The sequence below is a fragment of the Parasteatoda tepidariorum genome, chromosome 1, assembly GCF_982258835.1.
Source record: "Parasteatoda tepidariorum strain Cologne lab strain chromosome 1, Ptep-v5.0, whole genome shotgun sequence".
NCBI classification, from domain to species: Eukaryota; Metazoa; Arthropoda; class Arachnida; order Araneae; family Theridiidae; genus Parasteatoda; species Parasteatoda tepidariorum.
In genome coordinates, this window is record NC_141755.1 from 105,604,022 (window position 1) to 105,748,200 (window position 144,179).

The window sequence follows — 144,179 nt, forward strand, 5'->3', positions numbered from 1 at the left end:
ATATTCTTACGCAAATATTTTAATTCTCCATATATATTTCTTATTTAGAACAGAGATAAGACGTAAAGAACATAAACTAATTATGCATTGAAGTTGTCAAATACATTAAACAAAATTATATCACAGTTGCAATAAAATTCACAAATAAATATTCTAAGTTAAGTAAAAGACGAAGAGGAGAAAGAATTACATTTCAACGAATTTGATGTGCAATACGACACGGTATTTAATTAACTCCACTTCAATTATCATTCTAACTTATGTGGAGAAAATTAACTCGATTTTAACACGCTATTTTCCTTATAAATGATCAGCTGGCACTGACGTCATAGATCACATGAGTGGGTATCTGCGATCTTCTTCCTGAAGTGCAAGTACCCAACTATTTGTTAAAAAAATTAAAATTTTTATATTGCCTTTAAATTTTGGTCAATGTTAAGACAGCTTCAGCCCAAGTTAGATATCCTGCAGAAAAAAAAATTCTGACAAAAGCAGATTTTTATAAACACTTTATAAATCTAAGCATTTTTTTAAAAAATTCCAAATGCTAAAACTGTATTGTGACCCCGATTAAGGAAGTCGTTAATTTTACAAAGAAACAAACTTACTAAAATTTTATCAAGCTTCCAGAAATTTTAATTCAGCCATCGTTATCCCATATTTGGAAATCGTTACCCCACCCAGTAAATTAAGTAATGGTTAAATCAAAATTTAGCTACTTTTTAACCTATAAGCAAGGTCGAATTTGACCTCCAAATCTTAAAGCATAAAAATTTTTATTATGCTTTGGAGCACCCACCAAAACATAGTTACAACCAAAATAAGTAAAAAAAAAAGTCTGAATTTTTTTCCCATAACAAAACAAAACAAAAAATCGTTAACCTTTCCACCGAAAAAAAAAATGACCAAAAAGAGTTTTAGCTTATTTTTTACCTAGAAAACACGATTGAATTTTTCTCTAAATAATAAACCTTCGTGCCGACCGACTTGTGTAGGGGGCAGGGAACTGTCCTTGCATCAGAAAGGTTCTGGGTTCGAATCCCGGGCAAGGCATGGATGCTTCTTTCTCCTTATCTGTGTTCTATGTCCTTTCTCCTTTGTGTGTGAATGTGACCCGCCCTATAAACGAGGTAGTTGTGGTAGTGTGACGTGTGCGACGCTGCTCCACCGCCGTGGCTTCGCCACAGGTGCCCACTGGGTAACGAAAAGAGAGTTAGCAGTTCTGGCACTTTCTGTGGTCAATGGACAATAATTCCAAGTGCCCGCCATAAAAAAATAAAATAAAATAACCCTTTGTTTTTTAATAGTTATTCAATCTGCTAAAAAATATGGGAATTATTTAAGCATATTTTTAACAAAGAGTCTATGAATTAGAATTTTCCCTGCAAACTTCCAGATTTTAATAGAAAATCGTTAACCCCCACCAAATGTTTTGTATATCAGAAAAATATTTTAAAAAAAAATAACTCGAATCAAAGTGTAAAGAAAATTTATCCATCTCTTTTGAGTTCCTTCTCTTTCTCCTGAATTTTTGAACTTGTGTGTTTTGAAATACTTATTATAATGTTTGATTTCTCATTGTTTTCTTTGCAATTTTAGGTAGCGGCCTTTATTTTTAAGAGAGAAGAGAAAGCTACCAATATCAACTAAAATTCGATTGTTTGCTACTAAGTTCGAGGTAAGACTTCTATTTTTACAATAAATTGCTAAAAATTGACAATTTTCAGAAAAATGGTAACTTTGTAAAAAGATTAATTTAAAAACTTATTGTTGTCAAACTAGTAAGTTGCGTTGTATCTAATTATCAAATTTGTATAAAAATATCAGATTTCGAAAAATCATCCCGCAATAAATCATGAAAAGCAATGAATAAATTAATAATGCTCCGAAGCAGATATGAATTTGTATTAAAAGGGTCGAGAGCAATATTAAAAAGTGATAATTCAATTTCTTAATCGCGTGACGTAATAATATCATATATCAGAATCTTACATTTAAAAAAGAAAACTCAGAAAAAGGACTAAAAAATTATCAGTTAGCAGCCTCGATTCATTAGTGAATGTCGTAAGTTAAATGCGTCAGAATGTGCTCATTCTATAATTCGAAATTCAGGTGTCATACGTCATCTCAAATTAAAAATATAGAAATGTGAAAAACTATGAGGAATTCATCGGAAAGTGACATGGATTCGTGATTGAATAGTCGCTAATTATGCCTGTTAATATGTGATTACTTTATAATTCGAAATTCTAAGTAGTACTGTAATATGTTTAAAATAGTGGAGTTTCAAAGAACATGCTTAGAAAAAAAATATATTGAAACAATGTAGATGTAAGTTCGAAAGTTGATTTTCACACTTCAAAATGTGATTACTCAAATTCTAAATTTGCTTCTCGTAATAATATCACATCAAAACATCGGAAATGAAACTAAATTTTGCAGAAATGGCCAAATCGCTGCTTAGGAAATTGGAAACGTCGGCAAAAGGAAATTGAAAAAAGTAGAAAACGATGGAATAAGTAATTACTTGAAGAATTTAAAAAAAAAGTGATTACTTGAATGCGATATTTTGACCTTAAACCTATTTTTGGAAATGGCCAAAAATAAGTACGGAATAATGATGTGGTTTTGAAATGTAACTGTAGCGTATTGGGCGTATAAAAAATAGATAAATCAAATTCAAAATTCACGTATCATAACATTCAAAATTGTATTTCATAAACCTCATTGAAATGACCAAAAAGCGATATAAATTCCGTATGAAATTCCACGGAGTCTGTGTGAATAGACAGTTTATATTATGAACGTATATACAGTCCCTACCCAAATTGTTAGACGTACCATAAGGTTCTATGTAAAATTATAATTATCAGAGGTGATGCTATACATTGTTTTTACGCCGATGTAACCGATTTGCACTTGTTTACGTATCAATTGGTTGTTAACATCGGAATGCAATACGATAAAAATAAATACAATTAGGAAGTATATAAAATAATCTCCCGAATAGAAATCCCTTACATTTATGTTTAAATACAAAAGTATTGCCTATAAACTCCTGGAAAACGTGCATTATTAAAAAACTACTGTACGTATAATAATTTCGTCTATTTATTATAATATACCATTATAATACCTGATATAAAATAAATATTCTATATGTATCTAATATATCTTCTAATTTATCCAATCGTCGATATTATATATCGTCATGTGATATACATGTGATATTATATATCGTCTAATTTAACCCATTGATACACGAACGTAAACAAGTGCAAACCGGTTTCAGTCGCGTAAAAACAATAAAACTGTTTAGTATCACGTGATGATTAGTGTTTTATATAGAATCTCTTAGTGTGTCGAATAATTTGGCCAGGGGCTATATAAAGTGAGGGTGATCATCCTATACAATCCATGGTTGTAAATCACTCAGAGCACGAAACATGCTGTAACACGAAATGATTGACAGAGAGAGAAATGGAATGAAAAGAAAGTGATAAAATGACGATAAATTATTTTATTCAACAAAATGAAATCAAACATCCTCACAAGATCTGCTCTAATTTGCGGTCGACAACATTAACGCAGGCAGCCCAATTTCAGACCGTCGTACATTGATGAAAACGCCATGCATTATGGTGTCAGCAGCTACGGATGTCCGGTAAGCACTTTCCTAAATCAGACATCATAGGGCCAAGATAGTCTGGTTGGTAAGGCACTGGGCCCTTATTCAAGAGGTCATGGGTTCGATCCCCGCCGACCGAAGACTCCCCGTGTAGTAAATGGTAACTGATGCTCGTTAAATCTGTCGAGTCGCAAAGTCCTCCATGCTCCCATAGCACATTAATATCTCTGCGGGTACTGACTGATGGAGGAGTTTCCTTGTCTTCTGAATTGGTTCAATTTTACAAGGCTACTGAGTTGAACATTAGTAATCATAAACCCAAAATTATGTCGGCTGTTCAACGGCGGATATGCATATATATAAAAATCATACATTTTTTAGAACTCTTAACCACAATCAAATTTCGCCAATTTACAATAGCGCCTATCTTTCACTCTATCTCCGACAGTTTCGTGCAAGGTGATTCTTTAATTTCATTGTCATCGTCTTCCTAAGTTTTGATTTTGTAATATTAAAAAATTATGTGCGATGCTAAAAAAGGAAACAAATAATAATAACTAATAAAAATCACATTGGAAACAATTGATCAGATAGTCCCCCTCATCTTTATTAAATAAGATATTTAATCGGTTAAAACAAAAAGAAACTTTTATTTGAAATTATAGTTTCTTAGGGGACTTATTCTATTTAGAAATGAATTGAATGAATTTTCTTTCCTAATTTAAATAGTATACCATGGAACTAGAAATGGTAACTTTTAGTAAGCAGAAAGCCATGAATGGTTAGGGAAACTTTGCCCCTGAACAGGACTCCATGCGGCTTCACAGGGCTTCACGCTGGTGATATTAAAAATAATAATAATTAGATGTAATTCTTTTAAAATTGTGCAGTATTGATAATTCAAAAGTTTTTAGTTTTGTGTAGAATTTACTTCATTTAACTTCGCTCGAGAGTTACGACATATGTGTTACGACATTCTCTGATGGGTCGAGATTTACCCTAACGAAACGGAAAAGAAACTTTTTCTCGCAGATTTAACATGGAGTGATTAAATGTTTTTATTTATCGAAATTTCACAATTTCATTTCGAGTGCATGTTCTATTCTAACCTTTCAAATTATCTTTCATACACAAATACAATGTCAAACAAAATATTTATACTGTGAAGTAATTAGATTTTAAAAATTATGATAGCTATACTTCATAAGTGATTCATGTTATTTCTTGCCGAATAAATCGTTAATTTTTTGATAAAATGTTAATTTCTTAAAGAAATTATTCTTAAGAGAAAATTTGTCAAACAAACCAAAAATAAGTAATATTTTCATCTTTAAAGAGCTTAATCAGTGCATTAAAAATTTGGTGTTCTTTGGCGTAGTTTCATGTCTCTTGTGCTGGGAAAAGATAAAAGGGGCATAACATAAATATTGATACCATAGCGACAAGAAAAATTCTGAAATGGCTGCAGTTTATTGCTTTTCCAATTGTAACTAAACCAATTTATATATTTTTTATTATCAATTTATCGCGATTTATCAATTTATACTCTTAATTAAAATGCTATACTAGTTTTATTTTTAATACATCTTTAATTCAAACATCGCTTAAATATTTAAAAATTAAAATACCAAATAAGCACTGAGAAACCTAAAAGTTTCCAACCCGGAAGAAGAAAAAGATATTGTGATGAAGCGTCGCCAAGTGTGATAACTATTCCATTGTCTTTGCAACCCAGCTTCTTTAAACAATTTTGAAACCAGCGCTCTAAGAATTCGATAGCAGGAAGTCTAGTTTTATGATAACGATGAAATGGGAAAGGAAATAGTATTTTCAGGTCCAGGGAAAAAGGTTTTATAAATCAAAATTTGATGATTAGAAAATAATTTTTTGTAATTAAAGAACTTTTAGATGGTTTTTGTGATTAGGACCCTTAAATGCAATTTTTTTTAATCGACGCAAATGTTTTGCATATAAAGCACGAAAATATAATTATGAAATTTGTAGGACAGAAGAAAAAATTACAAATTCGAGAATATGTTTTCTTTTAAAAAAATAAGGGGGAAAATCTTAGATTCGAAGTAATTCTATCCTATGGATACTGCAGAAAGATAATATTTTTTGTAAAAAGTTTTGGTTAGTACGGATTTCACTTAGCTCGGTTTTTCACTCAAGTGTTGATTTTTTTTTTTTAAATTTTCGTACGGTGTCTTAATTTTATGTTTTGGCTTACTTTTTTTACAATTAATCTAAAAAGTAATTTGATGACTACAATTAGCTTAAATGAGAATGGTAAAAACTACTTTTTCATTTATTACACTATTCATATTTTTATGAAGTATTATATTAATTTAAGAATTCATATTTAAAGTAATCAATTTTAAAACTAACGTGAAATTTTTGCGTTGGAAAATGCCAATTAAAATATTGTTATTTAAGAAGACAAAACTATTTTCATAATTTGCCAAATTTATTAAAAACGTTTATTTTTTTTATTACAATGTTTATTAAATCACATTCGAGTTTGAAATAGGAAATTTTGCAATAGAAATTTTGATCACTTTCCAACTAGCCAGTGCACTCAAATCTCTTTCTGCAACACTGTACCTGGGGTCAATGAATGTTTCATTGGTATCGTTATAGCTACAAGAAGACATTCATCACGAAATAAAATATATTGTTAGTCCAAATTTTGGATCACCTTCATAATTTAGCACTACTAATAACTTAGTAAATAGCATAGGTACCGTAATTTCAACTGCAGCTCTGTGTCTGAGAACAATATGCCACTTTTTGATTAGCTATTGTTTTTTAAATAAAGCACATAAAATTAATGGCCTAATTATCATTACTTTATTTATCAAAATTTAAGTTGAAACTGAAAGAGACTTAGACGTAAAACTAAAATAAATTGGAAATTTGGAATTTGTTTTAAAAAAAACTTATTTTTTTCTGAAATGTTTTAAATTTGAAAAATGTTTTCATTTTTGTCGGACTAAAATGGGTATTAAGTCTTAACTAACATAGAGCAGCCTCATCGTATAGTAAAAACTGTCAGGAAACTCTCCTTCTGAAAATGCTGAACTCTTCAGTTTTTGTTTTGGGACTCAGAAAAATAAAATTGTTTCCTATTAAAAACGTAGTTTTAATAAATTCCTGGAACCTGGTTTAATAGTTCTGCCACCACCTCTTGCAAAAACACAACGGAATCTACCTTCAGGCATGTTAGTAGGGTATGGTTCAATCAGATGATCCTGTACGATGCCACCAAACATTTAGCCAGAAACGTTGCTGAAACGAAAGTGAGCGCATTGCGTGCGGGTTTTCAGTTGCCCGCACATGATAGTCGTAGATATCCGAAATACTCTCGCGTGTGAATACGCATTCGTCAGTGAACAACACTTGCACTAAAACCCGGCCCTACTGCCATCTGTTAGAGAAACCACTTGGTAAGACGAACACGTGCCTGATAATCCGATGGTTCCATGCCCCTACACTATCTGCGCATGGTAGGGATGTATTCCTTTATCTTGCAGCATTCGCCGCAGCGTATAACAAGAAACGAAAACTGCTTGAAACAGTGCTTGTGAGCTAGATTCAGGTCTTCTCGCTGATGCGATGCACAATTTCGTCCATTACAAGTGGCGTTCTTCACATTTTCCAACCAGCCACGTCCGGTATTTTGCATGCAACTTGCAAAGGAACCCCTTTCGCGAAATATTTTCTGCAGTGATAAGTCGTACAATCTAAAAATATTAAACACCCAAAATGCTCCACCAACTTTTGTTGCTACTCGATCTTACTCCTTTCTAGATTTAACGCTAACAAATAGTCAGGAGCTCCTCAACTATTCGAATTGGGAAGTTTTAGACACAGAAACAAAGTCTGATCATAAATACATCAAAACCCAACGAAGCAATTCCTTTTCTTTCTTATCCTTTATTAGATTTAAAACAAAATACGGTAATCATAACAAATTTAAGAGAATTTTCAAAATTTCATATCGAATTAAATAGTAATTTAGACAACATAGACACCCCATTATAACTAAACGATTTCATAGACGACTTACAAGCAATCAAATCCCACATGGTGGAATAGTAAATTGTTGATACTCCAAAAAGAACTGCAAGCGACTAGGAAAAGATACCAACGTTCAAAAATAGAAGAAGAAATTAACAAATACAAAAGCATCTATAAACTTAAAGGAGCCCATTTTAAAAAAGAAATTCTGAAGGCTAAGTATAATAGTTGGAAATTTTTATGTGATAACACCAACAATATATTTGGAAAGCACTGCAAAACGTCTTTTAAGACAAATCCTCATCCCTCCATATTTACAGATACATTCAACACTAACTCACCTTTAGAAGAAGCTTTACATATTTTAGAGAATCTTTTCCCGGACAATAACATAATCCCAATAGACAATTTCCATTACCCAAACTCTAATCTTGACCCACTTTTTACACGCAATGAATTAGATAATTTAATTAAAGCCCTAAATAATAGTAAAGCCCCTGGCATCGACGGTATTCATAACATAATAGTCAAAAATCTTTTTCTACTTTTTGGTAATCTAATTCTAAAATTTTTCAAGAAATGCCTCTCACTCAAATGCTTTCCAGATCATTATAAAAAAGGGCAAGTCTTGCTATTTCTGAAAACCAATAAAAATCCGAAACTATTATCATCATACAGGCCAATTACATTACTTCCTTGTCTAGGCAAATTTCTAGAAAAACTTATTACCAAGAGAATCAACTATTATATAGAAAAATATAACATTTTATCAGACAAACAATTCGGTTTTCGATTCGGCAAATCTATAAATCATGCATTTAAATTTTCTAGATAATCTAAAACATCTCAAAAAACAAATTTAAACATGTCGCAGCCACCTCCCTTGATATTAAAGGCGCTTTTGATAACATACAATACAATTCAATTTATAAAGAAATTTCAACTTCAAATCTTCCCAAAAATTTATGTCACATGATAGAAGATATCAACAGAAATAGAACTGAAATTCTATCAACAAATCAGGGATTCAAAACAAAACATATACTCAAAGGTTGCCCACAGTGTTCGTGCATAGGTCCGACAGCTTTGAATTTTTTAATCAATAACTTGCTCAATACAAATATGAACAATCAAATTATTCAAGCATTTGCCGATGGTATTAATCTATTAACATTTGGAAATTCAAGAAGAGAATTAGAAATTAATGCTAACAACACACTCAATATTATTCAAAATTGGCTAACAAACAATAATCTCAATCTATCAATAGACAAATCTGTTTTTATCCATTTCTCCAACTCAAGCAGGGGTCCGATCTTAAAAATAAACAACCAGAAAATCTTACAAAAGAACTATTTTAGATATTTGGGGTGATACTAGATAAGCGTTTTAACTAGGGTCCACATGTTAAAGTCCTGAAAGAGAAATCAAACCAACTACTCACTTCTCTTTATAAAATTAATACAAAATCATGGGGCATAAACCAGAGAGCTCATGAACTCATATATAAAACTGTAATAATCCCTTCCTTAGCCCACGGCTCGTGTGCATGGGCCCAAAAATTCTCACCTAGAATATCAAGAACTTTAAATTTAATCCAAAGGAAATTTCTTCTGAATATCACAAGAGCCTACCATTCCACTCCTACAGCTGCTTTACAAGTCTCACCTCTCTCAGAACAGATTGTGTCGTTATCGTGTTCAATAATCATAACTCAACTCTAAAAGACATTTCCTATAACAATATAAATTATCAATGCAGTACTTACCAGGAAAAACAAACAATACCGATTTTTCACCCTTCTCAGTCTATCACTAATTTAATCAGTTTATCCGAAAATACAAATTATAATCACTTAGATCCACACAATTTTTTCACAAACGCTTCGAAAACAAGTACAGGAACTAGTTTTGCAGTCTTCAGCATAAATCATTCTAATCATTACACAATTCATAATAACAACTCAGTCTTCCAAGCTGAACATCTTAGCTATTTTAGAATGCATTAGATTCATCAAATCACAAACTTCATTTAAGGAATCTAAATATAAATTATCTTGTAGGATTCTGGATCAGTACTATACTCTCTAAACAACCCAGGCATGAAAAATTCACTCTCGTCTGAAATACAAAAATTACTCCTTAATACAAATATATTTATCTCATGGATTAAAGCACGTGACTACAGAACAGGTAATGAAAATGCAGACACCCTTGCCATATTGTCGACAACTAAACAACAAAATTACTCATATCCCTTCCCGATCTCACATCTCAAGAATCAACTTCGTAGCTCTTTATCACAAAGTTGGCAAAATTATTGGAACAATTCAGATAAGAGAAGAAAATTATATAAAATTATTAATAAAGTAGATTATTTTAAGATAATACCATCAAAACAAGAAATCTGGTTTTTAACTGGGCATGCTCCTTTTCCATGTTATTTTTGGGCACTCCAGAACGCTATCGTACTGAATGCATCTATACAGTCTCATGGCATACTCGTGCATCGAATATCACTAATCTACCAACCTGGCAAAATCATTTCATGACTAACAATACAATTAAAACCAAATTATTATTAGTAATGAATTTTCTTTCTGATAATGATATTCTAAAATTTTAATCATAACAAAAATTTTTTTATATATTTTGGAATGCTTGCCTATATGTTGTAAATATTGTATATACACTGGTTATCATAAATTAAGGAAAATTCACAAAAATCGCGATAACTCAAGAAATTACACATGGAATTTTATGAAACTTACCCACAATATACAACACATAGTAAGGTATTAAACAACATAAAAAGAAATTATCAGACATTAATAGTAGTATAGAAATTAGCACATGTATAAAATAAACAAATTGGAAGTATCGGTTTGCAATAGAAAAAGTACCTTTAATATGGAATATGATTGCCTCTAGAAGCAATACAGCACAAACAGCGATGTGTGATGCTTTCAATTATGCGGTCTATCAGTTCAATAGGAAGTGAGAGCCATTGCTCTTGTAAAGCAGTTGCAAGCGTGGCAAGGGTCTGAGGGGGCGGATTGATGGCAGATACACGCCTCCCTAGAGCATCCCAAACGTGCTCGATAGGATTCAAGTCCGGGGATCGAGCTGGCCACTCCATGCGAGTAATTGTTTCCTGTTGAAGATAATCATCAACAATGCGAGCTCTGTGTGGTCTTGCATTATCGTCCTGTAACAGGAAGCAATCACCAATTGCCCCGGCATATGGGCGCACATAAGCATCAAGGATGTTGTCTCGATAAACCTGAGCATTCACGGTTCCCCTTGGAAAGACATGGAGGTATGTGCGCCCTCCTAAGGATATGCCTCCCCAAACACAGACACTGCCTCTTCCGTATGCATCTCTTTCACGGATGTTTGATGGATGATAACGGGTCCCAGGTTCTCTCCATATCAAATAACGTCTACTGTCACTTTCTAGACTAAACCTGGACTCATCCGTAAAGAGAACAGGCCTCCATTGATCTGACGTCCAGTGGACATGTTGTCGGGCCCACTGCAAACGGTCTCTCCTATGGCGTGATGTGAGCGGCACGCAAATGGCTGGTCGTCTCGCATACAGACCACCTTCGTGGAGCCTTCTGCGCACAGTTGACGTTGACACCAACCTTCCGGTGGCTGCAGCAAGAGAGGATCTAAGATGTGTCGGAGTAGCGGTTCTATTCCTGCGTGCACTTAATGTCAAATATCGGTCATCGGCACTGGTCGTAACAGTTGGCCGTCCTTGACTGAACCTCCTAGATGCCGAATCTGTGGTTTGAAATTGCCTCCAAAGTCTATGAACCACAGATGGACTCACATTTAGCCATCTGGCCACTTCTGATTGACTCTGCCCTGCCTCTAGTCTCCCGATGGCTCTCCATCGTAGTTCTTCAGGCAAATGATGCCTAGAGGTCATTATTACGAATTGGCTATCTCAGATTTTCAATGTCGCAATCACAGTAAAATTTGTGTGCTTTCTCTCAAACTTGGACTTTTATGCTCCAGGCAGATGACGTAAGCCGAGTGCAGCGCCACTAATTTGCATATTGCAATTTTATTCAGCTACTCTTAGTGGACAACATATGCAAATTTTGCACGGTTTGGCTTACTTTTGAAAGAGTTATCGCTATTTTTGTGATTTTTCCTTAATTTATGATAACCAGTGTATATATATATTTTTCTATTCAATTTTTTATTTATTATCGTAGCATTTTAATCACTTTCTTTTATTATTTAATACCTGGAAATCAAAATTTTAATGGAGAAGTTTAAAAAAATTTTTTTTATTAACCTTTTATTTAATAATTTACTTTTCAAAACTCATTATTGTCACTTTCTATGACATATATATATATATATATATTTATATAAAAAATTCTTGTTTAAACAATATTTAAAGGAATATTTCTGTATATATGAAAAACAATACTGTAACCCCCTTTCTTTTGAAATTTTAAAAAATTGCCACTGATCAAGCACGGTTTTGAGGTTGGCTGGAATAGTGGCCAGACGCGGATTGTGCGGGTAAGGGTTTTACTAACCTAGGTACGTAACCGCATCTGAAAGGAAAGTGATAAGTGGTTAAAATATTCTCGCCTTAGGGACACGTCTTGTTGGAAAACGCTTGACTCTATCTTTGAGTTTCTCTTGCATTTTCCGTACATGCAATGCATCTCCATCTTCTCCTAATTTGAGTACGTATCCATCTGATCAGAGATCCACAGAGCAAATGAAAACAGTTTATGTAAACAGCTTTTTTATGACTGTCGCTGGGAGGCTCCCTCCAGCCCGTTGCAGCTTGAGTTCGGACCATGGAATGTATGATGATTTATGCTTGTTTAGGTGCGTTCTATCATCCCCTAACATATGTGTCATACGTTTTTGGACCTGTATCAGAGCACATGCTGAGGATTAAAGAGCATGCGGTGGGGAATTTTCTTATACCGAGTTCAAGCAGGTCAGCGCTTTGCAAACTTATCTCAATAATGAACCTTATTAACTCTTTATTATATATATATATTTTAACTAGTGCCTTACTTTTATTATTCGAGACAACAATTATATGCAGGGAGTGTCACAATTTCATCCAGGGTTTGGAAGATTTATAACAAACAAAATACTATCAATACATCTACAAATTTTACTTTCACTTGATAAAGGAACATTTTTTGCTCTCCAAAAACTTTCAATATGAGAATCTTTGGTGATGCGGCAGAATTAAAATTCTTGCACACACTCGCTGCAAGATATCACGATGAATGGTAGCGGATGTGGTCCATGTTCGTAATTCTATGAGATCAATATAAAATCTTTGATGTAACCCCATAAAAAATATCTCAGGGATTTAAATTTGGAGATCAAACAAATTTAATTTCAAATTCCGGATGGAATCGTAATAAAACAAATAATATATAAAATTTTATCATTTGTTTTCAAGAAATTCAATAAAATTAACAGAAATCTTATTCTTTCTCTAATGATACTACATACCTGATAACAAAGAGTAGCAAAGCCCGATAAAAGTATAAAAAATCAAAATTACACTGTGTGGTTAAGTATTACTTCAATACTTATTAAATAAATGAGCAATATCTAGCATCTCGCAAACACATTTAATGACAACCTAACGTGATACACAAACTGAAACTAAACATAAGAGCAAACTGAAACTAAAACTAAACAGTTAATACACAGTTAATCTGTCTGATGCCACATACACAACGTCACATGATAAAACTCGAGGATAAACTAAAACAATTGCAGGCCAACTGCTACATGCTACAACTACATGCGAACACTTCGCGTGTTCACTCTGACTATCAGATACACCGCGTACCTCGCAATCTGATTGGCTGATCACGGAAGAGAATTTTTGCCCTTTCCCTGCGGTTAACGTCTAGTCAAATAGGTGCTTTTCAGTAAAACTGGCGAATTACCGCGAAGAGGGCGCTAAGTGAAAAATTTGCGTCTTCACACTTTACATACATTACGCATTACGGTCAAAGAAAGATTGGACAGCATGAAATTGCAATCAATCAGTGAGTGACGGCGCTTCACTCTTTATATGTACACTGTATGGTATGCAGCATGTAGGGATAATGTATTTCATAAAAATTTGGCGACCCCTAGTTTGCGCACCACTGGTCTAGACGATCCAACATGCTGGCGAGGAGTTGAAACAAACAAAGCGGGTCAGTCACAGGCTACTTGTTTTTTTATTTTATTTTTATAATATAACCGATGCTGAACAGCCGGCCACCTAGGTTCAACTCAGTATCCTTGTAATTTTGATCCCAGCCAAAAAGAAAAGGGAGCTCCTGGATCAATACTCCCAGAGGTATTGATTTGTCATGGGAACATGGAGGACTTTGTGACCCCTACATATTTAACGTGCATGAGTCACCATCCACTACACGGGGAGTCTTCGGTCGGCGGGGATAGAACCCTCGACTTCTTGGACATGGGCCCCGTGTCCTACCACCAGGCTATTCCGGCCCAGACTACTTGCTTTTTTATATCCGTCGCTGAGCAGCCGACCCAATTTTGGGTTTACGACTACTGATGTTCAACTCTGTAGCCTTGTCCTTTTGGGCCAATCCAGAAGATAAGGAAACTCCTGGATCAGTACCCCCAGAGGTATTGATTTGTTATAAAACATGGAGGACACTGTGACTCGACAGATTTAGCGTGCACCAGTCACCATTTGCTACACCATTGTCTTCGGCCAGCCTGTGATTGAGCCACAAACTCTTGAACACGTAAGGATCCCTGGGTTTCGAGAAATATGGTATTCATTTTACAGAAATAGTTCACAGAGAGAGGGAGGGGGGGAGCAGTGGTTCGCCAACCTGATCAAGACCACAAAAGGGAAACAATGTGAGGTTAAGACCATTATTAGCGATTTCTAGTCAAAAGGTGGCTCTGTGAAGTCGGCACAATTGTCTCGCAACCTGCATAATGCAGCAGAAAAATCTATTTTACGTATAACAGTCTACTAGAAACTTAATACAGGTGGCCCCTATACCAGTAGTCCTGCAACCTGCGTCCCATTTACAGTGAACCACAAAATACTATCTAGCATGGTTCAGAAAACACCTCTGTCTTTGACAGAAGATGATTGGGAGTGGATTTTCTTCAGCGGTGACTATAGATTCAATCTGGACAACCACTCGAGACGTGTTCTCATCTAGAGAGATCCCGGAAGTCAATATTAGCCCTTTAACTTTGTCGAAAAGAACCACTATGATAAGTACTATGATTACACATAATAAGTATTGGTAATTAAGAAGAAAAAAAAGGATTCTTTCAAATAATTTATTTTAAATTTCTTGTTTAAATGGCACATAAAACTCATTTCATTGTAGTTAAAAAATCATAAATTTTCTTTCTTTCAAAAATATAAATTATTGTATTGTTGGGTTTAATGAAAAAAAAAATCTTGTTCTAGATTTTTGGACAAAATCTGATCACAGCATACAAGCATGCACATATATTTATCATCCACACACCAGTTATGCAAATATTGTAAATAACTTGTCTATATTGTCATGAACTTTATTCAGGATTAATAAGTTGACATGTTTAATTTTAGTAGCTCTTTCCCTTAACTTGTTTATAAAGTATAGTCTTTTGTTTATGATCATCATTGCTTTTGTTTATTTACTAATAATAATGCAGCTTGGAATATTTTTTTGTATGGAATTTTATAAATTACTGTTACTCATAGTTCTTGTTATCTTTTATTGGCATTTTTTACACCCTTTCATAATTTAATTGCGTCAAGTAGTATAATTCTGTCTTGTATTTCAGCTTGTGAAATCTTAGGCAATCCAACAAAGCGACAGTCTTACGACAGCGTAGACCCTGAATTTGATGACTCTGTACCTTCTGTCAATAACTTTTCCAAAAAGACCAGTGTTTGAAACAAACTCCAGGTATTTGAAAATAGTGGAATTATTTTAGCATTGGTACTTCTTGCATGAAACTATAAATAACCACCTTGAAATTATAAATAACCAATATAAAGTATGTTCTCTAGAATGTTTACTATTTCTTAAACTATGTTAAGAGAATCTGCATGCTAGAAGTTATTATAATGGAGTTCTTCCTTAGTTGTTTGCATACTTTATGATTTATTACTCTAACTGACACTTGCTGTATTAACTGTCTCAATTATTTATGTTTTATAATTTAAGTTCAGCATTCAAAATCACATTCTAATGGTGGTCTATTTAGGACCACTATACAGTCTTCAGGACTAATGGGATCAGTAAGTAACAGGGTGGCCACCCACCTGGAATTATCAGGAAATCTTATTATTCAGGAAAAGCCAGGGAATTTTTAAAGAAAAGCTAGAAGTTTTCTTTAAATTATTTTACCATCCAATGCATTCATTTTTTTAGATGGAAATTTATCACCAAACAGTTGAAATATAATCGACTGAGCAATACTTTGCTTGCGTTTAAATTTGCTCCATTATAACCCTGCAAAACTTGAATGCCACTTACAACTCTCTCTCATGGTTGCTAAAAACATTTGACCTTTCATGGTTGAATGGAAAAACCTTCGACCTATTTGGAGACTGCAGTTTAGGAAAGGCAAAGATTGTTGTGGAGGTGGAAGAAGGAGATTACTTTTTTTATATATTAAAGCAAGAGTTTTTTTATTTATTTATTTGTTCTATTCTGTGGGATGAATCTATTTATCATTCAAGTATGTTCTGATTCTTTGGGGGTATTTTTTTTCTTTTGACAAAATTATTCAAAATGTTCTAATATTTTTCACTTTATAAAATTCTCCAAAAAATTAGTTGGTTACAATTTAATAATAGATTTTTTATTGCACCCTTTCTGAAAGCTTTTGTACTCCCATCCAATGAAATCACTGAATTATTTTTTCTCAGAGAAGCCATCAATTTCTTAAAAACAGCAATGTTTGTCAACAAATTGTTACAATTATTCCATGGATGCTTATTTTTTCGATTTTTACTTTAACATGTTATATTTTTTTAAAAGAACGGTTCTTTTACAAACTAATTATATGTTAACATTTAATTTTACTGTTTTGTTTTTGGTAAATATTTGATTTTTGACACAAAATTTGAATTTTGTAGTAATCACTGTGTCGAAAGTTTGTAAACGCTGCTTGCATTCTAGCGATTATATTTCAGAAACTGTTTCTTCTTTTATCCTAAAAAGTTGGCGAAAACTAAGAAATGTATGGGAAACATGTTAAATGATATATAATCATAAAATATAATATAATTTTATTCAAATGTGTTTATTAGTAAGAAGGAAAATGAAACTTATATTCATTTATTTTTGTTCTGCTCTGTACAGGTTTTTAGTTTTGCAATTCCAAGTTAAGATCAACCAGATGACAAAAAAATTAAACTTAATATTTTTTAAACAACAAGGTATCATTTTCAGGGTTAAACACTGGCGATTTAGAAATAAGGACTTTTAACTTAATGTCAGTTTTCCATAATTTATAGGCAAAGCTGTAAAATGAAGGGTTACATCATTTGAAATTTTCATCTGTGGTCAGTAAATATCTAACAAGTTCAGTTTTTTTTAATTACACTAATAATAGAAAATTAAAAAAATAATAATAATAAAGTAAACTATAAAAAAACATTTTATCTTGCACCAATGTGTAGAAACAAGTCACAATTTTTATTTTTTGGGACTGTTATAAGTTTAGCATTGACTGTATAACTAAATTCTTTTGTTAAATTTTACATTGAATAAGAATTTACAACTTTAAGTCAACGTAACTCATTATTGTTAGAACATGAATTTGATTTGGTTTAAAATTGAACTATATACGTTAAAGTATGTAGTTTTTATAACAATTACATCTATTACACTTGATATTTATTGTTTTTGATTGAAGGATAAGTGTTTGCTTTTCCGATATGCAAAAAAATAATTTATTAAATAATGAGCCTACACGCATTAGCAAACAATAACACATGCCCTATACAATTTTTAGTAGTTATTGGACCTGTAATTGGCAAATCAATCTGGAGGTCATTCAGTTAATTATATTATACTAAAAGGATATACTAAACAAAGATTATATATAATAAAAATCGTATTAAATAATCGTATTAAAAAGTAATAAAAATTTATTCTCGAATCAATTACAAATTTTTCAAGAATTTGGCTCATATCTAATTCTACAACCAGGACATATGTTCTTTCTTGTTGCCGGCAGGCTACTACAAGTAAAAGGTAGGGTAAACTAACCAGAGAAGGTACACTTAAGCTTCGCTTGCCTTTTAAAGAATCATATTAATTTCAAAATTCGTAATTTTAGTTAAATGACAGTGTCAACATATTTGTTACTAATTGAAAATTATGCACAATAAAAATTGTGGAGAACTTCCGTAATATTGTTTTAAAGTTTTGGAGGTTCAAATAACAAGTAGTAAGAAGACCAAGAGAAGGAACAGCTCTTGCCAGTGAATGAACATCCAGTAAAGGAACACTTAATTTTGATTATTTTTTTAATGCTCTTTATGAATTTATAAGCCATACAAATATTTAAAAGCAAGCCTATTCTTGAAATTATAACATATAAATACTTGGAAAATGCTAACTTCTTTTTGTAATCATGAATTGAAAATTAAAATGTCAACATATTAACACATACTGTTCATTCACTGGGAAATCTATGCCCAGTAAAGGAAAATGCCTGTTCCCTCACTGGTTAGAAGTTGTTTTTCGTATTTTTAACATACTTTTGATGCGAAACATCAGTAAAGGTACAAGAAAATTAAAGTTTGTTTTTATATTCATTAATTTAGGAAAAAAACCAGTAAAGGAACATTTTCTTTCAATGTAACTAAATCGATTAATCGAAAAATTATTTTATTATCGATTGCCTAAATACTTATTTTATTATCGATTGCCACAATTAAAATAAGTATACCACAATTAAAATAAGTGATTTTTCAACTGACTTTTACATGATGGAAAATGTTATAAAACGCATTGATCCATCTATTCCAACAGGAAATAGAGGACAATTTTAATTAAAGAAGCTATTTATCGAAAAATAATGTCTATATTAAGATATAATATGATATGATATAATATAATATAATATAATTAAGATATAATGCCTGCATTTCAACAACAGAACATATTACACAAATCGGCATCTGGAAATGTACCTAACAACGAAAGAAAACCCGCACTGTATGTCTGCTTGTTTTTACATGGCCACCTTTAATGACCAATCACATGCATGCAGCGTGAGGAAAAACTAAACCGAAAAGCAATACTTATGTTAAATGATTTATAATTTATTTTTAACGATCAGTTTATGTCTAAAAATAAAGAATTAGCTAAGCAAGGCAATCAACAGTCCACCTTTTCCAAAACATATTAGAAATTTAAACAATCTCTTACGCAGCCTGTCTATGGAAAGAACTCCCCTCGCCATTTGTCTGGAGCAAAAGTGGTGACGAGATTTAACTATTTCAATTAGGAGTGTTGGATCAATATTTAAGACAGGTTTGAAGAGAGAAAGGGAATCAGGGGAGTAAAAAGCACCCTCCTGTGATAAACTATGTCTGCTATTTTTTGGCTTCCATTATTACTCTACTATTTTTTGGTTTCCTGCTATTTTCTGGTTATTGCACTATTAACTAGGGTATAACAGGGTGATATCTATTGGACTGATGAATAAGCGTTATGTGATGTCATGTATAGTAGAGACATGTTTTTTGTTGCTTTGTTATACTGACAAACTTGGTACAGGAAGTATAATTATATAGATATATGGAAGTATAATTATATAGATATAGATATATAATCAAAATCTATATATAAAGGTAATCAAAATCTATATATCTACTATATAATTACATATTTATACTTGTATTTTGTATTCATATTTATTATTATTTATGTATTTATACTTATGTATTACAGTCTGCAAATATATATATATATCACGTTGAATAACTTTCGTTCTAATGCGTTCGATTTTTACAAACTAAGTGTCAATCTTAATGGTTCCTGGGGGTGATCTCAAATATGTAAATTATTTAGTGCTAACTATTCAGTTACGAAATCGGACACAAAAACATACTTTCTCTGAATAAACATGCTTTTTTTAAAAACATATTTGGATTCTTAACCTTCAAAATATAGGGGTTAGCTGCAATCTGGGAAAAATGGTGTTATTAGTTAGGTCAGGGGAGCGATTCAAAGTTTGGACCCTTTAATACTTTCACTTTTTGCGTTTTTAGTAATATTTTTAAAACTCAGTAAGTAATTCGAAAAAAAATTACACCTACTTATAAAGCCCATTTACCCAAAGATAATTTCATGCAAAAAATATTTTTAAATAATTTATTTTTTATTTAATTTAATGGTGGATGAAAAAATTTTGAATTATGAGGTATAAATTTTTTATACCATATTAATCTACGTATTTTTTTATTGCAAATTTTAAAGTTCCAATAGTTTTTAGTTGATAGAAGCAGAGAAAAATGAAAATTAATTATTTTTAAAAAATAATTTGGCAACAATGAAAAAATATTTAAATCTTGCGATTAGTATTTAAATGTGGTTAACTTATCAGGAAGTAGACCTACGCACGCGTAGAGTAAAATTTCATTCATATTTTTTTCGCTAATAACCGATTGCTAATCATTTATTTTTTTAAATTATAAATTATGATATTTCTTTTTTTGTCGTCTAAAAATCTATTCGTAATTTGATAAAGAGCCTGGAATAACACATTTTATTGAATCAAAACATTTCATTCAATGAATAGTATTTTTATAAATGCATGTTTCTGATAAAATGCGATTATGCACCAGCTCCTTTTAATTTTATTTTTTAGCTTGTCCCTTCAATAACAACGTATGCATATATTTGGAATAATATGTTTATCAATTTCTACATTATATATTTTATAATTATTGATACGAATACGTAGTTATCGTTTTTAAGCATCTTAAAATTATAATTTGTTAACTACCCGTCTACTCGTGTTTCACAGAATTATTTTACCAACTATTTAATTAAATTTTTACATATCTCAAAATCTTATTCTTTAAGCTACCACGTATATTATTTGTCATTAGTATACTAATCAATTATTTTAGTACTTTAAATTTTGTTTTCCTTTAAAGTAAAAATCCTTTTTAAATTATTGTCTAATTTTTATTGAAAGAAAACTTAGAATAATTGTTAGCTAGCTAAAAATTAAATCTTATTAAGAAATTAGAAATATTCTGCAAATCAAATTTATTCGATTCAGACTGTCTATTTACTTAAGCATACTTTTTTTCGAAAAATGAAGATCGTCTTTTTTATGGTTTCTTATTTATTTGAGTAATGAAAAGCAAATGCCTATGGGTGCACAGCAAAAAATATAACATTTTGTTTCGCTTTTTAAATGAACAAAAAATTACGGACATACAATTTTATTTTAAAAATCAAAGTTATTCCTCTCATTTAACTTTAAGAAAGTTGCCCTTTTAAAAAGTATAATGTTGAAAAAATTTGCTTAATAAGTTGTAAATATTATTTATTAACTTTAGCACAATTCAAAAAAATATTGCATATCAGGAAAATGTTCGATATGCCTTATTTGTCATCGATTCAAAAACCGTGCTATTTTTAGAATCATCATCTCATGCCATTCGACTTGGAAATTTCAAATATAAAATGCAAAAATTAATACAAGAATGCGTAAGCTGGCTTTAACTAATAATAAAAAAAGGACAAAAGAAATTATCTCATGAGAGGAATGTCAAAGTTAAAAAAGTATTGTAAAAACAATTGTTCTCTTATTTAATTAGGGGTGTTTTAAACCTACATTTTTTTTAAAAATTTTATAAATTATATTTTTTAATAAACTAATGAAATGAGTGCGTTAAATAACATCCATTCTTTTATTGCAAACCAAGTTTACTTAGTATCATTCGCAAATCTTATGAAGAGCAAATTCTTGTGCCCCCATGTAGGGTAGTAGGATAGTTTATGCATGATTAATAGTTTCAAGAGAGGACTCATATTAGTAGGTAGCTAACTTCTTTTTAAGTTCTAAATTTGAAAATTACTTGTTATTTCACAAATGTTACAATTAAAATTTTGAAGCCCAACATTTCATGGCCACAAATTTACAAGTTTTTGAAATTAAATATTGAATATTGTGGTTTTGTATATTGTTGGACATTTACTAAGGAATGTTGTTACAGGAATGTTGTAACATTTACTAAGTTTTTCAATTTTATCGAAAAGAAATATCGCGAATTTTACAAAAACTTGTGATTCTGCATCAATATCGAAATATTTTTCGGGTCCTTCAAATTTTTTGCTGGATCTTATTTTTTCTCTTTTCCTTACCTAAGAGACTCGAAGTGAGGTGTAAAAGTAATTAGCCCTACAACTCTTCATAAATTAATAATAACTTATGTAAATTTGGTTTTAGTTCAAAGTTTTCATACAAATGACGTTAAAACAGCTTTAAAACAATGTCAGATAGGAAGTTCAACCTTCAGATTCTAAAATCTTGGAAAATCGTAAATAATTTATTAATAGATTCAAATTATACCTTTAAAAGAGAGTAAAAAATAAAATAAAAACCAATCTGTTTTCTTTGCACAGAAAGCAGCCTCAAAAATTCTCCTCTTGGTGCGTTGCAACGGAGAAACACGTTTCGCTGTCTTGTCATTCATTTAATTTCTTTAAGGTTGTTTTTAATTGTTTTTGTTTAATTGGTAATTTGGCATTCTTTTAAACTTACACCATATATATAAATCTTTATTGCGACCCAATTTTTTCGAAACTGTTTCGCCCCCCCCCCCGATTTCAAGGGTCAGGATTCCAAATATGTAAATAATATATATGTTTATTCAGAGAAAGTACGTTTTTGTGTATGATTTCGTTACTTGATTAATAGTTAGTTCTAATTAATGAGCATATTTGAAGTAACCCCCAGAACCATTAAGTTTGACACTTAGTTTGTGAAAATCCGATCATTAGAACGAAAGTTATTCAGGGTGATATCTTTTTTTCCAGACTGTTCAATCTGCATCATCTCTGATGATAAATTCTCGGGTAATGTGTCCACTTAATAATAATTACTTTTATTTTACAAGGAATAGAACGCATACCACCTCAACGATCCTCACCTCATGATGAAGGTGTAAAAAGTGCCACTTGCACCCCGGCCACCTGAAACGACTGAGACTCCATAACAGTATACGGCTTTAGTCTTTGTCCTAAGGGGAGTTCATTAAATAGACAAACTATAAAGTTGCTGTCTCGTTTCTACCTGTTCCCGTGATCCTTCGCACAGTGCACACATTCGTTTTTTTAAAATGTAAGTGTCGTTAATTTTTCAATAAATTTTTATTAAATTTTGTGATTTGAAATGCCGATTACCCCATTTGTTCTCTTATAATTTTCTTTGCAATTTTTACAGAACAAGTTGTGGCCTTTTTGTCCTGAAAAAAAGAAGTTCCTTTGTATGGAAGAGCGATGGCGTTGATTTAGGTGCATAATGTGATAAACCATAGTTCAGGTACGAATTTCATTCTCATGTTCCATGCTTAATTTTATGATTACCTGTTTCGATCAAAAATTAAATTCAAGTTTCACTTCTCAATAATGATTCAAAAACAATTCTGTTTTTTTTTTCTAGTTGCAGCAACACTATTTATAGTTTCCTTTTTTTTTTGAAAAAAATAAAAGTAACTCTTAACGTTGCAACCTGCTCCTTTTGCTGGCTTTTTTCTTCTTCTCAAAATTGTAGATTTCAAAGCACAAGGTACATATTTTCTTAAACACAATCTTTTTCATTTTCATTAATTTAAAAAAAAGCTTTTTTTTTGTCCAAATAATTATTCGAAAAAAAATCATTTATAAAATTGCGTTGCTTTTATGACAATTCTACCAGTGACACTTATAAACAGAAAAATTTTCTGGCAATTTTTAAAATGTTTTAAATTTTAATAAAAATTACAGGAAATCAGTAACTTTCATTTGATCACCAAAAAATTGGCCAACACAAGATTTCGTTGTTTTTTGACAAAATATTCAAAAGTTTGAATTTAATATCGAATTTAGAAAATCGATATCACAATAAATACTTCGTTATCTCTCCACAAAAAAGGTATAATAATATTTAAAAACTATAATAATTAATATATTAAGAGATATAATAATAATATTCAAAATCAATTTTAGCTGAACGAAAGAAATAAAAACAGAAATTTAAATTTTGCCTCCAAATTTAAGCCCAGCACACGACATCGTGGGCATCGTAAATGCTAAGCCAGCTCACGACATCGTAAATGTGGTTAACTTAAAAAGAATTTGACTTACACACGAGTAGCGTAAAGTTTTCTTTCTTATTACTTTTTTGCTAATAACAGATTGCTAATTTTTTTTTTCAATTATAAAATACGATGTTTCTTTTTAGTTTTTTTAAAAATTGATTCGCGAATTTTTAAAGGGATTTGAATAATACTTTTTATTGAATAAAAAACATTTTATTCGAGGAATGTCTAGTTTTCTAAAAGCATATTTCTGATAGAATGTAATTATACATCACCTTTTTTCTAATTTGGTTTTTTAGTTTGTTCTTTTAATTACTGATACAATTTCAATAATGTACATACGTATGCATAGATATGGTCAATGCATACTTAATTATTAATATGAATACGTAGTCAAAATTTTTAAGCACTTTAAACTTTCTCAACATCTTATATATTGTCCTAATTACCTGTCCACGCTTGTTTCGCAGAACTATTTTACCAACTATATAATTAAATTTTAAAATTTCTGTAAATCTTATTCCTTACATTACCACGTATATTATTTTCTCAATAATTCATTAATAAATTTTTTTTAGTACTTTAATTTAGGTTTTGCCTTTAAAGTAAAAATTCTTTTTAAATTATTGTCAAGATTTTATGAAAAGAAAATTTAAAATTATTGCCATCTAGCTGAGAATTAAATCTTGTTAGGAAATTCAAAAACATTCTGCTGTTTAAGTTTATTCGATGCAAAACAGCTGATTATTTACTAAGCATGCTATTTTTTTAAAAATGAGGATATTTATTGATTGTTTTTTTATTGTTTCGTATTTGTTTAAGTAATGAAAAGTAAATGCAGATATGTGCACAGTGAACAAATTCAACATATTGCTTTGTTTTTTAAATGAACAAAAATAATGGACATGCAATTTTATAATTGACGTTTAAACTTATCTTCTCCCGCTATCTTTTAGAAAGTTTCCCTTTTAAAAAGGTTAATGTTGAAAAAATTTGCTTAAAAAAGCTGTTAATATTATTTCCCAACTTTATCACAGTTCAAAAAAAATATTGTTATATCAGAAAATGGCTCACTATGCCTTATTTTATTAAAGAGCAAATACTAAAAATAGAAAATTGCAGAAAATATACGTGGTAATTGCAAGATTCCAAAACCGTGCTATTTTTAGAATCATCATCTCAAACAATTGCTCTTTTTCTAACTATAGAATTCCCTTAATATTAAAATAAGATAGATTAAGAGATTTTTGGATAACAAATAATTTTGTAGCTGTAATAAATAAGATCAACAAATAGTATTGATATACTTTTTTTAGAAATTATAAATAGAAAAGGTTCTTTTATTTTGCCGTTAAGAGACAAGAATGTTAATGTTTCTTTTATGCTCAATTGAAACTTAATAATGATTTAATTAACCCCAGAATTGAAATCTGTTTGGACATAACATTTAATTGCTTGAAACAGTTAGAAACAATTAAACTTATTAAAATTATTAGAAATTAAACTGATCCCTTTATTTTGTTAAGAGAGGCAGGAAAGATGAAGAAAAATAGTGAAAACCCCCATCATACTTACTATTCATACTCGAGTATCATATCTTGAGTATCAATCACATAACTTGAGTAATTTAAGCAAAAAATAATAATAAAATAAAGGGATAATTGATATACGTCTTTAAGTATACACTAAAACATTTCAACAATAGATTTTGGATCGATGAATAAAAAATATATTTTGCAAGAATTTCGAATAGGGCGGAGACGTAAAATTGTTCGAAATAATTACCTTCGTAACTACTTAATTTTGATTCCAGAGGAGAGGGGTCATTCCAATTTTGAAATTTCAGTTATAGACGGAATTGTTCAACATTCTAAAAAATGTTTTTCAGAGCATCAGTCAAAAATAAATAAATAATTAAATAAGAAATAAAAATGCATTGCTTTAATTTTTTTTAGAAAGTCGTGTCGAATTATGTATTCTTTTGCACTTTTTTTCAATCTAAGAGCCATAACCATTATTTAACGTAAAACTAATTTTAATATCGATTAAATTATTTTAATTTAATATGCTGAGTTACTAAATGAATAATCCCCAGAAACTAAAGCGAGAACATAAAAAGTTTCTTATCTTCAAAAAAATATGAAAATTTGAATATAAGTTGACATGTTTTGAGTGCACAAAAATCCACGTTACGAGTGATTGTGCTCGACTTCGCGTGCAGGTCGTCGGGCTACCGAAGCGGGGGTGTCATCCCCTCCGCAGAGGATCAAAATTGTGATGGCATGTCTTCGGATCATCCTCAGGGATGTTTCCCAGACCGTCGCCAATAGCCCATTGTGCAACGTAAATAAACAACAACAACAGCGAGTCATTAACGTCTAGCGAGCCCTAAGAATGGCAACGTTTGAAGCAATAGCAATAGCTCGTTCAAAAATAGGCACCGATTTTTAAGACTTCGCAGACGTGATTGAAGAAAACTAAAGGGATTGAAATAAAAAACATAAAGTGAATGAATAAAAAATGCCTACGGAAAATGGAAAATAAAAGTGAAAAAAAAAAACCTGGCAACAGAGAGTGAAACAGAGAATGAATTCCTTTCCAGTGCAGCCTTGGCTATATTTCTTCATAATCGTCATTGAACAGCAGACCCAAATTTGAATTTGGGACTACCAATATTCAACTCCCCGTAGCCTTGTAATTTTGAACCCAGTACAGACGGCAAGGGAAATCCTGGATCAAGCATTAGGGAAAATTTGCCTTAGTTGAGAACCTTTTTGATTGAACTAACCCGCATTTACGTTACACGGAAAGGAAAACCAAGAAAACCTCCCATGGTTAGCCTTGCCGCAATGGGACTCTAGCACATGATCTGTCTACCACTGAGGATATTTTATGTCAGCACTGTGGTTGGATGCGAAATTCGTATCGACCAGCCATCGCTGGAATTCGAACCCAATTAACCTCAGTGGAAGGCGAACGTTCTATCCCCTGAGCCATCACGGCTCTACCTTGGCTATATTGTTTAAATTAGACGCGTTGTAAAATTTTGATTAAAGAAACATGGTCGATAAGTCTCTTTTAAAAAATGCGATAAAGCTGTTGCTTCACATTCTTTGCATCTTGGGGATAATTTTAATCTCGATAATGCTAAACTTCTGACCACCCTATTCACATCAACTCATCTTGATACCCGGGAATCTTGTTTATATATCTGCATGCCATTGTTAACGATAATCTATCCATGGCTAGTAGACGTGCATTTTGCCCTGATTCGCCTTTCGCGGCTCTTGCGGTTTTTCTAACTTTCTTTTTGTTTTTATTTAGTTTTTTGTTTTCTATTTCACTCTTGGAGTTCTACGGTTTTTCCAGCGTTATTTTCCACTTTTTTTCGCATTGGAAACTTCACAGTTCTCATGTTTCTTTTTTTTCTCATTCACGTCATGCGAATCTTAAAAATGGGCGTTTATTTTCTTTATATTTTTTGATGCCAATGAAATCTTTACCATCTAGTTACAGTTACATCATCCGTTACGTTTTGGATCTTTCTTGATCATTATTTTGATCAGAATCGTAACTGTTTAACATGCTGAGCAACATTTTATGATGAATTTACGAAAATTAGTTTCAGAATGCATAAAATTATCTTTATCTAATGAAAGTTCACATAATTCCCATATTTTGAAGAATGAAACGATTTTTTTAAAAATGAATCATACAATATTCTTAAACATACATATTTCAATATTTTTAAATGTCTCGTAACGTTCACTAATTTTATCAATTATAAAAATAAAAAAAATATTGAATCATTTAAAACTTGTGAATGTGTATTATAATCTTTTTATGAGATCTTTTTTATGGTTCGTCCTACAACTCTGTATATAAATAAGATAATACAAAATTTGGTTTAAGTATGAAATTTCCATATTTAAAGAGGTTAAAAAAACTTGAAAAATGTAAAGAATGCTTTTTATAAAGTTCAAGTGTCCAAATACTAAAATCTTTGAAAATTATAAATAATTTATAAATCTATTCAAATTTTATTTTTAAAGGAGATGAAAACGAAAGCAATATTTTCTTTTTGAGCAGAAATCTACTAAGGACAAATCTTTTGCCTAAAAACTTCAAGATATTTTTCTAAGGACTATTTAAAAAAGAAAATAATCTTTAAAATTACACTTACTATATTAGATGTATGTTAAAAGATAAACGAATGTTTCCTCCATAATTATTTAAAGAAAGGAAGATAAGAAAAAATAAAGAAAATACGATTCACTACAAAATGAAGAAAGTTGGGATCGCCTCAAGTCGATCACAGGTTACCCATTGGCAGAATGGTTGTTGTCTAATTTTTTTTTTTTAAACAGAAACTTTATTGTGTTTTCATCTTGGACATCTTTAACTGTTAATCCTGAACTGCTCGGTACACAATTTCGCAGACATATTTAAATGCAGATCAATCACATTCTATGTGAATTCTTTTGATGACTGAATAGACATTGACCAGCCAATCGAGATCAATATTAACATTTTCGGATTGGTACACTGGTGTTTGATGGAGATTGTAAGCTGCATCATACACCCGTTTCGGATTCACAAGCTCATACACGAAATATGATTTGAAAGCTAGGGTCTTTTTCAATTTTACATGATTTTTGAATGAATCATTTATATTGCGGGGAAGACAGTCTATGCTCTTGTGCAAGTTAATGGGTATGTTGACAATGGATCCTTTTATCCCTTAAGGTCTGGTTTCTTAGGACAGGACGCCGTCAGCTGGAAATCAGCGCTAACCTCTGATTGGTCTATTTGTGAGTTTGATAGTATACGTCATCGAACGCTCATCTTGAACTACAATTGCCGTCCAACTCAACTGCAGTTGGATTACAACGTGACGTTAACGACAGAAGCAATGGCGGACAACATCCAACAGCACATTGAAATCAGCCAAGACTTTGATTTTGACATTAAACATAGCTTCTTCATTAAACATAGCACTCTTCATTTAACTCAGCTATAATGGGTTTTTCTTGGACAAAGTCATTATTTGTTCTCTAAAACTCTTGTCGACAATAACAAAATCAATGCAAATTCAAAATAAATATTTGTTTACTTTATTAACGCATGCGCAATGAGAGATAATGTCTGCGTTGGACCGACTTCTCACGCTGAGCTAACAGAAAAGTATTTTTTTGGCGTCAGCTCTACGTCAACTTTCCGCTGACGCCCAGATAAGGCGCTAGTTCTAAGAAACCAGGCCTTGAGCTAACAAACCAGTAATTTGTTGGCGTCAGCGGGACGTTGACGTCCCGCTGACGCTCCGATAAGTCGCTTGTCCTAAGAAACCAGACCTTAACTGGTGATCAACACCCAGTTCTCGTATTTGAATGAAAAGAGTTCGGAAAGTCGCCATTCGCTCTTCGGTAAGGTTCAGTTCTCTCAACCACTTAGGTACTTTTGTGAGGGACGAGCTTAAAACTTGCGTTTGCGAACGGAATCCTTTCGTTCTTCCGTTTGTGTGTGACGCTTAAGGTATCCCCGCCTACGCTCTTTGGCTTTTCCTCGATAAGTTTAGGCCTTGGTATCGTTTTTTTTCCTGCTTCAACTCTGACTTTTGGGACCGTGTCAATCAGTTTGGACCGTCTTTATTTGTGATATTCACCGGAATTGGTATTGAAAACGATCAAGTTTGAAATGTAGGTTAGAATTTCTGATTCTTATTTAAAACAATAAAAACCAAAAATACTGTTCAAATGATGAAATTCTCTTTTATTCACAACTCAAGAAGTATTTATGGGTTCTCTCTGGTCCCATATCTCAAAAATAAACTCACCCACTTAATGCATAACAAAATTAAAGGTGAAAAAAAAAATTCTACAAAAATTATCAAACAGCAGCGGTCGCCAAAGCAACGTATGAGCTCTAATTACTAATACTCTTGATTATTGTAGTTGAAAAGTGAGGACGCCAGGAAATCGAAACCAAGACTCATTTTACTAATAGGTAAAAAAAGCCTTTTCGATTAGAGTTAACACAATGTTCGTCTCAGTTATTATTTCATTCTGTTTTATTGCTCAACTGGATTGCTTAGCGACGGAGTAGGTTTCTCTTGTCGATTACGCAGTTAGAGTATGGTTACATTAAATTTCTTCTACTGTTATGGCAATATTTCTTGGTCTCTTTTTTTGACGATACTAAATATATATAAGTTCATAGCACCCCAAATTTTGATCCAATTTTTTCGAAATGTTATTTACCCCCTTCCCTACTCAAAGGGTTAGGAATCCAAATTTGTAAAAAAAAAGTGTTTATTCAGAGAAAGTGCGTTTTTGTGTCTGATTTCGTATTTTAATGGTAGCATTAATTAGCTTATTTGAAGTCACCTCAGAAGCCATTAAGATTGACACTTACCACCTGAAAATCCGATCATTAGAACGAAAGTTATTCAAGGCAAAATTTTAATTTTGGCAAACAGTACTATGTAATTAAAACATTATCAAGTTTCTTTAACGTTATCTGAATTTTCTAAAAATATTTTATTTTAATAAAAATTGATTGTATTTATTTTAACCTATCTTTTTAGTGGTTTGAGCAACAAAAAAAAACGCACCAGTTTTCTTTTTCTTTTTTTTAATCTGACTTAAATCCGGCAGCCCTTTTCGTCAGATCACTAGCTAAAATAAAGTTATGGCTGAAATTGGTTTTACATGTTTTATGATATATAAACCAATTATTAATAAAGGGCAGAAGAAACAAGTTTTAACTAATTTCTTTACTTAGAATTTTAGAAACCACAGTATGAGGTTTTACTCAAAATGTTGTTGAAATCTTCTTGTTGAAATTTTGTTACTCTTCTTTAACTCTCCAAAACTTTTGGTTTGGAAATCCACTGAAAAAATTATGCAGAGATATGTTTGAATCAAATGTTTGAACGATTAGCCCATTTCAAAGTCTTTTTTTTTTTAAATTGTCGCAATAATTGCACATGCTTGTACACAACATTGAAACATTTACCCCGATGACACTTTGTTTGAATTCTAACCAATTCTTCATTGACTAGTTGTAAATTTAAAGTTGAGAACGATTAAAGATTTTTCAAATGTTCATCCGTGGGCAATGAGCGGTACTTGTTTCAAACAATGTTTATTACTGATTAAAAATAAGTAATTAACACATATTCCTGAACTAAAATGACAAAGAGTAAATATGTAATAAGCGTTAGAGTAATTTTTATTTTTTAACGTTGTGTAGAGCTGTCCATTGCTAACAGAATCGCGGATCACTCAGAACGCATTGCCGCATCATTTGTGGTGCCCACCTCTGCATTAACCCATCAAAAAATTTCATTTGTCTCTTTTCTAAAAAATTTTTTTACAGCCGAAACAAGTATAAGCTAATTTCTGACCTAAAAACCAAAAAAGTGAACTTTGTGTTCGAAAAGTAGCCCATTGTAAAAAACCATTAGCCCTACATTTAACCACCAAAAATTTCTTTACCCAATCCCACAGATAAGAAGTTGTCTCAAAAAAATCTCTAGATGATTTTCCATCCATCGATTTTCTTCCATCGAACATTAGCCAATTAATAAAACGATGTCCCATAAAAAAAATTCGATTGCTAAACAGCAAAAGAAATTAAATAAATAAATAAAATATAGCTAAAACTAAATAATATATAGCTAAGTCTTTGACAACAAGCTCCAAAAATTTGAATTTTAGTTCCATAAGTCTATGGTTGGATATCATTAGCACAATAAAAAATATATCTTGTACTAAAATACGAATTACGATGTAACGAATCAAGCTATATTAAGAAACCTTTCTTTTTTTTTAAAAAAAAACTCATTATTTGAAAACAAGGCATAAAGTAACAAATTGAAGTTCCAGTAACGGGTTAGTAATAATCTTGTTAAAAATGTATATAGAAAAACCCGTAGCGGGTTAGTATAAACCTCAAATTCCAAAAACAAAAACTATCTTCTCCAAAATCAACAACTCTCCGATGTTCCATCAAAATCTCGTGCTTTTGCATTTTTTTAATTTTTATTTATGTGTTTTGTTCCTTTTATTCATTCTTTTATTAGCCGGATATTTTTTTAATATTTTTAGACTTTGTAACGGCAAAATAGCGTTTTGTTATGTTTTAAGAATTCTGAGATTTTTGAAAGCGAAATTTAAAATTTTACCACGTAGAGTTAGCCTATATGAAAATATCGTAAGCTTATAAATACGTCTCAAACTTTTCATCTGAAAACTACTAGCTTATTATTTTTTTTACCACTATAAAAAAAAAGAGTCCCGATGTCTCAGTAGGTAAGACACTGAACTGTCTTTCAAAGAAACTTGGGTTCGATGACAGGGCGGGTTCTTAAAGCCCATACAGTTTCAGATCGATTTCCATTAGATCGTCTGGAAAAATCGGCGTGGAATGCTGACTACATTGCCCCATCATGCCATTAGTCAACGAAATAATTAACCATTAACTTCCATTGCCCCCTCCTGCCTAGAGCAGTTTAGGCTATAGCAGGAATGCTTGCTTTTAACCTGGAAGCCATACAAACTTTGATACCTGATTAAGCTTATTTTTGAACCGAATTTACGAATTCAGTTTGGAACTGTTAGCACACGCGAAATTAATCTTATATTGATCAGCCAAATATTTTCACAGTCTGCGTAGGGACCGAAGGTGTGCGGTATTGGTCCTCGTTAAACTGTTCTATAGTAAAGTGCTCGTCTTCGCGTGAAGGTCGTCGGACTACCGAAGCGGGGGTGCTATCCTCAGAATTGTTTCCCAGACCATCGTCAATAGCCCATTGTGCAGCTCTAGTGTGACGTAAATGAATTACAACAACCACAAATATTTTCAACAGCTCTCCCATTAAGAAAAAAAAAAGCTTCAACAAGAAGTTTTAACTGATTTTTGACCAGGAAAGTATAATTTTGAACAATACGTTTGCCCGTTCATTTTATTTTATAAACTGCATCAAACAGTCGATGCATTTTTGAGTTTATGACCAGGGGTCTGTTTAGAAGAAATTTGGGTCCGTTAACGGACCCTTCACAAAATATCTTTTCATAAAAACGGACCCTTCACAAAATATTTTAACTTAAAAACGGACCTTTCACAAAATAATTTAACTTTTAATCGGACCCTTCACAAATTTGTTTATCTTCATTATTGTTTTGTTAATCAATAAACCCTTCCCAGGAAAGAGGGGGGAGAAAGACAGATGTAAGCGAACTAAATTTTGTCCGGCAGACGCTTCTTCCATTATTTGTCCGAAATGAATATTCTGCGTTCAGCAGTATAGGCTAAATACCAAATATTTGTATGTTGTATCTCTAATTTTGTAGCTGCAATTGCTGTTTATTTTTTAAAATTTAATTTTTTAATTATAATTTTACACTGCTGAGCATAATTTTGTATCTATTTACAATTTAAAAACTCCTTGAAAAAGTTTTTTTGCAATAACGGACCCTATTTGCACAAATTTACAAAAGCGGACCCTGGTTGAAAGAATGTGACTTAACGTTTATTTTATATTCACAAATTATGAGCAATTTTTTCACAATTTTTACAAAAAAACGGATCTTTCACAAAATGTCTGGACAGACCCCTGATGACTATCAATGTTCAACTCCATAGCCATGTAGTTTTGAAACCATCCCAGAAGGCAGGAGAGCTCCTGGATCAAGTATTGGGATAAACTGGCTTTCGTGAAGGATTGTTTGATGAAACTAATCCGAAGCGTAAAACAACTAAAGGAAAAACTCGAAGCATGGAAAGAAAAAGCATGGAAGCCTCTCACATTAAGTCCAACGGCAAGGGAGTTCGAACTCATGTCATCTGCCATCGAGGATATTTTTCGTCACCACTGTTATCTGATGTGAGAGCCAGGAGTAGAATTCTTTAAAACAAGCCTCCTCTGGGATTTGAACCTGGAGCACTCCTTTGGGAGCAGAAGCCCTCTGACTCTTATCGTCCAAGTGAATAATCCTACCCATTGTAGGTTCCAAAAAAAAAAAAAAAAAGATGTGTCAAAAATCGCTCCACACAAAATCTACAAACAAGCGTAACCCGCAATAATCGTTAGCTCACGTACTCCCACAAAGTATTTTCCTTATCTCATCGCTCAAACTAAACGTTTTCTAATAACTAGAGCCCGGATTTTGATGACCTAAAAAATCTCAATTAATGCCCTTAAAAAGTGCAAAAAATGCCCTTACAAACTGCAAAAAATGCCCTTAAAAGTGCAAAAAATGCCCTTAAAAGTGCAAACAATGCCCTTAAAATGCGAAAATTGCGCTAAAAATGCCTTATGACATCACTTAAATAGAAGTAAAAATATTGAACAATGTTTTACTCTTTACAATTATTATGAGTCGTTTCAAAAAATATAAAGCAATGCAATACTTGTTCTACGTTCATTAAAGTTTGAAAAATATGTTTTATATCCTAAAATAACAAAAAAAAAAAGGAAAGTAGATTGACTCCAAAAAATTTTCATTTTGTATCGAAATTTAAATGAATATAACAACTTTCATCTCATAATATTTCTAAATATCAGAATTACAGTGGATTATTAAATTTTTTTTTTAATATTTTGAAATGTAAACGAGCGTCTCTTGTCTGAAAGCAAATTTTTATACCAGGAGAAGCTTCTTTCAACGTCTACTGATGTTATTGGTGCGTACTTGAAAAGGACGGTCACACTTACTGACAATTCTTCTTCAATTTGAACAGATGTTACTTCACCTTTTAATATCCTAGAGATTTTCTTCGTTGTTTGGAAGCCAGTGTAATAATAAAAAGTAATAAAAATTAGAAAAAATAAACAAAAAATTGGAAAAATGCTTTAAAATGCAAAATACGCCCCCAAATTTAAAGAAAATGCCCTATAAATCTAAAAAAATGCTCTAAGGGACAAAAAATGTCCGAAAATGCAAAAAAATGCAAATGTCATCAAAATCCGGGCCTTACTTATATGTAATCCACAATGGCTTAAGTATAGACGTCTTATAGATAACTATGGTAAACGTAATATGGCTAAAACAAGTAGTGGGTCTTAGGAGACGTCTATGAAACAATTATCAAAAAACGTCTCTTAGGTTTCTCGTAGTCGAACATTAGACGTAGGATTTAACCAAAATTAATAGCTTAATGAATAAACACATTTAATAACCACTATTTATGTTTTCATTTTTTTTTCAAACACTAAACGAAATTTTTTTTTAACCTTTCCACCAAAAAAATATGTATATGTTGTAGCTTATTTTTGACCTAGAAATCACAATTAAAATTTACCTCTAAACAATTGCCCTTTGTTTTTTAATAGTTATACCATCCGCTAAAAAATATAAAAATAGTTCAAACTTATTCTTAACCAAAAAACCTCGAATTAGAATTTTCCCTGCAACTTTTAAAGGACATCGTTAACCAATCAAATTTTTCTGTTAGCCTATCACACAAATATCAAAAATGTATTTAGAATTTTATCCATCTCTTTTGAGTTACCCTCTTTATCCCTGTTCTTGTGAATTTTCGAACTTGTGTGCTTTGAAATACTTATATTGTATATTGTAATATTTATTACATACTATATATTATTATGTATTATATTTGATATCTAATTGTTTTTCTTGCAATTTTAGGTTTATTTTTGTAAGAGAGAAGAGAAAGCATGTAATGGCAGCTAAAATGCAACTATTTGCTACTAAGTTCGATGAGAGGTAACTATAGCTACTATTTTAACGAAAAATAGCTATAAAGTGACAATTAACAGAAAAATGACTACTTTAAAAAAATATTAATTTAAAGAATTTATTATTGCCAAACTAGTAAGTTCCGCCATAATATCTAATAAACAAATTTGTCTGAAACTATGAGACTTTAAAAAATCATATGGAAATGGCTAAAAAGCAATGAATAAATTTATAAAAAAAATATACGGAAACAAATTTGAATTTGTATTAAAAGCGTCGTGAGCAATATCAAAAAATGATAATTCAGTTTTTCAATCGCGTGTCGAAATATCATTAATCAAAATCTTTCTGTTAAAAAAAATGAAGTGGGACTGAACTATGATCAGTAAACGACGTCGATTCATTAGTGAATGCCGCAAATAAAATGCGTCAGAATGTCCTTGCTCTATAATTCGAAATTCAGGTGTCTTAATTTCGTACAAAAAATATTGGAATGTGAAAAACTAAGAGGAAATTATCAGAAACCGACATGGATTCGAAATGGATTAGTCGCTAATTAAGCGTGTTAGAATGTGATTATTTTATAACTCAGAATTCGAGTATCGTAATACGTTGAAGGGTACGATTATAACAGAGCAAAAATTTCGAGTGTCGGGTTCTAGATTTGGTTCCTAGGTGGCGTACAAGGTGTATTTAATAAATCTACATGTACACCCCTGATGGCAACCATTTTTATGTACTTTTGAAAGAGTTACATCACAAAAGATATTTTCACGCCACGCAAGTACTTTTTTTGGTATTAGAATATTATATTGTAACAAAGTAATTTTGTTTAAACAAATAAAAATTAGTAACCGAATATGTAAGTGGACACTTTAATTAACATTTCAATAAAAAAAAAGATTAGTTTTGCTAATTAACTAGCATTGTTTTTAACAAATGAAGCTGAAATGGCGTCTTGGGGACAATTGTAACAATAAGTAAAGGGACGATTGTAACAGCTGAAAATAAATAATCTTATGTTTACAAACCATTACTTAACTCTTTAAGAACCACCAATGGTTTCCTATATCATTTATATTATGTTGCATGTGCATTATTTTATTTGTCACCTTTCACAGCATAAATTAAAATTTTTAACCCCTTAAAGTTAAAAGTTTAACCCTTTAGGTTTCTGCTCATAATTATTTTTACTCCTAAAATATCACTTCTATTTTGATCAATAAAAAAACATATCACAACTATGATAATATGTATAATTAACTATGTTTTAGTTGAATTTATGAATTGTTACAATTGACCCCGTAAGTGGGGACAATTGTAACAACTGCACGACTGTCAAAAATTGTTAATAACTAATATAATAATATTTAAAATCAGGTATTTATTTTTTTTCTAGTAGAGGATAGTCTACTTTACTTGTCTGTCAATTAATACTAATAATATATTGGATTTTTTAGTTAAAAATAGTTAAGTAAAAAATGTTACAATTGACCCCTCTCTCCCCTAGAGTTTCAAAAAACAGGATCAAAAAACGATAGATTGAAATAACGTAGATTTACGATCGAAACTTGATTTTTACACGTGAAAATGTGATCACTCAAATTCGAAATTTGCGTTTCGTAATAATATCACATCAAAATATCGGAAATTAAACTAAATCTTTCAAAAATGGCCAACAACAATCAAAATTTGCTGCTAAGGAAATTGGAAAACGTCGATGGTTGATGGAATAAGTATATTGAGGGTTAAAAAAAAGTGATTGCTTTGAAAGGGATAGTTTGACCTTGAACCCATTTTTGGAAGTGGCCAAAAATTGGTACAAAAAAAATTGCGATTTTGCAATGAGACTGTCGCGCATTGAGCGTATAAGAAAGTGATAAATCAAATTCAAAATTCGCCTATCATATTCAAAATGTTGCAATTTCATAAACCACATTGAAATTACGAAAAATGAAAATTCTAACAAATGTTTAATTTAGCTCAATTATATTTTGAAGTTTTGCAAATATAATTTGATAAAATAAATACGCGCACAGAGCAAATGTAGCTACAGAATAAGGAACTGTAACCTAAGCGGATGATTATCCAATGTTTTTAAAATTAAAACAGAAGGAAATTGATTTTTAAAATAATCATGCATTGCTAGCAATAAAATCTTCGCAATACAATAAATTCAGTAAAAAATACAATGTAAATAACTATGACAAATTATGAAAAATATAAATAAAATAGTTACAATCAAATGATATATTTTGCTTATTTCCCTTTCAATGAAAAACCCGATTTTTACAAACATATCATAACCGATAATAAGAAAAAAAAAATCAACACTTAAATGCATGCAGAACTTTTCGAAATTAAACATATTTAAATTTTAATTGTTTAGTCCTTCAGGGTGCAAAATATAAATAAACGGACCACTCTGATAACTTTTGATCTAATGATTAGATCTTCACGTCCTAGGACTAATGGTTCAAGGGGGTGATTTCAAATATGCGACTTAAATAGTGCAGAGGCGATATTTTAAAATACGAAATCAGACACTAAAACGTACTTTCTCTGATTAAACATGCCATTTTTTCCCGACGGAATCGGATTTCTGAACCTCAGAATATAAGGGTTAATCGCAATTTGAAAAATAGCTCGAGAGTTTTTAAAGCGAGTTGAAACTTTTTGCTCACAATTATTAAGGTCGTTCTTTATTGAAAAACTAAAGATTCTAAAAAGAACTGTTCGTAAATATTTATTATTTTATTTAATAATAGTCAGGAGAAAATTTGAATTGTAAGGTATGCTTTTTTACGTCGGTTTAAAAAGAAAGTAATTCAACATGGAAAAATACAAAATTTTGAGCGAAATTGATCAAATAGTTCCTGAGAAATCAAATTTTAAGTAAACGATTTTTTTAAGTAGATTTATCAAGAATCCTAACCCGTATTCGAACTATATGAACTTAAACCAACCTGCAGAACAATTTCATTAAAAAAATAATAAACTTTTTAAAATTAATGAAATTTAAATAGTTAAAAGTTGTTTTAAGGAAAAAGAGCAGTACAAATCATTGGAATGATAGGAAAAAAGTGGGCTGTTTGTATCTTAATGAAAATATATTATAAGAACGCGTATATGCTTAATAATTGAACAAACTCTAATTTTTGTATGCATAAGATGCTTATTGTTTTTTTATATTCTTAAAATAAAGATATAATTATTAAATGAAAAAAAAATATACTGTTATTGTCACTTTAATGATACTACTATTTTTGAGAAACTAAACTGCTGTAATAATTGGTTATAAACTCGTATATATTATAGATTTTATACGATTTTGTTACCATAATACTTCGATTATTAATTTCGATTGAAGCAAATATAATGTATAAATAAAGGGAACTTTATGAACCTTTTTAAAAACAGTATATCAATTTAAAAAATAGTAATTATTTAATCTAATTTCTTATTTTAAAAAAAGGAAGAAAGTTGCAATCTGAAATGAAATAAAAAATATGGGAGAAAAAAAAAAGATCACGAAATTCTAAATTAATTAACCCTGAGCTCCTAGCAATTAACAATATGTCGAAACGAGAATTACGAGTTCTAGCTAATTTCGGACAGATAAATCGCAAGTTGATTTTTTTTTCAGATTAAAGCCCATTTTAAAAATAGTTAACAAATCAAAATATTCATCAAAACACATTTTGGCTAATTTTGAATTGGCAACCACAAGTTTCAAACATTAACATTAGCCCAGTAGGGGAAATCCTTAGGCTATTCTAGCAAAACAAAAATTTTTGTGAGCTAAACCCACCAAAAAAAAGTAGCCAAAATATCACAATTTCGAATTTTGCGTCACATTTATGGTCCTTGTAGTTCTTTAATCCACTTGCCAAAAAGAAATTCTGTCCAAACAAATTTGAACTAAAATATCTGAAAAACAAAAAATTGAATTTTGCTTTAAAGCGTTTTCCAAATTTAAAATAATAATAATTCCTATGTCAGCGACGAACACGTTTTGTTACCCGATGTGCCAAAAACAAGTAATGTCAAAAACAAATTATAACTAGTTAATTATTAAATATCACGAGCTTGAATTTAACCTCCAAATATTAGCCCATCCAAAAAACAATTTCTGGTCTAAATAAATATTTGCTCATTTTTGACCTAGAAACCACTTAATAGAGTTCGCCTCAATTTTAACCTAATGTAGGGAATATCTAGCCTATTGAAAATCGTCGTAAATTCGATCACTGATAAAAAGTCTTTGGATGAAATAAGACAACAGTAAACAAGAAATAACGACAGAACGTGCTGCACATATCAACATCTGTAAGACTACCTAACAATAAAATAAATTATCTGCACTATCATGTAGATTAGCTTGACTTATATGTGCAGTGCACTAAAAAAAAACCATTTTGAATAACTTTTGTTGTAATGATCTTATTTTTACGCACTACAACTCTATTTTAATGGTTTGAGAGGGGGATTTATTCCTAAAATTTATTCGCGATTTCTCAGAAACTATTCGTCCAATTTCGCTGAAATTCGGTACTTTTTCAGTCGGTTATTTAAAATTACATTCTTTAAAATGATGCAAAAGTTTGGAAAGCATGTATTTCAATTTTTATTTTTATCTTTTATGAAATAAAATAATTAAAAATAATAAATACTTCCTTAAAGCAATTTTTTGCATGGTTACAATCTTTTGATGAACGAATTTCATAATTATGCTCAAAACCTTTCAATTCGCTTAAAAAGTTCTCGAAATATAGCAAAAAACACAAAAAAAGTCTAAATACCATTAAAGTGTCCAAACTTCGGACAGGTCTCCTGAGCAACCTATTGGAACCATATCACCCAGATTGCGATTGCGACTACCACCTATATTTTGTGGATCAGAAATCCGAATCCCCCGAAAAAAACGTATGTTTATTCAGAGGTAGTACGATTTGTGTCTGCTTTCGTAACTTAAAATATTGTCTACATTAATTAATTAGCATATTAGTATTTACCCCCCTCGAACCATTAAGATTGAGTATTAGAACGTGAAGATTCAATCATTAGATAAAAAGTTATTCAAATTAAGTCGGTTCTTTTTTTTTTCGCACTGTAAATTGATGAACCGTTTATTTTAATGGGAAAAAAACATATTTTCTTAGTAATTTTTTATATACTTCAGTTGATATAAAAAAAAATAATTTTGAATTCATTTTTGAAATGAGAGTATTAAACGCTTCACAGAATTGCACATATTCGAAATTTTTATCATTTCTTAATAAATATGCACTGTCGATAAAGTCATGAAAAGTTGAAATTGTTTACTGAAAAAATTCGTGAAAAACTGTTTAGAATAACAAACTGGCTCATGTAAACATGAAAAAATATTGCATAATTATTCCAAATTATTTAATTATTCCAAATTATTATTCCAAATTAATAAATATTGCATTTTTAAAACGCCCATTTTTTTCTTTTATTCAAAAATATTTGGTTGTAAATATAAACTCTCCAACAAAGTTCGCCTCGTAAAAGACGTGAAACAGTGACTACATTTCAAAAATAGTTCGTAGTCACTGCATTTAAAAATAAAGTAATTGTAGTTAATTACATTTGTAATACAGTAGAGTCATAGTTGTAGTTAACTACAATAACAATGCAGTTTTTCAGACCACTGCCCGCGCCATAAAAAAAGTTCTGTCTGAACAAGTTTTAACAGATTTATGATCTGCAAAAAAAAAGTTTGAATTTAACCGCCTTATAATTTTTGACCTTTAATATAAAATTTCTGGCCGCTGCCTTCAACTGGTACGAACCGAAAGGATCAATTACAGGACTGTGCACCAACGTTATTAATTAACCTAAGATAATTTTCAACCATTAGTGTAACCGTTGCATGTTAAAATAGTTATGATGTATTTGGAGAGTGAATCTGAGGACAGTGAATTTATTATCCCTCTATCGGAAGATGATAGTTCTGTGAAAACTATTTACCAAATATTTTTATTTAAGTTTAATAATTATTTTATGCAAATATTTATCATACACACTTTAATGCAATAGAGTTCATAAATATGTTATCACGGTGTATTTTGTCAAGATAAAACTTCGGTGCATTGCAGGGAAAATTGGAGATCAGTGGTCGGGACGTCACATATCACACCAACAATACGTCAAGTGAAAAACTGCTTGAGAACAAAAATATTATGCATTTTTGATTTTAAGGTAGAACATATATTAATTTTCAGCAATAAAAGAAATGCTTCTTTTTGGGTCGGAAATTCGAAGTAAAAAGAATCCGACTACCCACAGCATGCATGCAGCGTGAGGGAAAGATAAACCGAAAAGCAATGCTATGTTTAATGACAATTTATTTTTAAAGATCAGTCTGTCTTAAAATATTAAAAATAATTAAACAAGGCAATCACAATCCGCCTTTTCAAAACGTGTGAAAGACTTACTTGCACCATCGCTTATACAGTCTGTCTATGAAAAGAACTCCCCTCGCCATTCGTCTGGAGCAGAGACGGTGACAAAGTTTAACTATTTCAAGTAGGAATGTTGTGTCAATATTTAAGAAAGGTTTGGTGAGAGAAAGGAAATCAGAGGAGAAAAGCACCCTCTTGTGATAAACTATTTCTGTTTTTTTTCTTCTTCTGGTTTCCATAGCAGTAGACTGCTTTAGACTTTGTCCTAATGTGATTTTTTAAACAGACAAACTATAAGTTGCTGTCTCGTTTCTACCTGCTCCCGTGATCTTTTACACCATGCACACATTCGTTTTGTTAAATATAAGTGTCGTTAATTTTTCAATAAATTTTTATTGAATTTATTATTTGAAATACTATGCCACATTTGTTCTCCCATAATTTTCTTTGCAATTTTTACAGAACAAGTTGTGGAATTTTTTTCCTGTTAGGAGAGAGTACGTTACAAACTGATCAATTTTCTGGCAATTTTTAAAATATTTTAAATTGCAATAAATTTATAGGAAATCGGTAACTTTCATTTGATTAATAGAAATTTTCGTTTACTTGGCCGCTGAAAATGGCCAACACAAGATTTTCTGAATTTAAATATCGATTTTAGAAAATCGATATCCCAATAAATGTTTCGTTATCGCTCCGCAAATAAAGATATAATAATATTTAAAAACTATAATAATAAATATATTAAAAGATATAATAATAATATTCAAAATTAATTTTAGCTAGTTTTCGACGAAAAAAATTTTTTAATTTGACTCCAAATTTAAGCCCAGCTTACGACATTGTTAAATCATACAAGATATTCGTTTGCCAATTTGTCTAAAAAGTTTTGGATTGAAAAAATTTTAACTATGTTTTGACTTAGAAAAAAAATCTTTTTTACTTCCAAACAGTAGCCCGTTATACACAGTCCAGTCACATTAATGTGACCACCACCTACTTTCGACGTCAACGTAAAATAACCAATCACAGAGTGCAGGTGGCAGCACATTACAGTGTTTTGTATATATTGGATGTCCTACGGCATCGGAAAACATTTCAATCGTTGGCGCAATGCAGAAACGTAGCGATTTATCCGACGTCCAAAAGGGCATGATTATTGGCTTTCGGGTCAAGGGTGGAAGCATTTCGGAAACGGCTAATTTTGTGAACTGTTCGCGTGCCGCCATGGTAAAAGTATACAGTGCATGGCAAAATGGCACTTTTCAAAATAGGCGTCGTGGCACATGTGGTGCACCACGGGTTATAGATGACAGAGGCGAACGAAGGCTACGGAGATGCGTTCAGGCGAATAGACGTGAAACTGTTGAGCAACTGACCGCCCAGATGAACCTAGGGGCTACCAAGAGTATATCCTCAAGAACTGTTCAGAGAACGTTACTGCGCATGGGCCTCCGCAGCAGAAGCCTGGTTAATGCACCTATGCTGACTGCTGTTCATCGACGACGAAACCTGGAATTTGCACGTCAGTACCGCAACTGGACGTTCACAGAGTGGCGACAGGTGACTTTTTCCGATGAATCACGTTTTATGCTCCATCGGACAGATGGACGTTGGCGTATACGGCGTTAAACGTCTGAAAGCAAACACCCAGCAACAATTGCCGGAAGGATCCAGGCTGGAGGAGGGACCATTATGGTTTGGGGAATGTTTTCCTGGCATTCACTGGGTGCACTTATCATTGTGGAAGGCACGATGGATAAGCACAAGTACGCATCTGCCCTTGCGGACCATGTCCACCCCTACATGCGAATGATTTTTCCTCAGAATGGTGGCATCTACCAGCAGGACAATGCGAGATGTCATAGAGGTCGTGGTGTATGTGCGTGGTTCGAAGAGCACCAGGATGAGTTTACCGTACTCCCCTGGCCAGCAAACTCATCGGATTTAAACCCAATCGAGAATCTGTGAGACCCCCTCGATCGGATTGTTCGCGCCATGGATCCTCAACCGCGTAATCTAGCGCAGCTGGCCACGGCACTCGAGTCGGCATGGCTCAACATCCCAGTCAACACCTTCAGCAACCTAATTGACTCTCTTCCTGCACGTCTCGCAGCGGTCCGCTCTGCCAAAGGTGGTTATGCTGGCTTTTGACAGGTGGTCACATTAATGTGACTGGACTGTGTATTTTGTAAATTATAAGTGTCGTTAAGTTTTTAATAAATTTTTATTGAATTTTGTGATTTGAAATGCCGATTACCACATTTGTTCTCTAATAATTTTCTTTGCAATTTTTACAGAACAAGTTGTGGTCTTATTTTTCATGATAGGGAAGAGCTATGACTTTGATTGCCGTGTATAATGTCATAAACCATAATTCAGGTACGAATTTTATTCTCATGTTCTATTAATTTTAAGATCTCTACCTGTTTTGCTTGCTTTTTTTTCTTCTCACTTTTCTTTTTTCTTCTCTGCCTTTTTTTTCTTATCTGTCTTTTCTATAAAACTGCAAATTTCGAAACACCGGTTGCATATTTGTTTAGACTATTGTTCCTATAAACTTGAATTTTGATGAACACAAATCTTTTTTATTTTCATTAATTTAAAAAAAGCTTTTTTTTGTCCGAATAGTTTTTCGAAAAAAACATAATTAAGAAAACTGAGTTGCTTTTTTGCTCTTTTTTGATAATTTCTTCAGTGACGCCTAACAAACAGAACAATTTTCTGTCAATTTATAGAATGTTTTAAATTGGAATAAAAATTAGAGAAAATTGGTAACTTTAATTTGATTACCAAAAAGTTTCGTTTGCTTGACCGCTAAGAATTACCCAATACAAGTTTTCGCTGATTTTTGACAAAACAACTAAAAGTTTGAATTTTCTATCGAATTCAAAAAATTTATATCCAATAAATGTTTCGTTATTTCTCCACAAAAAAAAAGATATAATAATAATCTTCAGAATAAATTTTAGCTAGTTTTCGACGAAAAAAGAACAGAAATTTAAACTTCTCCAAATTTAAGTCTAATTTACGAGATTGTTAATCCATATGAAATATTATTCATTTGCCCATTTGTCAAAAAAGTTTTGGATTTAATAAATTTTAACTATATTTTGATTTGCAGAACAACTCATCTTTTTTTCCAAACAGTAGTCCTTTGCCGGTCAACAGTAGTACATATTAAACTGCCTAAAAATTTTTACTCCGCGCGCAAAATAATATGGCTCAACAACAGCAAACTATAAAACTTTTTGTCCTTGAAATAACAATTTGAATTTTGCCTTCAAATGATAGCCCACAGTGGTTAACTTTATCCCACCAAAAATGGTGTCTTCAAACTGTTGGTCCACAGTAAGCATTTGTTAGTATATAAAAGTCTGCCTTTTCTAAAAAAAAAAAAGCTCCAAGCCGGGCGGATTATATTAAAGAAGCCGTCTTTTATTTTTAAAGCTTTTATTGACTTTTTTATTTTCTACCTTATTGTTCTCAACCTTACTGTCTATTGTATTTGAATTGAATTCACTGATTACTATTCATTAAAAACTATAAAAATTTTTTTTTTACTTTGTAATAATGCATCAGACGTCTCATGCAGCAGTTCATAATGATACCCGTTAGAATAATGTAACAGATGTGACTGAACCAATCAGCATCTTTACCTATTACAAGTTCTATGATGATACAATGATTTAAAAGATATTTTCATGTCTTCAAGCTGCAGAAGTTCAAATTTTGGTTTCTTATAGTAAAACTAGGTTTTTAGAATTATATGAATAATTTACATAAAGTACAGTGCGCAAGAAGAAAAAATCAAACCACTCTGCATAACTGTTTATCCCAATGACCGAATTTTCTCGTTCTAAGACTTAAACTAAATGTTTCCCAGAGATGACGTCAAACATAGTAATTTGTGCGGATGATATTTTAAATTACGAAATTAGAGTCAAAAACATAGTTTTTCTGAATAAACATAACTTTTTTTAACAGATTTGAATTTCTGACAATCAAAATATAGGGGGTAGCAGCAATCTTTCCCAATATTAAAATAAATTATTAATAAGATTGTGCTAGTTAAAATTTTTTCTGTTGAAATAAACTTTTGGTAATAAGGATATTTTTCCACTCAGTTGTTTCTAAAAAAAATTTCTTCCTAGTTAGTTATTTACTTTTTTTTAATTGTACTTATTGCACAAATAGTTACAATGTTAGTAATATACAGTAATTCATTTCTTTTGGTGCACTTCACCCTATTTACTTTAAGATCAGCCTAAAATTATTCTAAATATATTACTGCCACGTTTTAATTCATACTAGTCGTGCTTTGCATTGTTCCTGCTGAAACAAATATTTTTCATAAATATTGCGCAATATTTTTTTCAGGAATTTTCTATAAAAATCTCAGATTCGCTAAAAATGCTATTTAAAATATATTTGATTGTAAAAGTTGAGAAATTGATTATTGCAATTTCATATAGTTAAAAATTATCGTTCTTAATACTTCTAAAGTTTACAACTGTTTCTCCAATGAACTAACGATTTTCGAATAATGATATCAAATCAAACTATTTATAATGTACAGTGCTCCAAAAAAGAGAAGAAAAAAAGTTATGACCGTGGATAATTTTCGTTCTAATAATCGGATATTCATATAAGTGTCAAACTTAATGGACTATTTTTTCTCCTTTTTCCTGCCGCTCTTACAAAAAAAAGAAACAAGTTTAGTTTCGAATCTAATACTTTTAATAAGTTTAATTGTTTCTAACTGTTTCAGGCTATTAAATGTTACGTGCAAACAGAATTCCATTCTGGGGTTAATTTTCACGTTTCAATTGAGCATAAATAAAGCATTAACATTCTTGTCTTTTTAAGGGGAAATAAAAAGAACAATTTCTATTTATGATTAATAAAAAGTACATTAAAATTATTTGCTGAACGTATTAATTACAGGTATAAAATAATGTGTTATCTAAAAATCTCTTGATATGTCTTATTTTTGTATTTACAATTTGCTGTCGTATGTCTGCTCTCAGCCGTCAACGCTTTTTTACCGTTCCAGTCGTATGTCTGCTCTCAGCCACCACATCAAAGATGCTAGCCACAGCTTAATGGCTAACTACATATATTGCGGCACTGGTGAAGATGTGTAAAGAGTAAGGATTGTTCTGAATGTTCAAACAGAATAATCAAAGGCGGAAAATGCCAAACTAATTATTTTTGCGACACATGTTCTCGAAAACCAGGTCTTCATATTGGAGACTGCTTTCAAAGATATCGCACGATGGACGACTATTAAAACATATATTTCACGCAAAATTAAAGCATATTATTACGTTACATACAGGGTGTCTATAAAAGAACTCCGGAGTTTTGAGGCAAAATATTTTAATGAAACAAAAAACATACATACATGTTTTATACATGACTGAAAAGCTTACATTTTCAAGTTTTTTTTAACACTGAGTAAAGTTCTATATGAGCCCCGTTAGTGGCACGGCAGACGTCTAAACGGTATTCTACCTCTTCCCATGTCCTGGCGAGCATGTGTGGGGGGACGGTTGCCACACAATTGACTATTCGTTCCCTGAGATGTTGAACATGACGAATTTTCTCTGCACTTTGTACGGTAACTAAAGACTTCGTTTCTATGAGCCAAATAACACATTGAGCCTTTTGCTGCGGAGTCGCCATCATTTCAAATTTCGCGACGCCATTTCAAGGTCAACGCCTTGCAGCGCCACCAACAGTTGATACAATCATTCCCATTTAGTATGAGTAAAACTTTTTGAGCTACTCTTTTCAGAGAAATCGACTAAATTTTGCTATCTCTTACAGTTAGTGAGATATGAATTTTTAAAACCCCGGAGTTCTTTTATAGACACCCTGTATATCTAAACTTTAAAAAAGAATTAATAAATTTTATTTTTCCTTCATAATATTGCATATTATGTATTACAGTTCGTTCAACGAAAATTAATCCAGACCAGCATGACACCCGCGTATAAACTTAATACGACAGCAAAGGGTTAAGAAAATTCTAAAGCTAGAAAAACAACCACTTTCTGAGATGATTCTAAAAATAGCACATTTTTGGAAACATTTAACAATTGTCTATATTTAGTGTTTGCTTTTTAACAAAATAAGGCATATCGAGCATTTTCCTGGTATAAAAAATGTATTATTTTTGATGTTCAAAAGGTGAGATTTTAACTAGCAAATTTTTTCAACATTAACCTTTTTAAGAGGGCAATTTCTTAAAGTTTAAAGATGAAAACTAGTTTGAACATCGAAATAAAATTGTATGTGCATAATTTTTCGTTCATTTCAAAGACAAAGCAATCAGTTGTATTTTTTTTTGGAGTCCACACATGTACATTTACTTTGCATTGCTCAAAAAATAAGAAACAATAAAAAAGGACAATTTTCATTTTCGAAAAAAGTATTAGGGTGACCGGAAAGTAATGCCATTTTGTCGCAAAGAATATTTGTTAGTCTTAAAAACCAATTCATTAATTTTTTAATTCATTTTCGATCCGGCATAGAAATCGTTGTTGCTAACGAGGGTGAATACATCATTGATTAAAAATAAAATCTTGATAACAAATATGAAATGCATCGAAACGACTTTATTTTCCGGTCTCCCTAATAGTATGCTTAGTAAATAGTCAGCTCTTTCGCATAGAATAATTTTGATCAGCGGAATATTTTTAATTTCTTAACAAAATCTAATTCCCAGCTAGCTATCAATAAATAAAGTTAGTAAAATGTTTTTTCATTAATGAAATCTTTTATTCAAATTTCCTTACTGAATACGAATAAATTTTTAGACGACTAGAAAAGAAACATCGTATTTTATAATTAAAAAAAAAAGAATTAGCAATCGGTTATTATCGAAACAAATATGAATGGAATTTTACGCTACCCACAAGCGCAAATTTAGTTTCTCGTAAATTATCTACATTTAAACATTAATCTCCCCCATTTAAATATTTCTTCATTTTCGCCAAATTATTTTTTTTAAAAACAATTCTAATTTTTCTCGGCTTCTACTAAAAACGGTTGAAACATCAGATTTTGATGCAGAAAAATACGTAGATTGAAATGCTATTAAAAAAATTAAGCTACGTAATAAAAAATTTTTTAATCCACAATTAAATCAAATGATAAAAAATAATTTTATGAAAATAATAATTTTTAATAATTATCTTAGGGAAAATTGGTTTCATGAATAGGAGCATTTTTTTCGAGTGCTTAATTAGTTTTGAAAATATGACTGAAAACGCAAAAAGGGTAATTAACATTAAGGAGTCCTGACTTTGGATAGCTCTCCTGACTAAACTATGGGCACCCTATTTTCCAGATTGCGGCCATGCCTAATATTTTGAACGTTAAGAATCCAAATATGTAAAAAAATACTATATGTTTACTCAGGGAAAGTACGTTTCTGTGTCCGATTATTAATAATTGTCACTGAATAATTAGCCTATTTGAGGTCATTAGAACTATTAAGAACTATTAAGATTGACACTGAAAATTAGATCATTAGAACATGAAAACATGTACATGATCATTACCCGATCATTAGAACATGTATATAAATCCGATCGTTGGAACAAATATTATTCAGAGTGATATCTTTTTTTTTTTGTGCACTGTACCATGTAATTAAAATTATCGAGCTTCTTTTACGTCACCTGGATTTTTGAAAAATATTTTGTTTTAATAAAAGCCTGCATTTAATTTATTTTAGCCGATCCTATTTTAGTGGTTTGAACAAAAAAACTCACCAGCTTTGTATTATCTGGCTAAAATCCGGCAATCCTGTTCGTTGGCTATCTAACTAAAATGTAGCTATAGCTGAAATTAGTTTTACATATTTAGCGATCCATAAACCTACCGTTAAAACAAGCAGTAACAAGTGTTAACTAATCTTTTACTTAGAATTTTAGAAAATAAGTTAAAACCCGCCCGCCCGGAGGCTGAGCGGTAGCGCTTCGCGCTGTCGTGCCACAGGTCCCTGGTTCGATCCTCGGGCGGGGCAAGGTTGACTCAGCCTTTCATCCCTTCAGTGGGTCGATAAATGAGTACCAAGCATGCTTCGGAACTAAACACTGGAGGTTCCGCATTCGGCTGACCACCTGACCGGAACATCTGCTCCTGCACCCCAGAGGCCAAGGTCAGGAAAACTGAGACGGGCACAATAGGCCTTGGCCCTCTATAGGCTGTCGCGCCACTGAGTTTAGTTTTTAAGTTAAAACCTGATCCACCTAATATACGGAGATTAAAGGTTTAAACAGTTCATTCAATATTTGTTGATAACAGCATAAATAGTAAGATGAAGTAAATGTTCGAATTTTAGGAAAAACAATCTTGAAATTTGACTCAAAATGTTAGCTGCTTGTGGAAATTTCGTTACTCTACTTTAGTCCTACATGCATCAGAAAGGTTCTGGGTTCGAATTCCGGGCAAGGCACGGATGTTCTTTCCCTCTCTGTACTATCTGTCCTTAACTGTGGGAGCAACGTTGGCCCACCTAATATGGTGCCCCTGAGAGAGTTGCCAACAAATATTCCCTTCAGCTGCCTGTATGACGTAGGTCATTCCCCAGGCGGGCATTGGAAGAAAGAAAAAAAACTTTAGTCCTTCAGAAATTTTCGTTCGGAAATTTAATACAAAGATATCTTTGGAACAAAAGTTTGACCGAATATTAGCCCACTCAAAATGATAATCCATTAAAATTGATAACCCAGTGCTTGATAGCTCATTCTTCTGATAGCCCCCATTTACCGTGAAACAGAAGTTTATTAAAATAAAACGTTAACCTCTAAATGTTTTTTTCTGGCCAACCTGTCAACAAAAAAAATTGACAGTGTGAAATATTTACTGGATTTTAAACCACAAGTTAAAATTTTTGCATCGGAAACGGATTACGCTAATCTAGGCATTAGATGTAAAAATTTTAGAATTCGCCTTTGCATTTTAACCACCAAAATCAGTTGAAATAAAATGAATTTCGCAATAAAAAAAATTAATCCAGTTCATTACCAAAGTTTAAAAAATTATAATATGCAGTAGGAATTCGAAAAAATATTTATTTATTTATTTGGAAAAGACAAATTTATTATTACTAAATTGTTATTTGAACTCTAATGGAAATAGTGTAATAAAATAAGTATATAAATCATTTACAAACAAGAAAATATGTTTCACAAACACATTTCAAAGCAAATTTTTCTTTAAATTCTCACAATAATTTTACATACACAAATTGTAACATTGAAAAATTAAAACCGATGACACTTAGTTTAAAGTTTTGCCAATTCCTCGATGGCTAGTTGTAAATCTAAAGTTGAAATTGGTTGATGGTTTTTAAGATGTTCAGCAGCAGGCAATGAACGGTACTTGTTTTTAAACAATGTTTATTACAGATTAAAAATAGGTAGGTTCCACATATTCATAAATTGAAATAACAAGGAATAAATATGTATAAAATTGTAGAATAATTTTTATTTTTTAACGCTGTATAGCGCTGTCCATCGCAATATTGCTAACAGAATCGCGAGTCACTTAGAATGCATTCCCGCATGATTTGTGGTGCCCACCTCTGCATTAAACCATCAAAAAATTTCAGTTGTCTAATAACTGTACAATTTTGTGGCAAAAACAAGTTTTAGCTAACTTCTGACCTAAAAACCAAGATAGTGAACTTCGTGTTCAAAAATTGCTCACTGTAAGAAATCATTAGCCATACATTTGACAACCAAAGACATTTAAATACAATTACAATTGTCAAAACCCAAACGGTAGTCTAACTAAGGAATTAGCTTAGCTCACTTGCTATTTTCTTTAGTCCAACTGTCAAATTTTATGAAAACATGATTTGGAGAATTAATTTTTAACCCGAGATTGAAATTCGCTTTCATACGTTAACCCAAGCAAGCAAATCGTTAACCTATTTTAGCCAACAAAATGTTTACATCCTAATTAAATAATAGCTAATTTTTGTCCAAAAAATCAGAATTTTATTTCCTAATTTTATTTTATTTCCGTACAGTAAAATCAATCCTGCAGACGTCCAGAATTCATCCACGTTATCCATTAGGCATCGTAGATCAAATATCGACGTCTACTAGACGTTTTCTAATAACTTAGTTATGGATAATCCGAAATCGCCTAAGAACAGACGTTTTATAAATAACTATGGTAGAACCAGAATTCATCCACGTTATCCATTAGGCATCGTAGATCAAATATCGACGTCTACTAGACGTTTACTAATAACTTAGTTATGGATAATCCGAAATCGCCTAAGAACAGACGTTTTATAAATAACTATGGTAGACGTAATATGGATAAAACACGAGGTGAATCTTAATAGACGTCTGCGAAACAACTACTAAAAAACGTCAGATTTCTCGTCGTTTAAAATTTGACGTATGATTGAAGTGAAACGGATAACTTCATGAATTAAGGCATATAATAAATACTGTTTACATTTATTTACAATTTATACATAATGTGTCTTAAATTTGACATAAAATATTTATGATGTGTTCAGCAGAAAAACAAAATAAAAAGAACCACAAAAAAGCAGTTCCAAAATTAAAAATAAAAGTTCATTGTAGTGCGTCTACCCTCAGAATTATATCTGCGATAGAATTCGATGAACGGATACCACTAGTTGATTCATGGATATTTTATGAGAAACAGGGAGAGCTGTATTAAGATCAACGCACTTTTTGAGTGCTGATCTTGAGAGCTGTATTAAGTTCATGGTCGTGATCGCTCCTGTGTTGCTTTTAGCAGTTGAGTGTATACGCTGTACGTTGTGTGATCGAGACTGAGAAGCAAAATCATGAGGAGGACAATCTCGCGTTCATAAGTAGCAAGTCAACTGCTCAATGTGGACCATCCAATGTGAAAAGTACCCCACCATAGAATCGAGTTGAGATGTCTTATATACTAGTGAATTAGAATTATATTTTTGTTGGAGTAGATACACTACAGTACTTCCCCACCAGAATTATATTTGTGATAGAATTCGATGAACGAATACCGCTAGTTGATTCATTGCTGTTTTGTGAGAAGCCGAGAGAGCTGTATTAAGATCACCGTTCTTTTTGAGTTCTGATCGTGAGAGCTGTATTAAGATCACGGAACTGGGTTAAGATAAGGTCTTCTTAAAGGCATTATTCCCTAACATCAACTTACTATGTCAAAAGCTTACGAAAAATAATGTTTACGAACTGTTGAACACGTATTTAACGCAACCCTGATTTGCATGTTCACAGTGGCGCTAGTAGCACCAAACTTATGCGCTTAGCGCGAAATCTGCATGGGCATAATCTTTTAGTTGTACAAACAAGCCCACTAAATTTAGTTTATCTCTTTCTTGGTTTTGAGATTTTTTTCCAGTCAGTTTACTATAGTCAAAGCAAATGTAAACTGATTTTTGACATAGAAGCCACAAGTTTTAGTTTTACCCCAAAGCGTTGGCCTGCTGTATAAAATGTTTAGAACAAAAACTTTCATTCCAAATAAAAATTAGGGCCAAACCTGCTTTTTCAGTTAATTCTTAAAAAATCTACCCCTATGAAATCAAATTCAAAATTTCACCTCGTAGTGCTAGCTAATATGGACTAACTTCCGAAATCCCAAGTTTGCTTACTAAACTTTTTACATCTTTTAAACTTTTTGCATTTTTTTTTACATCTTTTCGCTGATTAGAGCTAACTTTTAAACTAAATTTACATATTTTGTTTTGAAATATTAGTTTATGGAGATTCTCATTTTTACCCTTATGAAAAGAAATTGCTTAGTCAACACTTCAAAAAAAATAATAAAAATACGACGAAAGACAAAAACTGATTTTCAGTCACACAAAAAAAATCAGAAGTTTGAATTTTGTTCGAAAACATTAGCCTATTGTACCAAATCGTGAGCTCACACTCGATCACCAAAACTTTCCGTTAGCTATTCAAACGAAACGTTTTGACCAAAATAAGTTTAAGCTAAAGGGATACCTGCAAGTGACGCAATACGGGTATCTTCATCTAATTTGGCTGTTGACCAAACTTGGTATTTGTTTATTGGTATTTGTTAGCAACTGTGCTCTTTCCATTCTATTTCGAGTAAGCCAAGCCCGTCAAGTATCAATTCTCTTAAGTGACACATTCTATATTCTTACGCAAATATTTTAATTCTCCATATATATATTTCTTATTTAGAACAGAGATAAGACGTAAAGAACATAAACTAATTATGCATTGAAGTTGTCAAATACATTAAACAAAATTATATCACAGTTGCAATAAAATTCACAAATAAATATTCTAAGTTAAGTAAAAGACGAAGAGGAGAACGAATTACATTTCAACGAATTTGATGTGCAATACGACACGGTATTTAATTAACTCCACTTCAATTATCATTCTAACTTATGTGGAGAAAATTAACTCGATTTTAACACGCTATTTTCCTTATAAATGATCAGCTGGCACTGACGTCATAGATCACATGAGTGGGTATCTGCGATCTTCTTCCTGAAGTGCAAGTACCCAACTATTTGTTAAAAAAATTAAAATTTTTATATTGCCTTTAAATTTTGGTCAATGTTAAGACAGCTTCAGCCCAAGTTAGATATCCTGCAGAAAAAAAAATTCTGACAAAAGCAGATTTTTATAAACACTTTATAAATCTAAGCATTTTTTTAAAAAATTCCAAATGCTAAAACTGTATTGTGCCCCCGATTAAGGAAGTCGTTAATTTTACAAAGAAACAAACTTACTAAAATTTTATCAAGCTTCCAGAAATTTTAATTCAGCCATCGTTATCCCATATTTGGAAATCGTTACCCCACCCAGTAAATTAAGTAATGGTTAAATCAAAATTTAGCTACTTTTTAACCTATAAGCAAGGTCGAATTTGACCTCCAAATCTTAAAGCATAAAAATTTTTATTATGCTTTGGAGCACCCACCAAAACATAGTTACAACCAAAATAAGTAAAAAAAAAAGTCTGAATTTTTTTCCCATAACAAAACAAAACAAAAAATCGTTAACCTTTCCACCGAAAAAAAAAATGACCAAAAAGAGTTTTAGCTTATTTTTTACCTAGAAAACACGATTGAATTTTTCTCTAAATAATAAACCTTCGTGCCGACCGGCTTGTGTAGGGGGCAGGGAACTGTCCTTGCATCAGAAAGGTTCTGGGTTCGAATCCCGGGCAAGGCATGGATGCTTCTTTCTCCTTATCTGTGTTCTATGTCCTTTCTCCTTTGTGTGTGAATGTGACCCGCCCTATAAACGAGGTAGTTGTGGTAGTGTGACGTGGGCGACGCTGCTCCACCGCCGTGGCTTCGCCACAGGTGCCCACTGGGTAACGAAAAGAGAGTTAGCAGTTCTGGCACTTTCTGTGGCCAATGGACAATAATTCCAAGTGCCCGCCATAAAAAAATAAAATAAAATAACCCTTTGTTTTTTAATAGTTATTCAATCTGCTAAAAAATATGGGAATTATTTAAGCATATTTTTAACAAAGAGTCTATGAATTAGAATTTTCCCTGCAAACTTCCAGATTTTAATAGAAAATCGTTAACCCCCACCAAATGTTTTGTATATCAGATAAAAATTAAAAAAAAAAATAACTCGAATCAAAGTGTAAAGAAAATTTATCCATCTCTTTTGAGTTCCTTCTCTTTCTCCTGAATTTTTGAACTTGTGTGCTTTGAAATACTTATTATAATGTTTGATTTCTCATTGTTTTCTTTGCAATTTTAGGTAGCGGCCTTTATTTTTAAGAGAGAAGAGAAAGCTACCAATATCAACTAAAATTCGATTGTTTGCTACTAAGTTCGAGGTAAGACTACTATTTTTACAATAAATTGCTAAAAATTGACAATTTTCAGAAAAATGGTAACTTTGTAAAAAGATTAATTTAAAAACTTATTGTTGTCAAACTAGTAAGTTGCGTTGTATCTAATTATCAAATTTGTATAAAAATATCAGATTTCGAAAAATCATCCCGCAATGAATCATGAAAAGCAATGAATAAATTAATAATGCTCCGAAGCAGATATGAATTTGTATTAAAAGGGTCGAGAGCAATATTAAAAGGTGATAATTCAATTTCTTAATCGCGTGACGTAATAATATCATATATCAGAATCTTACATTTAAAAAAGAAAACGCAGAAAAAGGACTAAAAAATTATCAGTTAGCAGCCGCGATTCATTAGTGAATGTCGTAAGTTAAATGCGTCAGAATGTGCTCATTCTATAATTCGAAATTCAGGTGTCATACGTCATCTCAAATTAAAAATATAGAAATGTGAAAAACTATGAGGAATTCATCGGAAAGTGACATGGTTTCATGATTGAATAGTCGCTAATTATGCCTGTTAATATGTGATTACTTTATAATTCGAAATTCTAAGTAGTACTGTAATATGTTTAAAATAGTGGAGTTTCAAAGAACATGTTTAGAAAAAAAATATATTGAAACAATGTAGATGTAAGTTCGAAAGTTGATTTTCACACTTCAAAATGTGATTACTCAAATTCTAAATTTGCTTCTCGTAATAATATCATATCAAAACATCAGAAATGAAACTAAATTTTCAAGAAATGGCCAAATCGCTGCTTAGGAAATTGGAAACGTCGGCAAAAGGAAATTGAAAAAAGTAGAAAACGATGGAATAAGTACGTTGTGAATTTAAAAAAAAAGTGATTACTTGAATGCGATATTTTGACCTTAAACCTATTTTTGGAAATGGCCAAAAATAAGTACGGAATAATGATGTGGTTTTGAAATGTAACTGTAGCGTATTGGGCGTATAAAAAATAGATAAATCAAATTCAAAATTCACGTATCATAACATTCAAAATGGTATTTCATGAACCTCATTGAAATGACCAAAAAGCGATAGAAAATCCGTATGGATTTCCACGGAGTCTGTGTGAATAGACAGTTTATTTTTTTATATTATGAACGTATATACAGTCCCTACCCAAATTGTTAGACGTACCATAAGGTTCTATGTAAAATTATAATTATCAGAGGTGATGTTATACATTGTTTTTACGCCGATGTAACCGATTTGCACTTGTTTACGCTCTTATATCAATTGGTTGTTAACATCGTAATGCAATACGTTAAAAATAAATACAATTAGGAAGTATATAAAAAAATCTCCCGAATAAAAATCCCTTAAATACAAAAGTATTGCCTATAAACTCCTGGAAAACGTGCATTATTAAAAAACTACAGTGCCCATAATAATTTCACCTATTTATTATAATATACAATTATAATACCTGATATAAAATAAATATTCTACATGTATCTAAGGGCCGGGATAGCCTGGTCGGTAGGGCGCTGGGCCCATATCCAAGAGGTCGTGGGTTCGATCCTCACCGGCCGAAGACTCCCCGTGTAGTAAATGGTGACTGATGCACGTTAAATCTGTCGAGTCTCAAAGTCCTCCATGTTCCCACAACAAATCAATAACTCTGGGGGTACCGATCCAGGAGTTTCCTTGTCTTCTGGATTGGTTCAAAATTACAAGGCTACGGAGTTGAACGTTAGTAGTCGTAAACCCATGAAATTGGGTCGACTGTTCAACGACGGTTATAAAATAAAATAAATATTCTATATGTATCTAATATATCTTCTAACTTATCCAATCGTCAAATTGATATTATATATCGTCTAATTTAACCCATTGATACACGAGCGTAAACAAGTGCAAACCGGTTTCATTCGCGTAAAAACAATAAAACTGATCACCTGATGATTAGTATTTTACATAGAATCTCTTAGTGTGTCGAATAATTTGGCCAGGGGCTATATAAAGTGAGGGTGATCATCCTATTCAATCCATGGTCGTAAATCACTCAGAGCACGAAACATGCTGTAACACGAAATGATTGACGGAATGAAAAGAAAGTGATAAAATGACGATAAATTATTTTATTCAACGAAATGAAATCAAACATCCTCACAAGAACGGCTCTAATTTGCGATCGACAACATTAACGCAGGCAGCCCAATTTCAGACCGTCGTACATTGATGAAAACGCCATGCATTATGGTGTCAGCAGCTACGGATGCCGGAAAGCACTTTCCTAAATCAGACATCATAGGGCCAAGATAGTCTGGTTGGTAAGGCACTGGGCCCTTATTCAAGAGGTCGTGGGTTCGATCCCCGCCGACCGAAGACTCCCCGTGTAGTAAATGGTGACTGATGCTCGTTAAATCTGTCGAGTCGCAAAGTCCTCCATGTTCCCACAACAAATCAAAACCTCTGGGGGTACTGATGGAGGAGTTTCCTTGTCTTCTGAATTGGTTCAATTTTACAAGGCTACTGAGTTGAACATTAGTAATCATAAACCCAAAATTAGGTCGGCTGTTCAACGGCGGATATGCATATATATAAAAATCATACATTTTTTAGAACTCTTAACCACAATCAAATTTCGCCAATTTACAATAGCGCCTATCTTTCACTCTTTCTCCGACAGTTTCGAGCAAGGTGATTCTTTCAATTCATTGTCATCGTCTTCCTAAGTTTTGATTTTATAATATTAAAAAATAATGTGCGATGCAAGAAAAGGAAACAAATAATAATAACTAATAAAAATCACATTGGAAACAATTGATCAGATAGTCCCCCTCATCTTTATTAAATAAGATATTTAATCGGTTAAAACAAAAAGAAACTTTTATTTGAAATTATAGTTTCTTAGGGGACTTATTCTATTTAGAAATGAATTGAATGAATCTTCTTTCCTAATTTAAATAGTATACCATGGAACTAGAAATGGTAACTTTTAGTAAGCAGAAAGCCATGAAAGGTTAGGGAAACTTTGCCCCTGAACAGGACTCCATGCGGCTTCACAGGGCTTCACGCTGGTGATATTAAAAATAATAATAATTAGATGTAATTCTTTTAGAATTGTGCAGTATTGATAATTCAAAAGTTTTTAGTTTTGTGTAGAATTTACTTCCATTTAACTTCGCTCGAGAGTTACGACATATGTGTTACGACATTCTCTGATGGGTCGAGATTTACCCTAACGAAACGGAAAAAAAACTTTTTCTCGCAGATTTAACATGGAGTGATTAAATGTTTTTATTTATCGAAATTTCACAATTTCATTTCGAGTGCATGTTCTATTCTAACCTTTCAAATTATCTTTCATACACAAATACAATGTCAAACAAAATATTTATACTGTGAAGTAATTAGATTTTAAAAATTATGATAGCTATACTAGATAAGTTATTCATGTTATTTCTTGTCGAATAAATCGTTAATTTTTTTAGAAAATGTTAGTTTCTTAAAGAAATTATTCTTAAGAGAAAATTTGTCAAACAAACCAAAAATAAGTAATATTTTCATCTTTAAAGAGCTTAATCAGTGCATTAAAAATTTGCTGTTCTTTGGCGTAGTTTCATGTCTCTTGTGCTGGGAAAAGATAAAAGGGGCATAACATAAATATTGATACCATAGCGACAAGAAAAATTCTGAAATGGCTGCAGTTTATTGCTTTTCCAATTGTAACTAAACCAATTTATAATTTTTTTATTATAAATTTATCGCGATTTATCAATTTATACTCTTAATTAAAATGCTATACTAGTTTTATTTTTAATACATCTTTAATTCAAACATCGCTTAAATATTTAAAAATTAAAATACCAAATAAACACTGAGAAACCTAAAAGTTTCCAACCCAGAAGAAGAAAAAGATATTGTGATGAAGCGTCGCCAAGTGTGATAACTATTCCATTGTCTTTGCAACCCAGCTTCTTTAAACAATTTTGAAACCAGCGCTCTAAGAATTCGATAGCAGGAAGTCTAGTTTTATGATAACGATGAAATGGGAAAGGAAATAGTATTTTCAGGTCCAGGGAAAAAGGTTTTATAAATCAAAATTTGATGATTAGAAAATAATTTTTTGTAATTAAAAAACGTTTAGATGGTTTTTGTGATTAGGACCCTTAAATGCAATTTTTTTTTAATCGACGCAAATGTTTTGCATATAAAGCACGAAAATATAATTATGAAATTTGTAGGACAGAAGAAAAAATTACAAATTCGAGAATATGTTTTCTTTTAAAAAAATAAGGGGGAAAATCTTAGATTCGAAGTAATTCTATCCTATGGATACTGCAGAAAGATAATATTTTTTGTAAAAAGTTTTGGTTAGTACGGATTTCACTTAGCTCGGTTTTTCACTCAAGTGTTGATTTTTTTTTTTTTTTTTAAATTTTCGTACGGTGTCTTAATTTTATGTTTTGGCTTACTTTTTTTACAATTAATCTAAAAAGTAATTTGATGACTACAATTAGCTTAAATGAGAATGGTAAAAACTACTTTTTCATTTATTACACTATTCATATTTTTATGAAGTATTATATTAATTTAAGAATTCATATTTAAAGTAATCAATTTTAAAACTAACGTGAAATTTTTGCGTTGGAAAATGCCAATTAAAATATTGTTATTTAAAGCAAAACTATTTTCTATGTTATTAACTATGTTAAAGCAAAACTATTTTCATAATTTGCCAAATTTATTAAAAACGTTTATTTTTTTAATGCAATTTTTATTAAATTACATTCGAGTCTGTAATGGGAAATTTTGCAATAGAAATTTTGATCACTTTCCAACTAGCCAGTGCACTCAAATCTCTTTCTGCAACACTGTACCTGGGGTCAATGAATGTTTCATTGGTATCGTTATAGCTACAAGAAAACATTCATCACGAAATAAAATATATTGTTAGTCCAAATTTTGGATCACCTTCATAATTTAGTACTACTAATAACTTAGTTAATAGCATAGGTACCGTAATTTCAACTGCAGCTCTGTGTCTGAGAACAATATGCCACTTTTTGATTAGCTATTGTTTTTTAAATAAAGCACATAAAATTAAAGGCCTAATTATCATTACTTTATTTATCAAAATTTAAGTTGAAACTGAAAGAGACTTCGAAGTAAAACTAAAATAAATTGGAAATTTGGAATTTGTTTTAAAAAAAACTTATTTTTTTCTGAAATGTTTTAAATATGAAAAATGTTTTCATTTTTGTCGGACTAAAATGGGTATTAAGTCTTAACTAACATAGAGCAGCCTCATCGTATAGTAAAAACTGTCAGGAAACTCTCCTTCCGAAAATGCTGAACTCTTCAGTTTTTGTTTTAGGACTCAGAAAAATAAAATTGTTTCCTGTTAAAAACGTAGTTTTAATAAATTCCTGGAACCTGGTTTAATAGTTCTGCCACCACCTCTTGCAAAAACACAACGGAATCTACCTTCAGGTATGTTAGTAGGGTATGGTTCAATCAGATGATCCTGTACGATGCCACCAAACATTTAGCCAGAAACGTTGCTGAAACGAAAGTGAGCGCATTGCATGCGGGTTTTAAGTTGCCCGCACATGATAGTTGTAGATATCCGAAATATTCTCGCGTGTGAATACGCATTCGTCAGTGAACAACACTTGCAATAAAATCCGGCCCTACAGCCGTCTGTTAGAGAAACCACTTGGTAAGACGAACACGTGCCTGATAATCCGATGGTTCCATGCCCCTACACCAGGGGTGGCGAAGCTTTATGCACCAACGTGCCATTTTTTCAAAAAATTGTTTAATGAGGTCATAGACGTGCCGTCAAATAATTTCGACTTCCTGATTATTGGGAAAATAATAATACTAAATTCTATCAACTCAAACTCTTTATTTACAAAGAAAAAAAAAAACATTTTGCAATGTCTCAGTTATGCGTGTAATTCAACCTAAAGTAACATTAGTGTGACTTCTGTTGTTGCAGGTTAGAAGACAAATTACTTATATTAGGCTGTAAGATGCTAGTTTAAGCAGAACTGTTAATGTTTTTTTGCTAGTTATTTATTGTTAGCTTGTTTTTTACAGTTATTGATTTTTTGGCATTAAATTGTTAATTTTTTGAAGTGAAACTTCTAATACGACTTCCAACAAGGTTGCGTTAAACGTTTAACGCTACCATGGCAACGAGCGGCCTGTGATCCTCGCAGGAGATTTCAATGTGAATTTCTCGTTACCTGAAGCTGAAACATTATTAACCTTCCTTAAAGACAAATTTGGATTGGAAATGATAAATGGTAGAAATGATCCAACAGGGGGAACTACCGTTGTTGCAGTTTTTGCAAGAAATATTGAAAAAATAGAACTCAAACATTTCGTATCTTACTTTAGTTATCATAATCCCATTGCAAATTTCATAGATTTTGATATTTCTCCACTCGAAAATGATAATTAAAAGATGCGATCAATTGTGAATTGTGGGCAATGTTAATAAAGTTTGTCTTAAAGAAACAATATGATTTCACTAAAAATCAATTTCTACCCCTTCCTACTTTCATTTCCACATTACGAAGTTTTACTTCTTCCGCACGGAGGGACTCCACGCACTATTTTTTTTTCTTTTGTGAATTGTTCATTTTTTTTGTTTGTTTTTGTGAATTTTAATTTAATTGTTAATATGCTTCATAGTGAACTTTGTGATCGGTGGCGTGCCCAGAATATTGTGTTGCGTGCCATAAATGGCACGCGTGCCATTCGTTCGCCATCCCTGCCCTACACTATCTGCGCATGGTAGGGATGTATTCCTTTATCTTGCAGCATTCGCCGCAGCGTTTAACGAGAAACGAAAACTGCTTGAAACAGTGCTTGTGTGCTAGATTCAGGCCTTCTCGCTGATGCGATGCACAATTTCGTTCATTACAAGTGGCGTTCTTCACACTTTCCAACCAGCCACGTCCGGTCTTTTGCATGCAACTTGCAAATGAACCCCTTTCGCGAAATATTTTCTGCAGTGATAAGTCGTACAATCTAAAAATATTAAACACCCAAAATGCTCCACCAACTTTTGTTGCTACTCGATCTTACTCCTTTCTAGATTTAACGCTAACAAATAGTCAGGAGCTCCTCAACTATTCGAATTGGGAAGTTTTAGACACAGAAACAAAGTCTGATCATGAATACATCAAAACCCGACGAAGCAATTCCTTTTCTTTCTTATCCTTTATTAGATTTAAAACAAAATACGGTAATCATAACAAATTTAAGAGAATTTTCAAAATTTCATATCGAATTAAATAGTAATTTAGACAACATAGACACCCCATTACAACTAAACGATTTCATAGACGACTTACAAGCAATCAAATCCCACATGGTGGAATAGTAAATTGTTGATACTCCAAAAAGAACTGCAAGCGACTAGGAAAAGATACCAACGTTCAAAAATAGAAGAAGAAATTAACAAATACAAAAGCATCTATAAACTTAAAGGAGCCCATTTTAAAAAAGAAATTCTGAAGGCTAAGTATAATAGTTGGAAATTTTTATGTGATAACACCAACAATATATTTGGAAAGCACTGCAAAACGTCTTTTAAGACAAATCCTCATCCCTCCATATTTACAGATACATTCAACACTAACTCACCTTTAGAAGAAGCTTTACATATTTTAGAGAATCTTTTCCCGGACAATAACATAATCCCAATAGACAATTTCCATTACCCAAACTCTAATCTTGACCCACTTTTTACATACAATGAATTAGTTAATTTAATTAAAGCCCTAAATAATAGTAAAGCCCCTGGCATCGACGGTATTGATAACATAATAGTCAAAAAACTTTTTCTATTTTTTGGTAATCTAATTCTAAAATTTTTCAAGAAATGCCTCTCACTCAAATGCTTTCCAGATCGTTTTAAAAAATGGCAAGTCTTGCTATTTCTGAAAACCAATAAAAATTTGAAACTATTATCATCATACAGGCCAATTACACTACTTCCTTGTCTAGGCAAGTTTCTAGAAAAACTTATTACCAAGAGAATCAACTATTATATAGAAAAATATAACATTTTATCAGACAAACAATTCGGTTTTCGATTCGGCAAATCTATAAATCATGCATTTAAATTTTCTAGATAATCTAAAACATCTCAAAAAACAACTTTAAACATGTCGCAGCCACCTCCCTTGATATTAAAGGCGCTTTTGATAACATACAATACAATTCAATTTATAAAGAAATTTCACCTTCAAATCTTCCCAAAAATTTATGTCACATGATAGAAGATATCAACAGAAATAGAATTGCAATTCTATCAACAAATCAGGGATTCAAAACAAAACATATACTCAAAGATTGCCCACAGTGTTCGTGCATAGGTCCGACAGCTTTGAATTTTTTAATCAATAACTTGCTCAATACAAATATGAACAATCAAATTATTCAAGCATTTGCCGATGGTATTCTATTAACATTTGGAAATTCAAGAAGAGAATTAGAAATTAATACTAACAACACACTCAATATTATTCAAAATTGGCTAACAAACAATAATCTCAATCTATCAATAGACAAATCTGTTTTTATCCATTTCTCCAACTCAAGCAGGGGTCCGATCTTCAAAATAAACAACCAGAAAATCTTACAAAAGAACTATTTTAGATATTTGGGGGTGATATTAGATAAGCGTTTTAACTAGGGTCCACATGTTAAAGTCCTGAAACGGAAATCAAACCAACTACTCACTTATCTTTATAAAATTAATACAAAATCATGGGGCATAAACCAGAGAGCTCATGAACTCATATATAAAACTGTAATAATCCCTTCCTTAGCCCACGGCTCGTGTGCATGGGCCCAAAAATTCTCACCTAGAATCTCAAGAACTTTAAATTCAATCCAAAGGAAATTTCTTCTAAATATCACAAGAGCCTACCATTCCACTCCTACAGCTGCTCTACAAGTCTCACCTCTCTCAGAACAGATTGCGTCGTTGTCGTGTTCAATAATCATAATTCAACTCAAAAAGACATTTCCTATAACAATATAAATTATCAATGCAGTACTTTCGAGGGAAAACAAACAATACCGATTTTTCACCCTTCTCAGTCTATCACTAATTTAATCAGTTCATCCGAAAATAAAAATTATAATCACTTAGATCCACACAATTTTTTCACAAACGATTCGAAAACAAATACAGGAACTGGTTTTGCATTCTTCAACATAAATCATTCTAATCATTACACAATTCATAATAACAACTCAGTCTTCCAAGCTGAACATCTTTGCTATTTTAGAATGCATTAGATTCATCAAATCACAAACTTCATTTAAGGAATCTAAAAAATATACAATCTTGTAGGATTCTGGATCAGTACTATACTCTCTATACAACTCTGGCACGAAAAATTCACTCTCGGCTAAAATGCAAAAATTACTCCTTGATACAAATATATTCTCATGGACGCACATGACTACAGAACAGGTAATGAAAATGCAGACACCCTTACCAAATTGTCGACAACTAAACAACAATATTACTCATATCCCTTCCCGATCTCACATCTGAAGAATCAACTTCGTAGCTCTTTATCACAAATTTGGCAAGATTATTGAAACAATTCAGATACGGGAAGAAAATTATTAATAAAGTAGATTTTAAGACAAGAAAACAAGAAATACCATCAGAACAAGAAATCTGGTTTTTAACTGGGCATGCTCCTTTTCCATGTTATTTTTGGGCACTCCAGAACGCTATCGTACTGAATGCATCTATACAGTCTCATGGCATACTCGTGCATCGAATATCACTAATCTACCAACCTGGCAAAATCATTTCATGATTAACAATACAATTTAAACCAAATTATTATTCGTAATGAATTTTCTTTCTGATAATGATATTCTAAGATTTTAATCATAACAAAGAAATTATATATATTTTGGAATGCTTGCCTATATGTTGTAAATATTGTATATATATTTTTCTATTCAATTTTTTATTTATTATCGTAACATTTTAATTACTTTCTTTTATTATTTAATACCTGGAAATCAAAATTTTAATGGAGAAGTTTAAAAAAAAATTTTTTTTTCATTAACCTTTTACTTAATAATCTACTTTTCAAAATTTATTTATTGTCACTTTCTATGACATACTCGTATATATATTTATGAAAAAAAAAATCTTGTTTAAGCAATATTTAAAGGAATACTTCTGTACATATATGAAAAACAATACTGTAACCCTCTTTCTTTTGAAATTTTGAAAAATTGGCACTGATCAAACACGGTTTTGAGGTTGGCTGGAATAGTGGCCAAACGCGGATTGTGCGGGTAAGGGTTTTACTAACCTAGGTACGTGTCCGCATCTGAAAGGAAAGTGATAAGTGGTTAAAATATTCTCGCCTTAGGGACACGTCTTGTTGGAAAACGCTTGACTCTATCTTTGAGTTTCTCTTGCATTGTCCGTACATGCATTGCATCTCCACCTTCTCCTAATTTGAGTACGTATCCATCTGATCAGAGATCCACAGAGCAAATGAAAACGATTTATGTAAACAGCTTTTTTTATGGCTGTCGCTGGGAGGCTCCCTCTAGCCCGTTGCGGCTTGAGTTCGGACCATGGAATGTAGATGATTTATGCTTGTTTAGGTGCGTTCTATCATCCCCTAACATATGTGCCATACGTTTTTGGACCTGTATCAGAGCACATGCTGAGGATTAAAGAGCATGCGGTGGGGAATTTTCTTATACCGAGTTCAAGCAGGTCAGCGCTTTGCAAACTTATCTCAATAATGAACCTTATTAACTCTTTATTATATATATATATTTTAACTAGTGCCTTACTTTTATTATTCGAGACAACAATTATATGCAGGGAGTGTCACAATTTCATCCAGGGTTTGGAAGATTTATAACAAACAAAATACTATCAATACATCTACAAATTTTACTTTCACTTGATAAAGGAACATTTTTTGCTCTCCAAAAACTTTCAATATGAGAATCTTTGGTGATGCGGCAGAATTAAAATTCTTGCACACACTCGCTGCAAGATATCACGATGAATGGTAGCGGATGTGGTCCATGTTCGTAATTCTATGAGATCAATATAAAATCTTTGATGTAACCCCATAAAAAATATCTCAGGGATTTAAATTTGGAGATCAAACAAATTTAATTTCAAATTCCGGATGGAATCGTAATAAAACAAATAATATATAAAATTTTATCATTTGTTTTCAAGAAATTCAATAAAATTAACAGAAATCTTATTCTTTCTCTAATGATACTACATACCTGATAACAAAGAGTAGCAAAGCCCGATAAAAGTATAAAAAATCAAAATTACACTGTGTGGTTAAGTATTACTTCAATACTTATTAAATAAATGAGCAATATCTAGCATCTCGCAAACACATTTAATGACAACCTAACGTGATACACAAACTGAAACTAAACATAAGAGCAAACTGAAACTAAAACTAAACAGTTAATACACAGTTAATCTGTCTGATGCCACATACACAACGTCACATGATAAAACTCGAGGATAAACTAAAACAATTGCAGGCCAACTGCTACATGCTACAACTACATGCGAACACTTCGCGTGTTCACTCTGACTATCAGATACACCGCGTACCTCGCAATCTGATTGGCTGATCACGGAAGAGAATTTTTGCCCTTTCCCTGCGGTTAACGTCTAGTCAAATAGGTGCTTTTCAGTAAAACTGGCGAATTACCGCGAAGAGGGCGCTAAGTGAAAAATTTGCGTCTTCACACTTTACATACATTACGCATTACGGTCAAAGAAAGATTGGACAGCATGAAATTGCAATCAATCAGTGAGTGACGGCGCTTCACTCTTTATATGTACACTGTATGGTATGCAGCATGTAGGGATAATGTATTTCATAAAAATTTGGCGACCCCTAGTTTGCGCACCACTGGTCTAGACGATCCAACATGCTGGCGAGGAGTTGAAACAAACAAAGCGGGTCAGTCACAGGCTACTTGTTTTTTTATTTTATTTTTATAATATAACCGATGCTGAACAGCCGGCCACCTAGGTTCAACTCAGTATCCTTGTAATTTTGATCCCAGCCAAAAAGAAAAGGGAGCTCCTGGATCAATACTCCCAGAGGTATTGATTTGTCATGGGAACATGGAGGACTTTGTGACCCCTACATATTTAACGTGCATGAGTCACCATCCACTACACGGGGAGTCTTCGGTCGGCGGGGATAGAACCCTCGACTTCTTGGACATGGGCCCCGTGTCCTACCACCAGGCTATTCCGGCCCAGACTACTTGCTTTTTTATATCCGTCGCTGAGCAGCCGACCCAATTTTGGGTTTACGACTACTGATGTTTAACTCTGTAGCCTTGTCCTTTTGGGCCAATCCAGAAGATAAGGAAACTCCTGGATCTGTACCCCCAGAGGTATTGATTTGTTATAAAACATGGAGGACACTGTGACTCGACAGATTTAGCGTGCACCAGTCACCATTTGCTACACCATTGTCTTCGGCCAGCCTGTGATTGAGCCACAAACTCTTGAACACGTAAGGATCCCTGGGTTTCGAGAAATATGGTATTCATTTTACAGAAATAGTTCACAGAGAGAGGGAGGGGGGGAGCAGTGGTTCGCCAACCTGATCAAGACCACAAAAGGGAAACAATGTGAGGTTAAGACCATTATTAGCGATTTCTAGTCAAAAGGTGGCTCTGTGAAGTCGGCACAATTGTCTCGCAACCTGCATAATGCAGCAGAAAAATCTATTTTACGTATAACAGTCTACTAGAAACTTAATACAGGTGGCCCCTATACCAGTAGTCCTGCAACCTGCGTCCCATTTACAGTGAACCACAAAATACTATCTAGCATGGTTCAGAAAACACCTCTGTCTTTGACAGAAGATGATTGGGAGTGGATTTTCTTCAGCGGTGAGTATAGATTCAATCTGGACAACCACTCGAGACGTGTTCTCATCTAGAGAGATCCCGGAAGTCAATATTAGCCCTTTAACTTTGTCGAAAAGAACCACTATGATAAGTACTATGATTACACATAATAAGTATTGGTAATTAAGAAGAAAAAAAAGGATTCTTTCAAATAATTTATTTTAAATTTTTTGTTTAAATGGCACATAAAACTCATTTCATTGTAGTTAAAAAATCATAAATTTTCTTTCTTTCAAAAATATAAATTATTGTATTGTTGGGTTTAATGAAAAAAAAAATCTTGTTCTAGATTTTTGGACAAAATCTGATCACAGCATACAAGCATGCACATATATTTATCATCCACACACCAGTTATGCAAATATTGTAAATAATTTGTCTATATTGTCATGAACTTTATTCAGGATTAATAAGTTGACATGTTTAATTTTAGTAGCTCTTTCCCTTAACTAGTTTATAAAGTATAGTCTTTTGTTTATGATCATCATTGCTTTTGTTTATTTACTAATAATAATGCAGATTGGAATATTTTTTTGTATTGAATTTTATAAATTACTGTTACTCATAGTTCTTGTTATCTTTTATTGGCATTTTTTACACCCTTTCATAATTTAATTGCGTCAAGTAGTATAATTCTGTCTTGTATTTCAGCTTGTGAAATCTTAGGCAATCCAACAAAGCGACAGTCTTACGACAGCGTAGACCCTGAATTTGATGACTCTGTACCTTCTGTCAATAACTTTTCCAAAAAAAACAAACTTTTTGAAGTGTTTAGACCAGTTTTTGAAGCAAACTCCAGGTATTTGAAAATAGTGGAATTATTTTAGCATTGGTACTTCTTGCATGAAACTATAAATAACCACCTTGAAATTATAAATAACCAATATAAAGTATGTTCTCTAGAATGTTTACTATTTCTTAAACTATGTTAAGAGAATCTGCATGCTAGAAGTTATTATAATGGAGTTCTTCCTTAGTTGTTTGCATACTTTATGATTTATTACTCTAACTGACACTTGCTGTATTAACTGTCTCAATTATTTATGTTTTATAATTTAAGTTCAGCATTCAAAATCACATTCTAATGGTGGTCTATTTAGGACCACTATACAGTCTTCAGTGACTAATGGGATCAGTAAGTAACAGGGTGGCCACCCTTCTGGAATTATCAGGAAATCTTATTATTCTGGAAAAGCCAGGGAATTTTTAAAGAAAAGCTAGAAGTTTTCTTCAACTTATTTTTCCATCCAATACATTCATTTTTTTAGATGGAAATTTATCACCAAACAGTTGAAATATAATCGACTGAGCAATACTTTGCTTGCGTTTAAATTTGCTCCATTATAACCCTGCTAAACTTGAATGCCACTTACAACTCTCTTTCATGGTTGCTAAAAACCTTTGACCTGTCATGGTTGAATGGAGAAACCTTCGACCAATTTGGAGACTGCAGTTTAGGAAAGGCAAAGATTGTTGTGGAGGTGGAAGAAGGGGGTTACTTTTTTTTTATATAAAAGCATGAGTTTTTTTTATTTATTTATTTATTTGTTCTATTCTATGGGCTGAATCTATTTATCATTCAAGTATGTTCTGATTCTTTGGGGGTATTTTTTTTCTTTTGACAAAATTATTCAAAATGTTTTAATATTTTTCACTTTATAAAATTCTCCAAAAAATTAGTTGGTTACAATTTAATAATAGATTTTTTATTGCACCCTTTCTGAAAGCTTTTGTACTCCCATCCAATGAAATCGGTGAATTATTTTTTCTCAGAGAAGCCATCAGTTTCTTAAAAACAGCAATGTTTGTCAACAAATTGTTACAATTATTCCATGGATGCTTATTTTTTCGATTTTTACTTTAACCTTTTATATTTTTTTAAAAGAACGGTTCTTTTACAAGCTAATTATATGTTTACATTTAATTTTACTGTTTTGTTTTTGGTAAATATGTGATTTTTGACTCAAAATTTTGTAGTAATCACTCTGTCGAAAGTTTGTAAACGTTGCTTGCATTCTAGCGATTATATTTCAGAAACTGTTTCTTCTTTTATCCTAAAAAGTTGGCGAAAACTAAGAAATGTATGGGAAACATGTTAAATGATATATCATCATAAAATATAATATAATTTTATTCAAATGTGTTTATTAATAAGAAGGAAAATGAAACTTATATTTATTTATTTTTGTTCTGCTCTGTACAGGTTTTTAGTTTTGCAATTCCAAGTTAAAATCAACCAGATGACAAAAAAAATTGAACTTAATATTTTTTAAACAACAAGGTATCATTTTCAGGGTTAAAAACTGGAGATTTAGAAATAAGGACTTTTAACTTAATGTCAGTTTTCCATAATTTATAGGCAAAGCTGTAAAATGAAGGGTTACATCATTTGAAATTTTTATCTGTGGTCAGTGAATATCTAACAAGTTCCGTTTTTTTAATTACACTAATAATAGAAAATTAAAGAAATAATAATAATAAAGTAAACTGTAAAAAAACATTTTATCTTTCACCAATGTGTAGAAACAAGTAAAAATTTTTATTTTTTGGGACTGTTATAAGTTTAGCATTGACTGTATAACTAAATTCCTTTGTTAAATTTTACATTGAATAAGAATTTACAACTTTAAGTCAGCGTAACTCATTATTGTTAGAACATGAATTTGGTTTAAAATTGAACTGTATACGTTAAAGTATGTAGTTTTTATAACAATTACATCTATTACACTTGATATTTATTGTTTTTGATTGAAGGATAAGTGTTTGCTTTTTCGATATGCAAAAAAATAATTTATTAAATAATGAGCCTACACGCATTAGCAAACAATAACACATGCCCTATACAATTTTTAGTAGTTATTGGACCTGTAATTGGCAAATCAATTTGGAGGTTATTCAGTTAATTATATTATACTAAAAGGATATGCTAAACAAAGATTATATATAATAAAAAGATAATCGTATTAAAAAGTAATAAAAATTTATTCTGGAATCAATTACAAATTTTTCAAGAATTTGGCGCATATCTAATTCTACAACCAAGACATATGTTCTTTCTTGTTGCCGGCAGGCTACTACAAGTAAAAGGTAGGGTTAACTAACCAGTGAAGGAACACTTAAGCTTCGCTTGCCATTTAAAAAATCATATTAATTTCAAAATTCGTAATTTTAGTTAAATGACAGTGTCAACATATTTGTTACTAATTGAAAATTATGTAAAAAAAATTGTAGAGAACTTCCGCAATATTGTTTTAAAGTTTTGGAGGTTCAAATAACAAGTAGTAAGAAGACCAAGTGAAGGAACAGCTCTTGCCAGTGAATGGACATCCAGTAAAGGAACACTTAATTTTGATTATTTTTTAATGCTCTTTATGAATTTATAAGCCATATAAATATTTAAAAGCAAGCCTATTCTTGAAATTATAACATATAAATACTTCGAAAATACTACTTTTTGTAATCATGAATTGAAAATTAAAATGTCAACATATTAACACATACTGTTCATTCACTGGGAAATCTATGCCCAGTAAAGGAAAATGCCTGTTCCCTCACTGGTTAGAAGTTGTTTTTCGTATTTTTAACATATTTTTGATGCGGAACATCACTAAAGGTACAAGAAAATTAAAGTTTGTTTTTATTTTCATTAATTTAGGAAAAAAAACAATAAAGGAACACTTGTTCCTTCACTGGTTTTTCATCGTTTGATGATCCAGTGAATAAACGCTCCTTTATCTCAGTACTTTATTATGCTATGATGCTTAAAAAAATAAAGCGTAACTTCAATAACTATATTTTGAATTCTTTTTTCACAGTGAGAAAAATAAAACTATTACATGCAATTAATTCAACTTCAAACATATAAATACAAACACTCACCTTATAATTTTTTCAAAGAAACAATGTGTTACAGAGATAATAACAAATTCAAATTTTTTTCCAGAGAAGTCTATTTGACCAGGTAATCGAAAACATTGCTAGATGACTTCCAGTTGTTTGGCAGTAAGCTATTGTTACCAATCAATCGAAAGAAAAACTTTCAAATTCTTATTTTTAATCAATATATATATAAAATGTTCCCTCACTGGGTAGTGTTCCTTCACTGGTTGGTTTACCCTATATCGATTTATATTGTCTGCTTTGAAGCTTCAAATACAATAGATTGAAAGAACTGTACTAAAGAATTATTTAATTAATGACTCTTACGAATATTAGCATTTTTTCTGTTGAAAGAACCTTTTTTTTTCTTTCAATGTACCTAAATTATTTTATTATCGATTGCCTAAATAGAGTTCTATTTGCATTGTTGTTATTACCACAATTAAAATAAGCATACCACAATTAAAATAAGTGATTTTTCAACTGACTTTTTCATGATGGAAAATGTTATAAAACACATTGATCCATCTATTCCAACAGGAAATAGAGGACAATTTTAATTAAAGAAGCTATTTATCGAAAAATGTCTATATTAAGATATAATATGATATAATTAAGATATAATGCCTGCATTTCAACAACAGAACATATTACTCAAATCGGCATCTGGAAATGTACCTAACAACGAAAGAAAATCCACACTGTATGTCTGCTTGTTTTTACATGGCCACCTTTAATGACCAATCACATGCATGCAGCGTGAGGAAAAAATAAACCGAAAAGCAATACTTATGTTAAGTGATTTATAATTTATTTTTAACGATCAGTTTATGTCTAAAAATAAAGAATTAACTAAGCAAGGCAATCAACAGTCCACCTTTTCCAAAACATATAAAAAATTTAAACAATCTCTTATGCAGCCTGTCTATGGAAAGAACTCCCCTCGCCGTTTGTCTGGAGCAAAAGTGGTGACGAGGTTTAACAATTTCAATTAGGAGTGTTGGATCAATATTTAAGACAGGTTTGAAGAGAGAAAGGGAATCAGGGGAGAAAAAAGCACCCTCCTGTGATAAACTATATCTGCTATTTTCTGGCTTCCATTATTACTCTACTATTTTTTGGTTTCCTGCTATTTTCTGGTTATTGCACTATTAACTAGGGTATAACAGGGTGATATCTATTGGACTGATGAATAAGCGTTATGTGATGTCACGTATAGTAGAGACATGTTTTTTGTTGCTTTGTTATACTGACAAACTTGGTACAGGAAGTATAATTATATAGATATATGGAAGTATAGAAGTATAATTATATAGATATATGGAAGTATAGAAGTATAATTATATAGATAAACTGCTGTTTGTAGAAAATGCAACACCATGAAAGAATCATCAGAATCAAATGAAATTTAATGCAGAAACGACTTGTACTGATACAAATAAATGATGAAATTTTCAAAACAAAAGAAACAAATTAAGCGTCCGAAATCAGTATTTGGTGCAGCCACCACGCGCTGCAATAAGTGCTGCTATACGACGTGGCATGGAGTCAAACAGATGTTGAATATCTGCTTGAGGAAGAGAATTCCATATCGCTTGTATGCGCAACCAAAGTTCGTCTCTTTGGAAACTGCAGGACGCGGATCACGAGTGAGACGCCGACCAACCATATCCCACACGTGCTCAATAGGCGACATATCCGGCGAATAAGCAGGCCAAGGAAGAAGTTGCATGCGTTGTGCTGAACAGAAGTCTCTAACAGTCCGCGCAACATGTGGGCGTGCATTATCCTGCTGAAAGATAGCTCCAGGGATGCCTTGAAGGAAAGGAACGACTTCGGGCTGTAGCACTTCACGGACGTATCTGTTGCTATTGAGATTACCCTCAATTCGTATCAAATTGGATCGTCCATGATACGAAATCGCACCCCAGACCATAACTCCGGGTGTTCGACCACTATGTCGTTCAATAATACACTCAGGAAGGCAGCGTTGACCGGCATAACGTCTAACACGAACACGGCCATCATGGGTCCACAAATTGAAGCGTGATTCATCTGAAAAGACAACTTGGTGCCAATCAGCTCGCCAGTCTCTGTGCTCAAGAGCCCACTGCCGACGCAGCCGTCGATGATCCGCCGTGAGGGGAATCCTGTATAATGGCACCCTTGCACGCAATCCACGGCGCAGCAGACGACGACGAATTGACGAAGCCGACAATTGTACACCTGTAGCAGTAGACCAATGTGCTGCCAGCTGCCTGGAGGAAGCTGTGCGATCATTCACCGCCATGCGGAGCAGGTGTCGATCATCGCGCTCTGACGTCACCTTCTGTCGTCCAGTGCCTGTTTTTCGAGTTGTTCGGTGCTCGTCGGTCCACTGCTTCCAAACTCGCATCACTGTGGAACTGTTCCGCTGCATACGAGCTGCTATTGCGCGATAGGAAAATCCTCCTTCTCGAAGGCCGATTATCCTCCCTCGTTCAAACTCCGTAAGTTGCTTGAATTTCTTATTCTTCCGTCGTGGAGGCATACTCAGGTCTCACTAAACGTTTGCCACTAACAAATAATCATAGACTATTTTCAACGTCCCGCTACAGCACTTTATTTATACGCTTTCAGCATCAATTCAGAGGGCGCTGCGCGCGCCACGCACGCGCGATGGCTCTGAAACTTTATTAATTTGCATAATATCCTATAATTGACATTTGCTGCGAATTTCATTTGATTCTGATGATTCCTTCATGGTGTTGCATTTTCTACAAACAGCAGTTTATATGGAAGTATAATTATATAGATATAGATATATAATCAAAATCTATATATAAAGATAATCAAAATCTATATATCTGCTATATAATTACATATTTATACTTGTATTTTGTATTCATATTTATTATTATTATATATCACGTTGAATAACTTTCGTTCTAATGCGTTCGATTTTTACAAACTAAGTGTCAATCTTAATGGTTCCTGGGGGTGATCTCAAATATGTAAATTATTTAGTGCTAACTATTCAGTTACGAAATCGGACACAAAAACGTACTTTCTCTGAATAAACATGCTTTTTTTTAACATATTTGGATTCTTAACCTTCAAAATATAGGGGTTAGCTGCAATCTGGGAAAAATGGTGTTATTAGTTAGGTCAGGGGAGCGATTCAAAGTTTGGACCCTTTAATACTTTCACTTTTTGCGTTTTTAGTAATATTTTTAAAACTCAGTAAGTAATTCGAAAAAAAATTGCACCTACTTATAAAACCCATTTACCCAAAGATAATTTCATGCAAAAAAAATTTTTAAATAATTTATTTTTTATTTAATTTAATGGTGGATGAAAAAATTTTGAATTATGAGGTATAAATTTTTTATACCATATTAATCTACGTATTTTTTTATTGCAAAATTTAAAGTTCCAATAGTTTTTAGTTGATAGAAGCAGAGAAAAATGAAAATTAATTATTTAAAAAAAAATAATTTGGCAACAATGAAAAAATATTTAAATCTTGCGATTAGTATTTGAATGTGGTTAACTTATCAGGAAGTAGACCTACGCACGCGTAGAGTAAAATTTCATTCATATTTTTTTCGCTAATAACCGATTGCTAATCATTTTTTTTAATTATAAAATACGATATTTCTTTTTTTGTCGTCTAAAAATCTATTCATAATTTGATAAACAGCCTGGAATAACACATTTTATTGAATCAAAACATTTCATTCAATGAATAGTATTTTTATAAATGCATGTTTCTGATAAAATGCGATTATGCACCAGCTCCTTTTAATTTTATTTTTTAGCTTGTCCCTTCATTAACAACGTATGCATATATTTGGAATAATATGTTTATCAATTTCTACATTATATATTTTATAATTATTGATACGAATACGTAGTCATCGTTTTTAAGCATCTTAAAATTATAATTTGTTAACTACCCGTCTACTCGTGTTTTACAGAATTATTTTACCAACTATTTAATTAAATTTTTACATTTCTCGAAATCTTATTCTTTAAGCTACCACGTATATTATTTGTCATTAGTATACTAATCAATTATTTTAGTACTTTAAATTTTGTTTTTCTTTAAAGTAAAAATCCTTTTTAAATTATTGTCTAATTTTTATTAAAAGAAAACTTAGAATAATTGTTAGCTAGCTAAAAATTAAATCTTATCAAGAAATTAGAAATATTCTGCAAATCAAATTGATTCGATTCAGACTGTCTATTTACTTAAGCATACTTTTTTTCGAAAAATGAAGATCGTCTTTTTTATGGTTTCTTATTTATTTGAGTAATGAAAAGCAAATGCCTATGGGTGCACAGCAAAAAAAAAAAAAACATTTTGTTTCGTTTTTTAAATGAACAAAAAATTACGGACATACAATTTTATTTTAAAGTTCAAATTTATTCCCCTCATTTAACTTTAAGAAAGTTGCCCTTTTAAAAAGTATAATGTTGAAAAAATTTGCTTAAAAGGTTTTAAATATTATTTTTTAACTTTAGCACAATTCAAAAAAATATTGCATATCAGGAAAATGTTCGATATGCCTTATTTGTCATCTATTCAAAAACCGTGCTATTTTTAGAATCATCATCTCATAATGCCATTCGACTTTGAAATTTCAAATATAAAATGCAAAAATTAATACAAGAATGCGTAAGCTGGCTTTAACTAATAATAAAAAAAGGACAAAAGAAATTATCTCATGAGAGGAATGTCAAAGTTAAAAAAGTATTGTAAAAACAATTGTTCTCTTATTTAATTAGGGGTATTTTAAACTTACATTTTCCTTTTTTTAAATTTTTTAAATTATATCTTTTAATAAACTAATGAAATGAGTGTGTAAATAACATCCATTATTTTTACTGCAAACCAAGTTTACTTAGTATCATTCGCAAATCTTATGAAGTGCAAATTATAGGGCCCCCATATTGGGCAGTAGGATAGTTTATGTATGATTAATAGTTTTAAGAGTGGACTCATATAAGTAATTAGCTAATTTCTTTAAGAATTCTAAATTTAAAAATTGCTTGTTATTTCACAAATGTTACATCTAAAATTTCGAAATTAAATATTGAATGCTGTGGTTTTGTACATTGTTGGACATTTACTAAGGAATGTTGTTACTGGAATGTTGTAACATGTCAATTTTATCGAAAAGAAATATCCTGAATTTTACAAAATCAAATCTGCATCAAAATCGAAATCTTTTTCGGGTCCTCCAAATTTTTTTTGGATCTTATGTTTTTTCTTTCCCTTACCTAAGAGACTCGAACTGAGGTGTAAAAGTAATTAGCCCTACAACTCTTTATAAATTTATAATAACTTATGTAAATTTGGTTTTAGCTCAAAATTTTCATACTAATGACGTTAAAACAGTTTTTAAAAAATGTCAGATAGGGAGTTCAACGTTCAGATTCTAAAATCTTAAATGATTTATTAATAGATTCAAATTTTACTTTTAAAGGAGAGTAAAAAATTAAAAAAAAAACAATCTGTTTTCTTTGCCCAGAAAGCAGCCTCAAAAATTCTCCTCTTGGTGCGTTGCAACAGAGAAACACGTTTCGTAGTCTTGTCATTCATTTAATTTCTTTAAGGTTGTTTTTTATTGTTTCACCTTATGGCAAGGTAATTTGGCATATTTTTAAACTTTCACCATATATATAAATCTTTATTGCGACCCTATTTTTTCGAAATTTTTTCAAACCCCCCCCCCCCCGATTTCAAGGGTCAGGATTCCAAATATGTAAATAATATACATTTTTATTCAGAGAAAGTACGTTTTTGTGTATGATTTCGTTACTTGATTAATAGTTAGTTCTAATTAATGAGCATATTTGAAGTAACCCCCAGAACCATTAAGTTTGACAATTTGTTTGTGAAAATCCGATCATTAGAACGAAAGTTATTCAGGGTGATATCTTTTTTTCCAGACTGTTCAATCTGCATCATCTCTGATGATAAATTCTCGGGTAATGTGTCCACTTAATAATAATTACTTTTATTTTACAAGGAATAGAACGCATACCACCTCAACGATCCTCACCTCATGATGAAGGTGTAAAAAGGGCCACTTGCACCCCGGCCACCTGAAACGACTGAGACTCCATAACAGTATACGGCTTTAGTCTTTGTCCTAAGGGGAGTTCATTAAATAGACAAACTATAAAGTTGCTGTCTCGTTTCTACCTGTTCCCGTGATCCTTCGCACAGTGCACACATTCGTTTTTTTAAAATGTAAGTGTCGTTAATTTTGCAATAAATTTTTATTAAATTTTGTGATTTGAAATGCCGATTACCACATTTGTTCTCTTATAATTTTCTTTGCAATTTTTACAGAACAAGTTGTGGCCTTTTTGTCCTGATATGGAAGAGCGATGACGTTGATTTAGGTGCATAATGTGATAAACCATAATTCAGGTACGAATTTCATTCTCATGTTCCATGCTTAATTTTATGATTACCTGTTTCGATCAAAAATTAAATTCAATAATGATTCAAAAACAATTCTGTTTTTTTTTCTAGTTGCAGCAACACTATTTATAGTTTCCTTTTTTTTTGAAAAAAATAAAAGTAACTCTTAACGTTGCAACCTGCTCCTTTTGCTGGCTTTTTTCTTCTTCTCAAAATTGTAGATTTCAAAGCACAAGGTACACTACCGGTCAAAAGTTTGCGAAAATTTTTAAATCTGCAAAGAAAAGGCCTAAATTCAAATGTTCATAGAACTGCGAAAAATCATTCAAATGGCATGAAAATTTGATATGTTCTGAAGTGAACCCTCTACTGTTAGTTACATATGATCAAATTGCAATACTTTGTTTTTTGCGAACTGAATCCAGCTTTTCATGTGTACTTCTCTCGATTTTTGAGCATTCCACATATGCAGTCTTCTGGTCTATACATCTTCTATCAAAGAACTTTTTAATTTTTATGTTTCTATATTTTCAAATAATTAATATTTATCATAAAACAAATACTCTTATTCATTATTGTAATTATTATTGTTTATATTTATTGTTTATATTTATTGCTTACCTGTATTAGTTTTGTTGTGATATTTTTACTTTATATTAAATTAAATGAAAAAGTTATAACAATAATTACATAAATAATTCTAAAAAAATAATAACAATAGTATAAAAAATTTGCATTTTTATTAAACTATTTTATTTACAACAGGTCAAATATTTAACATATTCTTATTCGTATTTTGTAATTAAATAAATTAACATTTAAATCTTAGATTCATCGAACCATCCACCTTTTGCTTTTATTATAGCCTTACATATGCATAGCATTCGTTCTAATAAACCATTAATCACTTCAAGTGATATAGAGTTCCATTCCTGCTGTAAAATGTCCCATAACTGACTTCGATTCAAATATCAGAGCATCGTTTGCAAGAACAAACAAATTTTAGATGAAATGTGACATCTATGAGATATTGTTTTAATTATATTCATAATAAGTTCCTTGTAGTAACAATAATTACAAAAATAAATAAGAATATTTGTTTTATAATCAATATTAATTATTTGAAAATATAGAAAACATTAAAATTAAAAAGTTCTTTGGTCGAAGATGTATAGACCAAAGGACCGCAAATGTGGAATGCTTAAAAATCGAGAAAAGTACACATGTTTTTCAAAATTCTATAACTTCGTCAAAAAAAATCAAATCGATTTGAAATTTTGAGGACTTACATAAACTGTTCAAATAACTATTTTCTATTAACAGAAAGTACAAAAAAAGTTTTTTGCAAGTTTGGCAAGTGTTCAAACTTAACAACTTTTTTCACCATAGAAACAACTCATGATGAAAAGGTGGATTCAGTTCGCAAAAAACAAAGTATTGCAATTTGATCATATGTAACTAACTGTAAAGAGTTCACATTAGAACATATCAAATTTTCATGCCATTTGAATGATTTTTCGCAGTTCTATGAACATTTGAATTTAGAACTTTTTTTTGTAGATTTCAAAATTTTCGCAAACTTTTGACCGGTAGTGTACATATTTTCTTAAACACAATCTTTTTCATTTTCATTAATTTAAAAAAAAGCTTTTTTTTTGTCCAAATAATTATTCGAAAAAAAAAATCATTTATAAAACTGCGTTGCTTTTATGACAATTCTACCAGTGACACTTACAAACAGAAAAATTTTCTGGCAATTTTTAAAATGTTTTAAATTTTAATAAAAATTACAGGAAATCGGTAACTTTAATTTGATTACCAAAAAATTGGCCAACACAAGATTTCGTTGTTTTTTGACAAAATATTCGAAAGTTTGAATTTAATATCGAATTTAGAAAATCGATATCACAATAAATACTTCGTTATCTCTCCACAAAAAAGGTATAATAATATTTAAGAACTATAATAATTAATATATTAAAAGATATAATAATAATATTCAAAATCAATTTTAGCTGAACGAAAGAAATAAAAACAGAAATTTAAATTTTGCCTCCAAATTTAAGCCCAGCTCACGACATCGTTAACTCACATAACATATTCGCTTTCCCATTTGTCAAAAAAGTTTTGGATTGAAAATTTTTTAACTGAGCTAGAAAACTCTTTATTTTTACTTTCAAAAAATAGCCCGGGATAGGAAATTATTAACGCATATTAATTTGAATAAAATTTTTGTTGTCCCATCCGCAAAATGATCTTGCCTAACAAGAGCAAACTACAAAACGTTTTGTCGTTGAAATGACAAATTTGAATTTTGCCTTCAAATGTTAGTCCCCATGGTAGTAAACCTTTATCCGCGTCTTCAAAATTTTCATCCATTGTAAGCATTTGTTAGCAGGGTAGCAATAGCAGTCGGTCTTTTCTAAAAAGTTCCAAGGATTTAATTTTATGTAAAAAAAACAGTCTTTAATTTAAAAGCAAACTTTTATTGGCTTATTTTTCTTTTTTTTTTTACCTTATTGTTCGAAAACTAAGCGTATAAACACATTTTCTATTGCATTTAAATTGAATTTATTGATTACTATTCATTAAAAGCTATAAATAAAAAAATTCATGTCATAATAATGCACCAGACGTCCCAATGTTGCCTGTTAGAATAATATGTTATAATAGATACTGCGACAGAAACAATCACTTATTTACCTACTACAAGTTGTATAATGATACAATGATAAAAAAAATATTTTCATGTCTTCAAGCTTCAGAATTTTTTTTTAATTGAAGGAAAACTTGTTTATTCGAAATGTGTGAATAATTTAAGTTTTTATTCATTTATATACATCAAGTACAGTGCTCAAAAAAATATTGCATCACTCTGAACAACTTTTTCTCCCAATGATCGGATTTTGAACAGATTTGTACACACGATATTTTAAGTTACATAATCAGACACGAAAACGTACTTTCTTTGAATAAGCGTACCTTTTTTTTTTTTTAACGGATTTGAATTTCTGACCCTCAAAAATACAGTGGGGGGCAGCAATATTCCGCAATATTAAAATAAATTAATAATAAGATTGTACTATTAGAAATTTTTACTGCGCAAATAAATTTTAGTTATAAGGATATTTAACTACGCAATTTTTTTTTAAATTTCTAGCTGAAGTTATTAACTTTTATTTCTTAATGGTACTTAGCACAAATAGTTAAAATGTTAGTAATATCAGGGGTCTGTTTAGAAGAAATTTGGGTCCGTTAACGGACCCTTCACAAAATATCTTTTCACGAAAACGGACCCTTCACAAAATATTTGAACTTAAAAACGGACCCTTCACAAAATGATTTTTCTTTTAATCGGACCCTTCACAAATTTGTTTATCTTCATTATTGTTTTCTTAATTGAATAAACCCTTCCCAGGGCAGAAAACAAGAAAGATGGATGTAAACGATTTAAGTTTTGTCTTCGGCAGACGATTCTTCCATTATTCGTCCGAAATGAATATTCTGTGTTCAGCAGTATAGGCTAAATATCAAATATTTGTAAGTTGCATCTCTAATTTAGAAGCCGCAAATGTTGTTTATTTTTGAAAATTTAATTTTTTTCATTATAATTTTACACTGCTGAGCATAATCTTGTATCTATTTACAATTTAAAAACTCTTTGAAAAAGTTTTTTGCAATAACCGGACCCTATTTGCACAAATTCATGAAAGCAGGACCCTGGTTGAAAGAATGTGAGTAATTTTTTCATAATTTCACAAAAACCCGACCTTTCACAAAATGTCTGGACAGACCCCTGAATATATAGCGATGCTTTTTTGTTGTTGCTGCAATTGATCCGATTTACTTTAAAATCAGCCTAAAACCACTCATTACATATTATATACATATTACATAAAAAACATATTACAGTTGTGTCCTAATCCATACTGGCAGTTGATTCACATTGCTCCTGATTAAACATTTTTCAAAAATTGTGCTGAATCTTTTTATCACGAATTTTCTATAAAACTCTGTTAAAAATACTAATAAGAATACATTTGGTTGCAAAAGTTTGGAAATGGATTATTATAATTTCAAGCAGTTTAAAATTTACTTCTGTTTCCCCTATAAACTAACGATTTTCAAATCATGCCATGTAATGTACAGTGCCCTGAAAAAATATATATCACCCTGAATAACTTCCGTTCCAATTATCTGATTCGTTTCTCAATCTTAATGGTTCCCATGGGGTGACCTCAAATATACTAATTATTTAGTGATAACTATTAATAAAGTAACGAAATTGGACACAAAAACGTACTTTCTCTGAATATACATATTTTTTTTTACATATTTCGATTCTTAACCTTCATTACATAGGGGGTATGGTCCCCATAGTTTCCTGGAGAAAATATGGTCCCCATAGTTTCGTCAGGAGAGCAATCCGCAGTTCAGACACCTTAATGTTAATTTCACTTTTTGCGTTTTTAGTCATATTTTTAAACTAATTAATCAATTTAAAAAATTACACGCGCTCATTAAACCCGTTTACCAAAAGTTAATTTCATGCAAAGAGTAAATTTAAATAATTATTTATTATTTTTTATTATTTAATTTGATTGTGGGTGAAAAAATTTTGAACTATTAGGTGTAGATGTTTTTCTAAAACCATATTTATCTACATATTTTTCCATTGAAAAATATAAAATTACATATGTTTTTACTTAGTAGTAGCAGAGAAAAATTAATTATTATAAAAAAAATAATTTTTGCGACAACAAAGAAATATTTAAAGGGGACAATTAAATGTGGTTAACTTAAAAAGAATTTGACTTACACACGAGTAGCGTAAAGTTTTCTTTCTTATTACTTTTTTGCTAATAACAGATTCCTAATTATTTTTTTTCAATTATAAAATACGATGTTTCCTTTTAGTTTTTTTAAAAATTGATTCGCGAATTTTTAAAGGGATTTGAATAATACTTTTTATTGAATAAAAAACATTTTATTCGAGGAATGTCTAGTTTTCTAAAAGCATATTTCTGATAGAATGTAATTATACATCACCTTTTTTCTAATTTGGTTTTTTAGTTTGTTCTTTTAATTACTGATACAATTTCAATAATGTACATACGTATGCATAGATATGGTCAATGCATACTTAATTATTAATACGAATACGTAGTCAAAATTTTTAAGCACTTTAAAATTTCTCAACATCTTATATATTGTCCTAATTACCTGTCCACGCTTGTTTCGCAGAACTATTTTACCAACTATATAATTAAATGTTAAAATTTCTGTAAATCTTATTCCTTACACTACCACGTATATTATTTTCTCAATAATTCATTAAAAAATTTGTTTTAGTACTTTAATTTAGGTTTTGCCTTTAAAGTAAAAATTCTTTTTAAATTATTGTCAAGATTTTATGAAAAGAAAATTTAAAATTATTGCCATCTAGCTGAGAATTAAATCTTGTTAAGAAATTCAAAAACATTCTGCTGTTTCAGTTTATTCGATGCAAAACAGCTGATTATTTACTAAGCATACTATTTTTTTAAAAATGAGGATATTTATTGATTGTTTTTTTATTGTTTCATATTTATTTAAGTAATGAAAAGTAAATGCAGATATGTGCACAGCAAAAAAATTCAACATATTGCTTTGTTTTTTAAATGAACAAAAATAATGGACATGCAATTTTATAATTGACGTTTAAACTTATCTTCTCCCGCTATCTTTTAGAAAGTTTCCCTTTTAAAAAGGTTAATGTTGAAAAAATTTGCTTAAAAAAGCTGTTAATATTATTTCCCAACTTTATCACAGTTCAAAAAAAATATTGTTATATCAGAAAAAGGCTCACTATGCCTTATTTTATTAAAGAGCAAATATTAAAAATAGAAAACCGTGCTATTTTTAGAATCATCATCTCAAACAATTGCTCTTTTTCTAACTATAGAATTCCCTTAATATTAAAATAAGATAGATTAAGAGATTTTTGGATAACAAATAATTTTGTAGCTGTAATAAATATGTTCAACAAATAGTATTGATATACTTTTTTTTGGAAATTATAAATAGAAAAGGTTCTTTTATTTTGCCGTTAAGAGACAAGAATGTTAATGTTTCTTTTATGCTGAATTTATAGAAGAATTTTAGAATTTGTGACTTAATAATGATTTAATTAACCCCAGAATTGAAATCTGTTTGGACATAACATTTAATTGCTTGAAACAGTTAGAAACAATTAAACTTATTAAAATTATTAGAAATTAAACTGATCCCTTTATTTTGTTAAGAGAGGCAGGAAAGATGAAGAAAAATAGTGAAAACCCCCATCATACTTACTATTCATACTCGAGTATCATATCTTGAGTATCAATCACATAACTTGAGTAATATAAGCAAAAAATAATAATAAAATAAAGGGATAATTGAAATACGTCCTTAAGTATACACTAAAACATTTCAACAATAGATTTTGGATCGATGAATAAAAAATATATTTTGCAAGAATTTCGAATAAGGCGGAGACGTTAAATTGTTCGAAATAATTACCTTCGTAACTACTTAATTTTGATTCCAGAGGAGAGGGGTCATTCCAATTTTGAAATTTCAGTTATAGACGGAATTGTTCAACATTCTAAAAAAATGTTTTTCAGAGCATCAGTCAAAAATAAATAAATAATTAAATAAGAAATAAAAATGCATTGCTTTGATTTTTTTTAGAAAGTCGTGTCGAATTATGTATTCTTTTGCATTTTTTTTTCAATCTAAGAGCCATAACCATTATTTAACGTAAAACTAATTTTAATATCGCTTAAATTATTTTGATTTAATATGCTGTGTTACTAAATGAATAATAACTAAAGCGAGAACATAAAAAGTTTCTTATCTTCAAAAAAATATGAAAATTTGAATATAAGTTGACATGTTTTGAGTGCACAAAAATCCACGTTACGAGTCATTGTGCTCGACTTCGCGTGCAGGTCTTCGGGCTACCGAAGCGGGGGTGCCATCCCCTCCGCAGAGGATCAAAATTGTGTTAGCATGTCTTCGGATCATCCTCAGGGATGTTTCCCAGACAATCGCCAATAGCCCATTGTGCAGCTCTAGTGCGACGTAAATGAACAACAACAACAACAGCGAGTCATTAACGTCTAGCGAGCCCTAAGAATGGCAACGTTTGAAGCAATAGTTGAGCTCGTTCAAAAATAGGCACCGATTTTTAAGACTTCGCAGACGTGATTGAAGAAAACTAAAGGGATTGAAATAAAAAACATAAAGTGAATGAATAAAAAATGCCTACGGAAAATAGAAAATAAAAGTGAAAAAAAAAACCCTGGCAACAGAGAGTGAAACAGAGAATGAATTCCTTTCCAGTGCAGCCTTGGCTATATTTCTTCATAATCGTCATTGAACAGCAGACCCAAATTTGAATTTGGGGCTACCAATATTCAACTCCCCGTAGCCTTGTAATTTTGAACCCAGTACAGACGACAAGGGAAATCCTGGATCAAGCATTGGGGAAAATTTGCCTTAGTGGAGAACCTTTTTGATTGAACTAACCCGCATTTACGTTACATGGAGAGGAAAACCAAGAAAACCTCCCATGGTTAGCATTGCCGCAATGGGACTCTAGCACATGATCTGTCTACCACTGAGGATATTTTATGTCAGCACTGTGGTTGGATGCGAAATTCGTATCGACCAGCCATAGCTGGAATTCGAACCCAATTAACCTCAGTGGAAGGCGAACGATCTATCCCCTGAGCCATCACGGCTCTACCTTGGCTATATTGTTTAAATTAGACGCGTTGTAAAATTTTGATTAAAGAAACATGGTCGATAAGTCTCTTTTAAAAAGTGCGATAAAGCTGTTGCTTCACATTCTTTGCATCTTGGGGATAATTTTAATCTCGATAATGCTAAACTTCTGACCACCCTATTCACATAAACTCATCTTGATACCCGGGAATCTTGTTTATTCATCTGCATGCCATTGTTAACGATAATCTATCCATGGCAAGTAGACGTGCATTTTGCCCTGATTCGCCTTTCGCGGCTATTGCGGTTTTTCTAACTTTCTTTTTGTTTTTATTTAGTTTTTTGTTTTCTATTTCACTCTTGGAGTTCTACGGTTTTTCCAGCGTTATTTTCCACTTTTTTTCGCATTGGAAACTTCACAGTTCTCATGTCCCTTTTTTTTCTCATTCACGTCATGCGAATCTTAAAAATGGGCGTTTATTTTCTTTATATTTTTTGATGCCAATGAAATCTTTACCATCTAGTTACAGTTACATCATCCGTTACGTTTTGGATCTTTCTTGATCATTATTTTGATCAGAATCGAAACTGTTTAACATGCTGAGCAACATTTTATGATGAATTTACGAAAATTAGTTGCAGAATGCATAAAATTATCTTTATCTAATGAAAGTTCACATAATTCCCATATTTTGAAGAATGAAACGATTTTTTTAAAAATGAATCATACAATATTCTTAAACATACATATTTCAATATTTTTAAATGTCTCGTAACGTTCACTAATTTTATCAATTATAAAAATAAAAAAAATATTGAATCATTTAAAACTTGTGAATGTGTATTATAATCTTTTTATGAGATCTTTTTTATGGTTCGTCCTACAACTCTGTATATAAATAAGATAATACAAAATTTGGTTTAAGTATGAAATTTCCATATTTAAAGAGGTTAAAAAAACTTGAAAAATGTAAAGAATGCTTTTTATAAAGTTCAAGTGTCCAAATACTAAAATCTTTGAAAATTATAAATAATTTATAAATCTATTCAAATTTTATTTTTAAAGGAGATGAAAACGAAAGCAATATTTTCTTTTTGAGCAGAAATCTACTAAGGACAAATCTTTTGCCTAAAAACTTCAAGATATTTTTCTAAGGACTATTTAAAAAAGAAAATAATCTTTAAAATTACACTTACTATATTAGATGTATGTTAAAAGATAAACGAATGTTTCCTCCATAATTATTTAAAGAAAGGAAGATAAGAAAAAATAAAGAAAATACGATTCACTACAAAATGAAGAAAGTTGGGATCGCCTCAAGTCGATCACAGGTTACCCATTGGCAGAATGGTTGTTGTCTAATTTTTTTTTTTTAAACAGAAACTTTATTGTGTTTTCATCTTGGACATCTTTAACTGTTAATCCTGAACTGCTCGGCACACAATTTCGCAGACATATTTAAATGCAAATCAATCACATTCTATGTGAATTCTTTTGATGACTGAATAGACATTGAACAGCCAATCGAGATCAATATTAACATTTTCGGATTGGTACACTGGTGTTTGATGGAGATTGTAAGCTGCATCATACACCCGTTTCGGATTCACAAGCTCATACACGAAATATGATTTTTCAATTTTACATGATTTTTGAATGAATCATTTATATTGCGGGGAAGACAGTCTATGCGCTTATGCAAGTTAATGGGTATGTTGACAATGGATCCTTTTATCCCTAACTGGTGATCAACACCCAGTTCTCGTATTTGAATGAAAAGAGTTCGGAAAGTCACCATTCGCTCTTCGGTAAGGTTCAGTTCTCTCAACCACTTAGGCACTTTTGTGAGGGACGAGCTTAAAACTTGCGTTTGCGATCGGAATCCTTTCGTTCTTCCGTTTGTGTGTAACGCTTAAGATATCCCCGCCTACGCTCTTTGGCTTTTCCTCGATAAGTTTAGGCCTTGGTATCGTTTTTTTCCTGCTTCAACTCTGACTTTTGGGACCGTGTCAATCAGTTTGGACCCTCTTTATTTGTGATATTCACCGGAATTGGTATTGAAAACGATCCAGTTTGAAATGTAGGTTAGAATTTCTGATTCTTATTTAAAACAATAAAAACCAAAAATGCTGTTCAAATGATGAAATTCTCTTTTATTCACAACTCAAGAAGTATTTATGGGTTCTCTCTGGTCCCATATCTCAAAAATAAACTCAGCCACTTAATGCATAATAAAATTAAAGGTGAAAAAATAAATTCTAAAAAAATTATCAAACAGCAGCGGTCGCCAAAGCAACGTATGAGCTCTAATTACTAATACTCTTGATTATTGTAGTTGAAAAGGTAAATAGGTAAAAAAAGCCTTTTCAATTAGAGCTAACACAATGTTCGCCTCAGTTATTATTTCATTCTGTTTTATTCCTCAACTGGATTGCTTAGCGACGGAGTAGGTTTCTCTTGTCGATTACGCAGTTAGAGTATGGTTACATTAAATTTCTTCTACTGTTATGGCAATATTTCTTGGTCTCTTTTTTTGACGATACTAAATATATATAAGTTCATAGCACCCCAAATTTTGATCCAATTTTTTCGAAATGTTATTTACCCCCTTCCCTACTCAAAGGGTTAGGAATCGAAATTTGTAAAAAAAAAAGTGTTTATTCCGAGAAAGTGCGTTTTTGTGTCTGATTTCGTATTTTAATGGTTAGCATTAATTAGCTTATTTGAAGTCACCTCAGAAGCCATTAAGATTGACACTTACCACCTGAAAATCCGATCATTAGAACGAAAGTTATTCAAGGCAAAATCTTAATTTTGGCAAACAGTACTATGTAATTAACATTATCAAGTTTCTTTAACGTTATCTGAATTTTCTAAAAATATTTTATTTTAATAAAAATTGATTGTATTTATTTTAACCTATCTTTTTAGTGGTTTGAGCAACAAACAAAACGCACCAGTTTTCTTTTTCTTTTTTTTAATCTGACTTAAATCCGGCAACCCTTTTCGTCAGATCACTAGCTAAAATAAAGTTATGACTGAAATTGGTTTTACATGTTTTATGATATATAAACCAATTATTAATAAAGGGCAGAAGAAACAAGTTTTAACTAATTTCTTTACTTAGAATTTTAGAAACCACAGTATGAGGTTTTACTCAAAATGTTGTTGAAATTTTGTTACTCTTCTTTAACCCTCCAAAACTTTTGGTTCGGAAATCCACTGAAAAAATTATACAGAGATATGTTTGAATCAAATGTTTGAACGATTAGCCCATTTCAAAGTCTTTTTTTTTTAAATTGTCGCAATAATTGCACATGCTTGTACACAACATTGAAACATTTACCCCGATGACACTTTGTTTAGATTCTAACCAATTCTTCATTGACTAGTTGTAAACTTAAAGTTGAGAACGATTAAAGATTTTTCAAATGTTCATCCGTGGGCAATGAGCGGTACTTGTTTCAAACAATGTTTATTACTGATTAAAAATAAGTAATTAACACATATTCCTGAACTAAAATGACAAAGAGTAAATATGTAATAAGCGTTAGAGTAATTTTTATTTTTTAACGTTGTATAGAGCTGTCCATTGCTAACAGAATCGCGGATCACTCAGAACGCATTGCCGCATCATTTGTGGTGCCCACCTCTGCATTAACCCATCAAAAAATTTCATTTGTCTCTTTTCTAAACAATTTTTTTACAGCCAAAACAAGTATAAGCTAATTTCTGACCTAAAAACCAAAAAAGTGAACTTTGTGTTCGAAAATTAGCCCATTGTAAAAAACCATTAGCCCTACATTTAACCACCAAAAATTTCTTTACCCAATCCCACAGATAAAAAGTGTCTCAAAAAAATCCCTAGATGATTTTCCATCCATCGATTTTCTTCCATCGAATATTGGTCAATTAATAAAACGATGTCCCATAAAAAAATTCGATTGCTAAACAGCAAAAGAAATTAAATAAATAAATAAAATATAACTAAAATTAAATAACATATAGCTAAGTCTTTGACAGCAAGCTCCAAAAATTTGAATTTTAGTTCCATAAGTCTATGGTTGGATATCATTAGCACAATAAAAAATATATCTTGTACTAAAATAAGAATTACGATGTAACAAATCAAGCTATATTAAGAAACCTTCCTTTTTTTAAAAAAAAAAACTCATTATTTGAAAACAAGGCATAAAGTAACAAATTGAAGTTCCTGTAACGGGTTAGTAATAATCTTGTTAAAAATGTATATAGAAAAACGCGTAGCGGGTTAGTATAAACCTCAAATTCCAAAAACAAAAACTATCTTCTTCAAACTCAACAACTCTCCGATGTTCCATCAAAATCTCGTGCTTTTGCATTTTTTTAAATTTTTATTTATGTGCTTTGTTCCTTTTATTCATTCTTTTATTAACCAGATATTTTTTTAAATATTTTTAGACTTTGTAACGGCAAAATAGCGTTTTGTTATGTTTTAAGAATTCTGAGATTTTTGAAAGCGAAATTTAAAATTTTACCACGTAGAGTTAGCCTATATGAAAATATCGTAAGCTTATAAATACGTCTCAAACTTTTCATCTGAAAACTACTAGCTTATAATTTTGTTTACCACAATAAAAAAAAGAGTCCCGATGTCTCATTTGGTAAGACACTGAACTGTCTTTCAAAGAAACTTGGGTTCGATGACAGGGCGGGTCCCAGTTTCAGATCGATTTCCATTAGATCGTCTGGGAAAATCGGTGTGGAATGCTGACTACATTGCCCCATCATGCCATTGGTCAACGAAATAATTAACCATTAACCTCCATTGCCCCCTCCTGCCTAGAGCAGTTTAGGCTATAGCAGGAATGCTTACATGTATTTTGAAGCCATACAAACTTTGATACCTGATTAAGCTTATTTTTGAACCGAATTTACGAATTCAGTTTGGAACTGATAGCACACGCGAAATTAATCTTATATTGATCAGCCAAATATTTTCACAGTCTGCGTAGGGACCGAGGGTGTGCGGTATTGGTCCTATTTTAAACTGTTCTATAGTAAAGTGCTCGTCTTCGCGTGAAGGTCGTCGGGCTACCGAAGCGGGGGTGCTATCCTCAGGATTGTTTCCCAGACCGTCGTCAATAGCCCATTGTGCAGCTCTAGTGTAACGTAAATGAATTACAACAACCACAAATATTTTCAACAGCTCTCCCATTAAGAAAAAAAAAGCTTCAACAAGAAGTTTTAACTGATTTTTGACCAGGAAAGTATAATTTTGAACAATACGTTTGCCCGTTCATTTTATTTTATAAACTGCATCAAACAGTCGATGCATTTTTGAGTTTATGACCAGGGGTCTGTTTAGAAGAAATTTGGGTCCGTTAACGGACCCTTCACAAAATATCTTTTCATAAAAACGGACCCTTCACAAAATAATTTATCTTTTAATCGGACCCTTCACAAATTTGTTTATCTTCATTATTGTTTTGTTAATCAATAAACCCTTCCCAGGAAAGAGGGGGGAGAAAGACAGATGTAAGCGAACTAAATTTTGTCTTCGGCAGACGCTTCTTCCTTTATTCGTCCGAAATGAATATTCTGCGTTCAGCAGTATAGGCTAAATACCAAATATTTTTATGTTGTATCTCTAATTTTGTAGCTGCAATTGCTGTTTATTTTTTAAAATTTAATTTTTTTAATTATAATTTTACAGTGCCTGAGCATAATCTTGTGTATGTCTTTACAATTTAAAAACTCCTTGAAAAAGTTTTTTTGCAATAACGGACCCTATTTGCACAAATTTACAAAAGCGGACCCTGGTTGAAAGAATGTGACTTAACGTTTATTTTATATTCACAAATTATGAGCAATTTTTTCACAATTTTTACAAAAAAACGGATCTTTCACAAAATGTCTGGACAGACCCCTGATGACTATCAATGTTCAACTCCATAGCCATGTAGTTTTGAAACCATCCCAGAAGGCAGGAGAGCTCCTGGATCAAGTATTGGGATAAACTGGCTTTCGTGAAGGATTGTTTGATGAAACTAATCCGAAGCGTAAAACAACTAAAGGAAAAACTCGAAGCATGGAAAGAAAAAGCATGGAAGCCTCTCACATTAAGTCCAACGGCAAGGGAGTTCGAACTCATGTCATCTGCCATCGAGGATATTTTTCGTCACCACTGTTATCTGATGTGAGAGCCAGGAGTAGAATTCTTTATAACAAGCCTCCTCTGGGATTTGAACCTGGAGCACTCCTTTGGGAGCAGAAGCCCTCTGACTCTTATCGTCCAAGAGAATAATCCTACCCATTGTAGGTTCCAAAAAAAAAAAAAAAAAGATGTGTCAAAAATCGCTCCACACAAAATTTCAAAATCTTCAAACAAGCGTAACCCGCAATAATCGTTAGCTCACGTACTCCCACAAAGTATTTTCGTTATCTCATCACTCAAACTAAACGTTTTCTAATAACTAGAGCCCGGATTTTGATGACCTAAAAAATCTCAATTAATGCCCTTAAAAAGTTCAAAAAATGACCTTACAAACTGCAAAAAATGCCCTTAAAAGTGCAAAAAATGCCCTTAAAATGCGAAAATTGCGCTAAAAATGCCTTATGACATCACTTAAATAGAAGTAAAAATATTGAACAATGTTTTACTCTTTACAATTATTATGAGTCGTTTCAAGAAATATAAAGCAATGCAATACTTGTTCTACGTTCATTAAAGTTTGAAAAATATGTTTTATATCCTAAAATAACAAAAAAAAAGGAAAATATATTGACTCCAAAAAATTTTCATTTTGTATCGAAATTTAAATGAATATAACAACTTTCATCTCATAATATTTCTAAATATCAGAATTACAGTGGATTATTAAATTTTTTTTTTAATATTTTGAAATGTAAACGAGCGTCTCTTGTCTGAAAGCAAATTTTTATACCAGGAGAAGCTTCTTTCAACGTCTACTGATGTTATTGGTGCGTACTTGAAAAGGACGGTCACACTTACTGACAATTCTTCTTCAATTTGAAAAGATGTTACTTCACCTGTTAATATCCTAGAGATTTTCTTCGTTGTTTGGAAGCCAGTGTAATAATAAAAAATAATAAAAATTAGAAAAAATAAACAAAAAATTTGAAAAATGCTTTAAAATGCAAAATACGCCCCAAAATTTAAAGAAAATGCCCTATAAATCTAAAAAAATGCTCTAAAGGACAAAAAATGTCCTAAAATGCAAAAAATGCAAATGTCATCAAAATCCGGGCCTTACTAATAACTTACGTATATGTAATCCACAATGGCTTAAGTATAGACGTCTTATACATAACTGTGGTAGACGTAATATGGCTAAAACAAGTAGTGGGCCTTAGGAGACGTCTATGAAACAATTATCAAAAAACGTCTCTTAGGTTTCTCGTAGTCGAACATTAGACGTAGGATTTAACCAAAATTAATAGCTTAATGAATAAAATCATTTAATAACCACTATTTATGTTTCATTTTTTTTTCAAACACTAAAACCGTATTATATGTCCAACTAAGAAAATCGTTGGCCCAGTTAAATTTTACTACAAAACAAGTTTACTGATATTTGACCAAAAAACAAAAAGTTTTAATTCTGCCACCGTTATTCCATATTCAGAAATCGTTATCCCACCTGCTAAAAAAGGTAATGGTTAAGACAAAAGTTAGCTACTTTTTAACCTATAAACTAGTTCCTCCATACCTTAACCCATACAAAATTGTTATCCTGCGTTGGAGCATTAACCAAGACTAGGTTACGACGAAAAAAAAAAAAAAAAAAAGTCTGAATTTTTTTTCCCAATACGAAATTTTTTTTTAACCTTTCCACCAAAAAAATATGGCCAAAAAGAGTTGTAGCTTATTTTTGACCTAGAAAACACATTTAAAATTTACCTCTAAACAATTGCCCTTTGTTTTTTAATAGTTATACCATCCCCTAAAAAATATGAAAATAGTTCAAACTTATTCTTAACCAAAAAACCTCGAATTAGAATTTTCCCTGCAACTTTTATAGGAAATCGTTAACCAACCAAATTTTTCTGTTAGCCTATCACACAAATATCAAAAATGTATTTAGAATTTTATTCATCTCTTTTGAGTTACCCTCTTTCTCCCTGTTCTTGTGAATTTTCGAACTTGTGTGCTTTGAAATACTTATATTGTATATTGTAATATTTATTACATACTATATATTATTATGTATTATATTTGATATCTAATTGTTTTTCTTGCAATTTTAGGTTTATTTTTGTAAGAGAGAAGAGAAAGCATGTAATGGCAGCTAAAATGCAACTATTTGCTACTAAGTTCGATGAGAGGTAATTATAGCTACTATTTTAACGAAAAATAGCTATAAAGTGACAATTAACAGAAAAATGACTACTTTAAAAAAATATTAATTTAAAGAATATATTATTGCCAAACTAGTAAGTTCCGCCATAATATCTAATAAACAAATTTGTCTGAAACTATGAGACTTTAAAAAAATCATATGGAAATGGCTAAAAAGCAATGAATAAATTTATAAAAAAAATATACGGAAACAAATTTGAATTTGTATTAAAAGCGTCGTGAGCAATATCAAAAAATGATAATTCAGTTTTTCAATCGCGTGTCGGAATATCATTAATCAAAATCTTTATCTTAAAAAAAATGAAGCAGGACTGAACTATGATCAGTAAACGACGTCGATTCATTAGTGAATGCCACAAATAAAATGCGTCAGAATGTCCTTGCTCTATAATTCGAAATTCAGGTGTCTTAATTTCGTACAAAAAATATTGGAATGTGAAAAACTAAGAGGAAATTATCAGAAACCGACATGGATTCGAAATGGATTAGTCGTTAATTAAGCGTGTTGGAATGTGATTATTTTATAACTCAGAATTCGAGTATCGTAATACGTTGAAAATAGTAGAGTTTCAAAAAACAGGATCAAAAAAAAAAAGATTGAAACAACGTAGATTTACGATCGAAACTTGATTTTCACACGCGAAAATGTGATCAGTCAAATTCGAAATTTGCGTTTCGTAATAATATAACATCAAAATATCGGAAATTAAACTAAATCTTTCAAAAATGACCAACAACAATCAAAATTTGCTGCTAAGGAAATTGGAAAACGTCGATGGTTGATGGAATAAGTATATTGAGGGTTAAAAAAAAGTGATTGCTTGAAAGGGATAGTTTGACCTTGAACCCATTTTTGGAAGTGGACAAAAATTGGTACAAAAAAAATTGCGATTTTGCAATGAGACTGTCGCGCATTGAGCGTATAAGAAAGTGATAAATCAAATTCAAAATTCCCCTATCATAACATCATATTTAAAATGTTGCAATTTCATAAACCACATTGAAATTACGAAAAATGAAAATTCTAACAAATGTTTAATTAAGCTCAATTATATTTTGAAGTTTTGCAAATATAATTTGATAAAATAAATACGCACACAGAGCAAATGTAGCTACAGAATAAGGAACTGTAACCTAAGCGGATTATTACTCAATATTTTTAAAATTAAAACAGAAGAAAATTGATTTTTAAAATAATCATGCGTTTCTAGCAATAAAATCTTCGCAATACAATAAATTCAGTAAAAAATTACAATGTAAATAACTATGACAAATTATGAAAAATATAAATAAAATAGTTACAATCAAATGATATATTTTGCTTATTTCCCTTTCAATAAAAAACCCGATTTTTACAAACATATCATAACCAATAATAAGAAAAAAAATCAGCACATAAATACATGCAGCACTTTTCGAAATTAAACAGATTTAAAATTTAATTGTTTAGTCCTTCAGGGCGCAAAAAATAAATAAACGGACCACTCTGATAACTTTTGATCTAATGATTAGTGATTAATGATCTTCACGTCCTGGGACTAATGGTTCAAGGGGGTGATTTCAAATATGCGACTTAAATAGTGCAGAGGCGATATTTTAAAATACGAAATCAGACACTAAAACGTACTTTCTCTGATTAAACATGCCATTTTTTTTCGACGGAATCGGATTTCTGAACCTCAGAATATAGGGGTTAATCGCAATTTGAAAAATAGCTCGAGAGTTTTTAAAGCGAGTTGAAACTTTTTGCTCACAATTATTAAGGTCGTTCTTTATTGAGAAACTAAAGATTCTAAAAAGAACTGTTCGTAAATATTTGCTATTTTATTTAATTATAGTCAGGAGAAAATTTGAATTGTAAGGTATGTTTTTTTACGTCGTTTTAAGAAGAAAGTAATTTAGCATGGAAAAATACAAAATTTTGAGCGAAATTGATCAAATAGTTCCTGAGAAATCAAATTTTAAGTAAACGATTTTTTTTTAAGTAGATTTATCAAGAATCCTAACACCGTATTCGAACTATATGAACTTAAACCAACCTGCAGAACAATTTCGTTAAAAAAATAATAAACTTTTTAAAATTAATGAAATTTAAATAGTTAAAAGTTGTTTTAAGGAAAAAGAGCAGTACAAATCATTGGAATGATAGGAAAAAAGTGGGCTGTTTGTATCTTAATAATAATACATTATAAGAACGCGTATATGCTTAATAATTAAACAAGCTCTAATTTTTGTATGCATAAGATGCTTATTGTTTTTTCATATTCTTAAAATAAAGATATAATTATTAAATGAAAAAAAATAATGTTATTACTTTAATGATACTACTCTTTTTGAGAAACTAAAATGCTGTAATAATTGGTTATAAGCTCGTATATATTATAGATTTTATACGATTTTGTTACCATAATACTTCGATTATTAATTTCGATTATAAGAAAGAAATATAATGTATAAATAAAGAGAACTTTATGAACCTTTTTAAAAACAGTATAACAATTTTAAAAATAGTAATTATTTAATCTAATTTCTTATTTTAAAAAAAGGAAGAAAGTTGCAATCTGAAATGAAATAAAAAATATGGGAGAAAAAAAAAGATCACAAAATTCTAAATTAATTAAGCCTGAGCTCCTAGCAATTAACAATATGTCGAAACGAGAATTACGAGTTTTAGCTAATTTCGGACAGATAAATCGCAAGTTTATTTTTTTTTCAGATTAAAGCCTATTTTAAAAATAGTTAACAAATCAAAATATTCATCAAAACACATTTTGGCTAATTTTGAATTCGCAACCACAAGTTTCAAACATTAACATTAGCCCAGTAGGGGAAATCCTTAGGCTATTCTAGCAAAACAAAAATTTTTGTGAGCTAAACCCACCAAAAAAAAAAAAAAAGTAGCCAAAATATCACAATTTCGAATTTTGCGTCACATTTATGGTCCTTGTAGTTCTTTAATCCACTTGCCAAAAAGAAATTCTGTCCTAACAAATTTGAACTAAAATATCTGGAAAACAAAAAATTAAATTTCTTAAAGCGTTTTCCAAATTTAAAATAATAATAATTCCTATGTCAGCGACGAACACGTTTTGTTACCCCATGTGCCAAAAACAAGTAATGTCAAAAACAAATTATAACTAGTTAATTATTAAATATCACGAGCCTGAATTTAACCTCCAAATATTAGCCCATCCAAAAAAAAATTTATGGTCTAAATAAATATTTGCTCATTTTTGACCTAGAAACCAATTAATAGAGTTCGCCTCAATTTTAACCTAATGTAGGGAATATCTAGCCCATTGAAAATCGTCGTGAATTCGATCACTGATAAAAAGTCTTTGGATGAAATAAGACAACAGTAAACAAGAAATAACGGCAGAGCATGCTGCACATATCAGCATCCGTAAGACTACCTAACAATAAAATAAATTATCTGCACTATCCTGTAGATTAGCTTGACTTATATGTGCAGTGCACAAAAAACCCATTTTGAATAACTTTTGATGTAATGATCTTATTTTTACGCACTACAACTCTATTTTAATGGTTTGAGAGGGGAATTTATTCCTAAAATTTATTCGCGATTTCTCAGAAACTATTCGTCCAATTTCGCTGAAATTCGGTACTTTTTCAGTCGGTTATTTAAAATTACATTCTTTAAAATGATGTAAAAGTTTGGAAAGCATATATTTCAATTTTTATTTTTGTCTTTTATGAAATAAAATAATTAAAAATAATAAATACTTCCTTAAAGCAATTTTTTGCATGGTTACAATCTTTTGATGCACGAATTTCATAATTGTGTTCAAAACCTTTCAATTCGCTTAAAAAGTTCTCGAAATATGGCAAAAAAACACAAAAAATGTCTAAATAACATTAAAGTGTCCAAACTTCGGACAGGTCTCCTGACCAACCTATTGGAACCATATCACCCAGATTGCGATTGCGACTACCACCTATATTTTGTGGATCAGAAATCCGAATCCCCCGAAAAAAACGTATGTTTATTCAGAGGTAGTACGATTTGTGTCTGCTTTCGTAGCTTAAAATATTGTCTGCATTAATTAATTAGCATATTAGTATTTACTCCCTCGAACCATTAAGATTGAGTATTAGAACATGAAGATTGAATCATTAGATAAAAAGTTATTCAAATTAAGTCGGTTCATTTTTTTTTCGCACTGTAAATTGATGAACCGTTTATTTTAATGGGAAAAAAACATATTTTCTTAGTAATTTTTTATATACTTCAGTTGATATAAAAAAAAATAATTTTGAATTCATTTTTGAAATGAGAGTATTAAACGCTTCACAGAATTGCACATATTCGAAATTTTTTTTATCATTTCTTAATAAATATGCACTGTCGATAAAGATTGCATTTTTAAAACGCCCATTTTTTTTTCTTTTATTCAAAAATATTTGGTTGTAAATATAAACTCTCCAACAAAGTTCGCCTCGTAAAAGTCGTGAAACAGTGACTACATTTCAAAAATAGTTCGTAGTCACTGCATTTAAAAATTAAGTAATTGTAGTTAATTACATTTGTAATACAGTAGAGTCATAGTTGTAGTTAATTACAATAACAATGCAGTCTTTCAGACCACTACCCACGCCATAAAAAAAGTTCTGTCTGAACAAGTTTTAACAGATTTATGATCTGAAAAAAAAAGTTTGAATTTAACCGCCTTATAATTTTTGACCTTTAAAATAAAATTTCTGGCCGCTGCCTTCAACTGGTACGAACCGAAAGGATCAATTACAGGACTGTGCACCAACGTTATTAATTAACCTAAGATAATTTTCAACCATTAGTGTAACCGTTGCATGTTAAAATAGTTATGATGTATACGGAGAGTGAATCTGAGGACAGTGAATTTATTATCCCTCTATCGGAAGATGATAGTTCTGTGAAAACTATTTACCAAATATTTTTATTTAAGTTTAATAATTATTTTATGCAAATATTTATCGTACACACTTTAAAGCAATAGAGCTCATAAATAAGTTATCACGGTGTATTTTGTCAAGATAAAACTTCGGTGCATTGCAGGGAAAATTGGAGATCAGTGGTCGGGACGTCACATATCACACCAACAATACGTCAAGTGAAAAACTGCTTGAGAACAAAAATATTATGCATTTTTGATTTTAAGGTAGAACATATATTAATTTTCAGCAATAAAAGAAATGCTTCTTTTTGGGTCGAAAATTCGAAAAAAAAGAATCCGACAACCCACAGCATGCACGCCAGCGTGAGGGAAAGATAAATCGAAAAGCAATGCTATGTTTAATAACAATTTATTTTCAAAGATCAGTCTGTCTTAAAATATTAAAAATAATTAAACAAGGCAATCACAATCCGCCTTTTTAAAACGTGTGAAAGACTTACTTGCACCATCGCTTATACAGTCTGTCTATGAAAAGAACTCCCCTCGCCATTCGTCTGGAGCAGAGACAGTGACAAAGTTTAACTATTTCAAGTAGGAGTGTTGTGTCAATATTTAAGAAAGGTTTGGTGAGAGAACGGGAATCAGAGGAGAAAAGCACCCTCTTGTGATAAACTATTTCTGTTTTTTTTTTTCTTCTGGTTTTCATAGCAGTAGACTGCTTTAGACTTTGTCCTAATGTGATTTTTTAAACAGACAAACTATAAGTTGCTGTCTCGTTTCTACCTGCTCCCGTGATCTTTTACACCATGCACACATTCGTTTTGTAAAATATAAGTGTCGTTAATTTTTCAATAAATTTTTATTGAATTTTATTATTTGAAATACTATGCCACATTTGTTCTCCTATAATTTTCTTTGCAATTTTTACAGAACAAGTTGTGGTCTTATTTTTCATGATAGGGAAGAGCTATGACTTTGATTGCCGTGTATAATGTCATAAACCATAATTCAGGTACGAATTTTATTCTCATGTTCTATTAATTTTAAGATCTCTACCTGTTTTGCTTGCTTTTTTTTCTTCTCACTTTTCTTTTTTCTTCTCTGCCTTTTTTTTCTTATCTGTCTTTTCTATAAAACTGCAAATTTCGAAACACCGGTTGCATATTTGTTTAGACTATTGTTCCTATAAACTTGAATTTTGATGAACACAAATCTTTTTTATTTTCATTAATTTAAAAAAAGCTTTTTTTTGTCCGAATAGTTTTTCGAAAAAAAACATAATTAAGAAAACTGAGTTGCTTTTTTGCTCTTTTTTGATAATTTCTTCAGTGACACCTAACAAACAGAACAATTTTCTGTCTATTTATAGAATGTTTTAAATTGGAATAAAAATTAGAGAAAATTGGTAACTATAAATTGATTACCAAAAAGTTTCGTTTGCTTGCCCGCTAAGAATTGCCCAATACAAGTTTTCGCTGATTTTTGACAAAACAACTAAAAGTTTGAATTTTCAATCGAATTCAAAAAATTTATATCCAATAAATGTTTCGTTATTTCTCCACAAAAAAAAAGATATAATAATAATCTTCAGAATAAATTTTAGCTAGTTTTCGACGAAAAAAGAACAGAAATTTAAACTTCTCCAAATTTAAGTCTAATTTACGAGATTGTTAATCCATATGAAATATTATTCATTTATCCATTTGTCAAAAAAGTTTTGGATTTAATAAATTTTAACTATTTTGATTTGCAAAACAACTCATCTTTACTTCAAATAGTAGTCCTTTGCTGGATATTAGTACATATTAAACTGCCTAAAAATTTTTACTCCGCGCTCAAAATAATATGGCTCAACAACAGCAAACTATAAAACTTTTTGTCCTTGAAATAACAATTTGAATTTTGCCTTCAAATGATAGCCCATAGTGGTTAACCTTTATCCCACCAAAAATGGTGTCTTCAAACTGTTGGTCCACAGTAAGCATTTGTAGCAATTTCATATAGTTAAGTCTGCCTTTTCTAAAAGAAAAACTCCAAGCCGGGCGGATTATATTAAAGAAGCCGTCTTTTATTTTAAAAGGTTTTATTGACTTTTTTATTTTCTACCTTATTGTTCTTAACCTATGTGAATTGAATTCACTGATTACTATTCATTAAAAACTATAAATAATTTTTTTTTACTTTGTAATAATGCATCAGACGTCTAATGCAGCAGTTCACAATGATACCCGTTAGAATAATGTAACAGATGTGGCTGAACCAATCAGTATTACAAGTTGTATAATGATACAATGATTTAAAAGATATTTTCATGTCTTCAAGTTGCAGAAGTTCAAAATTTGGTTTCTTATAGTAAAACTAGGTTTTTAGAATTATATGAATAATTTACATCAAGTACAGTGCGCAAGAAGAAAAAATCAAACCACTCTGCATAACTTTTTATCCCAATGACCGGATTTTCTAAGACTCAAACTAAATGTTTCTCAGAGATGACGTCAAGCATGGTAATTTGTGCGGACGATATTTTTAAATTACGAAATCAGATACAAAAACATAGTTTTTACGAATAAACATAACTTTTTTTTTAACAGATGTGAATTTCTGACAATCAAAATATAGGAGGTAGCAGCGATCTTTCCCAATATAAAAATAAATTATTAATAAGATTGTGCTAGTTAAAATTTTTCTTGTTGAAATAAACTTTTGGTAATAAGGATATTTTTCCACTCAGTTGTTTCTAAAAAAAATTTCTTCCTAGTTAGTTATTTACTTTTTTTTAATTGTACTTATTGCACAAATAGTTAAAATGTTAGTAATATACAGTAATTCGTTTCTTGGTGCAATTCACCCTATTTACTTTAAGATCAGCCTAAAATTATTCTAAATATATTACTGCCACGTTTTAATTCATACTAGTCGTGCTTTGCATTGTTCCTGCTGAAACAAATATTTTTCATAAATATTGCGCAATATGTTTTTCAGGAATTTTCTATAAAAATCTCAGATTTGCTAAAAATACTATTTAAAATATATTTTATTGTAAAAGTTGAGAATTTGATTATTGCAATTTCATATAGTTAAAAATTATCGTTCTTAATACTTCTAAAGTTTACAACTGTTTCTCCAATAAACTAACGATTTTCGAATAATGATATCAAATCAAACAATTTATAATGTACAGTGCTCCAAAAAAGAGAAGAAAAAAAGTTATGACCGTGGATAATTTTCGTTCTAATAATCGGATATTCATATAAGTGTCAAACTTAATGGACTACTTTTTCCTGCCGCTCTTACAAAAAAAAAAGAAACAAGTTTAGTTTTTAATCTAATACTTTTAATAAGTTTAATTGTTTCTAACTGTTTCAGACTATTAAATGTTACGTGCAAACAGAATTCCATTCTGGGGTTAATTTTCACGTTTCAATTGAGCATAAATGAAGCATTAACATTCTTGTCTTTTTAAGGGGAAATAAAAAGAACAATTTCTATTTATGATTAATAAAAAGTACATTAAAATTATTTGCTGAACGTATTAATTACAGGTATAAAATAATGTGTTATCTAAAAATATCTTGATATGTCTTATTTTTGTATTTACAATTTGCTGTCGTATGTCTACTCTCAGCCGTCAACGCTTTTTTACCGTTCCAGTCGTATGTCTGCTCTCAGCCACCACATCAAAGATGTTAGCCACAGCTTAATGGCTAACTACATATATTGCGGCACTGGTGAAGATGTGTAAAGAGTAAGGATTGTTCTGAATGTTCAAACAGAATAATCAAAGGCGGAAAATGCCAAACTAATTATTTTTGCGACACATGTTCTCGAAAATCAGGTCTTCATATTGGAGACTGCTTTCAAAGATATCGCACGATGGACGACTATTAAAACATATATTTCACGCAAAATTAAAGCATATTATTGCGTTTTTATATCTAAACTTTAAAAAAGAATTAATAAATTTTATTTTTCCTTCATAATATTGCATATTATGTATTACAGTTCGTTCAACGAAAATTAATTCAGACCAGCATGACACCCGCGTATAAACTTAATACGACAGCAAAGGGTTAAGAAAATTCTAAAGCTAGAAAAACAACCACTTTTTGAGATGATTCCAAAAAAAGCACATTTTTGGAAACATTTAACAATTGTCTATATTTAGTGTTTGCTTTTTAACAAAATAAGGCATATCGAGCATTTTCCTGATATAAAAAATGTATTATTTTTGATGTTCAAAAGGTGAGATTTTAACTAGCAAATTTTTTCAACACTAACCTTTTTAAGAGGGCAATTTCTTAAAGTTTAAAGATGAAAACTAGTTTGAACATCGAAATAAAATTGTATGTCCATAATTTTTCGTTCATTTCAAAGACAAAGCAATCAGTTGTATTTTTTTTGGAGTGCACACATGTACATTTACTTTGCATTGCTCAAAAAATAAGAAACAATAAAAAAAGACAATTTTCATTTTCGAAAAAAGTATTAGGGTGACCGGAAAGTAATGCCATTTTGTCGCAAAGAATATTTGTTAGTCTTAAAAACTAATTCATTAATTTTTTAATTCATTTTTGATCCGGCATAGAAATCGTTGTTGCTAACGAGGGTGAATACATCATTGATTAAAAATAAAATCTTGATAACAAATATGAAATGCATCGAAACGACTTTATTTTCCGGTCTCCCTAATAGTATGCTTAGTAAATACTCAGCTCTTTCGCATAGAATAATTTTGATCAGCGGAATATTTTTAATTTCTTAACAAAATCTAATTCCCAGCTAGCTATCAATAAATAAAGTTAGTAAAATGTTTTTTCATTAATGAAATCTTTTATTCAAATTTCCTTACTGAATACGAATAAATTTTTAGACGACTAGAAAAGAAACACCGTATTTTATAATTAAAAAAAAAAGAATTAGCAATCGGTTATTATCGAAACAAATATGAATGGAATTTTACGCTACGCACAAGCGCAAATTTAGTTTCTCGTAAATTATCTACATTTAAGCATTAATCTCCCCCATTTAAATATTTCTTCATTTTCACCAAATTATTTTTTTAAAAAACAATTCTAATTTTTCTCGGCTTCTACTAAAAACGGTTGAAACATCAGATTTTGATGCAAAAAAATACGTAGATTGAAATGCTATTAAAAAAATTATGCTACGTAATTAAATTATTTTTAATCGACAATTAAATCAAATGATAAAAAATAATTTTATGAAAATAATAATTTTTAATAATTATCTTAGGGAAAATAGGTTTTATGAATAGGAGCATTTTTTTTCGAGTGCTTAATTAGTTTTAAAAATATGACTAAAAACGCAAAAAGGGTAATTAACATTAAGGAGTCCTGACTTTGGATAGCTCTACTGACTAAACTATGGGCACCCTATTTTCCAGATTGCGGCCATGCCTAATATTTTGAACGTTAAGAATCCAAATATGTAAAAAAATACTATATGTTTACTCAGAGAAAGTGCGTTTCTGTGTCCGATTATTAATAATTGTCACTGAATAATTAGCATATTTGAGGTCATTAGAACTATTAAGAACTATTAAGATTGAGACTGAAAATTAGATCATCAGAACATGAAAACATGTACATGATCATTACCCGATCATTAGAACATGTATATAAATCCGATCGTTGGAACAAATATTATTCAGAGTGATATTTTTTTTTTTTTGTGCACTGTACCATGTAATTAAAATTACCAAGCTTCTTTTACGTCACCTGGATTTTTGAAAAATATTTTGTTTTAATAAAAGCCTGCGTTTAATTTACTTTAGCCGATCCTATTTTAGTGGTTTGAACAAAAAAACTCACCCGCTTTGTATTATCTGGCTAAAATCCGGCAATCCTGTTCGTTAGCTATCTAACTAAAATGTAGCTATAGCTGAAATTAGTTTTACATATTTAACGATCTATAAACCTTCCGTTAAAACAAGCAGTAACAAGTGTTAACTAATCTTTTACTTAGAATTTTAGAAAATAAGTTAAAACCCGGCCGCCCGGTGGCTGAACGGTAGCGCTTCGCGCTGTCGTGCCACAGGTCCCTGGTTCGATCCTCGGGCGGGGCAAGGTTGACTCAGCCTTTCATCCCTTCAGTGGGTCGATAAATGAGTACCAATCATGCTTGGGAACTAAACACTGGGGGTTCCGCGTTCGGCTGACCACCTGACCGGAACATCTGCTCCTGCACCCCAGAGGCCAAGGTCAAGAAAACTGAGACGGGCACAATAGGCCTTGGCCCTTTATGGGCTGTCGCGCCACTGAGTTTAGTTTTTAAGTTAAAACCTGATCCACCTAATATACGGAGATTAAAGGTTTAAACAGTTCATTCAATATTTGTTACATAACAGCATAAATAGTAAGATGAAGTAAATGTTCGAATTTTAGGAAAAACAATCTTGAAATTTGACTCAAAATGTTAGCTGCTTGTAGAAATTTCGTTTCTCTACTTTAGTCCAACATGCATCAGAAAGGTTCTGGGTTCGAATTCCGGGCAAGGCACGGATGTTCTTTCCCTCTCTGTACTATCTGTCCTCAACAATGGGAGCAACGTTGGCCCACCTAATAGGGTTCCCCTGAAAGAGTTGCCAACAAATATTCCCTTCAGCTGCCTGTGTGACGTAGGTCATTCCCCAGGCGGGCATTGGAAGAAAGAAAAAAAACTTTAGTCCTTCAAAAATTTTCGTTCGGAAATTTCAAAGATATCTTTGGAACAAAAGTTTGACCGAATATTAGCCCACTCAAAATGATAATCCATTAAAATTGATAACCCATTGCTTGATAGCTCATTCCTCTGATAGCCCCATTTACCGTGAAACAGAAGTTTATTAAAATAAAACGTTAACCTCTAAATGTTTTTTTCTGGCCAACCTGTCAACAAAAAAAATTGACAGTGTGAAATATTTACTGGATTTTAAACCACAAGTTAAAATTTTTGCATCGGAAACGGATTACGCTAATCTAGGCATTAGATGTAAAAATTTTAGAATTCGCCTTTGCATTTTAACCACCAAAATCAGTTGAAATAAAATGAATTTCGCAATAAAAAAAATTAATCCAGTTCATTACCAAAGTTTAAAAAATTATAATATGCAGTAGGAATTCGAAAAAATATTTTTTTAATTATTTGGAAAAGACAAATTTATTATTACTAAATTGTTATTTGAACTATAATGGAAATAGTGTAATAAAATAAGTATATAAATCATTTACAAACAAGAAAATATGTTTCACAAACACATTTCAAAGCAAATTTTTCTTTAAATTCTCACAATAATTTTACATACACAAACTGTAACATTGAAAAATTAAAACCGATGACACTTAGTTTAAAGTTTTGCCAATTCCTCGATGACTAGTTGTAAATCTAAAGTTGAAATTGGTTGATGGTTTTTAAGATGTTCAGCAGCAGGCAATGAACGGTACTTGTTTTCAAACAATGTTTATTACAGATTAAAAATAGGTAGGTACCACATATTCATAAATTGAAATAACAAGGAATAAATATGTATAAAATTGTAGAATAATTTTTATTTTTTAACGCTGTATAGCGCTGTCCATCGCAATATTGCTAACAAAATCGCGAGTCACTTAGAATGCATTCCCGCATGATTTGTGGTGCCCACCCCTGCATTAAACCATCAAAAAATTTCAGTTGTCTGATAACTGTACAATTTTGTGGCAAAAACAAGTTTTAGCTACTTTTGACCTAAAAACCAAGAGAGTGAACTTCGTGTTCAAAAATTGCTCACTGTAAGAAATCATTAGCCATACATTTGACAACCAAAAACATTTAAATACAATTACAATTCTTAAAACCGAAACGGTAGTCTAACTAAGGAATTAGCTTAGCTCACTTGCTATTTTCTTTAGCCAAACTGTCAAATTTTATGAAAACATGATTTGGAGAATTAATTTTTAACCGAGATTGAAATTCGCTTTCATACGTTAACCCAAGCAAGCAAATCGTTAACCTATTTTAGCCAACAAAATGCTTCCATCCTAATTAAATAATAGCTAATTTTTGTTCAAAAAACTTGTATTTTATTTCCAAATTTTATTTTATTTCCAAACAGTAAAATCAATCCTGCAGACGTCCAGAATTCATCCACGTTATCCATAAGGCATCGTAGATCAAATATCGACGTTTACTAGACGTTTTCTAATAACTTAATTATGGATAATCCCAAATGGCCTAAGAACAGACGTTTTATAAATAACTATGGTAGACATAAAATGGATAAAACACGAGGCGAATCTTAAAAGACGTCTGCGAAACAACTATCAAAACACGTCAATCAGATTTCTCGTAGTTGAAAATTTGACGTAGGATTGAAGTGAAATGAAAAGCTTTATGGATAAAGACATTTAATAAATACTGTTTACATTTATTTACAATTTATACATAATGTGTCTTAAATTTGGCATATAATATTTATGATGTGTTCAGCAGAAAAACAAAATAAAAAGAACCACAAAAAAGCAGTTCCAAAATTAAAAATAAAAGTTCATTGTAGTGCGTCTACCCTCAGAATTATATCTGCGACAGAATTCGATGAACGAATACCACTAGTAGATTCATTGCTGTTTTGTCAGAAGCCGGGAGAGCTGTATTAAGATCACCGTCCTGTTTTAGTTCTGATCGTGAGAGCTGTATTAAGATCACGGAGCTGGGTTAAGATAAGGTCTTCTTAAAGGCATTCTTCACTAACAGCTACTCACTATGCTTGTCAAAAGCTTACGAAAAATAATGTTTACGAACTGTTAAACACGTATTTAAAGCAAACCTGATTTGCATGTTCACAGTGGCGCTAGTAGCACCAAACTTATGCTCTAAGCGCAAAATCTGAATGGACATAATCTTTTAGTTGTACAAACAAGCCCACCAAATTTCGTTAACCTCCTTCTTGGTGTTGGGATTTTTTCCCCGACAGTTTACTATAGCCAAAGCAAAAGTAAACTGATTTTTGACATAGAAGCCACAAATTTTAGTTTTATCCCGAAACGATGGCCTGTTGTATAAAATGGTTAGAAAAGAAAAACCTTCCTACAAAATAAAAACTAGGACCAAAACTGCTTTTTCAGTTAATTCTTAAAAAATCTGCCACTCTGAAACGAAATTCAAAATTTCACCTCGTAGTGTTAGCTAATATGGACTTCATTCCGGAATCCCAAGTTTGCGCACTGAAATTTTAGCTAGACTGCTTGCATTTTTTTTAACATCTTTTCAATGATTAAAGTTAACTTTTAAACTAAATTTACATATTTTGTTTTGAAATATTGGTTTATGGAGATTCTCATTTTTACCCTTATAAAAAGTAATTGCTTAGTCAACACTTCAAAAAAAAAATAATTAAAATACGAAAGACGAAAACTGATTTTCAGTCACACAAAAAAAAATCAGTAGTTTGAATTTTGTTCGAAAACATTAGTCTATTGTACCAAATCGTGAGCTCACACTCGATCACCAAAGCTTTCCGTTAGCTATTCAAACGAAAAGTTATGACTAAAATAAGTTTTAGCTAAAGTGATACCTGCAAGTGACGTAATATGGGTATCTTGATCTAATTTGGTTGTTGACCAAACTTGGTAGTTGCTGATTGGTTTCTGTTAGCAACTGTGATCTTTCCATTCTATTTCGAGTAAGCCAAGCCCGTCAAGTATCAATTCTCTTAAGTGACACATTCTATATTCTCACGCAAATATTTTAATTCTCCATATATATTTCTTATTTAGAACAGAGATAGGGCATAAAGAACATAAACTAATTATGCATTGAAGTTGTCAAATACATTAAACAAAATTCTATCACAGTTGCAATAAAATACACAAATAAATATTCTAAGTTAAGTAAAAGACGTAGAGGAGAAAGAATTACATTTCAACGAATTCGATGTGCAATACGACACGGTATTTAATTAACTTCACTTTAATTATCCTTCTAACTTAAGTGGAGAAAATTAGCTCGATTTTCTAGTCTAATCTAGTCCTGTCGGGGTGCCTAAGTCCGGAACGGCCCTTTACTCCTTCATCGTGAGATGCGGATCCTTGAGGTCCTTGTTTCCTAAAATTGAGAGTAAAGAATTAGTAATGAGCATATTGCTCGAGTAAAATCATATAAAATGATACTTGTTGCATTACATATAGTATTAAACATAAAATATAATAAATGAATACATGAGATACATAAAATAAATAATACATAGAATAAATAAGTAATAAAATTGAACTTTTGGTAAGAAGTTTGTCAAAATATTTGTACGCCCCTGGTACAAATTGTCTAACTATCATTAAACAAGAAGGGATGAGGGCAATCAGTATCGAAAACAAGAAAAAAATATTTATTTTAACAAGAAAACAAGTTCCATATTTCCAGGGTAGGACCCTTCAGATTATAAATTTTATAGATTAGAAGACAATTATTACAAGCCAATGCTTACTGCATGGTAGTTCAATGGTAGACTAAATATCAGCCCTCTAGTGGGGAGATTTAGAATTAATCAAATTTACATCTACATTTCTCAACAATCATCTCATTCATTACATACTCAAGTCTCTTGTTTATTTCATTCGTTCTAGTTCATAGTGCCCTTTATCAAAGCTTAGTCAATATTTACAAACATACAAATCAAGTGATTTTGTCAACGCTTATAATATATTTACAAGTCAAGTCCGAGTTATATTTAAATGTCAAGTCCGAGTTATATTTCATTATATCTGTCTTGTATAATTGTGTCTTTTTTTATGCTTATAGAGCCATTTCAAATAATATTGCCATATCATGTTAGTACCATTGAGTTATTCTCACATGGTCAATGTTACATCACTTGCAAATCGTTACACGATATACATAAGCAAATTGTTAACCCCCACCAAATTTATTATATATCAGACAAAAATTTAAAAAAACTCTAATCAAAATATATTAAGAACTTAATCCATCTCTTTTGAGTTCCTTCTCTTTCTCCTGAATTTTCGAACTTGTGTACTTTGAAATACTTATCATAATACTTGATTTCTAATTTTTTTCTTTGCAATTTTAGGTTGTGGCCTTTATTTTTAGGAGGGAAAGGAAAGCCACTAATAGCAACTAAAATGTTATTTTTTGCTACTAAGTTCGAGGTAAGGCGAGTGTGGTTTGCTATTTTTACAAAAAAAATAGCTAAAAATTGACAATTTTCGGAAAAATGGCAACTTTGTAAAAAAGATTAATTTAAAAACTTATTGTTGTCAAACTAGTAAGTTGCTCCATATCTAATTATCAGATTTGTATAGAAATAACAAATTTCGAAAAATCATGTGGAAGTGGTCGAAAAGCAATGAACAAATTCATAAGAAATGCTCTGAAGCAGATATGAATTTGTAATAAAAGCGTCGAGAGCAATATCAAAAAGTAATAATTCAATTTCTTAATCGCGTGCCGTAATAATACCATGCATATATCAGAATCTTACATTAAAAAAAAACGTAGGAAATGGATTAAAAAATTATCAATAAACAGCGTTGATTTATTAGTGAATGTCGTAAATTAAATGCGTCAGAATAAACTCATTCTATAATTCTAAATTCAGGTGTCGTACGTAATCTCAAATAAAAAATATAGGAACATGAAAAACTATGAGGAATTAATCAGAAAGAGTGATTAAATTCATGAATAAATAGTGCTACTTATTTTATAAATAGAAATTCGAGTACTGTAATATGCTGAAAATATTGGAGTTTCAAAAGACTTGGTTAGAAAAAATATTTAATTAATCCTATTTTTGGAATTGGCCAAAAATAAGAGCAGAATAATGATGTGGTTTTGCAATGAAACTGCCGCTTATTGAGCTCATAGAAAAGTGATAAATCAAATTCAAAATTTGCATATCATAACATTCGAAATGTTGAGATTTCATAAACCTCATTTAAATGACTAAAAAAGCGATTCAAAAAAACTGTATGGATTTCCAGGGAGTCTGTGTAAATAGACAGTTTTTTTTTAATATTATGTATGTATAATTAAGGTGAGGGTTGGAGGATGATAGAACACAATTGTATAAGCACAAATCACCCTATGCAATCCATGGTCGTGAATCACTAGAACACGAAACATGCTGTATCACGAAATGATGGACACACAGAGATGGAATGAAAAGAAACCGATAAAATGAAGAAAATCATATTATTAAACAAAATGAAATTAAATGGCATCACAAGAACTGCTCTAACTTGCGGTCGACAACATTAACGCAAGGTGTGACATTGATGAAAACACCATGCATTATGGTGTCAGCAGTACACAGATATCCGGGAAGCACTTTTCTAAATAGGACATCATATAGGGCTGGAATAGCCTGGTTGGAAGGGCACTGGGCCCATATTCAAGAGGTCGTGGGTTTGATCCCCGCCTACCGAAGGCTCCCGTGTCGTAAATGGTTACTGATGCACATTAAATCTGTCGAGTCGCAAAGTCCTCCAAGTCCCCATGACAAATTAATACCTCTGGAGGTACTGATGGAGGAGTTTCCTTGTCTTCTGGACTGGTTCAAAATGACAAGGGTACGGAGTTGAACATTTCCAGTCGTAAACCCAAAATTGGGTCAGCTTTTCAAAAATAGCTGTTATAAAATGAAAAATAAAACATCATTTCGAATTCCGCACCGAGCTTGCACAAACCACAGGGCAGACAAAAAATGTTCTCAGTGGTAGACGGATCAAGGGTTAGAGTTCCTTTGCCCTCAGACTAACACTGGAATGTTTTCGTTATTTTATACACCATGTAACGCAAATGAGGGTTAGTTCCATCGAAAAGTTCTCCATGAAAGCAAAATTTCTCCCGGATCTTGATCCAGGAGTTCCCTTGTCTTCTGGACTGGGTTCAAAATTACAAGGCCACGGGGTTGAACATTGTCAGTCGTAAACCCGAAATTGGGTCAGCTGTTCAACAAAGGCTACAAAAAAAAATCAGACATCCTTTAACACTTTTAACCGCAATCAAATTTCGCCAATTAACAATGGCTCCTATCTTTCACTCTTTCTCCGACAGCTTCGAGCAATGTTATTCTTTTATTTCATTGTCATTGTCTTCCTAAGTTTTGATTTTATTACATTTAAAAAAATGAGCGAAGCAAAAAAGTAAATGAATAATAATAATTAATGAAAGTCACGATGGAAAAAATGGATCAGATAACCCCCCACATCTTTATTAAATAAGATATTTAATGGGCTAAAACAAAAACAACTTTTATTTGTAATTATTTAACCGCGGCTATACTGTGTAGATTTTCTTAGCTGACTTATTCTGTTTAGAAATGAATAGAATGAATTTCTTTCCTAATTTAAATAGTTACACCATGGAACTAGAAATTGGTACCTTTTAGTATACAGAAACTTTTTCTCGCAAACTTAACAAGTAGTGATTGATTAAGTATTTTTATCTATTGAAATTTCATAATTTCGAGTACATATTCTTTTCCTTTGCTTTCAAAACTATTCTAAACCGTTCAAAGTATCTTTCATACACAAATACGATAGCGTTGAAAAACCTTACACCGAAGACTGTTTTTATTTTCACCAATTCTCCGATGAATAATTGTGAATCGAAAGGTTTTTGAATTGTTCACCAGTCAGCAATGAGTGTTTTTAATAATGTTTATTAGCAATAGGTAAGTGACAAATATTCATAAACAGAAATTACGAAGAAAATATTTATCATAAACATTTAAAAATGCTTTTTAATAATTTCTTGACATTATTCAACGTTGACTATAGCGTGTTGAATAAAAATAGAAAATCGAGCAAAAAGTCGCCAAATATGAAGCACTATTGTTATGTCTGAGTATGCAAATTTATTTTCTGCTTGCAAATGTAAAGCCTCATTGCTTTGCATGACGATTTTATTTTGTTGTCACGCATATTATTATGGCAAAATTGGCATAATCATTGAAAAAACAACTCTGAAAAAAGTGTCAAGTCGATACTAGTTACGTCATTGTCAGGAATAGAAAGTGAAAGTGGTTTGCTCTCATTTAAGAGTAACCAATCAGAGTGGTATAAAATCAGATCTTGGTAAATTGCACGCGCAATACAATGCCAAGGGAAAATCATTCAACGTGAGGCAAACGCGAAAGAATTTTAGCTTTTAAAGAAATTGGCTTGACTTATTCTCAGATTGGCAGAAAAGTAGGAAGGATCTAAGACTGCAATGAATAGTTACCTCAGAAATCCTGAAAACTATGGCAGTAAAAATCGTATTGGAAGTTAAGAAAGACGAAACTAGAAGCTTCCTTGTCACGGCAACGGTCCACGAAAAAAATAATGAAATGCTATTAACATGCAGCAGGCACACGGTCAGAAATTATTTAAGTAATAATCCGAACGCTCAATTTAAAAATATTAAAGGAAAACCTCCGCTTATTGAATTACACAGAATTGTTCGTTTAGAATTCACAAAGAAACATCTTAAAAAAAAAAAAAAAACGTGGGGACGTTTAATTTTATTTTATAACAGTCTTTGAACAGCCGACCCAATTTTATGGGTTTACGTAAACTAATGATCAACTCCGTAGTCTTGTCATTTTGACCCCATTCCAGAAGACGGAGGAACTCCTGGATCGAGTATTGGGAGAAATTTGCCTTCGTGGTGGACTTTTTGATAGAGCTTACCCACATTTGCGTTACATGAAGAATACCACAACAACCACCCACGGTTAGCCTGACGGCAAGGGGACTCTAACCCATGATCCGTCTACCACTGAGGATATTTCACGTCAGCACTGTGGTCGGTGCAAGCCGCATACGGAATTTGTATCGACTGGGATTTGGATCCAATTCGCCTCATTAAAAGGCGAACGCTCTATCCCCTGAGCCATCGCGTCTCTGGACGTTTAATTTGGATACATCAGAGGGCAGAAGATTTGTTTGGTTTATTTTCCAAACGTCTATTTGGTGGTTGACCCATTATGGTTTGCAGCAAGCGGTACTGAAATTATATTTTTACGAACTAAAATGAATTTAATTATAAATCATGATATATGGGGAGATAATTTATTCCCTGTTGCTCTTCTTATAGCATCCGAAGACTTACCCTTATAACTGAACAATGCGGCAGTCCGTGCTTCATATTCAACTAAAAACCGGATGAAAGCAAATGAGAATAAATCCCTTAAGTGGCCCCCTCGTAGCCCAGATCTAAATCCGGTAAAAAATCTTTGGAATATATAAGCAAGACACGTTTATTGATCTGATCGACAATTCAAGAGCAACTCGGATTTGATTTATGCAATCAAGATGTTTGGAAAAAATATTGATACCAGCACTTTACGAACGCTATCTGGATCCATAAATGTGAGATTAGATATTGTAATCGAATACAGAGGGATCTATCTCACATTACTGATTACTGATGTAACAACTGTACCGACTTTTTACTTTTTTCCAATTTACTTTGTGTTGAAATCTTAAAATGACGCATAGAGTAATATGTAATGTATTTTGCTATTAATTTAATTTTGCTAAATGGCTATATTATAAAATGAAATGATTTAAGTACTGATAAGAACTTATATCGTCCTTTTCCTCGAAAAAAAAAAACTTCTGTTAGACGACCAGATTTAATTTTCCTCCCTCTTGGACGCGGTAAAAAAGGAGCCGCTATGACCTAGGTGTAAAGGCATTAAGCTGTGTTCAGGGAGAATCTGGATCCGATCCCCAAAGTCCTTAGGTCCATCAGCTTCAAATCCATTTATACTAGCTCGTTTTAAAAGTAAAGGCGGCCAATGCGTAATGCTGATTAAATTACCGCCATCATGCCGTTGATAATGAAATAGGGAATCCTCCTGGCACACTTTATGCTGTTGCGGCAATGCTTGTTTTTAACCTGCTTATAAGTAATTTTTGGTTGAAACAGTTTATCAGGTTAAGCTAACTTTTGAACCGAATTAACGAATTTTGCTTAGAACTGTTAGTTTGTGCGAAATTTATCTAAATTTTTGTCAGCCCACCCATTAAAAAAGCATGGCCCATTCTATTTTATAACCGGCGTGAAACGGCTTTTGAACTCCTGGATAAATTTAACCTTCATGGAAAATGCTTTGATGGAACTTTACCTGCATTTGCAGAGAGAGGAAAGAATCCCACGCTTAACCCGATGGCTAGGGAATTCGAACCCGAGATCTGTCTACCATTGAGGATATTCTACATCCTATTTTATTTTATGTCCGTCGTTGAACAGCCGACCCAATTTTGGGTTTACGACTACTAATGTTCAACTCCGTAGCCTTGTATTTTTGAACAAATCCATAAGACAAGGAAACTCTTGGATCAGTACCCCCAGAGGTATAGATTTGTTATGGGAACATGAAGAACATTACGACTCGACATATTTAACGTGCATCAGTCACCATTTACAACACGAGGAGTCTTCGGCCGGCTGGGAGCGAACCCACGAATTCTTGGACATGGCTCCAGTGCCTATATGCAGGTAGAAAACGTGCCAAAAAAGTTGCGGCAAAAAACGAATTTTGGACTAATTGTGAAGTTGCTGAACAAAATTTTGAAATTCGCTTCAAAAAGTAGCCCTCGTTCCCCCATCAGTAAGCCAATCACCCAAACATAAGTTAAAGCAAAAATAAGTTCAGCTCATTTTTGACCTGGATAACACAAGCGAGAGTTTTGCCTACAAGCGTTAGTCCGCTGCAGGTGCGATTATCCTTCTTACAAAAAAAAATAAATAAAAAAATAAAAATAGATTGTGATCAAAACAAATTTATATTTTAATAAAAATTGAAAGATCAAATCTTTCCTCGTAACATAAGCCTGTTGTAAAATTTTTTTTTTTTACAAACAGACAACCAACCCAAAAAAAATCATAGTCAAAATAACTTTTTCTTAATTTTTAATAAATCTAAGCTATTGTTAAACAGTTTTAAATATTAAATCCGATTTGCTAGTCTAATTAAAAAAAATCGTTAGCTCACTTGACCGTTTCCTTATCCAGACCGCCGAAAGAAGTTTGCCCGATCGCCGACCCAAACAAAAATTTTTAACCATGAAACCAAATGTTTCACCATTTGTTTACCCATGCTTGAAAATCATTCACCCATCAAAAATCATAGCCCGCGGAATTATTCTGTGATTAGGACAAATATTAGCCTATTTTTGCCATACAAACCAAAAGTTTTAATTTGGCTCCAAGCATTAATTCATAGTACGAAACATTGAGCCCATGCGCAAAAATAAGTTTTGTCTTGAAACGATTTATTTTATTTGATCTTCTAATTTTGCTACAAAACGTCATTCATCTTCTCAAACAACTGTCATAACTATAACAACAAATAAAAAGCAATGGATAAAACAAGCTTTTGCAACAAGTTTTAATTTAGCCTTCAAATGATAGAGAAAATAGTTAAAGCAACAAAGCCATTTTCAGACATTAGAGTATGTAGTTGTAAAAAATTGTTTTGACGGTAGTTCTGATTTTTATAACTGTAATGACATGCTATGAAAAGATATTAAAAATCTACTTCTTGTTTCAGGGTCTGTAACAGGAGGAGTCAATCTGAGGAATAGTTTGATATAACACAAATATAAACTCAATAAGAAGTGATGAGAAGAAAATCTGTCATCTGATGCCAAATTAATGCATGTAAATACGACAAATTTCAAACATTCGGTGTAGCCGCTTGGTAAACTGGCTGATGCAGTTAGTTGTTGTTGCTGTTGCTAATCTCGGAATCGTCTAGCAGCGCTAGACTACTCCCATGAATCCAAACACCTCCAAAAAGTCCATAAAAAGACGGGAGTCTCGCAGGACCTCATCTTTATCGAACCCCAAACAAGTCAGAATAAGCGCAAGGGAGGCCATGTCTGTCGAGCACCAATGACATTCAGAATAAGTTTTTTGGCCCCGGTTGAAAGCAAGGGATCTAGTGTGGCCATTCAAGAAGCGGGAAAAGGCAGTTTGATGGGCTCTCGGTCTAAGATTGAAAGTTTCTCTCGGTTTTTTAGCAAAATACCAAGAGAGGTTGGGAGGAGTTCTTATGATCTTGTTTAATTTAATTTTTGCCAGGGAAGAAATTTCACTAAAGCTAAGCTTCCCTCAGTGATCAGTGTCTTCTTCGGCAGCGGATTTGGCCAGGCAGTCAGCCCTCTTATTCCCATCAACCCCAACATGTGAGGGAATCCACTGAAAGTGTATAGAATGGTTGGATGAAAGCCTGTCAATTAGGTCTAAAATATCAAGAAGTCATTGGAGGCAAGCCTAACTGTGAAAGTATAAACATTTTGAAAATTGCTTCGTGTTCAATTTTTACTGGATTTTCCGTCCAGTTTTGTAAGTATTTGATTAAAAATTGCTGTCATAAGTGTCAGTAGGTTCAGAATGGAGGGCGAAACTCAAAGCCTCTCTGATGGCAAGATCCGAGTAAAACTGCGAGCTGTTGCCTGTGTTGCGAAACCTGCTATGAAAATTCAAACCAACCTCCAATTTAGTTTAGACACCGTTGTCAGGAGAGCAGTTTACTTCCATCAGTGAAAAATACTATGTCCTGAGAAGAAATGTTTGGATGTATGGATCAATTGACTTGAGGTCTTTTTGGTACAATGAATCATCCTTTATTGCAAAGTATCAAGTATCACTACAGTGAAAGTAAATGGAAAACTATCACCTTCCTTATTTACTAATTCTAGACTCAACCTAGATCGAACATTAAATTTAATCTGACCCTTCAAAAATTGAGGTTATCAGTTGAAGGAATGCCTGGAAAAACCACTATTAGTACTTTAGCACTTCCTTTCCTCTGAACTCTACAGGTTAACAATAGAAGGGCAGAGCGGGTGAAGATTGGTAACCTCAAAAGTTAGACAGTGCTACAGAGAGTTCATGGCTGGAAGGACGTCACAGCTTTGAAAAGCGTAAAATAAGCACAGAGGAACATTAATGAAAATCGCAAGTGGAGTTTAATACACTATTAGTTAAGTCTTTTAGTCAGATGTTTTACACGGAGGGATGGATGATTCTTGGGTAAACTATGTACCACTCTAATCTTCATCATCATTGCCAAGGATATAGAAGACAAGATCAAATCAGTAGAAAGACTCTTGGAAGCGAGAACAAATGGAGAAGAAAAGACTATTTAGAACCATGTTAAGGCAGCTTCTAAAATATACTTTTAGAACATTTTCTTTTACAGTCTAATACTGTGTAAATTTTTAATTCCTAAAATTACTTAAGTATATGAATTCAACTGATCTTATATTTATGTTATATTTAATACGAATATGGCTAAGCCAGAGATGTAATTAAAAGAGTATTTCGTGTGTGTGTTATTTTTCCAATCGAAGAATAACATTTTAGCTTAGAAGATTGATCAAGCTAGACATATTTAGTTAAGTTAGATTCTAGGGTAAAATTTAATTCGGAAGAAATTTTAAAATTAACATTGCCCACTAACCAGAACCCACTACACTCTTCTTCGTGCGTCACCTGACCATCATAATTCGGTTATTTTTCAAATCAAGTTTTTTTCGGCCAATACGCGAACTTACTAATTTTTAGCCGTACTCGAACCCACTACCCTCCTTGAGTACCGCGAGATAGGAAGTGGGTGTGAGCATTGATGAAAAGATAATTATTTTGAAAAATGACCAAATTTTAGCAGGTTCAAATACCAATAGATGTTAAATGAGTTCGAGTATTGGTCAGAAGACTTATTTTTTAAAACTGATCATATTATAGCGGGTTCGAGTATTGATAAAAACAGAGTGGGTTCGAAAACTGTTCAAATGATAACAGATTCGAGTATCGATTAAAACAGAGTTATGAAAACTGATAAAATTAGAGCAGGTAAAAATACCATTAAGAAGTTACGATTTCATACCCTCATTCTCGAAATTTTCTATAAATATTTATTTTACCAATACTGGAGGGAAACCTTTTTTTTTTTTTTTATGATGCAATGTGTTTTCTTGATAGAATTCCATTAAAAGGGAAATCAAATGAAAACATAATATTGCAAACATGACATTTAAATTAAAAAAATAAAAAGCACTCATTAAATAAATAAGCACGAAATTCTAAAATATCTTAACCATTAACATAAAAGTTCAAATGCGCGATTCGGATGTATTTTGAAATTTGTAAACACATCTGAAATTTAATAACAAAATTTTTTTTTCGCTAATTTTTTTCTTTTCCACAAAACCAAAGAATTTAAGATCTGATATACAAGAAGAATTATACTATTATTCGTATTTGTTTAACACTCGAAGTTATAAGGCGCTATATTCCATTACAAAAAAATTTTTATATTTATGCGTATTACAGCAGCTATTGGATACTATTTATATCACAAAATTGTCTCACTAGTTGAGAATCTTAAAAACAATTTCTACTATAAGGTTTATTGTAATTACGATTTTATTAAAATTTTCTACTAAAACCATCTTTGTCTGCATTTACACTACCATCTTTTGCCAAATTACGGCCAATTAAATTTAAAGAGGCGGAGAGTTTGAAATTTAAAGGAAATAGATTGGTTAGTTAGTCCCCCTAAAATTAAAAGAAAGGCGTGAATAGAGGGGTTGGTTGACTTTCCCCACAGGTAGTGCGATATAACTATGCGCATTGACCATGAGAAAGGTCACCAAGAGAGTTAAAATAAAATTGAAATAAAGGAATAACGTTTAAAAAAAAATTAAATGCTTAGGTAAAATTAAAAATTAATTTGTCACTTTACATTAAGTGTAAATGTGACAAATACTACTTGGTAATATTATACATGGTCCAATTTGAGTATATATATATATTCCGTTCTCTATTTATTTCTTAAGACAGCCGATAGCAGTATTAAAAATCAGTTTTATTTTTATAGTAAAAAGTTAATTTTATCGTTATTAACATCTAGATGGCAGCATTATACGTTTTGTAGATCTCAAATAGTTTTCAGATTGAATTACATAGAGAAGAGAATAAAACAATTCTGAAATTCTTAGAAACTTACAGATTTCAGTTTGAGGAATAAAAGAGTAAGCCCTAGCGTCTTCAGATTTCATAATAATTTACTATTTTTTTTCTTTCTACTTAGGCTAAAATGCCCAATTTTACAAGTTCGGCAAATCCCTTTAAATGGAAATTTGAGTGAAGAAATTTTGTATTCTTATTTGATAAAGTTACGATTTGAAAAATAACTAAAAAGAATATATGTATATATATTTTTTTTACAAATCTGCTCCTTAAACATTATTCAGGGGATATTTTAAGAAAAACTCAATTTTATATTTTCTGAGAAACAGCTCATATTTTTTGTTATTGTGAGGCGACACACATTTTGTAAATGCGTTTCAAATTTTTCAAAAAAGCAGAGTGTATTTAAATTAATTAGTGGCATAAAATTAAATATTTGCATGGGATACTTTATCAATTAATTGCACAAATTTGACAGCGAAACCTATATTATTGTGAAACAAATATATGTAATTTTTCTGGAAAAATATAACAGTCCATTTCAATTTTTTTATTTACTTCTTTTATGAAAGTTTCCATATTACGAGGGAAATAATTATAATTCTAAAAGAAGAAAGAAATACTATTGCAAATTTTACTTCCGGCAAATATATATATCATTCAATATATATTTATTTAAAAACAAGAAAACTTGTTTAAACTGGTTAATATTAATATTTTTGTAAAGATTTGACTGACAAATCTTCCTTTTAAGCTATTCATTCATGGCGTGTTTTTCCGAAAGAAGGCAGTACTACTATTTGCATTTGTTTGCTTTAGTTACGCTCAAAATTATTACGTAATAAAATACTACTATAAAATTAAAATTGGTTTAACTTTTGCATAGAGGTTTGATTGAAAAAATTTATTTACTTTTTTTTTATTTCTGCAAATATCACTCTTCCTTTCCTTTATTTATTATTATTTTTTTAGAATTTCTTGAATCAATATTAAACTCACGTCCTAAGTTTGTCATAGAAAACCACTAAATAATATCCCATAAATATAAAAATACTAAATTAACAAAAATAACTGAATTAAATATAATAAATTAATTACTCTCTATACCAAAAGTTTATAAATAAAAAATGTGTAGAAGGTTAATATCAAAAAGTGTCCAGTTTTCAAAGAAGATAGTTGAAAGGAAAAAGCAACCAACTCTGAAATAATTTGATATGCTTAATTTAAATTTTTTGTTTACGAATTGCATTTTTCTTTATTCAGGATTTTTTTAAAAACTTATTCTTAGAATTTTTCTCTTATGAAGTAAGTAACTTAAATTGTGCGGAAAATGAGAAATCGTATAATTCAAAAAATAAAAAAACCGTGTACGCCGTGTTATTCAAAATCACTTGGATAATACTATTTTAAATAGAATACCATTTTAAACTGAAAGATTTTTTAAGAAGAATTTGTCAGGAATAGAATTGATAGTTGTAAGACAGTATATTTTGAGAAAAATTTCTCATCACGTTCTTACATAAAATTTAGTAGATCCTGTTTAACTATAAGATTAAAATACGTTTATAATATTATTCAAAAGATGGCGCCACTACAGTACATTTTTAAAATAACTTAACATTTCAAATAAAATTTTAAGAAATTGATAACGATTCTTCTCGCTAGATGGCAGATATGTAGCTAAAAAAATTGTATTAGAAGGCAATTTTGGAAACTAAAATATTTCACACACACAGCCCATCAAAAGCATTATTCTTATAGGGTACAAGACAGGAAGTATTATACAAAAAGTATTCTAAGTAGTGCATATAATATACAGTGCGCAGAAACCCCTTCCCCCCAAAATAAAAACTGAACAGCTTTTGATCGGATCTTTACTTTCTAGGTCTCAGTCTTAATGGTTTGTGGGGGTGACATCAAATATGCTAATTAATAAGTGCAGACGATATTTTAAGTTACGAAATCAGACACAGAAACGTACATTCTCTGAATAAGCGTACCTTCTTTTCAACGGATTCAGATTTCTGATACCCAATATTTTTGACTATTATTAAATAAAATAATAAATATTTAATAACGATTATTTTCTGTAATTAATTATCTTTAGATAAGTGAATTTTATAATTGTGATTTTTTTTATTTAAATTTGCTTAATTAGGACCATATTTTCTAGAATGCGGCTACCCCCCATATATAGGGGGTTAGAAATCTGAATCCGTCGAGAAAAAAAAGGTACGTTTAATTAGAGAAAGTACGTTTTTGTGTCTGATTTCGTAACTTAAGATATCGTCTGCCCTTATTAATTAGCATATTTGAGGTCACATCAATGAGCCATTAGGATTGAATTCTAGAACGTGTAGAACCGATCATTAGATCAAAAGTTATTCATGGTGGTCCGTTTCTTTTTGCACCCTGTACATAACCTTTTTTGGCATTTTATTATTATTCATGTATGTAGAGACTAATTTAGAAATTCGGGGCACTTGGCACAAAACTATTGGATACCATATTAATTAACAAGTGGTTCATTGAGAAAAGCCATTTTTTTCAATATGAAATATATAATTTGGCATAAATAGAACTGTTAACAGATAGTAAAATATAGTTCTTAATTTAGTTACTGATTAATAAATAATGTGCTAATTTAACCTACGGAACATTATAATTTTGTGTAAAAATAATTATTTTAAATACATAGTTTTATAAAGACTTAAGAGACTACTTATTTAATAAAGGAAAGAAAACAATATCGATGTTATTGAAGATGTAGTACAAACTTTTTTGGAAACCAAAACGATAAATGAGAGTAGAAATTGAAATTTGAAACGAATTTATTGCTATGAAAAAATGAATAAAGCCCCACGAACCTACTTTCATGTACCGCGAATCAAAACGTTTGCCGTAGAGTGTCATTGAGTTCTATAGCGCATAAATGCTGATTCTGGGGGAAAGAAATGGGGTATTTTAATTTTATAAACAGCGTTGAACAGCCGACCTTGTAAATTTAAACCCAACTCAGAAGACAAGAACTCATAGATGAAGCAATGAGAAAAATTAGCTTTCGTCGAGAACTTTATGATGGAATTAACCCGCATTTTCGTTTCATGGAGAGGAATACCACAAATCTTCTCACAGTTAGCCCGATTGCAAGGGAAGTATAGGCTACAATCCGTCTACCGCTCTGGATATTTTATGTCAGCAATGTAATCAGTGCGAGCCAGGAGCACAATTCGTATCACCAAGCCACAGCTGGGATTTGAACCTAGGTCAAATCATTGGGAGACGAACACTTTATCCCTTGAGCATGGTATTTTAATGGTATTATGAACATGGCTCTGGTATTTTAATTTAAACGGAAAAATTTTCATTTCAAAACTTTCTCGTAAACATATTTTGGTCACAATGGCTTGTTGGCGAGTGGAAATTTCACACCCCTAACATAAATGCGACAAACAATATGTTCCCCTGTATTTGTTGTAACAAATGGTGCAGGAAAAAAGTTTTTGTTTGCTGAAGTACTTCGAAATTCAAATAGGTAATAAAATATTCAAACAATTTATGCAGTCTCATTCGGTTAATGTATAATAGCGTGCATAATTTTAAGCAAGCATTGCATGCCTTCTAAAATGATGCAACAGCATCTTTTCTAATGAGAACACTTAAAGAAATGTAAAATGATGACTCTTTTAAATTGACTAGCTTAATTTTGGATATTTATAAGTTGTTTTCTTTTAGAAGTTCTGAATTGGTAATGCTAATTTATTTAAGCAAATGAATTCCATGGGTAGATATTTATTTTGATTTAATTAAAATAACTCCCCGGGAAAAATGATGTCAAAATGGAAATGCCGCTGAGGAAAATCATATTTGCAAATAGTAAATGCTTCTTGGATTCAATTATAATTTGCAAATAGATTGACTTTCAGTATGCCAGTATGGATTTAATACAAATTAGGATCGGTGACATTTTTGGAAGTTTTTTTTTTTATCTGTCAAACTTCAGACTTTATTAGGATCTTAAAAGCAATACGTTTATGAACATGGAACTGAATTAGAATATCCCATTAATGAAGCTAATACGCATTTCTTACTCTTTTGAATAAATCATCGTAAAGCATTTTTTTTTTAACTAGACTGTTATTATGTCTGAAAATCCAACACTATTTTGTTTATTGTCTACATTTTCATCTATTTAAATTGTAATACACATCATAATTGAAGTAAAAATACACACAATAACAATAATTTAAAATAATGGCATTTTTAAATAGATGATAGTCAATTTTTTACAATGGATTTGCAATAGGGTACTTAGACTTCAAGAAGAGCAAATATACCCACACACGTGAACTGTGACGTCGGTTCCAGCTGATCGTTTATATATTTTATAACCATCGTTGAACAGACGACCCAATTCTGTGTTTACAACTATGAATGCTCAACTCCGCATCCGTCCCGCGGTGGACTGATCGTTAAGACACGGTTCCCAGCAGATCACCGAAGTCAATCATCACTGGCTACGGTCAGTGTGCGGGTGGGTGACCACTTGGATCAGTCTGCGTAGGGACCGAGGGTGTGCGGTATAGGTCCTCGTTAAACTGTGCTTCCGTAAAGTGCTCGACTTCGCGCGCAGGTCGTCGGGCTACCGAAGCGGGAAGCCTCTACAGAGGATCGAAATTGTGATGACATGTCTTCGGATCATCCTCAGGGATGTTTCCCAGACCGTCGCCAATAGCCCATTGTGCAGCTCAAGTGCGACGTAAATTATCAACAACAACTTCGTATCCTTGTTATTTTGATCCCAATCCAAAAGACAAGGGAGTTCCTGGATCAGTACCTCCCGAGGTTATGATTTGTTATAGGAACATGGAGGACTTGCGACACGATAGATTTAACGTGCATCAGTCACCATTTACTACGCGGGGGGTCTTCGGCCGTCGGGGATCGAACCCACGACATCTTGAGCATGGGCCCAGTGCCCTACCAACCAGGCTATCCAGGCCCTTGGTAGGAAATGGCGTGTTAAAGTTGAGCTAAATTCTCCGCATAAGTTTAAATGTTAATTCAAGTAAAATTAATTAAATACGACGCCGTATCGCTCATCGAATAAGTTGAAATATAATTCTTTCTCGTCTGCATCTTTCATTTAACTTAGATACATTATTTGATTATGTATTTTATTGTAATCTAGATATATTTATGTTTTGTGAACCTGGCAACTTCGATGCATATTTAGTTTGTTTATATCCCGCATGGTTTCGTGCCGGCTTTAAATTAGAAATATAAAATGTAAGAATTTAAATATTTGTGACGGGATAATTACGTGTAAACTACAGTTTCGAGGTTTATGAAGTTTAAATTCTGTTTTCCTGAATTGTGATTCTGTCCAATATTGAAAAGATTTTTTTGCGTATTCTTGATTTAAATTTTAGCTTGAAAAGGATTCTTATATACATGGCTGACAATGTTTATTAAGATCCCGGAATACCCTTTAGCCAATTGTGAGAGCTTTTCATAGCTTTTTTGAATTATTTAACACAAATGCGGGTAACATCGATTTAAAAGTTCTTTCAAAAGTCTTGTCCTAAATTCCTGAGATTGATCATCTTGAATCCAAACTGAGTCCGTTGTTCAACACTGCTTATTAAAATAATTCATAAATAAACACACATTTATTTCAATTAACATAAAAGTGTTGAAGTAATAATAATAAAAGTTGTTTGCTTATGCCTGTTACGGCAGAGGGGTGCGATTGTTCTTGTTTTCCAATGGCGCCATCTATGGCCAAGAATTCGATTTCTGCCACGCCCATACGTCACGCCCGTTTTATAGGGCGGACCCATTCATATATCCATAGATCGTAATTTTGAACTGAATCAGAAAACGATCAATTTCCAATTCAGTACCCCCAGAGGTATTGATTTGTTATGGGAGCATGGAGGACTTTCACCATTTAGTACATTGTCACCTTTTTACTACACGGGGATTCTTCGGACGGCGGAGTTCGAACCCACGCACTCTTGGACATGTGTCCAGCCAGGGGGGGGGGCCGTCGGGACAAATCCCCCCCCCGAAATTCTGGGATTCAAACTTTTCAGTCTTTCTTTGAGCCTCTCAGTAAAAAGAAAAACAAAAACTGTCGAATCAAACCTTTTATTAACTAACTTTATTAAGCATATTTCGGGATATTCCGGTTTGTCCTAAAAAAGTAATCGAAAAATTTTCTTCAAATCCCCGTCGCATGTCTTTGTGAACTTTGTTTACAAATTGATTATAATTATTATGTAATATTAATTGAATATTATGTAACATTTTTTAATTACTAGTTTAACTTTTACAAACAACAGAATAAACAATATTTGTTACAATGTTTTCCCCCTACTTTGCATGTCTGAAACTGTCTTTGCTTCTACCATATCCCCCCCCCCCCGAAAAAAAATCCTGGATACGGCCTTGGGCCCAGCGCCCTACCTATCCCGGCTCAATAATAATAAACAATAATGTTCCATGACGAAACAGAAGAGAACTGGTATGGAAACATATAATATAATTTTGAAAAATATTAAATGATCACTATTTGTTTTTTTAAATGAATAAATAGTTCCCAAATATACAAGAGGAAAATAATTTGAATCTTTTAATGAAATTAATTTTGACTGTTATATAAGGATCTCCCCAATTACGTTCTGAAAAAAATTGTAAGCTTATAAATGGAAAAAATAAACCTTTTTAATTAAATCATAAATCGTTCATAAATGCGTGAATTATAATTTAAGTGTTTGTGTTTTTTGTTCCCTTACTTGGAATGGAAAAAATATCTTTTCTTATATTTATAGAGTTACGAAATTAAAATCACAATCTTTCGCGATCATATATAATTATGGCAAAAAAAGTTTGATTTAGAAAAAACTTTAACTTCAATATAGTTGAATAACTTTTGCGCTGTTAATATTACGTAAAAATTTTTTGGTTTATTCAAATAAGATTTGCATAAATTAAGAAAACTGCTCGTTTTAAATTTTTTTGTGCACTTTTTCTTTTTTCGTTAAAACTGTTCATTAAAATAGGATTTACAGTTTTTCATTAAAGCAATAATCCCTCTCTTCTAAAAAAGAAAAAGAAGAATTGCCTGGCTCTGCCTTAACTTTTATTGCTCTTATATAAAGGAAGAAAATTCAAATTTATGAAGGAAAACTCTTATCTGAATAAGATTAATTTTATCAAATTACTTTTTTCCCTACAAAATTAATTTTAACTTTTAACAAAAAATAATTAAAAACTAATAAAAGGTGAAAAAAGTAAGCTGGATACGCGCATACAATTTTTCATGTTAATGCGCGAGAAGTATTTTTAAATCGGAAGCTAAAATCTGTATTCCAAAACTAAGCACAACAAAAGAAATTTGTGTTTTCTTTTTAAAGAACTTGAAACTAAGATCATATGATTAAGCGATTTTGTCTGGATATTTTAAAAGATTCCGTTATAAAATATCGAACAAATATCTCCATATCTATCTTAACATTTACTAGGTTAACTGGCATATTTTAATTATCATAATAATTAATATTATAATTATTATATTAATAATTATTGTTATAAATATTAAATTAATAATTATAAATATTATAATTATTACTATCGTTATAATTATATTAATAATTATTATATTAATAATTATTATTATATAGTTATATTATAATTATTGCTTCCATAATTTAAGTATCAAAAGCATTCGTTTCTAACATAGGTGACTTTTTAAAAAAATTTAGAAAATGATGGTTTTCCTTTTTGTAATATTGATTTTAAAATTAAGAAAATAGAATTATTAGTTTTTTCATTTTATTACGGAAAATCCAAGTCTTGATTGTGTTTCCCAGGTTCTGCTTATCATTAATGATGTCACTATTTTCTTAACTTCTTTTTTTTTCCTTATACAGCGCAGGTTAGGGGGCGTTGTTTTTATGTTTATTTTATTTTAGTTGTGTCTCGCAGGCAGTTGTGTTATCTAATTATTGGATTTTTATTTCAAGTAAGCGTTTGTTCGTACTATTCTTACGTATTTGTCTTGTTTTTATTCTTCTGTATTTGCTTTATGTATTCTCGTACTCTCTATTAAAAATCTCGTGCAGCAAAAAAATAAATAAATTTTTATTTGTGAAAAGTCTATATCCAGTATTATTTGCAATCCCATTTCAATAATTAAGCCTGCAGTTTAAAGACATAAGATAAATAAACAGTGTTCAAAAGCTTAAAATATTTTAACATGTTATCTATGTGGTTTTATATTAGGAAATATTATCTTCAAACTTATAACCAGTAAAAATGTTCTTCTCCAAAATGTGAAATTTTAGATGTAGCTCATATTTTTAACGGTCTTAGTTTAAATCATATTCCAGCCAAAACGTTGCTAGTTTTATTTTTAAGGTTAAGGTGATTTTGCAAAGCTTTACTCAATTTCACGAATAAGTGATATACAATAAATGAAAATTTGAAAAAATATTTATGATCTAATTCGAGTTATGAGTTCTTGCTAGTGACGATTATGTTAGAATTTTATATCCGCAGAATCGTTTCCTAGAAGGAAATGATTTTTTTTTTGCCACTTTTTGCTTTTTTTCTGTCTTGATATATATAAATGGTCAGCCTTGGTCAAAATAATTGTCAAATTGCTTTATTTTAAAAGTGACTGCTGTTTTGAATAAGCCAAGCTTGCCAACCATTGGCTTTGCGATTTATTTTAGAAAAGAGCATCTTTTGCTTGAAACGCGAGCACCGCTGGGATGAAAGTGGGACTTAGTTCAAAACCCCCAAGATTGGCAGCACCACTCATTCCCTTTCCCCATTGGTCTTATATATTAATAAGATAAATCAAAAATCACGTATAAAGCTGTTAAATACTACAATTCCAAAGGAAAGTTGCGCAATACAGCAGAACAGAACCAACACAACATTTTGAAGAAGAAAATAATGAAAAATATAAAACTGACTGGTACCCCTTGTCGACGTCAACTTCGGTTGTCATTATAATATTTTTTATTATTTTCATTATCTTCATCTTCAAAATATTCTATTGGTTTGTACATTATTGTTTATAAAAAACCAGATCAATTATTCACGATTTTATTAAAAAAGACATGCATCCTATACTATAGGGCATTTGCAGCATATGTAATACATCTTTGAAACAATGTTGGGCAATATATGAGTTCTAAAGTGTTAAACAGCAAATTTTGAAAGACTGTAAATGCTTGTCGTATGATGAATTAAAATTGAAACAAAATACTTCTTTACTACGTAACTGTTTGAGAAAAGTTGAAACTAAAACTGAAAAAAAAGTTTAAGACCAACATGGGTAAGTTCAAGTGCAAATGTAAATAAGATAAGTAACATATTTAGTTTTATTATCAAGTCCTTTTTCTCAGTGCAGCTCTGAGAGTTGTATTGTGTTGTGCGAACTATACAAAATAGTGCTACCTATATAATTCCTAAGAAAAAAAATTATAAATAATAAAAAAAATTATTTTAAGTATGTAATGGAAGTTTCTCCCTTTCATGAAATGTTTGATTTATTAATTAAAATTGCTTATGCATTTAATAGAAGTTTCTAATCGTTGCAACTTAAATACACAATCAATTAAGGAAAAATTCGAAATTTGCAATAGGTGGTTAAAATTGCTTTGCAAAAACCTATTGCAAAACCTATACGTGTAATGTATGAGTAAAATTTTGTTTAAAAGTTGTTTTTAAACCGGGTATAAAGACGAAGTAACTTATAAGGAGAAACACTTTGCATAAATCGTACAATTCAAATGAATTGAATAGATATATTGAATTGAATTGTAAATTGTAATAATATCAGCGTATTACATTGTGTCGAATTCCAATTCCTTAAATGTGAAATAAAATTTTGGTTTGATTAATTTTGTTGATAACATACAGCAGTGTTTCCCAAAGTGTGGTGCGCGTTCTTATGCGAAATATCTTGCAACAAACGAAAATTACAAAGAATTTTATTTAAAAACAAAGCTAACCATGGAAATTTACGATTACGTATTTTTCTATTGGCTATTTTTTGCAGAGTTAATAATTAGTGGTGTCAAAAGCCAGTTGTGATTTTTAACTTTTTTCGGAATTTTTTTTATAGTAAAAAATACATTCATTTTTTTGTTAGTGGTACACAGCGTTACGAAAAATTTAAAAAGGGTACACAAAAGCCATAAGTTTGGGAAACACTGACATACAGCATACTATATTTTTAAGGAACTTCGAGAAATGGAAGATAAAAATGGATAAATCTCTCGTCAATCGCTGCTTTAATAAATCGCTTGTACTAATAAATCGCTACTTTAATAAATCACTTGACTCTAATAAATCGCTACTTTAATAATTTTCCGATGAAAATAACAATTTCTAGCTTTTGTTGAAAAATAGTGAAATGAACCTTTTATACTCAAGAGAGTCCTTGATATGAAAAAGAAATCTCAAATAAAATGCTCAATTGACACTTTTATAGTTAAATAGAACTCTGGCCTGAGTTTGTTTTAAACCCTACCATAGCCATGTTGTAAAAATCCTCCATAAAAAGATATTCCTTTCACTCTGTTAAAAAAATACTGGAAAACTGACGACCAGTAAAACAAAACTAGACTATGTTTAAACTTGGACTAGACTATGTTAAAACCAAGACTAGACTAAGCTTAAACTATTTTGTTATTAATTATTGTTATTAAACTAAGTAGGAAATAATAGTTTTATCTCCCAACGACTGTTGGAAATTGATGCGTAAAAAAAAGAAGTAATAAATACTCTATTTCTTTCAATATAAATTTCTGGAATTTTAACTCAAACTTTTTTTTAACGGAAAAGAATTGATAATTTGGTAGGGTTGTACTTAGCACATTTAAAAAAGTCGGCCAGGCAGCTGAGTGGTTAACGTGCCTGACTGCGAAGTCAATGGCTACGGATTCGAATCCCGCTCATGGCATGGATGTTTCTCCGCGTGTTGTCCTCGGTTGTGTGATGTGTGAATGTGGCCCGTTCTATGAAAGGGTATCTGTGGTAGTGTTGCGTGGGTATTGTTTCTCACCTCCGTGACTTTGGTTCACAGGTGCCCAATGTGTAACGATAAATTAGCAACACTTCCGGCATGTTCTAAGGCGAAGAACGAAAGTTCAGTGCCTGCCGTTTATAAAAAAAATTTCAAATATCCAAATCGTCCGGCAGTCTAAGAAAAACATTTATTTACGCCCTTATCAAATAGAATAAGCTATATTATATAGTTTATCACCCATTAAAATGTCTTGTGTAGTTGCAAAAAGTCAAGATCAGTCACGAATATCTAAACTTCAAATACAAAATTAATACTTATTATAATTAATAAGTCATTATAATTAAGGTTAATTACACTAAAATTTATAAATTATAAATATCAATTTCATCGACAATGATGTTATTCATTGCATTATTAAAACTATTCGCATAAGTACAGAATTCGATTAAAAAACTTTGAAAGAATAAAAATTCTTTTAAATGGTGCATTTAATTTCTCAATTAAATAATAGTCTGATTTCTTTTAAATTTCATGCATTTTTCAGTATATATTTCGGCATACTTACCTGAATTATTAATTTTACTGATATTTAATCTGAACTTGAATAACTTTAAGTTTGTTTTTCATGCGCAAAATATAAAGAGATATACTCTAAAATAATTATTTTATCCGTGTCATGAAATCACTTTTGGAATCTTTCGAAAAAATTAGAACTTTCTAAAAATAGCGAAAAACGGAAATTAAATGTTTCGTATACTCAGCAGTATGTATTTGATTTCAACCTGTTTTTTTTTTCGTTTTGTATTCTTCATACAAAAAGATCTTCAGGAACATTTAAAAAATATTTGAAAAATTTATATTAAATGCATTCTTTATGGTCTTTAGACGCTTCAAATTTGTTTTGTCCGTTAAAAATAATAAAGTACTGGGATTCGAAACCGTGCGGAAACGGAAAACTCATTTCCGGCAAAGTCATCCATCGATTATTTTTCTTTTGGAGGTTAAAAGTAAATTCTCGTAAATATTAATTACGAACAGAATCGTAAAATTCTATTTCAGTTAATGTTGATATGTGTAGATGAAAACGATTTTAAATTTACGAGTGCATTTTCACCAAAACTTTATTATGCAAGGAATTTATCAAAAATCGTTTTCAGGAAAATATTCATCATTTCGGTTTTTATTAGATAGCAACCATTCGCAATAGAATTAATAAAGGGTTTTTATTTTAATCTAGAACATGTAAAAAAAAAGGTAAGCATTGTTTTAAAACTGGCTGACAAACTGACTAACGTATACAGCTCTTCTCTGATATAATAAATTAACTTGAATAATTTTATCGTTTTCTTTTTTGATTTTAAAGTGAATTTTGAAAATTCGCTATAATAATTTAATTTTTGTTTTGCATTGAGTTAGTTCATTTAGTTGCAATTTTTTTTTAATATTCTTTCCAAGAGGTTCTGATGATACTGTTCTAAAACAGAGAAAAATGGTTAATTGGTTTGAACCTTAACGAAGATATTCCAGTTTTTTCTTTTAGTTATAAACAAATGATTTTGTGTTAATTTAAAAATATTTCAAACACAAACTTTTCATATTAATGCAAAATATTTTCCAACGTTGCGCATACTGTATTATTTTTTATTGTCACTGTCTATCAATGTCTATCCGAGCTAAAGTATAGTTTCTACTACCTATCTTCATTGGAGAGTTACGATATATGGATTCTGATTGGTCGAGAGCGAAATCAGATCAAATCTAAATGTAACTGTGAAACTTTTTGAGAAATTTATGCCAAACCTACATGATTTTTATTAAAAGTTTCTAATCCGTAAAAGAAAGGAATGGATTGAAGTTTTTTATGTAATTGGTTTTTCTCCTTTCATCTATTCACAGTTTAAAAAAAATTTACAAAAATACACATTTATTGCAACATTAAAAAAAATTTTTTGAATTGCATTTCTGCCTGTTTCTAACATCAATAGCTTCATTATAAGCAGGTAAATTAAAGAGAAAAATACGCCAAATAATGGTCAAATAGATAATCTATTTTCAAGTACATCCTTTATAAAGTACAATCCTCACAAACTCAAGGTATATTTCGAGTAATACATACAAGCATAAAGGAAATAGATTTTGAATTCGGAAAAATCTTTATTGCCATGATCGATAACTAAATAACATTTTTTTATTGTGCATGTTTCAGATACAAATTACTTTGCTGTTCCATAAAAATAAAACATAAATAAAGCCTAAATTTCTTTTGAGCAAGAATGTTGTTAGTGTCAAACTTAATGCATAAAGCCATATTCCTACGTCACTCAGACAGGCAAAATGCATTTTATGCATGTAAGTGTAGTAAAATAGAACAACAAAAAAAAAATTGTTAGCTAATAATGACTCAGTGAAAAACGCGGTGAATACTTACTTCACCCAGAAGGTAGTCGCTGCATGTAAGTGGAATTTCCTTGGAGCAACTTTATTTTTTTTCTTCCCATTACATAGTTGAAAGCTCTTTTCAACTAAAAACAGTTCATGTTTTTTAAGAAGGAAACATAATAGATGCACTTCGCTTTTCTATATTGGTAGATCGATGGTTGAAAATTCCAACGAAAAAGAAAATCGATTGCTTGCAGACAAGATGGGAATTTTCTGACAAAAAAACTGAAGGGAAATATTGATGCCGAAAATGGAAAAATAAAAAAGAATACTTACAAAAGTGGCATTCATGCGAAATGTGTCGCTACATACCTGACATTCTTGTGAGGTTTTTTTTCTTCCTGTTTTTATATAGTTCGATACTGAAAAATAGAAGTTTTTTTTTACGTTCTGAATTCCGAAATTGACACAGAAAAGTTGTCCTGCATCTGAAGTAATAGCTATTTCGTGAAAAAAAAATATGATAAGCTATGTAAATTATCGAATTTTCTAATAATATATGCATGTATTGTTCCAATGTTACATGATAAAAATTGTCAAGTGTAATAAAAAAAATTATGCGAAATATTTAGAAAAAAAATATTTTGCACAGATGACAGGATTTCATTATTGGACCATTCATAAAAATTGGTTAGCTCAATTTACTAAGCATCTAAAAATTATTAGTATTCTAAACAGAAGATAAGGAATTGGGACTTATGCATTTAAAACAATAAAATATCTTAAATTCACCATATAGTACCCTTTAAAGTTGACTATGTTGTAAGTTGATTAACCCTTTAAGTTGACCATATTCTATGTTGATTACTCTTTTAAGTTCACCATAATATTGATTACCCTTTTAAGTTGACCAAATTGTATGCTGATTATCCTTTTAAGTTGACCTTATTTTTCAAGTATTTAACTGATGAAAATTAAATATTTTTTGCACATCTGAACTAAAAGTTAGAAAATGAAAAAAGTATCAATATTCTGGATAAAAAAAAGCTAAAAAAATAAAAAAACTGTTTAAGGAACTGTTAACTGTTATAAGAAATAAGAAGAACAAAACTGTTAACTGTTCAATGGCAGCGTAGCGAATTGATTGGGTTTAACTTAAATTCAAATTAGAATTGGAAATTAGCTTTGCGGAATCATATCTGCTTTATTGCAATAAAAAAAAATTATTTTTCAATTTTGATGTAACCATATGTTAATTGTCAAAAATGAAATAAAGATTTATTTAATTTTTTTACCGGCGTTAAAAAGCCGATTTATTTTAAAGGCAAACCAGCATTCGTGGAGGACGTTTTGTTGCAATTAACCCGCATTTGCGCTTTATGGAGTGGAAGACTACGAAACTCTTTATGGGTTACTTGATGGTAACATGATTTTAACCCATGATCCGTCTACCATTGAGAATGTTTTACGTAGGTACTCTATCCTTTGAGACTTATTATGACTCAACAATAAAGTTATTATAAAAATCATGGAGTCAGTGAGCAAAGCGAGCAGAGAGTTATATTTCAAAAATCATATGTGATTATAATTTTCGCTCACAAATTTAATGTATTTCACAACCTTAAAGATATTAAGACATCCAATTTCATTTGGAGATATTTACGCTTTTGTGCTAATCACACTTTCGTATATTTTCTTTCTTCTTTAATTTTGTGATTAAAACTTGCACCGCAATTGCATATGTTGGCGACAAATTACAAAATGCTGCTTACTTGGCGATTATCGCTTCTCTCAAGAGAATATCTAAAATTGTGATTATAATTACGTAAGTAATTTTCTCACGTCATTCAAAAATATTACAAATTCAGTATTCTCTTTCATCATCGATTTTTAATGAACATCTCGACGTTCTTGGAATTAAGAGAAGCTGGATAGTAACAACTTCCCATTCATTAGAAAACGAAATCTTCCCTTTTCTAAAGAATTGTATTTTTGTGATTAGTGGCGGAACCCGGAAGGTCTTTGATTTTAATTGGGAACAATAATTAAACGTCTCTTCTAATTACTTTTAGAGCAGGGAAGAAAACTCTTGAAAACATCGCCAAACCACTTCGCTCGCACTTATGAGTTTATTGGGAAGAAACAATGTATTCGGGTTGATGGCTTTGAGGGTTGGAATATCTTGGCGACTATATTTTTACTTATTTGGCAATTTCCGATATTTTGTACCTTTTCTATTGCCACAGCTCTCGAACTCTCTGTAACGACCCATAAAACAAGAGGATGATGTGCGACTCCGAGAGATCTTGATATGATGTTTTAGGTTGATTTTTCTGGAGAGTTGTTCGGAAGAAAAGGGCTTGATAACGAGTTTTGGCGTGAAATATTTTATCCTTATCTGTCGGAATTATATGATAGAAGCTTCTACTTGAATATATATTGTGTTGTATTTGTTTGAAAGAATTTTGTTTCAAAACTATTGAGGTAGTTAACTAGCTAGAGAAATATTGAAGTATATCAGTTTTTTGTTTGTTTGTTTCAACAAACTATTTTCGTTTCATGATAGTTAAAGTTTGGATAAAATTGGTGATAACACAATTTTGACTTTTCCAAAATCTTCCTAGCATTTTAAAGGATAGAACGTAATGTTTTGCCTATGATCGTGATAGTAAGATTTCTATTCGAGCACTCTGAAACTTTTTAAAAGTGAAACTACGCAAATTTCACTTTTAAAAATATTACGCTTAAAATACTCAAATCGGATTTGGAATTCTGAATATAACGAACGCACGGTAACTGGAAAATGTCCAAAATGATGTTTTTCAACACTCGTAAACATTTTTTACCCACTGTACCAACATAAGGATTTATTAAATTTTATATAACTGTTTAATAATAATGGATGAGCCAATGAGAAATAAAGATTCGAAGCTTAGATGCGTAACAATTTTTAAAGTTATTACCCCTCTGCGATTGGAAAATTAGTTTTGTTTCAATTTGTTTATAATTTTCCAAATAAATACCAGTCTTTTTTTTTTCAATTTGAAATAAATTAGTACATTTCCTATTTAAAATCCAAATATTAAGTCTTGATCATTATCGCCTGTTATAAGTACAACAAGGCTGAAAATAAAGTATAATGTTTAAAATATTGAGAAAGGATATTTAATCATTTAAATAATATTATTCTTGCAAATGAGCGAAAGTACATTATGACACCTCACGCTCGTTTCGATTCGTAAAGATCGAATTACCCTTCTCTTAACTGTCGATAAAAGAGTTTTGAGTTAAATTTCAGTTAATTTATTTTGAAAATCAAACACTCCACGAAACTTTCTATTATTTGTGATGTCATAGCACATTCATACAAATAATGGTAGAACGTATTGCTGATTTTATTTTCATTTCCAACATAAAAGACTTACTTGGATTGAAGATTCCAGTTGTAGCTGCTGTTTCCAAAATTTTATTTAAATGGTTTCATACATTTATCACATTTTTAAAGCATTATTTCAACAGTTCAAGCGTTAATTCAAATAGTTAAATGGTTTACGTGTGAAGCGTCAATTCAATCTTTCCATTGAGAATTTTTAGATTTGTTCAAATCATGGAAAATTCTTTCGAGTGTTAAGTATCCATTATCAGAAAATGGAAGTTGGAAAAACTGCCTCTCCTCTGGAAAAGTGATTTATTTTGATATATCATTTATTAAAATGATTTATCTTCATTAGTAATTTCTTAAGTATGATATAGAAGACTTACTATTTAAAGTAATGGTCGGTAAATGTTTCGATTAGGACAAGGGAATACCTCGGAAAATCGAATCTATACAAATTCAGAAGAAGATGAAAAAAATGTATAAAACTCTTTTGCAATGATCAATAATTTAAAAATACTTAAAAATGGGGGAAAATGATAATTTTAGTTTTTGTATGATTAGTAAACATAGGAATTAAATGATTTTTGGCACCAACCAAAGAAATCTTTCCAAAGATTTATGGGAAAGCAAACTATTAGTCAAAGTTAAGTTTGTTCTAACTGTGTTTTTTTTTCAAACAATATTTTAAATATTTATTCTTTCCTGAGTTGGGTAGATTGTGTCTGCTTGGCATTTCAAAAGAACTTATACATCCTTACGCTTCTATTTAATATTTTAATTGATAGTGGAATAAAAGTGTTAACATAATGAGGACATAGACCAAGGAAAATGTCAAAAGTGATGACAAAAATTGAAGTGCATAGTGAAGAAAAATAGGGAAAGCAAAGAATTGATAATTCAACAAATTGCCAACTCTCCCGATTTAAACTAAGCAGGATAGACATAGATCTCTTAATGAGCAAATCAAACAAAACTTAAAATTCTTCAGCTTGAAAATTGAGGAAGCAGCACATATTAAAGTGATAAGTTATTTAGCCAGAATATTTTTAATAGATCTAGACTTATTGTCATCTAGACCAGGGGTGTCCAAACAGCAGAGCCTTTTTTTGTGGGCGGCGAACTAAAATATATTAGTTGTCACTTTTTGCAGAAAATTTTCGTAAAAATATCTACATGGGTTTAAAATACTTTTCTCGTTAATAAAAACCTAATTTCTTCGTTTCTGTGAAATCTAGCATACCAACGGTGCAAAAAAAATTATTTCTCAGGTTTTGCATCCAAGAAAATATTTATTCAAATACAAAAATAATTGTGTATGTTGCTCTTTTTTATTTAATTTTTTTGTATTTTGTGAACATAATTTAGCATGTGCATATCAGAAATTCTCGAATTTAAATTTTTGAAACCACTCATTTAGGACGAAAATATTTACACACACATTTGTACATTTTAAATGTAAATATCTATTCTCTGGTGGTTGCTGCAGGCAAACCTCAATTTTCTCAGTGAACATTTTGTGTGCTACTATGTTAGTTTTAATACCAACCTTTTCAAAGTTTTATATTTTAACAATTAGATGTCAGTTGCACATTAACTGTTTAATACATAGGGGAACATTAAAGTTACTGTAGCCCGAAATTTTATTATTTATTTAATATTTTTAAAAATATTATTAATAACAATAAAATTTTTTGTAAAAAAAAAACTACTTTTTATTTTAATTTGTAATTCAATACTTTTGTTTTGTACAACTTGGTAAAAACCTGACAGTAATATTCAATGTTTCTTCAAACATACGAGAGCCCTACATAAAATTTTGACAAAGTTGCGGCCCGCCATTTGATTTGTGTTTTTAATTGTGGCCCCCGGCCTCATGTAAGTTGGAAACCCCTGATCTAGACAAATCCAGTACTATAGATGGGATAAAAGGAATAGGTTTTGTTCCACTTGTTCAGGTGGATTATGTTCTTGTCCTATAATTTGGGCCATCTCAATAAATACTGAATCCTAGGATTGTTCAGACCCCGCGTTTTCTGACTTTCCTGCTTTATTCAATGGAAAAGTAGCGCTCTCCTTCAAATTTATAGATCATCTGATTTCGATTCAGCAACAAATTAGTTTTACTTGAAATTCATTATTTACTTGTTATTCGGAGGAATAACAGCTGCACTTTAAAGCAGATTTTTATGGCTAGACGCCGAATTCATATGAAGGCCTTGGCCCACACTGGGATGTTGAGTCTGGAATAATGATGGAATTCATTTTGAAGATAATCTTGGCACAATGCAGGTAAATATTATTATTCAAAAAAATAAATAATAAACTTCAACATTTCCTATCTTTCTCAGCCTTCGTAGTATGAGCAAGAAATTACGGAAGCTTATAACAATTCGAATACTTTCAAGCAATTACGCTTAAAAACGGATTTTAGTTATTTACGGTAACATATCGCACCTCGGCAAGGAAAGCGTCATAACTCTAAAATGCGGCATTTGAGAAAAATTAACTTAACGAATACGATAACTCTTATTCTGAATTAGACTCATCACTGACACAATTGCTCTCAGAGCTGGGTAAATTGCGAGATGTAACACTTTTTGAGCTGGCAGTTCATATACATATTTTTTATTGACTTAACCACAAAATTGCTGTTTTTTGATTTGCGTCACTTTTCTTGCCGGGGTGCGATGTGTTGCCGTAAATAACTAAAATCAAGAGAATACCGACTTTCAACGGTGAATGCCAATAATCACATAGCCGTTTTGGTGAATTTCCGAAATATTTGTTACATCCGATTGATATTAATTTATTCGTTAATATTATTATATTTTTTCGGCATTTTAATATCCGCTGACGATAAATTAGGAGAAACATCAGTGTTGGGTGTACTGGGAAGTGGCACTGAACCTTAAAAAATCATCAGTGTAGGGTATACCGGGCAGTGGTACATAATTAGACCTAGTATATATTTCGGACATTTACCAAAGCGACTGTGTGATTGTCAACATTCAGCGGTAGAAGCCACAAATTTCGGTCATTCACAGAAACAATTACATATCATCTTCTTCAAAATGTGTGTATTTCTGTAACACACATATTATTAGGATTAAAAAACGCAGGTACTGAGTTATGAAAATTAATATAAAACTACAATAGCATTTTAAGCCAAAATTCCATTTCCATCTGTTTTAGGCTTTGTAAAGGTTATATTATTTGAAAGGGTTCGTACTCACCTGGAAAAAAATAAATAACTGGTATCAATTTTGTTATAAAGAAGCTGAAAACTTCTTGATATTAGTTTTGACTGTCGAATCAAAATTGCAGATCCGCCACCTTCGGATTTATATATATTTACTTGAAGAAAATAAAATATTCTGGTAGCTTCAAACATAATAATATAAGAAAAATTATATGAATATTACTGCCACTTTTTAATTTTTTCCAGGTACATTATACGACCCCTCTTTGAGGAAGAAACATGAATTACTTTTATTGATAAACTATTAAAGTAATAAAAACAAATCACATCAACATATAAGGAAAACAAAATCAATTGGCCGAAAGGGTTTTATTATGTACAAGAAATTTTGGGCGCACAGTGCAACTCAGGATATATATGAATAAATAAGAATAAATAATAATATAAATCATCAATATATATACAAATGTCTTCTCAGACTGCAAGTCTTCTTAGACTGTAAAAAAAAATAAAGAATTAATTAATAATTTTTATTGCAGAGTAACTTAAGTAATATTTACAACAATAATTAACTATACTTTTTTCTAGTCTGTGTATGTTGACCGGTTTGTAAAAAATAAGTGAAAAAGCAAAGAATGGTTAAGAACGTTCTAACCTGTTCAAAACTCCATCAAATCTTGACCCCATTGTATCATGGGATCGAACTTTTAAAGCCTTTAATGGCTCATCAGCACTCCTAATACTTGGAGTTTGAATAATTCCATCAGCCATTGAGCTATCAGGAATCAGAAGTGCTGATATCAGTTAGACAATTATCACCACCTTTTTCTCCGCGTTGATTTCCTCGATTGTTTTTTCTTGAAAATGGATGATTCAGTTTTAGCTGATATGAAAACTAAAATCAAATTTACAGATCCGCGAATCAGAGAAGCCAGCTTCTTATTCGCAATAAAAGAGGTTGGCATTCAATAAGTAAATTTAAATCTTTCAAAAATGTTGTGCAAGCATTTAAGATGTAATTTATATAATGAGTCATTGGACAAAAGAATTGTCCAATCTTTAATTAAAAATGGGTATGACTTCCTTAATATGCTGTTTCAATGATATTGTTGTTATGAAAGAGATTGTCACATTAACCTATTTTGTATTGAAATTGTTATTAACGGAGACAATTTTTGGATATTTCATTTTATTTTATAACCGTCGTCGAACAGCCGATCTAATTTTTGTGTTTACACGACTACTAGTGTTTAATGCCGTATCCTTGTAATTTTGAACCCAATCCAGAAGACAAGGGAACTCCTGGATCAAGTACTGGAAAAAATTTACCTTCGTGGAGGACTTTTTGATGGAACTGACATTTGCGTTTCCTAGAGAGGAAAAACCACGAAAATCTTCAGCGGATAGCCTGGCTGCAAGGGGACTCAAACCCATGATCCGTCTACCACTGAGGATATTTTACGTCAGCTCTGTGGTCGGTGCAAGCCGGATGCGGAATTCGTATCAACCAGCCATTGTTGGGATTCGCACCCGGTTCAACTCAATGGAAGGCGAACGTTCTATCCCCTGAGGCATCGCAGCTGCATTTTATGATATTAGTGATTCCCGAAAAACAAAATTATGTGATATTTTAATTCATTAAAACAGATAAAGTTATGAAGGGGCATTTGTGTAATTTGTCTGCCTAGTCATCAATACATTTTCATTGGATAGCCATTTCCATACTATCGGTATAGATTGCAGTAAAAAAAAAGTTTATTTGGTTTGGAAGTTTGCCGTTAGAAGTTAATTACAATTTCCATTCTGTTTTATTGCTGAATAAAGTTTCTTAGGTAAGGTTTCAATTATAGTTTTTTTTCGCTCTTAATAAAAGACAGTTACAAAGGAATTACCTATTTTATAGTAAAAATTAAAATGAGACTGATTAAACTTACAATCTAACTTAACTTGTATGTAAACTTAAACATATTTCAAATTTACCTGTCATTGGCAAGCCCTCATTTGCAACCTAAAGGTTGAATCTTTTTTGATATCCGTAAAATTCGCCCTTATTCTCAAAAAAGTTCCAATATTTTTCACCTTTTGGTTTTGGCAAATGCGAATAGAAATCGATCTTCTTTTTGATCATTCCTAAGAAAAAAGAAAAACAAAAGACCGTCAAGGGTATATCTAGTGATACATCTTGGTTATTATTTCAAAAATCAAGTGATTAGTAATTGTATATATAAGTGTTATTCAGTGTTCCTTAAGTGTTATTTTAGGATTTAGGCAAAAAATTCTTTATTTTTTTAATAGATCTTTTTCAGGGTATTATTTTGGGTATGATACAATATGCAACGATTAGTAACGTTTAATCAGCGCAAAGAAATCTCTTATGCTTTAAAGTAATTAAACTCCGAAAATCACATCATAATCTCTAGCAAATATGCGAAAAGCATAAACGAATTAATGAGGAATTTATTTTAATCGAAATGGAGTGAATTTAAATTCGCCTTTTAAAATCAAATTTCTTTTTATCACAAAAAACTTATAAGGAATGTTTGAGCAAGTGAAAGCTGATAAATGCTTTTTCAATTGTAATTTCGAATTTACAATTATTTTTTTTTAAATGATATGGTATTGCATGACTTTTTTGTTGCGTGCAATCAATGTAATTTGATATTGTACGCAAACAAATAAAAATATACATGTTTTTCTAAGATGTTCTCCCTTTTTACGATATAAATTATGCTAATAATTTATGTTCTGAAACGTCATGTTCATTAGTTCTGGATCATCACTTTTAACAATTTTTATTTACCTAATAAAGAATAAATAAAATAAAAATTTTAAAACGACATTTTTCAAGGGATCTGAAAAGATTAAAATAATTCTATTTTAGTCACACTGACAAAGAAAAACGTAGAGTGCATCACTTATGAAATACGTGAGGGGAATTTATTGAGGAGATATATTTATTAGATTTTCCATTTTAATGAAA

At 31.3% G+C, this 144,179-nt stretch overlaps 1 long non-coding RNA gene across 1 annotated transcript; it reads left to right on the forward strand.

Moving 5' to 3' along the window:
• Window positions 1-23,122: 23,122 nt before the first annotated feature.
• On the forward strand, window positions 23,123-119,483 carry LOC147816673 (uncharacterized). Its single transcript, XR_015428716.1, has 11 exons — window positions 23,123-23,220; window positions 35,629-35,706; window positions 44,408-44,489; window positions 55,883-55,961; window positions 69,579-69,726; window positions 78,824-79,047; window positions 79,150-79,230; window positions 95,228-95,305; window positions 101,162-101,243; window positions 111,291-111,369; window positions 117,765-119,483. It is a non-coding gene; the product is annotated as an uncharacterized LOC147816673 (long non-coding RNA).
• Window positions 119,484-144,179: the final 24,696 nt, after the last annotated feature.